Here is a 144,179-nt window from a genome sequence, read left to right as displayed (position 1 = left end):
ATTGCTGCTCAAATAATCTTGCTTTCTTTCACTGCCAGCCCACTCTTGAATTCTTTCCTGAGGAAAGCCAAGAACCCTCCTGGACTAAGCTCCAGTTTTGGGGATAACCTGGGTCAACATGATCCACTTTCTTACTGCCCTCCACACTGTTGGGGCCAGAAATAGAAGACATACTTTCTTACTTCCACTTCTGTAGAACTGAATGGGCTGGGGAGGCAGTAAGTGACAAACCTAAGAAAAGAAACAGAGTGAATCTGAATCTAAACTCTACTTTGTCTTCATTCCGAGAGTGGCATCTGCTGACATACCCTTCTCCTTTTCCAGATGTAGTGATGAGGGCTTCTGCTTACACAGGAGCCCTGGGAGAGCCAAAACTCCACTGGCTGTTTATAGTTTGTTGTAGGCTCCTAAAGTCAGCATTGATTCAAACCCCTTAGCTTAGCTCTCTGCTGCCTACATTTCTTAGGGAAGTGGCTCTGGGGAACAGGGAAGGAATAAGCATGGAGGGAGGTAACGAAGCTATTTTAAAGTGTGACTTGGAATATATTAAGCTAGTTTATTCTGCATGGAAGAAATCTGAGAAGCATAAGTAATAAAGGAAAAGGGGTGAGGATGTTACAGAAAAAAACACATAGGCTATGCACTCTAGAAAATCTGTTTTCTAATTTAACTAGAAGAGTTAATGATTTTAATGATTTGTTGTGATCTCAAAACAACAGTTAAGAGATAAACCCACATCATTAAGTCTATTATGGTGTTTTGCTTCATTAAGCAAATGGTGGTGGGTTGAGGGGCTTGGGTTGAATTTTTGAGGTTGTTTTGCTGTGAAGACACCCACGTTTAAATAATAAGAACAAACTCCTGGGGCCCAGGAGCAATTGGCTCTTAAATCCTTTGTAGTGAGAAATGGAAGGATGCCATGAAAACTTAACCCAAAAGTTTGCTCAAATGTCCTTTTTGTGTATTCAGGGCAGAAAGCAAACAAGCACAGAAAATTGAAAATTGTTCTTCTTCTTGGTTTGAGGCCCTAGTTCAGGGGAAAAGACACATGGTTCCCAGCATGTTGATGCTCTGGGGAAAATGTCTGAACATACTTCTAGAATAGCCAAAGACCATTCCCACTGTCATGTGCAGAGAAATGTCTTTTTTTTTTTTTTTTTTTTTTTTTGGAGACTGAGTCTCGCTCTGTCGCCCAGGCTGGAGTGCAGTGGCGCAATCTCGGCTCACTGCAAGCTCCGCCTCCCGGGTTCACGCCATTCTCCTGCCTCAGCCTCTCCGAGTAGCTGGGACTACAGGCGCCCGCCACCACGCCTGGCTAATTTTTTGTATTTTTAGTAGAGACGGGGTTTCACCGTGGTCTCGATCTCCTGACCTCGTGATCCGCCCGCCTCGGCCTCCCAAAGTACTGGGATTACCAGCGTGAGCCACCGTGCGAGATGTCTTATGTTTATAATGTTATTTATGTGATAAGGACACGGAACTGTCAAAATAATAACATAGTAAACTTGGCTGTTCAGAGTTCTCTATTAAATGCCATTTAAGCGTATCTACAGTATCATGATCATCAAAATGTAAACAAAAATTCTGAGGCACAAAATACATTCTGAAATGCTTCTGAGGTCATCAGAAACCTCTATATACATAATCTTTTCTTTGAAATATTTTGCTTTCACTGACACCTGACTCTTTCCAAAAGATACTGCCTTTCCTACAGCCCTTTCAAGTGATTTAACTTAGAAAATTCTAGAAAACTCAAGGCGACCATACCATTGATAACACTGTCTATAGGCAGGCCATCTGAAGTCCATGTTTCCTATTGCCACTTCCAGACCTTTAGCCCTTATACCTACATAACTCCCTCTTTCTCCTCTCCAGCTTTGATGGCAACACCATCAAATTATATTATCACTCCCTCCTCCTTTTCATCTAGAGATCTCAAGATGGATTAAGCTTCTTTATTCCTTGTTGGTTTTAGCCCCTGGTTTACTGATACTCTCTCTAAACAACTCCTGTCACAATTCTTCCTGATTTTAATATGCCTGAAGATGTTCCTTTCCATACTGGACTCTCAGTTCCATGACTTAATCTCTTCCATTTCTTCAGCCAACCAATCCCATGGTCATTCCCTAGACCTTGCCATTACCAATAACAATGCACTCATATCAATTTTAAACATCCTCTTTATCTTACCAGCATCTCTTGTCTTTCCAACTTATTCTAAGTGCCTCATCTCCAGTAATTCTTCCCAATCCCATGGTCATTCCCTAGATCTTGTCATTATCAATAACATCACTTTAATATCAATTTTAAGCATTCTCTAATCTTGCCAGCATCTCTTGTCTTTCCGACTCAAGTGCCACATCTCCAGTATTTCTTTTGTGCAAACTTGCCAAACTATATCTAAAAATCTATCCATCACACAAGCTTTTCAATATCTCTCACTCCCTCCATGACATCATTTCCTTTACATGGGCATACATGCCATGATGAATAACTATAATCATTCCCTTGTGCACAATTTTGACACCGTTGACTTTCTCTCACCTTTTTTCTCTTCACCAAAATCACCCAGCAAAATTCCCACATAAGCATTTAAATGTGTCTAGAAAAACCTAGAAGAGATGAATAAATTTCTGGACATATAACCTCCCAAAATTCAACCAGGAAGAAATGGAAGTCCTGAACAGATGAACAATGAGTAGCAAGATTAGATCAGTAATTTTTTAAAAATCTCCCAACAAAAAAGAGCCCAGGACCGGATGGATTTACAGCCAAATTCTACCAAACATACATACCTATTCTTCTGAAACTCTTTCAAAAATAGGGGAGGAGAGAATACTCCCTAACTCATTCTCTGTGACCAGTATACCCTGATACAAAAACCAGACAAGGGCACAACATAAAAAGAAAACTACAGACAAATATCCCTAATGAACACAGATGCAAGATTCCTTAACAAAATCCTACCAAATTGAATCCAACAGCACATCAAAAAGATGTAATCCTAAAATCAATTGGGATTTATCACAGGGATGCAAGGATGGTTCACCATATGCAAATCAATAAATGTGGTACATCACATAAACATAATTAAAGACAAAAAACATATGATCATCTCAATAGATGCAGAAAAACCCTTTGATAAAATTCAGGATCCCTTCATGATAAAAATCCTCAACATAGAAGGAACATGCCTCAACATAATAAAGGCCATACATGACAAATCCCCCACAAGCATCATATTCATTGGGGAAAAAATTGAAAGCATTCCCTCTAAGAACTGGAACAAGACAAGGATGCCCACTTTTACCACTCCTATTTACCACAGTACTGGAAGTTCTTGCCAGAGCAATCAGGCAAGAGAAAAAAAGAAAAACGTCAAAATTGGAAAAGACGAAGTCAAATTATCCCTGTTTTCTGATGATATGATCTTATATCCAGAAAACCCTAACAACTCCACCAAAAAACTCTTAGATTTGATAAATGAATTAAGTAAAACTTCAATATGCAAAATCAACATGCAAAAATCAGTAGCATTTTCATACACCAATAATGATATAGTTGAGGAATATACCAAGAAGGCAATCCCATTTCCCTAGGAGTGTGTTTAACCAAAATACCTAGGCGTAAATTTAACCAAGGAGGTGAAAGAGCTCTACAAGGAAAAGTACAAAATACTGATAAAACAAATTGTAGATGACAGAAATGGAAAAACATCCCATGCTAATATAGTTTGGATATTTGTCCCAAACCAAATCTCATGTTGAATTGTAATCCCCAATGCTGGAGGTGGGGCCTGGTGGAAGGTGTTTGGATCATGGGACAGAATCCCTCATGGCTTCGTGCTATCTTTGTGATAATGAGTTCTCATGAGATCTGTTCTTTTAAAAGCGTATGGCATATCCCACCCTACTCTCTCTGTTGATTTTGTTCTCACCATGTGATGTGCCTGCTTCCCCTTCAATTTCCACCATGATTTTAAGCTTCCTGATGCCTCCCTAGAAGCCAAGAAGATGCCAGCACCAGCCTCCCTATAAACCCTGTAGAACCATGAGTCAATTAAACCTCTTTCTTTTAAAAACTACCCAGTGTCAGGTATTACTTTATAGTAATGTAAGAACAGCCTAAAACAGAAAATTGATACCAAGGAAAGGGCATTGCTATAAAGACACCAGAAAATGTGGAAATGGCTTTGAAACTGGGTAATGGGCAAATGTTGGAAGAGTTTGGAGGGCTCAGAAGAAGACAGAAAGATGAGGAAAAGTTTGGAACTTCTTAAAGACTGGTTGAGTAGTTGTGACCAAAATGCTGATAGTGATATGGACAGCAAAGTATAGGCTGACAAGGTCCCAGATGGAGATGTGGAACTTACTGGGAACCGGAGCAATGGTAATGCGTGCTATTCCTTAGCAAAAAGCTTGGCTGTGTTAGAAGTTTGAATTTCATGTTGATGACTTAGGGTATCTGGGAAAATAAGTATCTAAGAAGCAAAGCATTCAAGATGTGGCCTAGCTGCTTTTAACAGCCTCAGATGTGGGAGGAAATAAATGACTTAACGTTGAAATTTATATTTAAACAGGAATCAGAGCATAAAAGTTTGGAAAATTTTCAGACTGGTCATGTGGCAGAGGAAGAAAAAGCTTTTTTGGGAGAGGAATTCAAGCAGGCTGTGGAGCAGCTGCTAGCTAGAGATATTTGCATAACTAAAAGGGAGCCAAGTGCTACTATTAAAGACAATGGAGAAAAGGCCTCAAAGGCATTTTATAGACTTTGTAGCAGTCCCTCCCATCACGGGCCCAGAGGCCTAGGAGGGAAGAATGGTTTCATGGACCAGGCACAGGGCCCCACTGTCCTGCACATCCTTGGGACACTACCCCCCACATCATGGCCACTCTAGCTCCAGCCCAGGGGAGCTAAAGGGGGCCCAGATGCAGCTTGGGCTGCTGCTCTGGAGAATGCAAGCGGTAAGCCTTGGGAGCTTCTACATGGTGTTAAGCCTGCAGGTACACTGAGTGCAAGAGTGGTAAATTCTTGGCAGCCTCTGCCTAGTTTTCAGAGGATGCATAAGAAAGCCTGGATGTCCACCCAGTCTCAGGTATTTCTTTATATCAGTGTAAGAACAGTCTAATAAACATGCTCATGGATTGAAAGAATTAATATCATTAAAGTGGCCATACTGCCCAAAGTATGGAATCTAGAGGTTCAATGCCATCCCTACCCAAATACCAATGTCATTTTTCACAGAATTAGAAAAAAACAATTCTAATGTTCATTTGGCATCAAAAATGAGCCTGAATAGCCAATGCAATTATAAGCAAAAAAGAATAAAGCTGTAGGCATCATATTCCCTAACTTCAAATTATACTACAAGGCTATAATAACCAAAACAGCATGGTACTAGTATTAAGAATAGACACATTGATCAATGGAACAGATGAAAACCCAGAAATAAAGCCACATACTTACAGCTAACTGATTTTTGAAAAGTCAACAAGAATATACACTGGGAAAATAACACTCTTTTCAATAAATGGTGCTGGAAAAAATGGATTGTCATAAGCATGAGAATGAAACTGGACCCCTCTGTCATTATATACAAAAATCAACTCAAGATGGATTAAAGACTTGAATGTAAGTCTTGAAATTATAATAATACTGGAAGAAAACCTAGAGAAAGGTTTTCTAGACATTGGTCTTTGCAAAGAATTCATGACTAAGACCTCAAAAGCACAAGTAACAAAAAACAAAAAGAGACAAATGGGACTATATTAAACTAAACAGCTTCTGCACAGAAAAAGAAACAGCTTCTGCACAATCAGCAGAGTGAATAGGCAACCTGTGGAATGGAAGAAAATATTTGCAAACTATACATCTGACAGCAGACTAATATCCAAAATTTATGAGGAACTCAAGCAACTCAACACCAACAACAAAACTCAAAATAATCTTTAAAAAGGGGGTTAAGGACATGAATAGACATTTTTCAAAAAAACGAATGGCCAACAAGCATATTTTAAAATGTTCAACATTATTAATCATCAGAGAAATGCAAATTAAAGCCAGAATGAGATATTATCTCACACTAATCAGAATAGCTATTACTAAAAAGACAAAAAAAAATGTTGTAGAGGATGCAGAGAAAAAGGAACACTTATACACTGTTGGTGGAATGAAATTAGTACAACCTCTATGGAAAAAAATATAGCGATTTCTCAAAGAACTAAATGTAGAACTACCATATGATCCAGCAATCTCACTACTGAATATCTACCCAAACGAAGATACATCAGTGTATCAAAAAGATACTTGCAGTCACATGCTTATCAAAGCACTATTCACAATAGTCAACATATGTAATCAACCTCAGTGTCCATCAGTGGAGTACTGGATAAAGAAAATATGGTGTATATACACAATGGAATACTATTCCACCATAAAAAGAATGAAATCCTGTCATTTGCAGAAACATGGTTAGAATTGGAGGTCATTCTCTCAAATGAAACAACTCGGACACAGAAAGACAAATACCACATGTTCTCACTTGTAAGTGGGAGTTAAATAATGTGTAAACATGGAAACAGAGCATAGAATGATGGACAATAGAAACTTGGAGGTGTGTGGGGGAGTGCAAGGGAGGTGGATGATGGGAAGCTGCTTGTTGGGTTTAATGTGGGTTGCTCCAGATGCACTAAAGGCCCTTACCTTACCACAATGCAATATATCAATATAGCAAAAGTACAGTTGTGCCCCATGAATATATTCAAATAAAAATAATAAGTAAATGTGTCTAGAGAAAATTACACAATTTTGCTGAATACATTTGTGATCTTAAGCAAGCCAGTAAGCCATTGGTTTTGTAAGGCAATATTTCCCAAATCCTTTCATCCTCTCACTTGTAGTTGACCACTTCACACCTTTTCTACTCTCTTCAAACTTCTATTATCTCCTCCCCAGTTATCACCTTGGAGTAATGGCCTTGCTTCCCATTTGACTAAGATAACAGGGTAACCAGAAATGCATTCCCAACCACCTACCCACAGCTGTCACTGAATGGTTGCCCTATCTTTCTGTTTTCATGGATGAAGAGTCTGTGCTTGCTAAGCTTTTCCACTCCTTTCATCTACTGCAGCAATTCTCCATCTCCCTCTCACGTCATCAATTTTTCTCTCATGACTGATGATTCCTACAATTGTACAATCATGCTATAATTGGCAATCATTTTTAGCTCAGGTTGAAAAACTTGGTAGTCATTTTGACTCTGCTCCTTTTCTTGTACCCCTCCTCTGATCAACTGACAAACATAGTAAGTTCTATTTTCAACATATGTTCAGAATCCAACAACTTTTTACCACCTACCCAGGTACCACCACTCTTGTCCAAGCTATGCCATCTCTTGCTGGGATTATTACAATAGTTTATTAACTAGTTGTCCTGTTTCTTCCCTTATGCTTTCTCATTTATTTCCAACAAATCATTGAGAACGATTCTTTTAAAATGTAAGTTAGTAAAGTCACTCCCCTGTCTAGAACTTACAAAGTTTCTTTAATATCTTCAAATCTCTTTCCCCCCATACCTTGATGATTTTATCTCTAATACCCTCCACCTTGCTCACTCCATTCTGGCCATAGTAGCTTCCTGGATTTTTCTTGGACTCAAGAAACACATCTCCACCTAAAGACCCTTGCATTTGTTTCTCCATCTCCCTAGAACATGCTTTCCCTCAGATATCCTAATTGCTTTCACCTATACTTCCTCAGATCACTCCTTACATGTTGTCAGTGAGATTTTTTAAAAATTGATTTTTTTTCTCAGAGATAGAGTCTTGCTCTGTTGCCCAGAGCTAGAGTGCAATGGCGCAATCTCAGCTCACTGCAACATCCGCCTCCCAGGTTCAACCAATTCTCCTGTCTCAGCCTTCCAAGTAGCTGGGATTACAGGCACGCACCATCACACCTGGCTAATTTTTGTATTTTTAGTAGAGATGGGGTTTCACTATGTTGGCCAGGCTGTCCTCGAACTCTTGACCTTGTGATCTGCCTGACTCGGCCTCCCAAAGTGCTGGGATTACAGGTGTGAGCCACCGTGCCCAGCCAAAATAAATGATTTATTTTTATTGATACATAATAATTGTATATTTATGGGATACATGTGATATTTTGATACTTGCATACAACGTATAATGATTAAATCAGGGTATTTAGGATATCCATCACTTCAAACAGTTATCATTTCTTTGTGTTGGAACAATTTAAATCTTTTCTAGCTATTTCAAAATATGCTATATATTATTGTTAACTATAATCACCATACTGTGCTATCAAACACTAGATCTTATTGCTTCTATCTAACCATATGATTGTACCCATGAACCTACCTCTCTTTTTCCCCCTATCCCTGTTTCCAGGCTCTGGTAACTACCATTCTACTTTCTATCAGTATGAGATCCACTTTTTTAGCACTAACATATGAGTGAGAGCATGTGATATTTGTCTTTCTGTGCAGGATCCTGTCACTTAACATAATGACTTCCAGTACCATCCATGTTGCTGCAAATAACAAGAGTCTATTCTTTAATCTTTTTCATGGCTAAATCTGTTATGTATATATGCCATATTTCCATTCATTTGTTGATGAACAATTAGGCTGATTCTATGTCTTGGCTATTGTGAAAAGTGCTGCAATAAACATGGGGGAGCAGATATCCCTTTGATATACTGATTTCCTTTCCTGTGGATAAATACCCAGAAGTAGGATTGCTGAATTGTATGGTAGTTCTATTTTTAGTTTTTGAGAAATCGCCATACTGTTTTCCATAGTGACTATACTAATTTACATTCCCACCAACAGTGTACAAGTTACTTCTACTCTGCATCCTTGCCAGCATTTGTTAACTTTTGTCTTTTTGACATTAGCCATTTTAACTAGGATAAGATGGTATCTCATTGTGGCTTTGATTTGCATTTCCCTGATGATTAGTGATGTTGAGCATTTTTTCACATATCTGTTGGCCATTTTTATGTCTTCTTTTGGGAAATGTCTGTTCAGATTCTTTGCCTACTTTTAATGAGATTATTTGGTTTTTCACTATTGAGTTGTATGAGTTCCATGTATATTCCGGATATTCGTTCCTTGTCAGATTAATAGTTTGCAAATATTTTCTTCCATTCTCCAGCTTTTCTCTTCCCTTTAATGATTGTTTTCTTTGCTGTACAGAAGCTTTTTTGGTTTAATATGGTCCGATTTGTCTATTTTTGGTTTTGTTGCCTTGCTTTTAAAGTCTTAGCCATAAAATCTTTGCCTAGACCCATTTCCTGAAGCATTCCCCCTGTTTCCATCTAGTAATTTTATAGTTTCAGATCTTACGTTTGTCTTTAATCCATTTTGAGTTGATTTTTGTATATGGTCAGATTAGGGGTCTAGTTTTATTCTTCTGCATGTAGATATCCAGTTTTTCCAGCACTGTTTCTTGAAGAGGGTGTCTTTTTACCAAAATATGTTTTTGGCTCCTTTGTCAAAGATCAGTTGGCTATAAATACATTGATTTATTTCTGGGTTCTGTATTCTGTTCTATTGGTCTATGTGTCTCAATACCACCCTATTTTGATTACTATTGCTTTGGGAAGCTTTTTGTTTGTTTGTTCATTTGGTTTTGGAGACAGGGTCTCACTATGTCATCCAGGCTAGAGTGAATAACACAAGCATAGCGCACTGCAGCCTCAAACTCCTGGGCTCAAGTAATCCTCCAGCCTCAGACTCCTCAGTAGCTGAGACTATAGGCACACATCATGACACCCAGCTAATTTTTTATTTTTTTGTAGAGATGGGTCTTGTTATGTTGTCCAACTGGTATCAAGTGATCTTCCTGCCTTGGGCTCCCAAAATGCCAGGATTATAGGCATGAGCCACCATGCCTGGCCTACTATCACTTTGTAGTATATTTTAAAGTCAGGTAGTGTAAAGCCTCCAGCTTTGTTTTTGTTCAGTATTGCTTTGGCTATTCATGGTCTTTTGTGGTTACATATAAATTTTAGGATTGTTTTTGCTATGTCTGTAAAGAATGTCATTGGTATTGTGATAGGGATTGCATTGAAATATAGATTGTCTGTGGATTGTATGGTCATTTTAATGATATTAATCCTTTCAATCCATGAGCATGGGATGTCTTTTCATTTGCTTGTGTCCTCTTTAATTTCTTCCTTTCCTTTTGTTTTGTTTTTTTTTTGAGACGGAGTCTTGCTCTGTCACCCAGGCTGGAGTGCAGTGGCATGATCTCAGCTCACTGAAACCTCCGCCTCCCAGGTTCAAGCAATTCTGCTTCAGCCTCCTGAGTAGCTGGGACAACAGGCATGTGCCACCACGCCCCGCTAATTTTTTTTTTTTGTATTTTTAGTAGAGGTGGGTTTTCACCATGTTAGCCAGATGGTCTTGATCTCCTGACTTCGTGATCTGCCCACCTCAGCCTCCCAAAGTGCTGGGATTACAGGCAAGAGCCACTGCACCTGGCCCTCTCTTTAATTTCTTTAATCAATTTTTTTTTTTTTTTTTTTTTTTTTTTGAGATGGAGTCTCGCTCCGTCACCCAGGCTAGAGTACAGTGGCGCGATCGCGGCTCACTGCAAGCTCTGCCTCCCAGGTTCATACCATTCTCCTGCCTCAGCCTCCTGAGTAGCTGGGACTACAGGCACTTGCCACCATGCCCGGCTAATTTCTTTGTATTTTTTAGTACAGACGGAGTTTCACTGTGTTAGCTAGGATGGTCTTGATCTCCTGACCTCATGATCCATCCGCCTTGGCCTCCCAAAGTGCTGGGATTACAGGTGTGAGCCAACGTGCCCGGCCTCTTTAATCAATTTTTTGTAGTTGTTGGTGTAACCTTTTTGATTAAATTTATTCCTAAGCATTTTAATTTTTTTGTAGCTATTGTAAATGGGATTGTTTTCCTGATTTTCATCTCAGCTAGTTTGTTATTGGTATATAGAAACAGTACTGATTTTTATATGTTGATTTTGTGTTTTGCAACTTTATTGAATTTGCTTATCAGTTTTGAGAGTTTGTTGGCGGATTCTTTAAGTTTTTCTCTATATAAGATAAGGCTGTCTGAAAGGAAGGACAATTTTACTTCCTCTTTTCCAATTCTGGTGCCTTTTATTTCTTTCTCTTGCCTAAATGCTCTGGTTGGGACTTCCAGTACTATGTTGAATAAGAGTGGTGAGTGTGGGTATTCTTGTCTTGTTCTAGTTCTTACAGGAAAGACTTTCTTACAGGAAAGGCAAACCCACAGCTAACATCATAGTGATGTTAGCTGTGGGTTTGCCATATATGGCCTTTCAATTCTCCCTTTCCAAGCACTCCCTATTTCTGTGACTCAATTCAGTTTTCTTCCTAGCACTGATCACTATTTGATGTACTGCATATTCACTTATTTGTTCATTGTCTGCCTCCCTCCCCTGGAGTAAAAGACTCTGACAGCAGAGATTCAACTCTGTTTTTTAAGTGCTATATCCCCAGTAATAGAAGAATGCCTGGCGTATGGTGGGCCCACACATACTTGTTAAATGAAAAAAGACCTGACCAAAAGAAAGAATAAGTTAAACAAGTACTTATTAGGAACCAATGATGTACCCAACTATACTAAGTGCTATGAGAAAACAGATATTTGCTCCCAAGTCCTTAAGGAACCTATAATTAATTGGGTAACAAGATTACCATCAAACTATGTATTAATATCTTTTAGCCCACAGGACTGGGGTCAAGCTTAGATCACAGCGATAGCCTACATCTTTGGCAGACAGGAAGATGTTTGATGAGGCTACATAAGAATCTTTCACCTTGGATATTAACAAGCAAATGACTCTTTTCACTAAAGGAAGCAAAGTAAAACTTTTACCTTCCTTGTAAAGTATCAGAGAAAATGCAGAGAATGCAGTAGGGAGAGAATACTGAAGGTCTGGCAGGAGCCACAGTGTGTAGATAAAAATGTAAGCAGATGACAGAGGGAGAGACACAGACATGGAGAGTGAGAGAGGGGACACATTCCAAAGGGAATATATGAAACAGGCAGCAAGTGCTATGCAAAGTTGCTGAGGAAATATAAAGCTTCCATAAAAATTTATATAAGCCAACTATGTAAACCAACATAACAAAACTTTGTAATCAGGTCCTCAAAGAAGGCATCAGTCATCACAATCCCAGATGTACCAGGACTATTCTCATTGGGACACACAGAGAGAAAGATTTTTTAAAAATAGATAATGCATACCCAAGACAGGAAAAAAGAAGCACCCAATTTATCCAAATCCAAGACTTTTCTCTTGGCCACAATAGTGAAAGATTCTTAAGTTAGGCCGGGTGCAGTGGCTCATGCCTGTAATCCCAGCACTTTGGGAGGCCAAGGTGGGTGGATCACCTAAGGTCAGGAGTTCAAGACCAGCCTGGCCAACATGGTGAAATCCCATCTCTACAAAAATACAAAAATTAGCTGGGCATGATGGCGGGTGCTTATAATCCCAGCTACTCAGGAGGCTGAGGCAGGAGAATTGCTTGAACCCGAGAGGTGGAGGTTGCCGTGAGCCGAGATCACACCACTGCATTCCAGCTTGGGTGACAAAGCATTCCATCTCAAAAAAAAAAAAAAGAAAGATTCTTACGTTAATATGCTTACTGCAGAGAGACTAGAAGTTGTTATTAAAATTACACACTTTAGCTATAGATTCCTTAAAAATTTATGTCAAAGTTAACTATGTAGAAAATTCCATAATTTCTTTCTTATAGAAACATACAGGTTAATCGATTCTCAAATAATACTTGGCCCTATCCGTTCATTTATTTATGAATTCATTCATTTAAGAACTATTAAGTCAGTTCCTATTGTTCCCCAGGCTCTATTTTCATCTCTGCTGTCATGGAGCTTACATTCTAATGGGAGGAGACAGACAAAAAACAAATAACCTAGCATTTCTATAGTACGGCAGACAGTAAGAAGTGCTATGGAGAAAATTAGAAGACAGAAGACCGGTGAAAGGTAAATAGGCTTCTGGTTAAATAGGTAGTTTGAGAAGGTCTCACTAAAATAGTAATGTTAGAGCAAAACCCAAAGGAAGGAAAGAAGTGGTTATTTGGAAATGTGGATAGGAAGCATTCCAAATAAAAGAACAAGCAAAGATAAACACTCTGAAGTATCATCAGGTTTTCTTTAGCTGAGGAGCAGTAGAGATGCTGACATGGTTGGAACACTGAGCTGGGGGAGAGTGAGAGATGAGGTCAGGAAGGTAGCCATGAGCTTCATCGTACAAGATCTTCTCAGCTATTGAAGGAACTTTTGTTTTCACTCTGAGTGACATGGGAAACCAATAGACGCTTTTGAAGAGAGGAGTTTCATGACATGGCATAAAGTCTGAAAGTTTTATTTTGAGGAGAGAATGTGTGGAGAATGTGCTGAGGCTTAAGGCAGAGGGCAGGAACAGAACTGGGAGTGCCAGATGTGCCAGGACTATTCTCATAGGAGGCAACTGCAATAATCTGGAAGAGAGATGATGGTAGCTCTGAAGCTGGCAAGAAGTGACTAACTGTACTTTAGATACAGTTAAAGGTTGAGCCTATGGAATTTACAAGTGGATTAAATATGTTTGGGAGAGAAAGAGAGGAAGAAAGGATAAGTCCAAGGCTTTTATTTATATATTTTGAGACAGGGTCTTACTCTGTCACCCAAGCTGGAGTGCAGTGGTGCAATTATAGCTCACTGCAACGTCAAATTCCTGAGTTCAAGTAATCCACCTGCTCCAACCTCCCAAAATGCTTGGATTACAGACATGAGCCACCACACCTGGCCAAGTCCAAGGCTTTTAGCCAGAGCTACTAAGAAGGCCTATGTTGCCATTTATGGAGATGGGAAGGTCACATAATGAGCAGGTTTGGGGGAAAAAGTATTTCAGTTTTGGACATATTGTGTCAAGGTGCCTATTAGACATCCCAAAGGAAATACACAAATCTAGAGTTCTAAGAAGAAACAAACTCCCTTATGCTATTTTATTATAATATATGACACTAGGCTGAACTGACTCTTTTTATCTATAATAATCAAGATTCTGAATTCTAGTTGGGGGAAACTGGAGAAACTACAGTTCTTAGAATACTCTCTCTTAAGGTTTATTTCTGCCAAAGTGTGATACATATCACAATGATTAAGTGCTAAACTGTGTGACACTTATTCTAAATGCTAAACCAGTGTACAGGGGAGGGAATTCATTGGGAATCAGAGTCATCAAGAGAAACTGCACTGTGAATGGCGAGTGGTTTGGGAAGCATCATCCTGGGTGTGGCTAGGATTTCCTAGGGAGAGGACCAGGAGAAGCAAAAGTGCAGCAACAAGGAAGAACATAGATTAGGGATGCACTTGCAACGAAATGTCCCAAAGGAAGAAGGGCTTTCACCCAGTCTGGCATTCCTCAAACATGCAAATGATCCTTGGACTCTGGGATGTGAATTTCCCATGCCACTGAATTTTTCAGAAAATTCCCAGAGAAATGGGGTCTCCCTGGGGAAAAAGATAAGCATAATCTTCCCAGAAAGCATATTTAATGGGGTCATGTGCTTTTAAATATTAAATTGAGGCATTTTAATATTATTCTCAAATACTTTTCCCTTGCAACCTTCTATCTCCAAACCTCTCTGGAGTAATGATATACATTTACATAGCATAATGGGAACCTAACTCCCTGGCAAGACTAAACTTGAAAAACAGATATTTGTAAACTTCCAGTTAGCATATATCAAGGATCAAGATAGGCCCGTATGTTTTATATAACAGTGGTCCAGGCAAAAAAGTCAGTGCGTGTGTGAGGATGAAAGGGTATTATATTAGTATTTAGAGTGAAAATGCTCTGGCCACTGGAAGCAGAAGTATTAAAGAATATTAGATAGTTTATGAAATTGTCCAACAAGCCAGAGAATCAGGCTCAGAAGCAGCATCTCCACGAACAACTTGTAAATCACACCACCAGAATGCACATTAAGAGTGATTCTGCTGCCATGGAGCAGAAGAGCCAGCAAGTACACCAGGACCTCTGTGACTCAGTAGCTCTCTGCTCTGTCGCCCATATTCACTGGGAAACCATGGCAGACAGCACCTCCTTCTCCACACCTGTCTTCTAAATCCAGGTTTCACACTGATGGTGCCTCTAATAACTGAGTCTAGGTCACAGGCCATAAGGGAGACTACAAAACCAAGTTCTGGCTTCTACTTTTGAGGACAGAAGGTGGGAAATGTAGAGGGGGGTGAGCAGGGAAACAAAGAAGCAATGCTGTTCAAAGATGCCGAACATCCATAAAAGGTGTAAGTGTCCAAAAAAGGGGGAAGTTTCCCACATGAGGCCACTGAATGGCAAAGGGATAGCAAAGAGAAGGGGGAAGGAGGAGGTAAGCAGGGTGACCATGGGCGTCTTTGTGTTTCCACTCTCTGAACTTAGGCTTGGAATGCACAGACACATCAGATCATGAGGATGGGGCACATACATGGAGCAGCAGGACCCTCTGCCTCTAGTCCCTGTTTTCCTTAAATTGCCCCTGCAACAATCAGCGTCCCAGCCATACTAACAGGGTGGGAAGCTTGGTCAAGGAGCTGTAGTCCTGGTGCTGTTGCTTTTCTAAACCACCTTAGACTGAAAAGAATTAATTTTTTTCTTCCTATTCTGCAAGTTGGAGGCTAGAGAGGAAAATTGCAGGAGTTATAGATGAAATAAAGAAGATTAATTTTTCCAAGTTGTCATGAGAGTTGATTTTATGACTCTATCTGCACAACCAAGGAGGGAGGTTTGCACGAAGTGCTTTCAGAAATCATAACAAAGAAATAATCACAGACAGGGAAGTGATGGATCAGAGAGCAAGCCTCTGAAAACACTGTCTAACTTTTTACTTCCCGGAGAGAGGGTGTTGCTCTTAAAAGATGAAAAAAACGCCACCTGAGTCCCCAGAACCAGCAGCGTGAAAGGAAAACGGTGGCAAAGAAAGCAGCTCAGGCCTGAGAGGTAGTTCTGGGACACTGTATTGGACCAGACCAAAAAGTTATGAGGGAGAGAGGTGGAAAATTGTTCAGAAAAGAGAAGCGGTACTGCAGTAGCTGGGGAGCAGGGTGTGGCTGGATTGGGAAAAGCCTGGGGTGAAGGAGCTGCAGAGGTTCTTAGGAGTCAAGGTGAGAAAATGAGACTTGATGCAAGAGGAAATAGAAAGTGGCCAGGCGCGGTGGCTCACACCTGTAATCCCAACACTTTGGGAGGCTGAGGAGGGCAGATAACCTGAGTTAAAGACCAGCCTGGCCAACATGGCGAAACCCCGTCTCTACTAAAAATACAAAAATTAACTGAGCGTGGTGGTGGACACCTGTAATCCCAGCTACTCGGGAGGCCGAGGCAGGAGAATCGCTTGAAACCAGGAGGCAGAGGTTGCAGTGAGCCAAGATCGTGCCACTGCATTCCAGCCTGGGTGACAAGAGCAAAACTCCGTCACATACACACACACACACAAAGTGAAAAGTGAGCAGAGTGTTTACTACCAGAAGACAACCAGGACAAAATAAGCATTAAGGAAGTGTATGCTGCTGTGGGTCGTAGAGAGGAAAATGCAGACGATAGGGTCTCTGACAGAATTCCTGGGGAGAACCGATATGACCTCCAGGAGGGTAAAAATGGTGGAAGGGGAAAACAGGCCACATACATTTCAGAAAATGATGTCAGATGCTGTAGGAAGGTAGCGATCAGGAAGCAAAATGAGTAGACAATGATTTTGTGGGTTTAAGTGTCCTCAGTAGACAGGATGCTGGAGAAGGAACTGATTGTGATTTTTTTTTGGCAAGGGTAGAGGCCTGGAAAATGACTGTGCTAAATTTGAAGTGACGGCCAAAAACCAAAGTTTGTTTAATGAGGTAAATATGTTTAGAGTGCATGGATGTAGTCCAGGTCAGAGATCAGCAAAAATATGCAGACCAGCCTGGTGCGCAGATCTATGGGACTACAGATTCCATAGCATTCTTCTTCCTCCGAGCTCACCAGGCTTCCTGCGGTGTTCTCCTTTCTTCCTTGTGGAATTATTTGTGGATAGGAATCTTGTGGAATTATTAAAACAGTTTAAAACACGAAGATTGGAAAACAGAAAACTTCAGCTATATGTCCCCAAATCACACAGGGTCTCTGGGGGAGAGAGACTAAAATTAGACTTCCTTGATCTCCTATTCCATTCTTTCATAAGATCACTTGCCGATCAAAAAAATACTTTATTATGCCAACAGTGAGAAAAGAGAGAAAAAAACGATTCGTTTGGTAGTTTAATGATGAAAGTACTTCTGACCAGAACTAAAGTCACTGCTACAAAGAGAACAGTCCCAGAATGCAGACAAAGCTAGGTCAATGAGACATGGGTTTAATTGTCTATATTTTGTTAACTGCACTTTTTGCCTCTGTAAATGCTGCTGTTGCCTCACTTACAGGGTGCAGCACTCTCCTGTGAATTTCTCACTGGGTTAAGGAAGACAGTATCTGAATCTCTAATCTCTGATAGGTCATACAGTCACCCACTGTAGGCAATAGTCCCCTGAGGGGTCTCAGTCTCTCAGTATTGTATTCACAAACCGTGTGACTGCAATTTAGCCATAAAAGTGATCCTTTTTCATGAGTACAAAGCAGTCTGTGTGAAGGGGTAAGCTGGCTCGATTGGCTACATGTCCCAGTTAGCCTGAATATGGTAGGCGTTCAAGGTCTGTTAAACTGAAGAAGAGGATTCTGTATGGCAGATATTAAACTGAGTGTGTTACACAGATTATCTCATTTATAAGAATCACATAAGGCAGTGATTTGCCTCCAGATTTTTCAGATGAGATCAAGACCTAGAAAGATTGCCTAACTTGGCCATGGTCCTATAAATAAACTTAGGTTGTCTACCACAAAGACTCCATCTTTCCACCATCCCAAGTTGCCTCACATGCTCCTGGTCAGACAGATCATCCTACATTCAAATGAATGTAGATAAAAATGTCTCTGATATATTCTTTTCTTGAGTAAGGGTTTAGAAAAAGTGCAGAAAGTGCAGGTTTGTGCTCAAAAATACCTTTGTGGACAAATAGGAAGCAATAAAATGGGGCCCTGTAGCCAATCCATGGTTGGCGATGTAATAATCGCCTTTGTAAATTCACAGATTCTTGTATTTGGACAAACAATTGTTTGACAACGGGAAGATACACTCCCAACATGTAGGTGGCCTCACCAGAAGGTAAAAATTGAAGAAAAAAGTCATTCAAACACCCATATACTAGATCTTTCTCATTTAATCTTGAGGTTTCCATGTTGAGAGGAGTGAAAGGAGATTTCTGTACCCATTAGCCAAGATTGTCTGAAACAAATCCCAGGAAGATGTTTTGAAAGAAGAATCCATCAGCCTTATGACTCAGTTCTCAGTAGCTTCTTCAGGATCTTTCTTTTAAAATATCATTTTAAAGTCTTGCATTATAGCTCTAAAACGCTAAAAGAATGCTAAAATTGCACTAAATCCAACCACGCCAGTAAGTACAGCTATTTCCATTTATTCCTATTCGGAACTTGTGCATTCAAAAACATAATTTTATATAATTTAAACCATAGTATAGGTACAATTTGATTGTTTAACCTAAAATTACACAATAAATATTTTCTACGTTACAAAATAAGCCTCAAATCTATCATTTTAATGGCTGCATAATATAGTATTATAGTGCATGATATTGTCATCTATTTAACCATTCCTATACTGTTCAAATTGTTTCCAATTTCTCAGTATTGAAAACAACGCTAAAATGAAGACTCTTCATATACACAGCTTTTTCCTTCTTTAAGACTATTTTATTCGGTTATATTGCCAGAAGTATGATTATAGAGTCAATTTGGTATATTATAGAGTTTTTTTATTCCAATTGATGTATTTCTTTCTAAAAATATCCTACTATTATAATATTGCTGTCTTCTGAGTGTATGTAAAACTTTCACCAAGACCTCACTATTACTGTCACTGTGCAAAATTCCTATTTGGAAGCCCTAAACCCCAATGTGATAGTATTTGGAAATGAGACCTTTGAGAGGTAATTAGGTTTAGATGAGGTCATGAGGATTGGGTCCCTAGAGTGGGATTAGTGCCCTTACTTCTAAAAAAAAAAAAAAAAAAAAGACACCAAACAGCTTGCTTCTCTGTCTCCAACATGTGAAGATACAATGAGCAGACAGCCATCTGCAAGCCAGCAAGAGAGCCCTCACCAGAAACAGAATCTGCTGCCACCATGATCTTGGACTTCCAAGACTTCAGAACTGTGATAAACAAATATCTGTTGTTAAGCCACCTGGTCTATGGCATTTTGTTACAGCAGCCTGAGCTAATACACATTATATTTTCTGTTTTCAAATCTGGTTGGTATAAAATCTTATTCCCTTTTCATTATTTGACTGATCCAATTGAACTCTAATCATATATTTACCTATTACTTCAATTTACATATAACGTTTCAATGTCTGTATTTGTAAGTGCAATTGAAAGTTGACAGAGGCCTCCGTGGGGATAAAATGAACAGTGGTACAGACTGGCCATTATGGAGAGAGATAGTATCTGTGAGGTGGGGGAGCAGGAGAGGGACAAAGGATCTAACTTATATTTTCTTACCTTATTAATTCATAATTTTTGAGCATCTGCAATGTGGTAGGTATTGTATTAGGTGCATAGAAACTGAACAGCAGAGAAAAATAGGTTTCCTGCTCTCACATACCTTATAATATAGTGAGGGAATCAAATAAGAAAAAAAGGAAATCATAATACCACATGAGAAGTTTGTGTTGAAAATAAGTTCAGGGACTAAGGAAGCACAATGAGGGAGGGGCCAAATCAAATATTAACAGGGAAAGGAAGGCATTCAGTTAGAGGTGACATCAAAATGGAAACTGGGCAAGCTGAAGTTGGAAAGATGAAGAGGAAAGCAGGGTGTGGTGGCTTACACTTGTAATTTTACCTCCTCAGGAGGCTGAGGTGAGAGAAACCCTTGAGCCCAGGAGTTTGAGACCAGCCTGAGCAACATAGCAAGACTCCGTCTCTAAAAACATATATACATACACACATACAATATAATAAATAAAACTAGCCAGGTGTGGTGGCACATGCCTGTAGTCCCAGCTACTAGGGAGACTGAGGTGGAAGGCTTGAGTCCAGGAGTTTGAGGCTTCAGTGAGCCATGATCATGCCACAGCACTCAGACTGGATGACAGGATGATACCCTATCTCTAAAAAAATAAGAAAGAAAGATGAAACAGGAGAATGAAAGAAGACGGGATATAATGGGGGGACTAGAGAGAGTTCTAAGTAGAGGCAGATAACATGGGCAAATGCTCAGAAGCAAAAGAGAGCTAGCCTAAGTGCAGAAAGGAATAGCATAATATGGCTTGCCAGAGCTTCCAGCAATCAAATATGGGTGAGATGATTCCCAGATCCTTTATCCCACTCCCGCCCCACAACCTCATGGATGCTATCTCTATCTGTAGAGGCCAAACTGCACCACTGTTCATTTTATCCCTACATAGCAACCTCTGCCAATTTTCAATTGCACTTGCAAATGGAGAAATTGAAAACCTGCGTTGCTTCTGGGTTGATATGGAGTGATAAGCCGGGAGCGTCTGACTGGGCATGTTTTTCTTCATGTGTTGGAATAGAAAAGAATCTGCGTAGATAGGCAGCACACGACAAATCGCAAACCCAGCAGTGACTATAAAAGCATGGTCTTTCTTGTGTCTCCACCCCAGGCAAGCCTGCTCAATTCATTTCTTCAGACATCATTCCAAAATTGCCAGAGTGGTTTCCCACTGACAGACTTCATCGCTGTACTGCACATCTCTTCACTACAAACGGGGAGATGAGACAGAGACAAAAGGAGAAATGGATTTACTGTGCTGGGGAAGTTAAGCACACACTGGGTTGGAATTTCATTTCCACTGAATTAGAAGCTCTGGCTCAGCACGGATGACACAGTGATGCTCCTTTAATAACACAAAATAAATAAAACATGGAAAAGGTTTTCCAGTTTGCTTTGGGGGACGTTCATGCACTCATTCTCTGCCTCTCTCCTCTCTAGGAACATTGGACACTTTCTTATTGCCTTTGTGCTACTTCAAAGCTGCAAAGATTGACCTTAGTCTTAAACAAAGTCAGAAAATGCTTGAATCCCTGGGGAAACAACCCCTAAAGCCTCAACAAATCCATCATTTTATCAAGTCCCAAGACCTGGGGAGAACAGACAACACATCAAGCTTATAGGAACTTGGGTTGGGTGATCCTTGGGATCTATCTGCTCTGTGAGACTAGAGATGTGCCTGAGAGAGGACAGGTAAGTCCTATCTGAGCAGCATTCTCCTGTGGGCCCATCACAGCTTCAGGAGCTCCTATGCAGGTCAAGGGTTGTTGTGGTGGTGTGGCCTGGCAAAAATTACAATGTAATTTCTAATCCTGCCCTTTGTTCATTCCAGCCCCAGGGAGGTCACCATTTTTCAGGTGTTCTCACCTTATCTCAAGCTCATTCCCCAACTAGCAAAGGGATTTTGAAAGGCATTGGAAAATACAGTGGCTTTCTGGGTTCTGGGTGTTATTCTTTTTCTTTAACATAAGACATGTTTTAAGTACTGTATATGTGTTACTGATAGAAGGCTGTTTTATGTAAGTTACTCCTTAAAATCCCAATATTCAACAACTTCCACCAAGAGGTGTACCACTATCACTTACCAACTTTGAGGTGCTTCCTCTTTTAACCTTTTTCTGACCTCATTTCCTCCTGATATGATTGACCAGGTATTTTGCTGTACTCAACAAGTCCTTTTTTTTTTTAATAGCACTATAACCCTTTCTTGAATTGATCCATTTACATGTGTAACTTTCCTACTAAACTATAAGCTACTTGTGGCTGGTTGCATTTTCCAACGATGGCCATGAAAGTATCTCCTATTATTCTACAGTGTGACCTGACATACCTTCCATTAAGAGATAGGATCTATGTCCTGTTCCTTGGACTCTAACTGGGCTTGTGACTTGCATATAACCAATACAACGCAGTGGAGTAATTCTGTCTGACTTCTAAGAAAAAGTCAGGAAAGATCATACAACTTTCTTACAGCTAGGACATCCTCCTTTGGAATCACGTAGGAAGTTCAACTACTACAAGGCCACCATGCAGCAAGGAAGCCCAAGCACATAAGAGGCCACATGAACGCTGACAAACAGCCCCAGCTGATGTCCCAGCCTACCGAGTTAATCTACTGCCAGAAATATGACTGCCAATTATACCTTCACATGGTGTTAGCTCTCAGCCATCTGGTCACCCCCAGCCTTGAGTTTTGTCAGCTGAGGCCACAGACATTGCAAAGGAGAGCCACACTATCCTCACCATACCCTCTCTGAATTCCTGATCCACAGAATCTGTGAGCAAAATTTATAAAGCATGGCACTTTAAGGAGGTTCATTATAAAGCAATAGTTAACTAGAATACTACCAAGATAGAAACTATACCATTTATGTTTGTATTCTTAAAGTAAGGATTCAATAAAGGTTGACTGTATGAATGAATGCATACTGTTAAACAAACAAAAAAGCATGTGCAATCATGAACCCAGATGTTACATGTGCTAAGAGTAAACCTCACAACAAAGAACATCTTCTACAATGTTAAGCCTTAGGGGAACTGGGAATAAAAGCTAAAATACTATTAGAACTTATCAAACAAATCTGCCTGCTGCTGGTCACAAATAGGCCTTGCTTTAGGGTGATACATATTTGCAGCTTCAAAAGAATGTTCTTTGTTGATATTTAATAATTTATAGATTCCTCACTTTGCAGTTTATCTTATGGTTTCTTTAATTTGGGTTGGGATTGCAAAGGAGCAGAGTGAAAATCAGGTATGATACATTTCTCATCTCTCTTGGATACATTCCCAGAGGTTCAGACTGAAATGACTCAAGTCCTTTTTCTATAAAAACAATTTTGAAACAAATGGCTAACTCTTTGGTATTCACTGATTGAACAATAAAAATATAAGTTTTCTGGCCGGGTGAGGTGGCTCATGCTTGTAATCCCAGCACTTTGGGAGGCTGAGGTGGGCGGATCATGAGGTCAGGAGATTGAGACCATGATGAAACCCCGTCTCTACTAAAAATACAAAAAAAAGAAAAATTAGCCGGGCGTGGTGGCGGGCGCCTGTAGTCCCAGCTACTCGGAGAGGCTGAGGCAGGAGAATGGCGTGAACCCGGGAGGCGGAGCTTGCAGTGAGCCGAGATTGCGCCACTGCACTCCAGCCTGGGCGACAGAGCAAGGCTCCGTCTCAAAAATATATATATATATATAAATTTTCTTTTAAGGGGTGAGAGGGATAAATGAAGAGAAGAAAGAAAGAGATCCAGTTAATTACATTAGATTCTGAACACATCCCTGTGAAGCGATGGGAATTGAGGACAAAGGAGAGAAACAAAAATGGAAAAAAACACAACCACCACAAGCATTGTTAGGACTACAGTTTTGTTTTGTTTTGTTTAAATTTTTTTTCTCATTCCCTTTACCCTGGACTAATTAGACACTGGACTGTATCTAGTGAGAATGGGCTAGGAGACTTTTGTACTTGGGATTCTGAGTTGGACCACTGCTCCTATGTAAACTTCTGTAACTGGGGCTATGAATTCTGTGATGTTGGGGAACTAGTCTGCTAGGTAGAACAAAGGTTTTATTTGCTGCATGGCAGTTTCATTAAATAAATCATACATTCACGAATGCAAAGGAAATTAACAAGAAACTTTGCCTAGGAGGTTAGACATATCGTGCAGGACTTCAAATAAACTGGAGTGCACTTTGCAATTCAGAAGATGTATATATGCTGCAATGTGCAAAGGCAACACTATTTACACATATATATAGTGATAGCTGTATACAAATATTTGTGTACATATATGCATATGCATACAAATTTAATCTTTATGTGTATCTACATTTTTAATCTTCTTCACAATGGAGAGCTAAAACAATCTGCATTTCTTATGCTTGCAACACACCATATGCCTGTGAATCATCTTTGTTCCTTTAACAATCATCTAAGTGATGATGGGAGTTGTACATGGCGCTAGCAAAGCAAGGAAAACAAAACATGATTCCTGTTCTTAGGCACCTCAATTCTAATTGGAGAATGGAGAACACTCAAGCTGGCCTTAAGGCAAATTGTATCTGTGCAATTTATCCAGTGATATCAGAATTGCAGTTAACTCAGGAAGCATTTTATTAAGCACCTATCATGTGCCAGTACTGGTCTTAATATTGGAATTACAAAAAGGATTAACAAAAGCCCTTCCCTCCAATAGATTATAAAACAAAAAAGGGAAATAGAAATGCAAACAAATAATTGTAACCCAGTGGGAGATGTGCAAGAATAGAAATTTGCATAACACAGAAGTCAGCATGCAGGAGGAAGGGATTAACTTTGACTGGAATGTAAAAGAGGAGAAGGAGATGGCTGAAGGCATAGGAACGCCTCAGTCGACAATGACATTGAAGCTGGGTTTTGAAGAATAAATGGAAGTTTCCAGGGAGAAATCATCAGTGAGATATTTCATGTGGAGAAAGCAGGATATAAAGTGACATAGAGATACTATTTTATATAGCATGCTTTGTTCAGAGAACTTCAAATATTGTTCATCATTGCTGGAGTGAAAACAACGTGGGAATATGGCACAGGTTGAAGGCAAAGAGAAGAAAGGAGAAAAGAAAATGAAGTGAAGTAAGTGGGAAAAGGGGCTGGAGAAGTAGGGAGGAAGGAAGCCATGCATTCTTCTGAATGTAAATAGATGAATGGTAAAGCAGTGGATGAAGAGTATTGACTGTGGTGATACCCATTGATACGGTTTGGCTCTGTGTTCTCAACCAAATCTCATCTCAAATGGTAATTCCTGTGTGTCGAGGGAGGGACCTGTAATCCCCATATGTTGAGGGAGGTAGGTGACTGGATCATAGGGGCAGGTTCCCCCACGCTGTTCTCATGATAGTCAGTGAATTCGCACAATTTTATAAGTGTTTGGAAGTTTCTCCTTTATTCTTTCCTGCTGCCTTGTGAAGCAGGTGCCTGCTTCCCCTTCTGTCATGACTGTAAGTTTCCTGAGGCCTTCCCAGCCATGCCGAACTGTGAGTCAAACTTCTTTCCTTTATAAACAACCCAGTCTTAGGGAAGCCCTTTATAGCAGTGTGAAAACAGACTAATGCATCCGTAAAGAATCTTTCTCCCTCACCTTCAAGTAGCAGGGAGTTGGAACGCATCGCTGAAAACCAGTAACTCTAGAAGTGAGAAGCAGCAAAACGTTTATCCTGAAGAAGAAATGATTTAGTTCAATAATGTTAGCTGTCTTCAAATATTTTCGGAAGAGCAATTAGATTTATTTCAGGCGCCTTTAGAGGGCTGGACTAAGAATAATGAGTGAGAAGGAAGTCAGACGTACTTTGACTCCATAAAAGGCAGAACTTTCTAACAGTCAGAGCTGTCCAAAAATTTTCTGGGCTATGTTGAAAGTTGGTAAGCATCCTATAGCTGAAGTGTTCAAGCAGAGGCATGTTCCAACTGTCAGGGATGTCGTCAAGGCAATTACTACATTGAGAACATGTCACCTTTTTTCCCTAAAGTTTCTTCCACGTCAAAGATTCCATGATGAAGGTCATAAACACAAATATATTTAAATATACTTAAGGGTAACATCAATGAGTAAAGTGTTCACATGAGAAAATAGGGAGTTCAAGAGGTTGTGGCTAACTATACACAGTATATAACAATGCTCACATTTCTTTAAAAAAAAGAAAAGAAACTACATAGAAGTCAGACAAAACCAGTCTGTGGACCTAATTTGACCCTCTGGCCTTCAATTTGTACTTTCTATTTTTTAAGTCTTGAGGTCTAGGTTCTGGTCTAAGTTCTGTGACTCATTGGCTTTATATAATCCTTGATCCTAGGCCAGTTCTCCCACTGTAGATCAGTTTCCTCATCTCTTCCATGAGGGCCATAGATGATCTTTGAGTCCCACCTCAGCTCTGATTTTTCTCCCAGCTGCAGGCAAAAGCAGATACCCAAGAGGATAGAATACAAGCTTAGTAGGCAGGAAGCGTTACTCTTGTGTGTGTCTTTACTGTTTAAAGTGTACCGTTTACTTACAGAGCTTTGTGTCAGAAGGAATAGAGATGAGATCTTTGTAAGTATAGACTATGTCTTAATCATCCTTCTTGTTCCTTTATTCTATTTTTGTTATTAAAAATATAGTAAAATATACAGACAATAATCAACCCATGTACCTCCCACCAGAATATATTGTCATATGTACATTCTCTTTATATAATAAATATTAAATATGTGACTAAATCCTGGTATGTCTCTGAAGTCTTATTCACCTCCCCCCCTCTCCAGAAGCAACCATTATTAGTAAGTTTATGCCTTAGACTCACGTATTTCTACTTTGAGAACCATAAACAACACATAGTATTTTTTATGTTCTAATAACTTACATAAATGGTGTAATATTCCACATATGTATAGGGACTACATAGTACTTCTTTCATTCGATAGTACAATCTTAGAGATCCATCCAATTTGATGCATACAAATTTAACTCATTAATTTTAATTGCTAAAGAGCATTATATCCTACTAATACATTGCAATTATTTTTCTTGTTCCCTAAACTCTTTCTGGTTCTCTATTTATAGTTCAAAATCACATTGAATATCCTTATACATGTTTCCTTTGCATGTGACCATACCTGGAAGGTGAAATTGCTGAGTCATCAGGTATATGCTGTGCCAATTTTACTAGATACAGCCAACTTGCTTCCAAAGTGTGTGTACCAATTTATACTCCCTTCAGCAGGATATATGAATCCCCCTTTTTTGCCAAATCTGGTCAACATTTGGTATTTCTTAGACTTTTAAAAATTTTGCCCATCTGATGGTTGAGAAACCTCACTGAGGTTTCAAATTGCATTTCCCTGATTAGTGAGGTTGGGCATATTTTCATCTTTATTGGCAGTTCTGGCTTTCTCTTCCATGAATAACCTGCTGAAATCTTTTGCCTTCTGTTCAATTGGATGCTCTGTCTTTTCCTTTTCTCTCTCTTTTTTTTTTTTGGAGCTAACACTCTGGAGCCAATCATCATGGGTTCCCATTATAAATGTGTCACTTAATAGCTATGTGTACTTGGGGATGTGACTTAACCTCACTGTGGCTCACTTTCTTCAGCTCTAAAATGGAAAAAAAAAGTAGTATGTCATAGGATTATTGTGGCAGTTAAGAGAGTTAATACATATTAACCTGTTAGAAGAGATCCTGGCATATAGTAAGTGCTTAAAAAATGTTAGCTATTATTATCGTCTTCAAGGAGGAAAAGTGTTCTTCATGTATTCTAGACTGATTCTTTGTCTATTAAGTATGTTACAAAAAATCTGCTTTGCCTTTTAGCTTTGTACATTTTTGTCATGCATGTATTTGAAATTTTAGTGTAAATTTACCAATTTTCTGTATAATTTGTTCTTTTTTTCTATGTAAACATATTTTTCTTCACGGGATCATAAAGTTGCGCTCCTACTTTAACTTCTACAACTTTTTTTTAATTTAAACCTTTATCTACCTTTAATTTGTTTTTATATAGAGGTAATTCTCTAATTTTCTTTTCATATAGATAACTTTTTTGGATTTTGGGGGTTTTTTGTTTGTTTTTTGTTTTTTTGAGATAGAGTCTCACTCAGTCACTCAGGCTGGAGTGTAGTGGTGCAGTCTTGGCTCACTGCAACCTCTGCCTCCCAGGTTCAAGTTATTCTCCTGTCTCAGCCTTCCAAGCAGCTAGGACTATAGGATAGAGCCACCATACCCAGATAATTTTTCAATTTTTAGTAGAGATGAAGTTTCACCACACTAGCCAGGCTGATCTTGAACTCCTGACCTCAAGTGATCTGTCCACATCAGCCTCCCAAAGTGCTGGGATTACAGGTGTGAGCCACCACACCCGGTCTCATACAGATAACTACTTAAATAAATTTTGATTTGTGAAGCCACTTGTTCTCATAAATCAAGTTCCCATATACCCCAGGGTCTATTCCTGAGCCCTTGAGTCTATCTAATTAACATATTTTTAACCCTGTAAAATACCACACTGTTTTAATTATTACAGCTTTAAACCAGTTCTTAAAATTCAGGAGAATAACTCCTCTTAGTTCTTGTTCTTTACTGTCCTGCCTGTTCTTGAACATTTACTCATAAATGGGAATATTAAAATAAGTCCATCATGGCTGGGAATGGTGGCTCATGCCTGTAATCCCAGCACTTCAGGAGGCTGAGGCAGGAGGATCACTTGAGACCAGGAGCTTGAGGCCAGCCTGGCCAATGTGGTGAAACCCCATATCTACTATAAATAGAAAAAATAGCTAAGCATGGTGGTGCACGCCTGTAATCCCATCTACTTGGGTGGCTGAGGCACAAGAATTACTTGAGCCTAGGAGGCAGAGGTTGCAGTGAGCTGAGATCGTGCCCCTGCACTCTAGCCTGGGTGATAGAGAGAGACTCTGTATCTAAATAAATAAATAAATAAAATAAGTCCATCAAATCCATGGAAGATAATTTCATTGGGATTTTTATTGGAATTACATTGAATTTATAGATCAATATGGGAAATAATTTATAGCATATATTCATGATGTTGAACTTGCATGTCCATAACCAAGCTCCTTTTTGACTTTGTATAGTTGTGTAATTTTCTTCATAAAAGTATTAAATACTATTTGTTAGATTATTTTTGCCCTAGGCACTGTGTAAATTTGAATGCAATTGTGAATGAGATCTTTAAAAAAATAACATTTTCTATTTTCCAATTAATGTTAAATAAAATCTCACTAATTATTTTTATATGTTGATCTTATTTCTGGCAATCTTCCTGAACTTTTTAAATTCTAAATAGTTAGTCTGTGAATTCTTTTTGCATTTTGTATGCAAACAATGATACCATCTGCAAATAACAATGTGCTTCTTTTTTTCAAATAATTATATCACTTATTTCTTTTTATTGCACTTTTGAATTGATTAAAACTTCCAGTAATTGCTGCATAGAAGTGGTTTTAGTGAATAATTTATTGTCTTGAGTTTAATGTGAATGCTTCTAAAAATCTGACCATAAAGTATGGCATTTTCTGTAGGTTTGGGGCAGATGCTCTTTATAAGGTTAAGGAAGTTTTTTTCCCCATTACTAGTGTACTGGTCTTTTCCTTAATTGATGAATGAATATTGACCTTATAAAATATTTTTTTACATTCATTGGGATGGTCACATGTTTTTGTCTTTTTTTGTTAATGTGTTGAATGAAGATTTATAGATCTTTTAAATGTTGACATATCTTTGTATACTTGGGATAATCTGTTTTATCCTGATGTACTATAAATCCAATCCTGGGTTTGCTAACATGTTATAGTTTGCTCATCCATGCTATAGTGAGATTGGACAATATATCTCATTTCTTATACTTCCTGTGCCTAATTTTGATATCAAATAATAGGTAGTTTACTCTCTTTATTCATTTGCTGAAAGAGATTGTATCAGAAAGGAATTATGAGCTTCTGATTTGTGGTAAAAACTTCTCTATAAAATTATGTGGGCTTGGTGCCTTTTTAGGGAGAATTTTTTATTACTAATTAATTTTTGTTATAGATTATTATTTTTCTAATATAGGTTTGTGAAGGCCCAACTGTATTAATTGTATCTTACTGTGTCTTATACTTTGGTAAGATGAAATGTTCCATATGATATCAATTATTTGGACATTTTTGAGACCTTTTATAAACTAATATGTGACCAACTTTTTTTAAAAATGATACATGCATATTTAAAAACCATATGTGCTCCTTACTCCTTACATAAGAATATAGTTATGTTGTATTATGGTATGTTACATTATATTACCTTAGAGAAAATAGCTATTTTATTCAAATCTTTAGCATCTTTACTAACATTGACTTCTTGATCTATCAGTTTCTAAAATAGGTGTTAAAATCTTTACACAAGTATTATGTATTTACAAATGTCTTCATGTAATTCTATCAGCACTTATTTTATAAATTTATAAATGTATGATATGGTTTGGCTGTGTCCCCACCCAAATCTCACCTTGAATTGTAATAATCTCCACATGTCAAGGGCGGGGCCAGGGAGAGATAATTGAACCACTGGGGGAGTTTCCCCCATACTGTTCTCATGGTAGTGAATAAGTCTGACAGATCTGATGGTTTTATAAATGGGAGTTCCCTTGCACAAGTTCTCTTGACTGCTGCCATGTAAGACATGACTTTGCTCCTCCATCACCTTCTGCCATGATTGTGAGGCCTCCCCAGCCATGTAGAACTGTGTGAGTCAATTAAACCTTTCCTTTATAAATTACCCAGTCCAGGGTATGTCTTTATTAGCAGCGTGAGAAGAGTAAGGAAATATATGTATATAAATTCACGATAGTTATAGTTTCAGTTATAGTATCAGTATATAATGTTTGATACAGCTTAAGTTCTCTGAGAGGCAACAATGAAGATGGTGATTAACATGTAAGATGTTTATTAGGTGGGACTCCTGGGATCAAAACCTGTAGAAGAAAAGGGAAAAAAAAAAAAAACACGATTGGGCAGAGGGAGAAGTTGAGCTGTGATGCAGTCTCAACAGAGATCTATGATGACCCCATGAAGAGCTCTGGAGCTGGGATGGTCCTTCAGAGTTTGCCCAGTTAAGGCAAGGGTTCCAGGACTTTACACCCTCTGGATGATCAGTCACTAGATGTGGACTTCTCTGAAAGAAGTGTGATTTGGGGTGAGACAGTTTTTTTAGTAAAGGCAATCTCTCAGGAGAAGTTTACAGCTGAGGACTGTCTTTCATCAGCACTTCTAGAAGCTGGGGGGGTATGTCCTTAATTAGTAAAGAGGAATCTGGAAGCATATTATAGTACTCACCACAGAGTACACCTTAAGTGCCTGGATTCATTTCCTCATATAGATTCTGGGAGTGACTCTTCTTTTTTTTTTTTTTTTTTTTTTTTTGAGATGGAGTCTCGCCCTGTCGCCCAGGCTGGAGTGCAGTGGCGCAATCTCGGCTCACTGCAAGCTCCGCCTCCCGGGTTCACGCCATTCTCCTGCCTCAGCCTCTCCGAGTAGCTGGGACTACAGGCGCCCGCCACCACGCCCGGCTAATTTTTTGTATTTTTAGTAGAGACGGGGTTTCACCATGGTCTTGATCTCCTGACCTCGTGATCCGCCCGCCTCGGCCTCCCAAAGTGCTGGGATTACAAGCGTGAGCCACCGCGCCCGGCCGGAGTGACTCTTCTAACAATCCAGTGGAAAAACTTAGAAAAGAAAAAAAAAAATGTGATGATAAACTACAGTCCCCATCACTTTTGCTTATCTCAAGTCCATAAATGATCTTTGTTATCTCCCTTCTCTACCACTTATTATAAATTCCCCTTACCCTCAGCTAGCACCTCTGGTGGTCTTGGAGACTTGCCTGGTGATGTGAACTAGATCTTCAACCATGTGCGGTCTAATTCCCTTCCTCATTACCATTACCTTTTCAGACCAGAGTTACTGTATTTGTGCAATTATTGTCAAAACTTGATATAGAATCACTAAAGGATACTGAAGTGTATTATCTGGCTGCTAAATATATTCCTAATGTTCTCATTGTGTAACAGCATCCTGACTTACTCCTGCCAAGATAGTGATTCATTTCCTTACCTGCTGACCCTTTGGCATGAGTTGCCCAAAGTGCTAGACAGGAGCCATAGCTGGGCCCTATTAAAATCTGGCAGCCTTTCATATCATCTGGTGTTTAGGTCACATTAGTATTCCCAGATATGGTTCCCATAATGTGGAATATGCTGCCTTTGTAACCCAAAGAAACCTACTAGACATTTTGCTTCCTTCTTCTTGCTGAGAATACAAATTTTGATAATTTGTATTTTATTTGGGGAGGATGGGTGATTCTTATCATGCCATAAACACCATACATCCATAATTTTACTAATGTGCCAGGCCCTGAATATTCATAGGGTTTAACTCCAGCTCTCTAGAGAATATGCTTCTTAGCAAATCCTCCAACTAGCATCTATATTTTGCTCATCTGATTCCATTAGCATGTTGTCAATATAGTGAACAAATTTGACATTCGGTGTGGATGTCTAAATGGTCTGTACCTCTTCATACTGTATTTAAACAAAGGGCAGAGGAGTTAACATAGCCTTGAAACAAACATGTAACTGATTCAGTTGTCCACTTTAAACGAAATTCTTTTCATTTTCTCTTCCTAATGATGAAAAAAATATATTTTCCAGAGCAATGGAAATATGGCTGCATACCATATATCTGATGACATGTGAATCCACTCTAGCAAAGATACCACATCTGCCACTGGGTCCGATACCTGGCTATGTTTGCAGTATCCCCTGTAATAATAGGTCTTGTTTTTGCAGAAATCAGATTGGTGAATTAAACAGAGACTGAAGGGGACCATCATTCCTGTATCCTTTAACAAACTGTAAAGGTGGCACTAATTTCAACCATTCATATTGGACAATATTTTTTTTTAAGTAACTATCTTCAAACAAGTATGGGGGATGAGCTGTTTTCACAGGCTTCTTCTTAACTTTTCCCCTATCCTGTAGGCTGAAGATTCAATGTGGAGGTTGTGCCAACTACCAAGTATGTCTATTACAATTATTAATTGGGGTCTGCAGAAATGACCACTGGATGAGTTCACAGATACGGTAAACACACTGTGGGCTGGAATTGGCTATCCCAGGTCCCCACTCAGACAGAAAAATCATGATGACACTTTGACCTCAATATCAACTTGGATTTTCTTTCCAACAGTCTTTAAAGTGTTTGGATATTCCACTGTCCCTAGGATACAATTACCCAACAGAAGGTAGTAGGTCCCTTTGAGAAAAGTCTGAAGTAGCCACTACCACATACATTTGCCACGATTTTGCCTCTAAAAGGGTCTCTTCTCAAGTCAATGGGTTCTGGGTATAAAAACTGGATATTGGACAGGGAATTGTAATTTTTATTGGAATGATGGCTCTCAGCCTTGTCATTATTATCCTTGAATTTGATGTTTGATTTTACAGATAGAATAGCACTACTGTTAGCTGTTGCTGTGGTTTGAATGTGTTCCCCAAAGTTCATGTGTTGGAAACTTAATTCCCAATTCCAGTGTTGAGAGGTAGGACCTTTAAGAGGTGAATAGGTCCTGGGACTCTTCCCTCAAGATGGATTAAGGCTGTTATTGTAGGATTGGGTTTGTTATTGTGGGAGTAGATTCCGATTAAAGGATGAGTTCATTCCCATACCTCTTCCCACACCCTCTCTTTCATGCATGTGCACTCTTTTTTTTTTTTTTTTTTTTTTTTTTGAGACGGAGTCTTGCCTTGTCACCTAGGCTGGAGTGCAGTGGCACAATCTCAGCTCACTGCAACCTCCGCCTCCTGATTTCAAGCAATTCTCCTGCCTCAGCCTCCTGAGTAGCTGGGATTATAGGCACGCACCACCATGCCTGGCTAATTTTTGTATTTTTAGTAGAAATGGGGTTTCACCATATTGGTCAAGCTGGTCTTGAACTCCTGACCTCAGGTGATCTGCTGCCTCCGCCTCCCAAAGTGCTGGGATTACAGGCATGAGCCACCGTGCCCGGCCCACATTTCCTTTATTTCCTTTTTCTCTCCTTTGTACTGGTTTAGGAATTAAACATTGCATTCCTTCCTCCCTTTCTTCGTATTTGCCTTTATAATGCTAATGAACAAAGTTAACTAAATCTATGACTAATCAATATCTCTCTTATACGACTGAATTAGAGGAATATAGAGTAATTAAAGTCAATTTCTCACTATCATCCATGATATTGTGTCATAGTTTGATTCTGCTTAGGACCGCATGTCCCCACCCTTAGGTACACATGTGATTCGTATATGCCCACAAACATTCATCATTCTACCACTGTGGTTTTGAGTTTCTTGTTCATTTCTGGGACTTTGTGATATTTCCTTCTTCCTGCTTTCAATTTCAGCTATATAGTTTAAGAAAAGGTTGTGTTCTATCTAAGTCAGCATTTTTTTTTCTTTTTTTGAGATGGAGTCTCACTCTGTCACCCAGGCTGGAGTGCAGTGGCGTGATCTCAGCTCACTGCAAGCTCCACCTCCCGGGTTCACATCATTCTCCTGCCTCAGCCTCCCAAGTAGCTGGGACTACAGGCGCCCACCACCATACCTGGCTAATTTTTTGTATTTTTAGTAGAGACGGGGTTTCACCGTGTTAGCCAGGATGGTCTCAATCTCCTGACCTTGTGATCCACCTACCTCGGCCTCCCAAAGTGCTGGGATTACAGGCGTGAGCCACCGCACCCGGCCTCTAAGTCAGCATTTCTATATATTTGGAGCAGGATGAAAGGTTGATTACTTCTGCTTGGGCCACCACATTGATCAGAAGTTTCCTCTTATTAATCTTTGCTTTTTTTCAGTTCTCGAAAGTTCTCTGGCACATAGAGGATGATCCACGCCATTCATTCATTCAATAATCATTTAGTGAGCATCTCCTGATGGTGGGTGCTAAGCCCTGGAGTTAGGAAAATTCACTTCAGTTTGTCTGGAAAATGTTTATTCTGTGGTTGAAAAGATGATAAGAGGGTGTGTTTTTCTTTGGGTGCTGTTATAATTATCTCTTTTAGTTAAACATTCCTAGGGACTAATGCACTCCTAAAATGAAGTGGACTGTGTAAGAATTTCCACTCTATTAGGAATGACAGTAGAGTTTTGATCCCAGTAACCCACCTCAGGGAAAGCCTGTGTAATTGAAATTTACCAATAAATTTAAAATTCATTTTAGCCAAGAGACCTCACCTCACTTTTCACCCACTCTCCCCTCTCTCCTACCCTCTGATGCACCCATATACTCTTCAGGGATCTCTGCTTGATCTGGCATGAAGTCAGCTCGGGTGCTATTTTACTTTCATTTCCTATTTCTCATTGTTCACAGTGTTTGTCTCTCCCTCCCAGAAGCCTTCCACCACAGAGTAAGAACATGCAGGAAATCAATGTGTCTTGAGCAATTTCTAAGCCTCCCTGGGAGGTGCAGCAAAGCAATAGAAAAACAAGGAGAATCAGTCTCCCAAGTTTTCCTCTCACCACACCTTCCCTCCAGAAGCACTTGACCTCCATCAGCCTCCCAGAGATGGCCCTCCGGCTCTCTGGAGCTCCCTGACAGGTCCCAGGTGGTGAATATCATCTGCTTCTTCTTAGAATTCTGCTCTGTGTGAGCAGGTTTTAGAAGCAGCCTTTGAGAGCTTGTTTGCCATCAGCCCTCTGACACTTCTGTCTCCTTCACAGACACCCAGTAATTGGGTCCTCTTGGGTCATGAGCTACAAACATTTCTCCACTTACTCCACAAAGTTTTTTTTTCTTTTATCAAACATAGATTTGCAGCTAAACTGTTCCTTTGTCATGCCCAAGGTGCAAAAACCCATCTTATTTTCTTTCTGGTCTTTGGCTCAAAAAGAGAAGTTTTTCTTTTTGAGTGGTCCCAGCCCAGGTGGCAAAATGAACTTTAAATTTACCAAGTTAATTACTCCCTTGTGCTACGTTGTTTGAAAAAAAGCCTATACATTTAAAATTATGAAATGAAATGTCATTGTAACTATCCTTGCAGACTTTAATTTGATATTGTGATTAATAATTATATCGTGATGTCAAAGGTGTATTGGATAAAGAAAATATGGTACATATACACCATGGAATACTATGCAGCCATATAAAATAATGAAATAATGTCCTTTGCAGCAACATGGATGCAGCTGGAAGTTATTATCTTTTTTTTTTTTTTTTTTTGAGATGGAGTCTCGATCTGTTGCCCAGCTGGAGTGCAGTGGCACAATCTCAGCTCACTGCAACCTCCGCCTCCCGGGTTCAAGCGATTCTCCTGCCTTAGCCTCCCAGGTAACTGGGATTACCTGTGCACACCACCATGACCAGCTAATTTTTGTGTTTTTAGTAGAGACGGGGTTTCACCATGTTGGCCAGGATGGTTTCAATCTCTCCACCTTGTGATCCCCTGCCTCAGTCTCCCAAAGTGCCAGGATTACAGGCATGAGCCACTGCACCTGGCCGGAAGTCATGATCTTAAGCAAACTAACACAGAAACAGCAAACCAAATACCACATGTTCTCATTTATACGAGGGAGCTAAACTTTGGGTACAGATGGACATAAAGATGAGAACAACAGACACTGGGGACTACCAGAGGGGAAACGGGGCAGGGGAAGCGTTGGAAAACTACCTATTGGGTACCGTGCTCACTACCTGGGTGATAGGTTCAATTGTACCTGAAACCTCAGGATAATCCAATACACCCATGTAACAAACCTACACATGTACCCCCAAATCTGAAAGAAAAATACAAAAAGAAAAAATAAATAAATGAATAAATCATGATGACAATCATGATATAATAGCAATAGGATAATAATGGCTACAGTTATTGTGTGTGTGGCAGGCACTTGCTAGATGCTTCCCATGCTTTATCTATGTTCACACTAACAACATTATGAGGTCATTTCTGTTAATTTCACCTTTTTACAGATAGGAAAAATGAGGCTTAGGGAAGTAAATTACCTTGCCAAAAGCCACAGATAGTATGTAGTGAAGCTGGAATTTAAGCCCCATAGCCTGGATCTGTAACCACCACGTTGTGCTACTTTCTGAATATCCAACAAATATTTTGTTAGGTTAAGCACCATTTCAGTGCCAGTAACCACAATTAGTAAGTAATACACCATGATTTCTGGCAAGGAGTTCACATAAAAACCAACCACTGAGTCATAGAAGGAGAAAAAATTAACCAGGCAAAAGTTGTCAAAGTATTTCTGGTAGAAGAGGCTGAATGCACAAAGGCAAAGATCAAAAACCAGTAGAAATAATTCTGGTAACCACAATGAGTTTATTGTCATAAGGCTGGAGATTTGGATGAAGGGGTAGACAAGAGCAACACAAGAAAGAGCCTGGCATGCCATGATGGTCCTCTGGGAGTCTGAATATAATCAAGATGTAAGAGTCACCCTGATTTGCATCCTATAGAAGAAAGAGCTATAGACAATTCAGAAGTGAATGCAATTAAGTCCTGACATGCTTCTATTATTCCTGGAATAGCTCTGATTTCCGTGGAAGAGAAGTTTAAATTCTAACCCTGAGATTGTGTATCATGCTTCTAGAGGCTGGGAGACTACTAATGGTCGCTTGTATTTCATGGGCATTAAATGATCTGAAGAACAGAGTTCTGGACTGGAACAAAAACTGGGGACTTTTCCCCAACAAACTTCTTAAAAAACATGGTTATAGTGTGTCATGCTCTATGACAGTTCCTAAGGATACCAAGTCAAATAAGAATGGAAGCTACCACTCATGAAGGTTATAGCGACTTGAGAGGCTGAAACTGGAGGATCACTTGAGCCCAGGGGTTGAATGCAGCCTGGGCAATATGGCAAGATCCTGTCTCTTAAAAAAACATTAGGAAGGAGGTTCCAAGATGGCCAAATAGGAAGGGCTCCATTCTACAGCTCCCAGCATGAGCGATGCAGAAGACGGGTGATTTCTGCATTTCCAACTGAGATACCGGGTTCATCTCACTGGGCTACTTGGACAGTGCGGGCAGCCCACGGAGCGTGAGCCGAAGCAGGGTGGGGCATCGCCTCACCTGGGAAGTGCAAGGGGTCGGGGAATTCCCTTTCCCAGCCAAGAGAAGCCGTGACAGATGGTACCTGGAAAATTAGGACACTCCCACCCTAATACTGTGCTTTTCCAATGGTCTTAGCAAACAGCACACCAGGAAAATATATCCTGTGCCTGGCTCAGAGGGTCCAACACCCACAGAGCCTCACTCACGGCTAGCACAGCAGTCTGAGATCGAACTGCAAGGTGGCATTGAGGCTGGGGGAGGGGTATCCACCATTGCTGAGGCTTGAGTAGGTAAACAAAGCGGCCAGGAAGCTCGAACTGGGTGGAGCCCACTGCAGCTCAAGGAGGCCTGCCTGCCTCTGTAGACTCCACCTCTGGGGGTAGGGCATAGCTGAATAAAAGGCAGCAGAAACTTCTGCAGACTTAAAGTCTCTGTCTGACAGCTTTGAAGAGAGTAATGGTTCTCCCAGCACGGAGTTTGAGATCTGAGAACGGACAGACTGCCTCTTCAAGTGGGTCTCTGACCCCCGAGTAGCCTAACTGGGAGACACCTCCCAGTAGGGGCCAACTGACACTTCATACAGCCGGGTGCCCCTCTGAGATGAAGCTTCCAGAGTAAGGATCAGGCAGCAACATTTGCCGTTCTGCAATATTTGCTGTTCTGCAGCCTCTGCTGGTGATACCCAGGCAAACAGGGTCTGGAGTGGACTTCCAGCAAACTCCAACAGACCTGCATCTGAGAGTCCTGACTGTTAGAAGGAAAACTAACAAACAGAAAGGACTCCACACCAAAACCCCATCTGTATGTCACCATCATCAAAGACCAAAGGTAGATGAAACCACAAAGATGGGGAGAAATCAGAGCAGAAAAGCTGAAAATTATAAAAACCAGGGTGCCTCTTCTCCTCCAAAGGAAAGCAGCTCCTCGCCAGCAATGGAACAAAGCTGGATGGAGAATGACTTTGACGAGTTGAGACAAGAAGGCTTCAGACGATCGGTAATAACAAACTTCTCCTAGCTAAAGAAGGATGTTCAAACCCATCACAAAGAAGCTAAAAACCTTGAAAAAAGATTAGGTGAATGGCTAACTAGAATAAAAAGCATAGAAAAGACCTTAAATGACCTGATGGAGCTGAAAACCGTGGCACAAGAACTGCGTGACGCATGCACAAGCTTCAGTAGCCAATTCGATCAAGTGGAAGAAAGGGTATCAGTGATTGAAGATCAAATGAATGAAATGAAGTGAGAAGAGAAGTTTAGAGAAAAAAGAGTAAAAAGAAATGAACAAAGCCTCCAAGAAATATGGGACTATGTGAAAAGACCAAATCTACGTCTGATTGGTGTACCTGAAAGTGACTGGCAGAATGGACCCAAGGTGGAAAACACTCTTCAGGATATCATCCAGGAGAACTTCCCCATCCTAGCAAGGCAGGCCAACATTCAAATTCAGGAAATACAGAGAACGCCACAAAGATACTCCTTGAAGAGAGCAATTCCAAGACACATAATTGTCAGATTCACCAAAGTTGAAATGAAGGAAAAAATATTAAGGGCAGCCAGAGAGAAAGGTCAGGTTACTCACAAAGGGAAGCCCATCAGACTAACAGCGGATCTCTCGGCAGAAACTCTACAAGCCAGAAGAGAGTGGGGGCCAATATTCAACATTCTTAAAGAAAAGAATTTTCACCCCAGAATTTCATATCCAGCCAACCTAAGCTTCATAAGTGAAGGAGAAATAAAATCCTTTACAGACAAGGAAATGCTGAGAGATTTTGTCACCACCAGGCCTGCCTTACAAGAGCTCCTGAAGGAAGCACTAAACATGGAAAGGAACAACCGATACTAGCCACTGCAAAGCATGCCAAATTATAAAGACCGTCAATGCTAGGAAGAAACTGCATCAACTAACGAGCAAAATAACCAGCTAACATCATAATGACAGGATCCAATTCACACATAACAATATTAACCTTAAATGTAAATGGGCTAAATGCTCCAATTTAAAGACACAGACTGGCAAACTGGATAAAGAGTCAAGACCCATCAGTGTGCTGTATCCAGAAGACCCATCTCACATGCAGAGACACACATAAGGCTCAAAATAAAGGGATGGAGGAAGATCTACCAAGCAAATGGAAAACAAAAAAAAAGCAGGGGTTGCAATCCTAGTCTCTGATAAAACAGGCTTTAAACCAACAAAGATCAAAAGAGACAAAGAAGGCCATTACCTAATAGTAAAGGGATCAATTCAACAAGAAGAGCTAACTCTCCTAAATCTATATGCACCTAATACAGGAGCACCCAGATTCATAAAGCAAGTCCTTAGAGACCTACAAAGAGACTTAGACTCCCACACAATAATAATGGGAGAGTTTAAAACCCCACTGTCAACATTAGACAGATTAATGAGACAGAAGGTTAACGGATATATCCAGGAATCAAACTCAGCTCTGCACCAAGTGGACCAAATAGACATCTACAGAACTCTCCACCCCAAATCAACAGAATTTATATTCTTCTCAGCACCACATCACACTTATTCCAAAATTGGCCACACATTTGGGAGTAAAGCACTCCTCAGCAAATGTAAAAGAACAGAAATTATAACAAACTGTCTCTCAGACCACAGTGCAAACAAACTAGAACTCAGGATTAAGAAACTCAGTCAAAAGTGCTCAACTACATGGAAACTGAACAACCTGCTCCTGAATGACTACTGGATACATAACAAAATGAAGGCAGAAATAAAGATGTTCTTTGAAACCAATGAGAACAAAGACACAACATACCAGAATCTCTGGGACACATTTAAAGTGTAGAGGGAAATTTATAGCACTAAATGCCCACAAGAGAAAGCAGGAAAGATCTAAAACTGACACACTAACATCACAATTAAACGAACTAGAGAAGCAAGAGCAAACACATTCAAAAGCTAGCAGAAGGCAAGAAATAACTAAGATCAGAGCAGAACTGAAGGAGTTAGAGACACAAAAAACCCTTCAAAAAATCAATGAATCCAGGAGCTGGTTTTTTGAAAAGATCAACAAAATTGACAGACCACTAGCAAGACTAATAAAGAAGAAAAGAGAGAAGAATTAAATAGATGCAATAAAAAATGATAAAGGGGATATCACCACCGATCCCACAGAAATACAAACTACCATCAGAGAATACTATAAACACCTCTATGCAAATAAACTAGAAAATCTAGAATAAATGGATAATTTCCTGGACACATACACCCTTCCAAGACTAAACCAGGAAGAAGTTGAATCCCTGAATAGACCAATATCAGGCTCTGAAATTAAAGCAATACTTAATAGCCTACCAACCACAAACAGTCCAGGACCAGACAGATTCACAGCCAAATTCTACCACAAGTACAAAGAGGAACTGGTACCATTCCTTCTGAAACTATTCCAATCAATAGAAAAAGAGAGAACCCTCCCTAACTCATTTTATGAGGCCAGCATCACCCAGATATCAAAGCCTGGCAGAGACACAACAAAAAAAGAGAATTTTAGACCAATATCCCTGATGAACATCGATGCAAAAATCCTCAATAAAATACAGGCAAACCGAATCCAGCAGCACATCAAAAAGCTTATCCACCACGATCAAGTTGGCTTCATCCCTGGGATGCAAGGCTGGTTCAATATATGCAAATCAATAAACATAATCCAGCATATAAACAGAACCAAAGACAAAAAACACATGATTATCTCAATAGATGCAGGAAAGGCCTTCAACAAAATTCAACAGCCCATCATGCTGAAAACTCTCAGTAAACTAGGTATTGATGGGATGTATCTCAAAATAATAAGAGCTGTTTATGACAAACCCACAGCCAATATCATACTGAATGGGCAAAAACTGGAAGCATTCCCTTTGAAAACTGGCACAAGACAGGGATGCCCTCTCTCACCACTCCTATTCAACATAGTGTTGGAAGTTCTGGCCAGGGCAGTCAGGCAGAAGAAAGAAATAAAGGGTATTCAATTAGGAAAAGAGGAAGTCAAATTGTCCCTGTTTGCAGATGACATGATCATATATTTAGAAAACCCCATTGTCTCACCCCAAAATCCCCTTAAGCTGATAAGCAACTTCAGCAAAATCTCAGGATACAAAATCAATGTGCAAAAATCATGAGCATTCCTAAACACCAATAACAGAAAACAGAGAGCCAGATCATGAGTGAACTCCCATTCACAATTGCTTCAAAGAGAATAAAATACCTAGGAATCCAATTTACAAGGGATATGAAGGACCTCTTCAAGGAGAACTACAAACCACTGCTCAACGAAATAAAAGAGGGCACAAACAAATGGAGGAACATTCCATGCTCGTGGATAGGAAGAATCAATATCATGAAAATGGCCATACTGCCCAAGGTAATTTATAGGTTCAATGCCATCCCCATCAAGCTACCAATGGCTTTCTTCACAGAATTGGAAAAAACTACTTTAAAGTTCATATGGAACCAAAAAAGAGCCCGCATTGCCAAGACAATCCTAAGCCAAAAGAATAAAGCTGGAGGTATCATGCTACCTGACTTCACACTATACTACAAGGCTACAGTAACCTAAACAGCATGGTACTGGTACCAAAACAGAGATATAGACCAATGGAACAGAACAGAGCCCTCAGAAATAATACCACACATCTACAACCATCTGATCTTTGACAAACCTGACAAAAACAAGAAATGGGGAAAGGATTCCCTATTTAATAAATGGTGCTGGGAAAACCGGGTAGCCATATGTAGAAAACTGAAACTGGATCCCTTCCTTACACCTTATACAAAAATTAATTCAAGATGGATTAAAGACTTAAATGTTAGACCTAAAACCATAAAAAACCTACAAGAAAACCTAGGCAATACCATTCAGGACATAGGCATGGGCAAGGAGTTCATGTCTAAAACACCAAAAGCAATGGCAACAAAAACCAAAATTGACAAATGGGATCTAATTAAACTAAAGAGCTTCTTAACAGCAAAAGAAATTACCATTAGAGTGAGCAGGCAACCTACAGAATGGGAGAAAATTTTTACAATCTACCCATCTGACAAAGGGCTAATATCCAGAATCTACAAAGAACTTAAACAAATTTACAGGAAAAAATCAAACAACCCCATCAAAAACTGCGCAAAGGAGATGAACAGACACTTCTCAAAAGAAGACATTTATGCTGCCAACAGACACATGAAAAAGTGCTCATCATCACTGGCCATCAGAGAAATGCAAATCAAAACTACAATGAGATACCATCTCACAGAATGGCGATCATTAGAATGGCGATCATTAAATGATCAGAATGGCGATCATTAAAAAGTCAGAAAACATTAAAAAGTCAGATCATTAAAAAGCCAGAAAACAACAGGTGCTGGAGAGGATGTGGAGATACAGGAACACTTTTACACTGTTGGTGGGACTGTAAACTAGTTCAACCATTGTGGAAGTCAGTGTGGCGATTCCTTAAGGATCTAGAACTAGAAATACCATTTGACCCATCCATCCCATTACTGGACATATACCCAAATGACTATAAATCATGCTGCTATAAAGACACATGCACACATATGTTTATTGCAGCACTATTCACAATAGCAAAGACTTGGAACAAACCCAAATGTCCATCAATGATAGACTGGCTTAAGAAAATGTGGCACATATACACCATGGAATACTATGCAGCCATAAAAAAGGATGAGTTCATGTCCTTTGTAGGGACATGGATGAAGCTGGAAACCATCAGTCTGAGCAAACTATTACAAGGACAGAAAACCAAACACTGCATGTTCTCACTCATAGGTGGGAATTGAACAATGAGAACACTTGGACACAGGGTGGGGAACATCACACACTGGGACCTGTTGTGGGGCGGGAGGAGGGGGGAGGGATAGCATTAGGAGATATACCTAATGTAAATGACAAGTTAATGGGTGCAGCACACCTACATGGCACATGTATACATATGTAACAAACTTGCACATTGTGCACATGTACCCTAGAACTTAAAGTATAATAATAATAAAAAAAGAAATAACCATGAAAATAGGCAACCAGCCCTTGGGGCTGCTCTGTCTATGGAGTAGCCATTCTTTTATTCCTTTACTTTCTGAATAAACTTGCTTTCACTTAAATAAATAAATAAAGTACCAGAATAAATAAATAAATAAAATAAAAAATATTAATAGGGGATGCAAATATGTAAAAGAACAAATAGCCCCCAGTGCGATGATATGTTCAGTGATAAGAAGTATGCATAAAACAGTATAAGAGCACACAGGAGGGGGATAGCAGAGCTTTGGGGAGGAAGCTCCATAATAGGTTCAAGTTCTGGCTCTGTTGCTAATTATTAGGCAAGAAATGTAATTTCTTGGGGGCATCATTCCCCTTATCGGCAAAATGAGAACATTGGATGATATCCAAGTATGCTCTCAGTTTTAAAATTAGGTGATTAGAAGGTATCATTTTATGATACCACTGACTTAAAAATACTTGATTTACAAAATTCAGTATGTAGAAATGTAAGCTAAGCATCAATTTCTTCTCCCATCCCCCACTCCCTCTAGAGGTCAACTTCCTGTAGCATATTTGGGAAAAATGCCCTCAAATGATGTTTTGTAAGTTGAAAGTCTGGGTATTAAAATTCTAAATGGCAGTTTTCTAGGCTAGCGCATAGCAGCATAACACAATGCTTTTAACTATTAGCTCTGGAGTCTGACCAGTCTTCTTGTGATCATGGGAACATGACTTTATCATGGTAAATAACTTCTATGCTTCAATTTCAATTTCTGTATCCATAAAATGGGGTTAACAATTGGATCCACTTTTTAGTGTTGCTAAGAGCAATAAATCAATTAATACATGTAAGTGTTTAGAATAATATCTGGACTATGACAGACATTAAGTAAATATTAATTATATCAATCTGTAATGAAGCTCAGTTATTTTGCATCCTTTTTGCTTGTTTGTTTTAGGCCTGGGATACTTTCCACAAACGAGAGCTTATCTAATTACAGTTGTATATTGTAAACCCTAGGGCAAACACTAAAAACATTTTTTAAATAGTATAAATAATGTCAATTAGGAAATAAAATGGAATCATAAAAATGCTCAATTAACCAAAGAGAAGAGAGAAAAAGAGTTAAAAAGAAATAAGGAACATACGGAAGAAATACAAAACAGCTAACATGATGGTAGATGTTAATCCAACCATATCAACAGTCGCATTAAATATGAATGCCTGAATGCACTAGTTAAAAAAGGGAAACTGTCAGATAGGATCGAAAAGCAAGCCCCAACAATATGCTTTCCTCAATAAATCAATTTTAAATAAAAGACATTTATAAAGTAAAAGTTAAAAGAAAGGAAAAGGTATACCATGTAAACACTAACCCAAAAAGGCTGAAATAGCTATTTTGATAAGAAACAAAATAGACCTCAGAAAAAAGAACATTATCAAGGATAAAGAGAGACATGACTTAATGACAAAATAATCAATTTTACAGGAAGACATAACAATGCTAAACGTTTATGCACATAACATCAGAGTTTCAAAATGCATTAGACAAAACCAACTAGAACTGAAAGGAAATAAAAGCAGAGCCAGAATTGTAGTTGGAGACTTTATTACTTTTCTCTCAGTAACTAATAGAACATGTAGAGACAAAATCAGCAAGAATATGGAAGTCCTTAACAATATTATTAACCAATTATACCTAATTGACATTTCTGGAGCACACCATAGAACAACAGCAAAATACACTTTCTTTTATTAGCGCATTAGAACACTCACCAGGATAGACTTTATTCAGGCTCAAAATAAATCTCAGCAAATTAAAAAGAGCAGAAATCATACAAAGTGTGTTCTCAGACCATAACAGAATTAGCCTAGAGAAAAATAACACAATGCCAATTAGAAAATCTCCAAATATTTGGAAATTAAACAGCACAATTCTAAATAATCCACAGGTCAAAGAGGAAGTCTCAAAAAAATTTAAAGTATTTTGAAGTGAATGAAAATGAACCTGCAAAACTTCAGCAAGTGTGAGATGACTAAAACAGTGATTACATGGAAGTGTATAGTATAAAATGGTTATAATAGAAATAAGAAGATCTCAAACCCACAATATAAGTTTTTACCTTACAAAACTAGAAATAGAAGAGCAAACTACATCCAAAGCAAGCAGACAAAATTAAATATAAATAAAACCAGAAATCAATGAACTTGAAAGAAGAAAAAACATATGATCATCAATAAATGCAGGAAAATTATTTGACAAAATTAAACTTCCATTTATGGTAAAAACTCTTAGCAAACTACAAATAAAAGAGAGCTTCCTTAATCTGAGAAAGTGCACAATGAACATTAAATGATGAAAGACTGAATTGTTTCATCCTATAGTGAAGAATAAGGTAAGGATGTCCTCTCTCTCTCTCAATATCATTATAGAAGTCCTAGCCAGTGCAATAAAACAAGAAAATTAAGAAAAAAGAAGAGGAAAAAACTATTTATTTATGAATGACGTAAGTATCTATGTAGAAAATCCCAAAAGAAGTCTACGACAGCACTTCTGGAACTAATAAAAGGGCTTAGCAAGGTCACAGAATACAAAGTTAACAATCGGGATTCAAAATTAATAAAAAAAACTACTTACTATAATGCCAAAAAAATACTAAGGTATATAAATCTTCAAAATTACATGTAGGATCTGTATGCTAACAACTGTAAAATACTGATGAAAGAAATTAAAGTCCTAAATAAATTTAGAGACATATAATGTTAATAGATTGTAAGACTCAATATTGCTAAAATATCAATTCTCCCCAATTCAGTCTAGAGATGAAACAAAATCCCAGAAGGCGCTTTTGTAAATATTGATGAGGTGATTCTAAAATATATGTGAAAAGACAAACTAGAATAGCCAGAACAGTTTTGAAAGAGAATAACATCAAGGGGACTTCCTTTCTTTATTTCAAGACTTAAAGTTACAGTAATCAAGACTGTGTGATATTGGTGAAAGGATAAATGCATAAATCAATGGATCAGATAGCAAAAAATAGGAAATAGATCCACACCAATAAAATATAGTCAATTGATTTTTTATAAAGGTGCAAATGCAATTCAGTGGAGAAAGTACAGTGTCTTCAACAAATAGTGCTGCAACAATTGGAAATCTGTATGCAAAAAAAAGATAATAATCTCAGCCTATATCTCACAGTTTCTACAAAGATTAGCCCTAAATAGATTATAGATATAAAAAATAAAGCTATAACACTTTTAGAAAAAAAAACAGAAAATCTATGCCAACTTAGATTAGTTAAAGAGTTTTACTTACATCACCAAAAGCATGATCCATAAGTGCAAAAGCTTAATAAATTGTACTTAATTAAAATGAAAAATGTTTGCTCTTCAAAAGACACAGTCACAGACTAGAGAAAATACTTGCAAATCACATTTCTGGCAAAGCGCTTCTGTCCAGGATATATAAAAACTCTCAAAATCCAGCAATAGGAAATCAACCCAACTAAAAAGTGGTTAGATTTTATTCTTTGTACCACACCAGTCTGCATTATCTGCTGAACTGGCCTCACTCTGAAGACTAACACTTCTGCTAGAAGCAGCTCCTGACATACAGCTCCTTGTTTATCCCAGACATGTTAGTGGGAGAGATTTTGCTCTTCTAAGGGATTTTTAGAAGGAAGAGTTTTTATCCACTAAAAAGAGTTCACAGGATTTCAAGAGCTCTCTGACTATTGTATTACATTCTTCTTCCTATCTAATCCTTGCTTTTTAAGTCCAGGTGGGAGAAATCCGGTTGTCCTGGATGTCGAAGAAGTTCGTTGTTGTGATGGTGTGTGACTTCGTCCTATCATCAATTCCATGGCACAAAATGATGCCAAAGTAATCCAGCAGCAGTTAAACTCAGAGGCGAAAACTAAATAAGCAGAGTAAGTTTTTAGCTGGAGAAATTAGAATAGATGGAGTCTGCTTTAAATTGGGAGGATTCCAACACAGGAAGGAAATGTCCCTTTTCCAATTTTAAAGAATTTTTTTTTCCCTGAAGGCAGTTTAGCTCATATTTGCACTTAAAATGCTTTTCTTTGTGTATTAAGGTAGCAGCCTTCAACTCAATCCATGCTGCATTTAAGGGTGTAACGTGTTGTTCATCAGAAAACTTAACAGAAATTGGCCTTTTATTTGTTCCTTTCAAAAGGCCCACATGGTACAACTGGAGAAGTCCCAGTTTGTTTTTCTAAGTCATCAAAATGTATATAAATTATCTAGATTGAATAACAGTCTTGAACATCTATCATGGTACAATTTAATATGCATCTTTCCCAATCCTTCTTCTCCCACCCTAAAAAAATGAAACCATTTTATGATGCATTGCACACCTTCTGAGTAAACTGATCTTTAAATTTTGAGACAGTATAAAGAAAATCTGGTTTTGTCTCACAGTTTAACTGACACCATTTTTTGTTCTGTATATTTAGAATAAAATTGTGAGAAATCTATATAAAGATCACTTCAAAAAAGAAAAAAAAGTGGCCAGTCTCCGTGGCTCATTCTTGTAATCCTAGCACTTTGGGAGGACAAGGCGAGAGTGTCACTTGAGCCCAGGAATTCAAGCAGACTGGACAACACAGTGAAAACCTTGTCTCTACAAAAAATCAGAAAATTAGCCAGGCATGGTGGCACACACCTGTGGTCCCAGTTACTCAGAAGGGTGAGGTGGGAAGAGCACTAAGACCAGGGTGGGGCAAGGCTGCAGTGAGCTATGACTGCACCACTGCACTCCAGCCTGGGGGACAGAGCAAGATCTTGTCTCAAAAAAAAACAAAACAAAAGAAAAGTAGTTAAAAGATCTAAACCATTTAACCAAAGAAAACGTGTATGGAAAATAAGCCTACAAAAGGATGCCCAACAACATCAATGATAGGAAAATGCAAATTAAATCTACCATGATGTATCACTACATACCTATTAGAATGGTTAATTAAAAAAAAAAATAGCAATACCAAGCGTCGACAAAGGTATAAACCAACTAGAACTCATACATAGCTAGTGGAAATGCAAAATATTACAGTCTCTTTGAGAAACACTTCAACAATTCTTACAAAGGTAAACATATACCTATGCTATGATCCATTAATCCCATTTCTAGCTATTAAACTAAAAGAAATAAAAACTTATGTTCCTACAAAAACATGTACTTTGTATGAACATTTATAGGAGCTTTATTTATATTCTTCAAAAGTTGGAAACGCTCCAGATGTCCTTCAGCCAGAGAATCAATAGACAAGCTGTGGTAGATTTGTGTAAGGGAATAATACTATACAGCAATGAATAGGAAGAGACTATTGATTCACAAACAACATGGATGATCTTTTTTTTAATTTTAATTTTAATTTTTTTTTGACACAGAGTCTCATTCTATCACCCAGGCTGGAGTGCAGTGGCATGATCTTGGCTCACTGCAACCTCTGCCTCCCAAGTCCAAGCAATTCTCCTGCCTCAGCCTCCTGAGTAGCTGGGATTACAGGTGCACGCCACCACACCCAACTAATTTTTGTATTTTTAGTAGAGACAGGGTTTCACCATGTTGGCCAAGCTGGTCTTGAATTCCTTACCTCAAGTGATCTGCCCACTTTGGCCTCCCAAAGTGCTGGGATTACAGGCATGAGCCCGGCCTACGTGGATGAATCTTAAATGCATTTTGTTAAGTGAAAGGAGCTAGACTCAAAATGATACATGTTATATGATTCAATTTATATGATACTCTGGGAATAGGAAAACCCTAAGGAAGAAAAATAGAACAGTGGTTTCCAGGCATTCCATAGTAGGAGGAACAGTTGCCTATAAAGAGGCAGCACCAGTGGATTTCAGGGCTGATGGAGCTGTCGTACATGCAATTGTGGTGACAGACACATGGATCCATGCATTTGTCAAAACCCATAGAGCTGTTCACCAAAAAGAATAAATTTTACCATGTTTGTTTCTTTGTTTTTCAGAAAATCCATCAAGACAATGGGGAGGGCAGGTGGATTCCTGACTGTGACAGAATTTAATTTATGACAAAAGAATCACATAACACATGACCTCACTGAAGAGATGGAGAAGAAAGGAAGTGACCTACGTAACTTTGGAAAACAGTGTTTTGACTACGTACTTAAAGGTTGAAGACATAAGAACTATGCAGAAACGTTATAGTCCACTTGGTAAATTTATTTTTTAGAGGTGTATGAGTTAAGAGCTGTGAAAATACTTTATTAGTAAACTAGGTTTTAACAAATGAGTAAATATATTTTAGCTAGTGAGAGCTAGATTTCTCAACATCAAAGAAATAAGTTACAAATAAGGAAAGGTGGAAGGCTAGAATGAACTTGGGGTCCTGAACTGGAATCAAGATACAAACGTAAGCTCATGCATTTTAAAAATTACATAGGAGAGAAAGATAATAGAAAAACAGAAATAGAAGTACATATGCATTAGTTAGTATTCAGACATATATTTCCTAGCTCCATCTACTAGACTAGAAGAAGTGATACTCAGCAAGGAGCATACCTAGAACTTAGATCTTAGTTTCTGAATACCGTTTTCTAATAAAAAGAACCAGCGCTCCATGGAGAACTGATTGACTCCAGGTTTGGGACAGAGATAATTCACGATAAACCTGTACCATTCCTGTGGTATCACAAAGTAAGTAATTGCTTAAATAAAAAAACTAAGGGGGTATATAAAATCACCAGTAGAGGCCGGGCGTGGTGGCTCACGCCTGTAATCCCAGCACTTTGGGAGGCCAAGGCAGGCGGATCACAAGGTCAGGAGATCGAGACCATCCTGGCTAACACAGTGAAACCCTGCCTCTACTAAAAAAATACAAAAAATTAGCCAGGCGTGGTGGCGGGTACCTGTAGTCCCAGCTACTCGGGAGGCTGAGGCAGGAGAATGGCGTGAGCCTGGGAGGCAGAGCTTGCAGTGAGCCAAGATCGTGCCACTGCACTCCAGCCTGGGCGACAGAGCCAGACTCCATCTAAAGAAAAAAAAAAAGAAAAAAAATCGTCATTAGAACACAAAAGTAATAATTGCTAGAATTAACAGGAAAAAGTTTAAGAGGCAACAAGATATTTGCATGTTGTTAAATTATCATCTGATAAATACTTAGTATATTACTAAGGGAAAAATAGTACCTTTACAGTGAAAAATTCTGGCAGACACCACCTTAACCAGGTGATAAAGGTTAACATCAGAAGTAACAAGAGAAACGACATCAGGTACTCCTGAGGTAATGACATATTAAGAATGATGCGGCCGGGTGTAGTGACTCACGCCTGTAATCTCAGCACTTTGGGAGGCTCAGGTGGGCGGATCACGAGGTCAGGAGATCGAGATCATCCTGGCTAACACGGTGAAAACCCGTCTCTACTAAAAATACAAAAAATTAGCCGGGCCTGGTGGCAGGCGCCTGTAGTCCCAGCTGCTCAGGAGACTGAGGCAGGAGAATGGCCTGAACCCGGGAGGCAGAGCTTGCAGTAAGCCGAGATGGCGTCACTGCACTCCAGTCTGAGTGACAGAGCGAGATTCCGTCTCACAAAAAAAAAATAAAAAATAAATAAAAATAAGAATGATGCATCATCTCTGTGATACCCTTCCAAAGAATGCATAACTTCAATTTATCAGAAGAAAATAACAAACAAAACCCAACTGAGAGCCTTTCTACAAAATAACACGAGTGCTCTTCAAAAGTGTTAAGACTATGAAAGATAAGGAAAGCCAAAGGAACTGTCACAACTTGGAGGAGACGAGGAAGACCTAAATGCAAAGCGCTATCCGGGATTGCAGAATCACTAATACAATAACCTGTAAATTATAGGGCCTATTTTATGCACATATATTTAAATTATATATATGCAAGGATTGCATCCTTGGATACAGAAAAGACATTAGTGGAAAAACTATACATATATTGTTCTACTGGTTCTGCTTTTTTGATAGAACTCTTACTGATACAACAGGTAAAAATAGAGCTGCTCCTGGGTGGTCCATCTGACAGGTGCTTTTCTACATCACCCTTACCTTCCTACTCACTTGATTCCACTGGGAAGTGCTCTACGGAGCACTGTCTATAACTTTCATGCTCAGGTCTCTCTCAAAATAATGTTCCTGTCCCAAACAGCTCCCACCAGAGAGGTAGATGTGGGATAGGTCACACTTCTGGGTGTTTTCCTTTTCCTCGCCATAACGTATATAAGGCTATGATATTGGATCCGACTACAGAAAAGACTTAAGAAGTAAGTAAAGTGAATTGCAAGATAAGAGAGTGAGAAGAAGAAAATATCTGTTTCCATAGTCCAAGTGAAAACACAAAAGCATTTGATAGAAGGTCTAGGCAGTTTCCATCCCCATTTGCAGCCTTGCTTCCCTTATCCTCAAATCTGCCCTCCTTTCAAAAATGCCTCCTCCTTCAAATATTCACAGTGCAAATCCCCACCATTCTTCTAAGGCCAACCCCACAGGAACTAATCTGATACAAGGATCCATTTCATTATCTCTTGGTGAAGGTCATTCTTAACAATACAATTCCTCAATCTAGATGAACTCTACGAACATCAACTGTTCACAGGAAATGTTTCTTCTGTTTATCTGGATATTATTCCCCTAAATACGACATAATTTACAGAGATCCTTGCCTAAACAGAGAATTATGTTTTAAGTTGTGTTAACCAAAATAGTGCCACCTGCCCCTTGAACAATCTTGACCCACAGCTGCCACCCAACAACCCCCATTTATGTATAAGTTATTTATTTTCTGCTTCTAAAGTTCACCCCCAAGTCTTGAGGAACAAAGAAAAAAACCCTATGAGTGCACTTTTTTCAAGCCATCCAAATCTCTGTCTCCTGCAAACTGCCCACTAAAAGTTTCAAAATGACTTTTTTATGTTCCTTGATCTGTGGTTTTCTGTGGTTAGTAGAAGAAAGTGCTAGGGTATTTTTTCCTCACATCTGACATTCCAAGGAGTGAGAAATAGGGACAAGGAAGCCGTCATTGTTTGTTCTTGATACAATAGCTGAAGTTCCTGATATTGCTTACCTGAAAATTTGAGGCATAGGAGTGGGGTGAAGACCTGATATCTTAGATAATTTCCAGGTTCAGAAGTAAAGTGCCAATAATATTAACTTATGAAAAATGATCCTATGACAAACCTCACATATGGTACTAAATCCACTAAACATTTATCTCAATAATTTGAAAACTCTTATTTCCATTAGTTTGACTGACTGCAATTCCATAAATTATACATCTATTTATCAGACCTATATAGTGCCACTCAACCAGGGATCCCTCTCTTGATGTAACTTTGTTCAGATGGATCCTCTTCCCCATCCTGTACCAGTGATTCCTTTGCACTCAAGAAATGGGAATACTATTTGGAGGCTAGGTTAAAAATGGGAGTGAGGTAGCACAGAACAGGAAAAGCAAAGTAATTCTGGAGCCTCAAGAACTCTAGGAAGATGTTAAGAATGGAACTGAAGCTGATTTAGGGTAGTATGAACTTTCAAGAGATCCTGAACTAGGCTGTGGCCCAGATTCCTGACTCACAAAACCTGTGAAATAAGAAGTGCTTCTTTTAAGACACTAAGGTTTGGAGTAATCTGTTACATAGCAATAGAAACTAATATGATAATCTGTGACTCTTATGGCCTTTTATATGTGCATATGTTTCAATGTTATATATGTATTTAAATAAACTATTACAGGTTGGCCTGAGAATCTTAACTCCAGTTATGTTGTTCTTTTGCAAGAGCACACTCTGAATTCTAAACTTTTTCCTTAAAAGCTGTTGAAGCATTGAAACACAATATATTTGTAAGTTGAGGATTTTCTATATTTAAAGGATACTCTTTTAAAATATTTTATCAATATTTTCATAATCTTCATAGGGTCTAAGTTGAAGGATTGTGTGTGATTTGATATTCCTTTTATACTTCCTTCTGCATTTTCAGAGTTTTTCCACAATAAATATACTCCACTTTCTCCCCCTGGTAAACTCATATGAATTATTTTAAGACTAACCCGGCCAGGTGCAGTGGCTCACGCCTGTAATCCCAGCACTTTGGGAGGCCAAGGCGGGTGGATCACCTGAGGTCAGGAGTTCAAGACCAGCTTGGCCAACATGGTGAAATCCTGTCTCTACAAAAATACAAAAATTAGCCAGGCATAATGGTGGGTGCCTGTAATTCCAGCTACTTGGGAGGCTGAGGTGGGGGAATCGGTTGAACCCAAGAGACGGAGGTTGCAGCAAGCTGAGATTGCACCACTGCACCCTAGCCTGGGCAACAAGTGAAAGACTCATCTCAGAAAAAAAAAAAAAAGACTAACCCAAATATTACTTCACCCTAGGCTTGCCTTCCAAGGCAAGATTTAAACGGCTCTTTTCAGTTCTGTTTTGAACTTCCCTCTCTCCCAGCACTGATCACACTATCGTAATTTACCTTTTTATCCTGTGTTCCCTGCTGGACCATGTGCTTATTAATTGTATTCATGTGCTGTGAGTCTAGAAAAGTGTTCATACACAGTGCAGGTGCTCAATAGCCAATAATAACTATTCATAATAATAGCTTATGAAAGAATGAATGCATACACAAAGGAACTTGAAAAAGAACTTCAGACATTTGGAGATACTGCAGCTGTGCATTTAAATGGGTGACTATAGGTGTGATGAACACTGGATTAAAAGAGGCAAAATGATGTCTAAATGAGAAAATCTGATGCATCATTTTTGCTTAAACTCTTCCAGTGGTTCCCATTGTTCTCAGGGGATGAAAAAGGATTGAAATATTTTGGCCTCGCTGCTGTCTACAGCTATAGCCTCTCATCTTTTCCAAACTGTCTCTATCCCTTCTTCTCTTTCCGTCTGTACTTCACCCACCTGGCCATTTTCTATTTCTTACCATCTTTTCTCCACCATTTTACACAGGCTGCTCTTTTCACCAGGAATGACATTTCCTTCACTACTATAATTTCATGTTGTTAAATTTGCCACAGTTGTAATTTCCCCCTTATTTGTGTGATCATGTATTCATCTGCCTGCTACTAGACAGCACACTTCATGAGAGAAGAAGGTGGCCTGTTTTTGCTCACCAGCACTCATGAGTGATTGGATAACTTTCGGTCACAGGAGTTTATCTCTTGAATATATTCTCCAGTTGTATGATGAAAGGCTTGCGTTCTCCATTACAGGAGTTAACATGTAAGTGAGCTGGCAGGAGAGTATTTAAAGACAAGAGGGTATTGTCTGAAGGTAAAACCAATTAAACCAGGGTAATCAGAAAGGAATGAACCCTTAAAAACTGTGCCTGTCATGCCCCACCATCACTTCAAGGCTCTTGCTTCTGATTCTGGGAACACAAAAGAAGACATGTTGACTAGATGAACCTCCCTGAGAGGCCTTTGTAAAATAATTATAAATCATATTAATATTCATATACCAAGCACTAAGCACTGTTCTAAGTGGGTTACATGCATCAACTCAATCCTCACCACAACCCTTTGAGACACATGGGAGCTAAGGTGACACAAGGAGAAAGTGGTAGACCAGGAGTTCAGACTCGAGCAGTCCAGCTTAGTGCTGGACTGAGGGCTGACAAGGCCTGCCATAAGAAAGGGGACTTAGAACATACAGGGTTGCTCAGGGTAGAAAAATAAATAAATGTCTCCTCCATTTTCACGCACTACATGCATGACACTGGCTCTCCTCCTCCTCCTGTTGGAAGTAAAGGAGGTTGAAGGTCCAGCAAACATTTCTTCCAAGAACTGCAGCCACTTCTGTGTCTAAGATTAAGATTTCCCAGCCACTGCCACGTGTTTCCTCTCCTACCATAAGTACTCCCAGATGTATATTTCATGTTCTCTATTATGTTAGAGAATACTCAGTATGGATTCTGGGGTCAAACCAGCTAGATTAGAATCCTAGCTCTGATACTGGTTGGACAAACTTGGGAAAGTTGTTCAAACTCTCTGTCCCTGTCTGGAAAATGAAATCAACGGTTGTATCATGCTACTGGGAGTATTAGTTGATGCACAGAAAGAGTTTAGCACAACATCTGTCCCATAATAGGCACTGAATTACCTGCAGCTACTATATTTATTTAGCATTTTTTTATCCTATGAGCGAACTTAGCTGGTTTATAACATACCTCTTTCTTATTTCTATATCCAGTGATAAGATTGTGGTAACATCCCATTGTTGAGGACATGTCTCTTTCATGAACATAAGGGTCACTGTGATGGAATAGATGTGTGTCTAATAACAGAAATAATTTTCACTTAAGTTATTGGGTTCACATGCCCTTTGATCAACCGAATCACTGAAGAGCAAAGCACAATGCTCGTATCACAATTTCTTATTTTGAATTTTTATAAGCATGTTTGCGGTTTAGAAGGACAATTATTTTCTTGATCATTGGAGTTGAGTGTTGCAGCCAACTGTTTGAGTTCTGTTTTCTCCACCATGGTCAACGGGGGAGGTTGCCTGGGCCAGTCCCTTTCCATCCATCATTTTCCAGTTTTCTGATGCATGAACCCTTCCAGGAGCTGGAAAGCAGCATCAAAGAAAGGTTGTGAAACTTATTACTGTGTGTAAAGTACCTTGCAATCCCCGACTGAAAGAAGCTATAGAAATGCAAAGAATTCAGTGTGATTTTATCTGCAGACTAAGTTCAGGTCAGAACATCAGGCAGGATTTAAGCTCTATCTCTTGCTTCTTTTGCTATTGTGGATTAAAGTCAGTCCATTTTAATGTTCCTAAAATGTAATTTTTTTCTGAGGATAGCTAGACATGCGATGCTGAAAAGGATTTAATTCATTGTGTTGTCACAGGGATGATGATGTTGGCTCAATTTTGGATGTTAGGAGAAAGCTGTAGGATGCTAAACTCTCCCCTTGTTGCAATTCTCACAATGCAATAGAATTAAGGGGAAGCAGATGTGCACCTAAGCAAAATGTTAGGATGCTGGACAGTTTGAGAGAGGGGTCAGAGAAGGTTGAACTTGGCAGAATGGCTCCCTGGTGTGGGGCGTCATCAGGCCAGAATGGATGAGGATGAGAAGAGAGACACAATCAGCCAGAGGATTGCTGAGTGCAGTTAACTGCTGGAGGGTAATTCTGAACAAACCACAAAGTATTAAAATTAAAAAAAAAAAGACACCCTGGGATTAATTGTCATTCCACTGGCCTGTGAGGCAACTGATACCAAATATAATTGAATTACTTTGTAATTATTTCTTTTAGAGTATTTAACCTAAGCTAGGCTTTGGAGATGGAATTTTTTTCTCTCTCTTTTGCTTCGCACTGCAAATGGTTTTGCATTACGGATATTTTTCTGCTTTACTGTATTATCTTCTGCAAACCACTCTGGTTTGTTTTCCCCCCTCTTTCTTGCCAATGGGGTTGTTTACTTATGGGAATTAAAGTCAGAAGTGAGCGTCTCTTGCCAGCAGGACAGAATTTCTAATAAATATGTAAATAACACCTCTCTCGGCTGTGGTTGCGGGCGCTGCTCTCACGTGGCCCACCAGGCTACAGTCTGGGGCTCAAGCAGGCTTGGAAAAGAGAAGAGATTTCATCAATCTGCAGATCAGAAAGAAATCAAATTAAATCAAAGCTGAGAGGGCAAAGGAACAAAGGTGAGGTGGTAATAAAGGGCATATGTTCTTGCGGTTGTAGAGTTGGGTCATTTTCTCTGGCCTGTGAGTGAAAGTGTCTGAGGGCTGACAAAGCCTGCCATAAGAAAGGGGACTTAGAACATTCAGGGTTGCTCAGGGTAGAAAAATAAATAAATGTCTCCTCCACAGGCAGGCCATGATCATTTCAATATAATAGTGGCAATGCCTTTATCAATCACCTGCTACACCTGTCTAATGCCCCGCTCTGTGCCAGTGATAATTAACACCTGGTGTCTACATTACACCTTGAACTCAAAAATACACATCTTGAGGGCTGGGGGCGATGGCTCACGCCTATAATCCCAGCACTTTGGGAGGCCGAGGCCAGTGGATCACCTGAGGTCTGAAGTTTGAGACCAGCCTGGCCAACATGGTGATACCCCATCTGTACTAAAAATACAAAATATTAGCCGGGCATGGTGGCAGGCGCCTGTAATTCCAGCTACTTGGGAGGCTGAGGCAGGAGAATTGCTTGAACCCAGGGGGCAGAGGTTGCAGTGAACTGAGATCGCACCACTGCATTCCAGCATAGGCAACAAGAGTGAAACTCTATCTCAAAAAAAATAAAAAATAAAAAATACATCTTGAGGACATTTGTTGCATTTATCCTTCAGCAAACAAGGAAATGAAATCAAACTTCTGCAGAGGTCAGGGACACAATATTGAATGATGCTTAAAAGCATGAGCTCTGCCAGGCGCGGTGGCTCATGCCTGTAATCCCAGCACTTTGGGAGGCCGAGGCGGGTGGATCATGAGGTCAGGAGATCGAGACCATCCTGGTTAACACGGTGAAACCCCATCTCTACTAAAAATACAAAAAATTAGCCGGGCGTGGTGGTGGGCGCCTGTAATCCCAGCTACTCAGGAGGCTGAGGCAGGAGAATGGCATGAACCCGGGAGGCAAAGCTTGCAGTGAGCCGAGATCACGCCGCTGCACTGCAGCCTGGGAGACAGAGTGAGACTGTCTCCAAAAAAAAAAAAAAAAAAAAAAGCATGAGCTCTGGATTGAATTTCACTTTGCCACTTACTTGTTCTCTGCCTCAGTTTTCTCTGTCAAATGAGTATTCATCCATTGAACAAATATTGATTACTACTCTACACCAGACCAGTTTTAGGATATGGGGATACAGCAGGGAACCAAACCAAGGCCCTGCTGTCAGGAATGTCTGCTCTAGTTGACAATAGTACCTGCCTCTGTGAGTTGCTGTGAGCATTAAATAAATTAATAAACCCCTGGTACATAATAAGTCTTCAATAAACATGAACTAGTATACTTCACCAAAAAAGGCAGAGTACAGACTAGCAGGCTCCTTGGCCCATTGTCTAATCACAGAACAATGTTCAGTCTTTGGTTACACATGGATCCAGCCAGATTATAAACAAGGGCCTTCCTTAAAGTTCTAAAACACTTGGATCCACTTGAATCAGGTCAGCAGGTTTAAAGAGAGCCAGAGAGGTATGTTACATGCAAGTGATTTGATTTTCACACTCTTCCCTCTTCGTGTTGGGAACCTAGAAGTCTTTGGTGATCTTGCCCTGGCTGCAATTACACTTTATTTACTATCAGGCCCAAGCTGGTTCCCCTGAAGGACGTGTGGCCTCAGTTAAATGGCACAGTCAGCTTTGTTTTCTGTTAGTCTCTTTCTTCCTGGAATAAAGTAGAATGGGGTGATGGTGGGTGGAGGGAGTGGGGTGCTTCCCTTTCTAATGCTCTGGATCTTTTGCCAGCTTAATGGGTTTTGCCAAATGAGTTCCCAGCAAGGAAATCCAGGGCTTGAGTGGAACATGGTATTGGAGCTTTGTCAGAGTGGCACGCTTGGGTGAGTCTCTCTCCATGATAAAGAGAAGAATTCATTAGAGCCATAAATTATGGATTACTAATCGCTGTACATTGTAAGGAAAAAATATGCAGCTAGGTGTGGGTATTTTAAGGGCCAAATGCATGTTTGCATACTTAGCACAGCTTCTCTGGGGCTTCTTGCTTTCCTCTCTTCCCCTCTCTGGGGGTGTCTGACCCAAATGACATCCCAGAGGCTTTATTGGCTTATCCACTAGAAAACCAAATGTGTCTTAGCTTTAGAAGCCTCAAGGAGTAAATATTGTTAGAAAGTGCTGGAATCAGCAAGCAGACTGGGTGCTACCTTTTGGACTGAGGCCGTAGCTAAAGAGAGAGATGTAATTTTGTTCCCTATTTAAACAGCAACCTTTGAGTGTCATCAAGCCATGGAGATAGGCCTCCCACTGCCACCACCTACCTCCCTCAAAAGTAAAATTATTCGTTTTGATACTAGGCAAAAGACAAATTTCAAAATGAAATTTCTAATATCATAGAATGTTAAGCAGCTATTAAAATGATATTTACATAGAGTTTTTAATGATATGGAAAAAATCTTATAACCTTAAGCACAAAAAGCGGAATAGAAAATCGCATTAATATACAGAATGATCTTAATAAGGTTTTAAAAGCATGAGGCAAACGTTTGAAAGAAATAAGCCAAAATTTCTGGATGATGGAATTAGAAATGCTTTTTCTTGCTCTTTTTGAAATATATGCATTTTCCAAATTTTTAAAACATGAGCACATATTACATTAAAAAGTAATGTGAAAGTATGAAAAGTAATTTAAAAAACCTCCAAATCAGCAAGTTGATCAAGGACCATTCATCCATCCCCAGATGGTGGCCTTTAAGAATGTTTAGGGCAGAGGCAATGAATAGCCTGGGGAAAACACTTTTCTTTCTTTTTTTTTTTTTCTTTTTTTGAGACAGAGTCTCGCTCTGTCCCCCAGGCTGGAGTGCCGTGGCGTGATCTCGGCTCACTGCAAGCTCCGCCTCCCGGGTTCACGCCATTCTCCTGCCTCAGCCTCCCGAGTAGCTGGGACTACAGGCACTCCTACCAAGCCTGGCTAATTTTTTTTTTTATTTCTAGTAGAGACGGGGTTTCACCATGTTAGCCAGGATGGTCTCGATCTCCTGGCCTCGTGATCCGCTCGCCTCGTTCTCCCAAAGTGCTGAGATTACAGGCCTGAGCCACCGCGCCCGGCCTCGACACTTTTCTGCTAGTGCATTTTCTTTGTTGTTTCTGCCCTTGGGAGTGTTCTGGCTGTCCGGGGACCCATGGCAGTATATCTAGCTTAGAATCAGTGATTAGTAAGTGTTTTTGAAAAGATTATCCTGACAACCATGTGAAGAGTGTATCAGGGAGGTACCAGAGTCGGGAGCCTAATACAAGGCTATATAGGCAAGAAATAATGGTAGCGTGGACCAGTATGGAGGGAAGGAAGATGAGAGATAAGTGAACAGATTTGAGAGATAATCGGGAGCCTTAAATCAATAGGTCTTAATAATGGATTTCAGTTGGGAAATCAGTAAGAGAGGTAATTGTCAAGAGTGATGCCTCTGTTCTCACTTAGAAGTGGGAACTAAATATTGGTACCTGTGGTCATAAACATGGGAGCAATAGACACTGGGGAATACAAGACGGCAGAGGGAGAAAGGGGGAGAAAGTTTGAAAAAAACTACCTGTTGGGTACTCTGCGTACTACGTGGGTGATGGATTCATTTGTACTCTAAACCTCAGCACCACACAATATACCTTTGTAACAAACCTGCACATGTACCCCCTGAATCTAGTAATAAAATGAAAGTGAGAAAAGAAAAACAAGAGAGTGATGCCTCTTTTCCTGGCTGTGTAATAAATGGGATACTGAGTAATTCACTAAAAACAGCAAAACTAAAATACGATCTGGTTGTTTATGGGGGAGAAAAGAATATCAACTATCTTTTATTCTGTAAGTTTGTCCCACACTTAATGGTGTAAAACAACAAATATCTGTATCGCAATTTCTGAGTATCAGGTTGTGTGGCTCTGGCTCAGGGTGTCCCATTAGGTTGTAATCAAGATGTTGGTCAGAGTTGCATTCACCTGAAAGCTTGACGGGGACTAGAGAATCTGGTTCCAAACTTTCTCACGTGGCTGTTGGCTGTTGGCCTTCCTTCCTTATCACATGGGCTTCTTAAGGGAACACGGCATCTGGCTTCCCCAGAGTGAGTGATCCAAGAGAGAAGCCGCAAGAAATGAAATGCTTCTCGTGACCTAGTCCCCGAATTCATACGCTGTCATTTCTGCTTTTATTCTATTCATTAGAAGTGAGTTACTAAGTCCAACCCACACCCAGGATGGAATTAGGCCCCACCTTTTGAAAGGCAGGTCGATTAAACTGTGGATATGGTTTAAACCACTGTGGGATGGGGATGCCAGATCATGAGCTTAGTTTTTTACTTGCTAAGGTTGAGGGTCCATTAAGAAATGCAATCTCAAGTATACATTCATATGGAGTCCAGTTAAGAAACTGGGTCTTGAGACAGAAGATTGCAAGTCTTGTAGATTTACATGGTAATGGAATATCTGAGCATCAATAAGATTACTTAAGTACAATGTAAGAGAGTAAGATAAGAAAAAAGGATGAATAGTTAAGGAATTCTAACACTTAATATCTGGTTAGAGAATGAATTTTCCAAGGAGATAGAGAAGGAAAAACCAGGAGAGTGTTGTATCATGGAAGCCAAGCAAACAGGACTATGAACAGGAGGTGATAAGGAGCTAATTTGGTGAAACACCAGGCTGGAGGACAAGGTGGAATAGGTTGATTGTCTAAAAGTATGCCCTCATTACATATTATTTTAAATTTTTATTTTGAACTAAATTTATACTTACAAAGTATTTACCAAATAATACAGATTGTCTCTATGTATTCCTCATGAAGCTTCTCATGTTAACCACTTACATAATTATGGGATAATTATCAATTCCATAAAGTTAACCTTGAAATAAAACTATTCACTAAACTTTAGGCTTTGTAAAAATTTTACCAGTTTTTCCATTATTTTTTTTCTGTTGCAAGATTCAAATTTTTTTAGTTGTGCTTCCCTAGTCTCCTCTAATCTATGACACTTCCTCAGTCTTTCCTTGTTTTTCATGAACTTGACACTTTTGAACAGTACTGCTCAGGTATTTTATACACTCTATCTCAGTGTGGATTTATCTGATGGTTTGTCATGATTTGAATAAGATTATGCTTTTTTGGCAGGAATACCATGGAAAGATGTGTATTTCTCAAGGGCCCCATTACATTGATAAATGTTGTAACCGATGATGTTAACCTTGATCACTTGGTTACTGTGGTGTCTGTAGGTTTGTCCTCTGTAATGTTACATTTTTCCCTTGTAATTAATAAATATCTGTGGACACAGTTTGAGGCTATGCAAATATCCTGTTTCTTCTCAAATTTTCTCCCACAATTTTCAACATCCATCAGTGGATCTTGCTTGCAATAATCATTACTTTGGTATTTGCCTGATGGTGCTTTTTTTCTATTTTCCTCTTTCCCTCTACTTTTATCATTGGATTCTTTCTGTAAGAAAGAGCTGGGAGGCCGAGGTGGGTGGATCATGAGGTCAGGAGATTGAGACCATCCTGGCTAACGCGGTGAAACCCCATCTCTACTAAAAATACAAAAGATTAGCCGGGTGTGTTGGTGGGTGTCTGTAGTCCCAACTACCCGGGAGGCTGAGGCAGAAGAATGGCATGAAGCCGGGAGGTGAAGCTTGCAGTGAGTGGAGATTGCACCACTGCACTCCAGCCTGGGCAACAGAGTGAGACTCCGTCTCAAAAAAAAAAAAAAAAAAAAAAGCTGTGCTTTTCCCCCATTTATTTATTTATTCAACTATTTATATCCATATGACTCATGGATATTTATTATGTAGGTTAGAATCCAGACTGTCATTATTTTTAGGCTCAAATATTAATATTTCCAAACTTAGCTATTAGGAGATATTTTAGATCCTTTGTTTTTTTTTTAACACTTCCTTACTTTGTGACAACATAAGATGCTACAAGCACATCTTGTTTTTTCCTGTCTCAGATTTCATATCAACCATTTCTCAGATAACAGTGTTTAGAAACCAAAATCTGGACACTAAGTATGCTCATTGCAATTGGTGTGTCATTACTTTTAGACACCTCAGCAGACATAGTAAGAAACACATGTATATATGCTAACCCATGTATACACATACATCTGTATTTCTGTTCTCTTTTTTTTTGTGTGTATATATATACACACATATATACATTCATATTCATATATATGTGCATGAGCACATGTATATGGTGTATGTGAGTTGGAATACACACACACACGCACACACACACATATATGTATTGTGTGTGTATGTACATAAATCATAGGTTTAAACTAATACCTCTCAGTTCAATCTGACTCCACAGAATTCATTTTAGTCCTCCCCTATTCTTAATTTGTAGTTTCACTCTGATGGCAAGAAAGCTAGCCTTAATTTGTACAATATATTTACATATTTGATTGATACTGGTATACATAAAAAGTATATTAACACACTCCTGTGAAAAACAAATTAAATGACTAGATTCAGCTCATGTTCAATTATTTTTGCCTGTAGCCTTATTGAAGTATCCAATCAAGATGTTTTCCAAAGTTACTTCATTGGTTCTTAATTCTTCTCTCTCCCCTTCAGTCTGGTTATGTTATTCATCTGCTATAGAGTTAAGTTCATTTGTTACTTTTTCTCTTCTGTGTTGGGTCTCCAAATCCTGATTGGTTTCTTTATTTTGATGGGATTCAAAGGGTGTGTGAAACCTTATTGTGATTTCAAGAGCCAGAAGCTGTACTCAGAGAAGGAATCTCCTTCGTCATTCCTGCAAAGCACTCCGACTCTCACCTTCATTTCACTCCTTTCCCACAGACCTCCCACTCTAGAAAGTAACCAATTTCCTTAATTTGTGGTTTATCTTTTATTCATTTTTTGTACAAATGAGAAGATATATGTGCATTTTCTTACAGTCTTTCTTACAAGAAGGATAGTATACCACAGATACTATTTTGCTCTTTGCTTTTTCATTAACAGCATATTCTGGAAATCACTTTATATCAGTTCATAGATATTTTTCTCATTGTTTTTCTTAATGGCTGTGTAGGACTCCATTGTGTGAATGTAGCATAGTTTATACAATCGGTATAAATGAGTGAATAAAATTTCAGAGAGTACTTGGGTCATTTTCAATATTTTGCAATTACAAACAAGCTACAATGAATAACCTTGTACATATGAATTTTTATATTATTAGATGTAAATATTCAGAACAAATTCCTAGCTGTGGGGTATGGGTCAAAAAGTAAGTACATACATAGTTCTATCAGGTATTGACGAATTATACTCCAGAGTGCTTGTTTCCTTACAGCCTCACTAGCACATTGTGTTGCCATACTTTTAGATGTTTTTTAATTTGATAGGTGCAAAATAGCATTTTAATTAGTATATCACTCATTATAAGCAATCTTGAACATTTTTTGATTATTTGAGGACATTTTTATGAATTGTTTATGTCCTTTTTACATTTAAATTTTATATTTCTAAACTATCACATTTTGGGTCCTTTTGTCCTCAATTTTAAAATTTCTTCATTTTACTGGAGATATTAACTCTTTGCCTGTGGTATATATATGTTGTGAATACTTTTGCCCAAGCTGTCAGTTTAATTGTGGTATTTTTCATGATGAAACTTTTTTTTAATTTTAGGTAGTCAGATTTACTATTCCTTCTGATATAGTTTGGCTGTGTCCCCACTGAAATCTCATCTTGAATTGTAACTCCCACAATTCCCACATGCCATGGGAGGAATCCAGTGAGAGGTGATTGAATTATGGGGGAAGGCCTTTCCTGCACTGTTCTTGTGATAGTGAAATGAATCTCATGAGATCTGATGGTTTTAAAAATGGGAATTTCCCTACACAAGCTCTCTCTTTTTGCCTGCTGCCTTCCACGTGAGATGTGACTTGCTCCTCCTTGCCTTCTGCCATGATTGTGAGGCCTCCCCAGCCATGTGGTATTGTAAGTCCATTAAACCTCTTTCTTGTGTAAATTGCCCAATCTTGGGTATGTCTTTATCAACAGTGTGAAAATGGACTAATCCAATCAATTGGTACCAGTAGAGTGGGATGCTGCTGAAAAGATACCCAAAAGTGTGGAAGCACCTTTGGAACTGGGTAACCAGCAGAGGCTGGAGCAGTTTGGGGGGCTCAGAAGAAGACAGGAAAATGTGGGAAATTTTGGATCTCCCTAGAGTCTTGTTGAATGGCTTTGACCAAAATGCTGATAATGATATGAACAATGAAATCCAGGCTGAGGTGGTCTCAGATGGAGATAAGGAACTTGTTGGGAATGGAACAAGGTGACTTTTGTCATGTTTTAGCAAAGAGACTGGCAGCATTTTGCCCCCATCCTAGAGATTTGTGGAACTTTGAACTTGAAAGAGATGCTTTAGGGTATCTGCTGGAAGAAACTTCTAAGCAGTGAAGTATTCAAGAGGTGACTTGGGTACTGTTAAAGGCATTCAGTTTTAAAATGGAAACAGAACATAAAAGTTCAGAAAATTTGCAGCCTGACAATGCTATAGAAGAGAAAATCCCATTTTCTGAGGAGAAATCCAAGTTGGCTACACAAATTTGCATAAGTGATGAGAAGCTGAATGTTAATCACCAAGACAATGAGGAAAATGTCTCCAGGGCATGTCAGAGACCTTTGCAGCAGCCCCTCCCATCACAAGCATGGAGGTTTAGGAGGAAATAATGGTTTTGTGGGTTAGGCCCAGGGTCTTTCTGTTGTGTGCAGTCTAGGGACTTGGTGCCCTGCATCCCAGCAGCTCCAGCCATGACTAAAAGGGGCCAAGATACAGCTAGGGCTGTTGCTTCAGAGGGTGAAAGGCCCAAATCTTGGCAGCTTCCATGTGCTGTTAAGCCTGCGAGTGCCCAGAAGTCAAGAATTGAGGTTTCAGAACCTCCTCCTAGATTTCAAAGGATGTATGGAAATACCTGAACACCCAGGCAGAAGTTTGCTGTGGGGACGGGGCCCTCATGGAGAGCCTCTGCTAGGGCAGTGTGGAAGGGAAGTGTGGGGTCAGAAACTCCACAGAGTCCTTACTGGGGCACCATCTAGTGGAACTGTGAGAAGAGGGCCACCATTCTCCAGACCCCAGAATGGTAGATTAACCGACAGCTTCCACTGTGTACCTGGAAAAGCCACAGACACTTAACACCAGCCAGTGAAAGCTGCCAGGAGAGGGCTATAACCTGCAAAGCCACAGGGGTGGAGTTGCCCAAGATTGTGGGAGCCCACCTGTTGCATCAGTGTATTCTGCATGTGAGATATGGAGTTAAAGGAGATCATTTTGGAACTTTAAGATTTTGGACTTACATGGGGCCTGTAGCCCCTTTGTTTTGACCTATTTCTCCCATTTGGAATGGCTGTATTTACCCAATGCCTGTACCCCCATTGTATCTGGGAAGTAACTAATTTGCTTTTTATTTTGCAGGTTTATAGGCAGAAAAGACTTGCCTTGTCTCAGATGAGATTTTGGACTGTGGACTTTTGAGTTAATGCTGAAATTAGTTAAAACTTTGGGGGAAGCTTTGGTTTTGAAATGTGAGGACATGAGATTTGGGAGGGGCCAGGGACAGAATGACATGGTTTGGCTGTGTCCCCACCCAAATCTCATCTTGAATTGTAACTCCCACAATTCCCATGTGTCATGGGAGGGACCTAGTGGGAGGTGATTGAATTATGGCGGTGGGCCTTTCCTGCGCTGTTCTTGTGATAGTAAATGAATCTCACAAGATCTGATGGGTTTAAAAACAAGAGTTTCCCTGGACAACCTCTCACTTTTTGCCTGCAGCCATCCATGGTAAGATGTGACTTGCTCCTCCTTGCCTTCCACCATGATTGTGAGGCTTCCCTGGCCATGTGGAACTGCAAGTCCATTAAACCTCTTTCTTTTGTAAATTGCCTAGTCTCATGTATGTCTTTATCAGCAGCATGAAAATGGACTAATGCACCTTCCTTTTGTTACCTCTGAAATTTTATTCACTCATTACATATTTATTGACTTAAATTATGCCCCTTTTCCCAATCCAAGCTAAATTCTCACAGTAAACATGTTTAATCATCCAAGGAAGTAATAACCTGTATTTAGTTCTTGAAATCCCTTTCCTACTCAAACAAAAACAAATTAGAATTATTCTGGGTAGTCTCTGAGCAGGTTTATTAGGTTGCTAACTTTCACCCAACCATTTCTCATTTGCTAACTAACCTTGAATTTCTGCTTAAATAGATTTCTTGGCTCTGTTTAATATGTTACGTTATTTGTGACTCCAAAACATTCTGTCTCCTGGAAGAACAGAAATCCCTTAGCAGTTAACTGCCACCTACTACCTACCTAAGAGTTAGCAAAACAAATGCTTAACACTGATTATAGTCAACAGATTCCATATATGTATATAAGCACATGTTTTACAAAAGACCATAGTGTCAGCAATAATCACTGAATTTCAGCATGACTAGTTTCCTGCTTAAAAATAAGCTCTGTGCCAGGTACTGTGGGTCCTATCAGAGAATTACAACATACAGCCCCTGCCCTTATGGAACTCACAATCTTCCTAAAAAGCTAAAGTAAACACACATGAGAGAAGTAGATTACAACAGAAAATTGTCTATAATCAAGAGCTTGCATCTAGAATCCAGAACGCTGGCTCTAGTACAATAGTCATTATTTCAAAAAAGAGAGAAATCACTGAGGGCTGGTCATGCACTGAATCTTGAGCTAAGCCTTGAGAAATGGTAGGATTTAGATGGGTAGTGAAAAAGGAAAGTAGGTGGGAAGAGCATCATTCACTCATTTCACCAAATTGTATTGAACTGAATACCTATTATGTGCAAAATAGTAAACACTGGCTACATGTAAAGTACAAAAATGTTACAACTCCTGACCTCTTTAGAAAGTACACACACACAGACATGTTTTGCAAGATTTCCTCATTATTTTAATGTTTTCAAAGTATAATTTGCTGAAATATATAAAATGAGATTTATCCAAGCATAGCCTCTAAAATGTTACAGGTGATTTTGTCTTGTATATTTGCAAAACCTACAGAATGTTTTAAATGTTTTAGTCTTTAAGAGACCTTCTCAAATTTGTCCATGTCCCCCTTTTCTTTTTCTCCCCCCTTAACAATATTATTGAACAGTGAGTAGTATAACCTCTGTTTCACTGGTGAAAGAACTGATTTTCATGAAGTCAAAAATTTCTTTAACAGAAGGGACAGAGGAGGACCCAGGGCCACAGTGCTGAAGTAACTCATGCCAGTCCACCTTTTCTTGACTGAAGTGACTTTGAAACTAGGGTGAGGCTAGACAGAATAGATAGAATCTAGACAATTCCCAAGCACCAGCCCTGGTGTGTATGGATAGTAGACCAAGCACGATGCTGGGTTGGTCTTTAACTACCTCTGTGATATGAACAAATTCCTTTCCTTTTCTAGAACTCAGTCTCTTCTGAAAAATGAGGGGTTTGGACCAGATATTCTCAAATGCCTCTTGAGTGGTAATCATCTCTGTTTCTAAGCTCCCAGCCAGCTCGTGCTGCATTCTTCTCTGTTCAGTCATCAGAATATTCAGAGGTACGGGGCCCAATGCTGGGAAGGCACCTGGGCCAGTTGACCTCTACAAACACCCTCACCTCCATATTTGCCAGTGAGTCCTCATGAGTATGCTGCACTTACATCACTCCAAGGACCTTTGATGCAGTAACTGAGAGCCTTAAGCTGCAGAAAAACAGGTAGGAACACAGTGGAGGAAAGAAGTTGCCTCTGATGTGGGTATCTCAGGTTAGAGGATTTTGTACTCAAGTAGCAAGAAATGTGATAAAAAGAATCACTGTGAAAAGTGAAGTCTCCTAGCCCCTGTTCCAAGCAGCACTGTGAAAAATAAAGTAGAAAAAGCCAAATTTACAGATCATCTAGGGAAGCTGAAATCCAGCAGTAAGATATTAAACACAAAAGAACTAGAGTTAACATGAGGCGTTATTGGTTTGGGGAGATGGGCTATTTCCCCAAGGTCCATAATTAGAACCAGGAACTTTTGCATGTAATTAAGAGTAAGAGATTGTTTTAACAATCCCAGCTGAGCAAGTCTGAAACTTATTTTTCCAACTAGCATTTGGGATTAGGGGTGGCTTGGCTTCTTTTTTTCTTTCTCTCACTTGTGAAATGTGAGAGTTTCCTGACTATTAAGAAATTGAGGCTAATTCTACTTCCACAAGCATTTTTGTTGCTAATAATAATAGGATATGTTTTGCATATGTGACGTGAAATCAACAAGGTGCCCTACAGAAGCAAGATGGCCTTTGAGGCACTTTTTCCCCCTCAAGATAAGCTGTCACTGAGCAGCTGATTAATTACTGCAATAATCATAATTTTTAAAAATTAAAAAAAATTCTCTTCCCATTCATTAAGTAACTGCAGATAGGTGCCAGAGGTAATTATTGTCTAGAAGTACTTCCGAATTATCTTTTCTAATCCAGCCATGCTGACATTTTTGAGAGGAAAAAAAGTGTTTAGTTTTTCCTCTTATGAACAGGATGACATTTGAATATGCAAACAGTGTCAAAGTCTGCCCTGTGGATGTTTTCTGGAGGTATGATTTATGAGGCCAGCCTATTGTATTTGCTATCACACTAGGAGAAAGGTCATTAAACAAAGGAGCTCTACATACTGGGGTCTACAGCTCATCTTGTGATATTTTAGTTGTTGCTCTTGTGCTGACTTCCAGGCATGTTTCGTGGGGTGAACTGCATGGACACTAATTTGTCTGGGCTTTGCATATATTCTCTCATATTTGTGGTGTAGTTTGTGGCTACTTTAGGTCACTCCTGGGATGTAAGTCAGGGATGGTGAGTATAAGGATAGCACATGGAAAATCTAAAAATCTCATCTTAGTTGATGGGTTCAACTTTCACCCTAAGGGAAGTAATCATTTCTGAAGTACACAATTGATATGGTTTGGCCATGTCCCCACCCAAATCTCACCTTAAACTGTAGTTCCCATAATCCCCATGTGTTTTGGGAGGAACCTGGTGGGAGGTAATTGAATTACAGGGGTGGTTACCTCCATGCTGTTCTCATGATAGTGTAGTTCTACGAGATCTGATGGTTTTATAACGGGGTTTTCTCCGTTTTGCTTGGCATTTCTCCTTGCTGCTGCCATGTAAAGAAGGAAGTGTTTGCTTCCTCTTCTGCTGTAATTGTAAGTTTCCTGAGGTCTCCCCAGCCAGGCTGAACTGTGAGTCAATTAAACCTCTTTCTTTTATAAATTGCCCAGTCTTGAGTATATCTTTATTAGCAGAGTAAGAATGGATTAATACAACAATATATTGGCAACTCTAAACTTGAGATTATAAAACATTTGAGCTGTTCATTGGCAATTCATCTTCCAAGAGACTGACTAGGTGTGCCCTTCCATAGACGCTATGGTAAATATAACTGAAGTCAATATAACCACGTTATAACCGAAATATAACCACAATCTTAGAGTTAGAAAGCCCTCAGATGTCATCTTCCTTCCACAACATGACTCTCCTCTCTAACACTCCCAGAGTGGTCATTCGATCTCTGCTTAAATATCCCCAATAATAAAGAATTCACTTCCTAGTCTCCAAGAAGCCCCATCCATTTTTAGACACCTCTGAAACTATAATTTTATTTTTTAAAGCACTGAAACTTTTTAATGTAAGTTTTTCCAGTTTCATCCTAGCTACATCCTCTAAAACAATATAGAATCTTTCTCCCGTATTTCAAACAAAGCTCAAAATAATTTATTCCATAAATCTGTTCAGCACTCAGCTGAACATTTTCTCAGCTGAGAATGGTTTTGCATCCTTTCCTAATTTGTTAGAATAACACTTACCTTTTTTTAAAAACCACTACAGTGGACATAATGAATTGTGACCACATAGAGGTTCCTGGTGTTACATATACTTTCTAATCTCCTAGACACAACTTGACCTCTTTATCTCCCACTAGAGAGGTTTATTGGAAAGGGAAAAATGTAGCATTATTAAAACCTTGAATGTTTATCATAGTGATCTTAGCTACAAATAAAAAGATCCAACTCAAATCAGTTTTAAAAATGTTTAAATGTATAAGCTTGCATAATAAGAAATGTAGGAGTGGGGTGGGATTTCAGTATTGGTTAATTTGGTGGTGCAATAATGTCATAAAGGATCTGGTTCTTGCCACATCTCTGCTTGGCCATCTCTGCTGTTAACTTTAATTCTGATTCCTTTCATGCTTATAGAAGAGCTGCCAGTGGCAAGATGGCTATTTGCTTTCTTTAAATGTCTGACAGGAGGGAAAGACTGGCTTCTCTTTGCTATCTCAAAGAACTAGGAAAAACTTTCTTCAGCAAATTTTTCAAGTAGTATCATTAATCAGAATTGGGTCACATACCTATTCACAAACATCAGTGGTGAAACTGATCCAAGAACCAAGCTAAGACCCATCAGAGTCCACCCCAACATCCCCAGAGCTGGAGACAGAGTTTTGCCCTGATTCCTATGAGGATGGGTATCTGAGTCCATTTGGGCTGCTATAAAAAATACTTTAGATTAAGTAAGTAATATGATAATATGTTATACAATATGATATAGTAAGTAATAAACATTTATTTATTACAGTTCTGGAGGCTGGGAAGTCCAAGATCAAAGTACCAACAGATTTAGTCTCTGGTGAGGGCTCTCTCTGCTTCTAAAATGGTACTTTGTTGCAGTATCTTCCAGAGGGGAAGAACACTGTGTCTGCACATGGCAAAGAGATGAAAGGGCCAGACAACTCTCTGAAGCCTCTTTCATAAGGGATTAATACCATTCACAAGGATGGAGCCCTCATAACTTAATCACTTTACAAAGGCTTCACCTCTTAATACCACCACAATGGGTATTAAATCTCAACATATGAATTTTGGAGGGACCCATATATACAATGCATAGCAGTGGATGATTGGGTAACTGATGCAAGATTGGAGTTTTAAGCAAAAGGTAGGCAACAAACATTATGTAGTAGACTATTATGACAAAAAGCTAAATATTCAAAGTTCAATGTCTTTTTTTTTTGAAGCAGAGTCTCGCTCTGTCACCCAGGCTGGAGCACAGTGGCACAATCTCCGCTCACTGCAACCTCCACCTCCCAGGTTCAAGCAATTCTCCTGCCTCAGCCTCCCAAGAAGCTGAGATTACTACAAGCATGAGCCACCATGCCAAGCTAATTTTTGTATTTTTAGTAGAGACAGGGTTTCACCATGTTGGCCAGGCTTGTCTTGAACTCCTGACCTCAAGTGATCCTCTCACCTTGGCCTCCCAAAGTGCTGGGATTATGGCATGAGCCACCACATTGCGCCTCAATATCTTCTAATTAAAAACTAATTTTTTTGGTATATCTCTTGAGTCAATTGTCTCTTGCCTCCCAGCTCCATTTCTCCCCCTTCTTGGAGTTCCTTGGCAACACAATAGTGGGAAGTAAGCCTGTAAACTACGTTTCCCAGACCTCTTTCCCAGCTGGCTTACAGTTCAACATACAGATAGATTCTTAACTTTATACAAGTTGGGGCGATGGTCATGCTTTGCAAGCTCTAAAACATGCTGCCAGAATTTCTAACAGCTGCACTAGCAGAACGTGCTCCAGCAGCCTCAACGACCAGCAAACCTGGGCTCTATGTAGCACCATCTTTCATTACATTCCTCCAGCTGAAGGTGTAATAATAGTTCCCTACAGATACACATATTTCTTTTTTACCCTTTTTGTTTCTTCAATCCTTCCCATAATTTTGTAACCACATCTCTAAATTAAATTTCCTCTGTTTGAAATATCTATACTGGTTTCTGCTTTCCTGCATGGATGCTAACCAACACAATTTTAAGCTAATCATAATTCTATGAGTCATAACCAGGGATCCACTGCCCTGAAAATCACAGTTTATCTATCACAAAGCATGCCTAAAATTTGAGATGTAAATTTACTGCTTTGCAGGAGGTAACAATGAATAACTTCTGCCCATATCATCTCTGTTTTATTTAGCATTTGCTTTTTTGAAGGGAAAGGTGGGGGGTAGTTGCAAGGAACTGAAACTCACTGAAATTATTGACAATAAAGAAGATTTTTTATTATTTATTATTACTAATATAATAAAAAGGGATTGTGCTCGTTATTTTTATATGTATGGACTGGAACTGGAACTGGTTCTGTCACTCTATCAGAAGCAATGCAGTTCTGGAAATTGATTGTTCTTTTTTCCTCAAGGGCCACGTGAGCACTCTCATGAAGAGCATTTACTCCATCTCCTCCTATTGACACTTGCTTTTTTTTTTTTTTTTTTTTGAGATGGAGCCTCCCTCTGTCTCCCAGGCTGAAGTGCAGTGGCACGATCTCAGCTCACTGCAACCTCTGCCTCCCAGGTTCAAGCGATTCTCCTGCCTCAGCCTCCCCAGTAGCTGGGATTCCAGGCACCTGTCAGCATGCCTGGCGCATTTTCTGAATTTTTCGTAGAGACAAGTTTTCATCATGTTGGCCAGGCTGGTCCCAAACTCCTGACCTCAAGTAATCCACCTGCCTCAGCTTCCCAAAGTGCTGGGTTTACAGGCAAGAGCCACTGCGCCTGGCTGACACTTGCTTATTCTTTTATGTAACTCTTTGTACTTTTTCTCACCTCATGGCTTCTCCATATATATTGTTTGTTTCCTAATAGTATAGGCTCCACCTGATCCTTATAATAATCAAATCTGTTGGATCCTCTAGTATTTCCCAATTCAAAAATCTGGAAGAAATAAATCTGATTGGCCCAGCAACACTCTCTTAGGGAAGAAATGCCATAGATCTTGGACTATCGTGGATATTGGGTACCCTTGGTTCAGAGACTACCTGAGGTCAAAGCAGCTATGTTCTGGGATAGCAGGAAGAGTACTTGTTTCATGACCTAAATAACGCCTAATGGCTTGTTTCACATCAAGGGCAGAAACAATGTTGACATGTCCAATGCAAACCTCAAAAGAGTATTACCTTTCCTGCCACACATTCACACAGCCCCACAGAACCCAAGTTGAATACTGGTGTGGTTTAGCTGTGTCCCCACCCAAATCTTACCTTGAATTGCAGCTCCCATAATTCCCAAGTGTTGTGGGAGAGACCAGGTGGGAGATAATTGAATCATGGAGACAGTTTCCCCCAACACTGTTCTCGTGGTAGTGAATAAGTCTCACGAGATCTGATAGTTTTATAAGGGGAAACCCCTTTCGCTAGGTTCTCATTCTCTCTTTGCCTGCCACTATGCAAGACGCACCTTTTGCCTTCCACAATGATTGTGAGGCCTCCCCAGCCACGTGTAACCGTGAGTCTATTAAACCTCTTTTTCTTTGTAAACTACCCAGTCTCAGGTATGTCTTTATCAACAGCGTGAGGACAGACTAATATAAATACTGTGTTTTGTGATTTTCTTTCCATTAAGGTCTGCATGTTAACAGGTGTAAGAACCTCATGGAGGCACATGGGGATTATTTTCTCTGAACCATTAACCATGTTAGGAAATGTTCTAGATCTTATATCCCAACAAATATGACACGGACTGCAGATATTAGATATTTATTAGGTACATGGAATAGTTTAAAAAAAACAGGTAAATCTAGGTTCAAGATAACTTTAAAAATAAATAATTTATTTAAATGTTTTTTTAAAAAATAAATAAAATATCTCAGACGCGGTGGCTTATGTCTGTAATCCCAGCACTTTGGGAGGCCAAGGCAGGCAGATTTCTTGAGCCCAGGAGTTCAAGACCAGCCCGGACAACATGACAAAATACTATCTCTACTAAAAATACAAAAAATTAGCTGGGCATAGCGGCGTGCGTCTATAGTCCCAGCTACCTACGAGGCTGAGGTGGGAGGATCACCTGAGCCAGAAAGGTCAAAGTTGCAGTGAGCCATGATCACACCACTGCACTCCAGCCTGGGTAACAGAGCCACCCCGTCTCATAAAAAAAGAAAAGAAAGAAAGAAAGAAAAAGAAAAAAGACCAAAACTCTGTACATGTGAAGCCACATATAAGACATGTACAATAGTCACCCCCATTGGTGTTTATATTGTAATTTAAAAGGGAGATATACAAAATAAATGATTAAATGATATATGAAATAATGAGATAAGTGTCTCATATTGAATCAGGTTTTAAAAAATGAACTGTATCATGTATAGAAGATATGCATGATATCCTTAAAACCTCTTAAAAGAAGCTCTGAAAAAAATAACTGATTATATGTATACCATTGTTTATTTTCAAAAGTTTCAAAGTACCAAAAGAAATCTAGATGTGCAGGACCATACATATTCAACTCAGATGGACCACCTAATACTCCTCCTTAAGTCTTTCCTTCCTGTCACCTCGTTATCTCATGCAGGATTCCCTTCCTTGATCTTCATGCATGTCCCTAAATACACTCCTGCCCAGTGCATTTTTAGTTCCCCCTTTCCTGATACCCTTTTGGTTAACTCTGGTGTCACTCCCTCAGATCCATTCTTGCTTCCTGGACTGCCTTAGACTATTCCTCTTTTCCTTTCATTTCAGTTTTTCTGCACTTTACCCCACCCAGTGGCTGGTTTGTGATACAAAGTATTGGTGGATGCCTGAGAAACTGAAAATTGTTCCAATAGATGTGAAGATGGTCAATCTGAAACCAATCCAAGTTTAAAATACGGCTTCTGAGCCAAGTCCAAAGGGACCTGTTAAAGATACTGACTGAGGCTATGAACTTAAAAGTCAAAATCCCATGCACAGCCTGGATTCCATGTCTTGTGTTGATTTAGGGGATCTTTGTTTAGATCCTCTCCTCCATACTCTTCTTTAGAATTTCACTTGTAAAAATAAATATCGCAAAATCTAAAATAAAGATCACTAGACTACATTTCAATTCCACCATGCCTTTTCCCCCTCAACTCCAGGCTATTCATTTTCTAAAAGTTTTACCCTGCTCAGAAGAATAAAGGCTCTTTGACCATTTTCGGCATTTTTCTTTGATTTTAATAGATATTTGATTGTTTTTTCCTTCTCTCTTGCTCTCATGCCCCTCCTGGCACATTGACATATCCTCTTTGGTGTCTCCTTTATTTTTTTGTTTAATCTGAAGAGAAAAGGTGCCTGCTTTTGCCAGTAATGTAAATCCAACTTCCTGATTCTTCAACTGAGATCAATTTCTGCCTGGGAGACTGAACATACCACATTCATGAGGCTGTACGTCTGTCAATAGGAGTGAGATGGGCAATCTGTAAAGCAGCAAACAGCCAGCATGTGGACCGAGGGCACGCACAGGCCCATTGGGAGCCAGCCTTCACCTGCTGCTTTCCCAGTCTTCCCCCTAGAGGTGTAGGCTGTTTACATATTCTTCAAACCCTCAGAAATTGCCCATAATCTAAACATAAAAATCTGTTAATAAAACACAATGACACTGGAAAGGACTTTCACAGGAGTGACTGGGTGTTTTGTCCATAGACATTATACTGTGTCACTTCCAGGATGGCAGGATTTGAGCTACAGGGAAGTGTACTGACTGGCATGAGGACAGGATTTGGGTCAAGTGCCTCTTTATGGATAGCAGAGAGCCTGGGAAGTGCCATGAAGAGAGAAAGCTGAGTGGACAGGAACACTTGCTTTTTGGTACCTGCCCCTCAGGCACCTCTTGGCTGAGGCTCTTGGGCAAGTCACTGAAATGGGAAACAGAGAACTTAAGCACTTAGAAATGTGTTTGTGTACAAAGACCTCACATTTATTTATCTCTTTACTCCTTTAAGTATTTATTTGAGCACCTACGATGTGGCATTGTCCTAGACATTAGAGATAAAACAATGAATAAAATGAAGATCATTCCCTTCCTTGTGGTGATTATAGTCCAGTAGAGAAGACAGACAATAAATAAATATAAAAACTTAATTTTACTTTTGTATCCAGAAGAGGGAAAAAGCAGCATAAGTAAATATAGAATGACAAGGTGGGTGCAGTTACTTAAGAAATGGTTGTCAAAAAACCCCTTCCTGGGAGGGGGCACTTGAGTAATGAACTGAAGATAGAACTAACTATGCACTTATCTAGAAAAAGAACATTCCATAGGTAGGACTAAAAGGGGCATAAGGCAGATATACGCTTGTGTACAGGAGCCACAAGATATGAGTGTGCATGAACATAAGGAAGTGTGAGAAAAAAATAATAAAGAAGCAAGGGAACAGAAAAGCCTTGTAGACCCTGGTAAAGAGTTTGGATTTTATTCTGACAGAGTTGAGAAACCATTAAATGTCATAGCATGGAGGCATTGAAATAAGGATGAGGGTGGTGATCATGGTGAATGTAATATTCAGTATCTGCCAGATCTGGCTCCATCTCTGTAAAATGGGGCCATATGAGAGCCCTACCCCCTGGCCTTTTTGATGATTAAATGATACTGCATGCAAAGCTTTTGAAACAGTGCTCAATAAGAGTTATTATAGTTACTGTTATGATCAACAGGGACCAGGCTATTTGTGCTCACCATTTCAACCCCATGTTGACCCCCAAGTATACTTCAAATACAAATATTTTAATCAGAATTATGCTAACATCAATAAATTTTTGTGGAGAAAGTATTTTTTACAGTGAACTCCATCAAGCCAATTTAATTCCTTAATCAATGTTCCATATTGCACAATTTAATCATTTGTAATTTTTCCCATTTTCATTAGCATTATTTCTTTTCCATTTCAATTTTATGGCAAGATTTGAAATATCCCTAAAGTTTAAATGAGGGAGTCAAATAGCATTTCAATTTGGTGTGGTTTAAATATCCTGCTACTTGAGAATTCTGTGTCTCAAGGAAGTTAACTGACTTGCCCAAAGACATACAGCTAGTAATTTACAGAGGTGAGCTGCAAACCTAAGCCCTTCTAATTGTGGTACTATGATCTTTCACTCTGGCACTCTCCTGGTGAAAAAGAGAGAGAGAATAGAATAATACTAATAACCCCCTACCAGGGTTAATGTGATGCTTAATTGACATAATAGATGAGAAAGTACTTTTTGAAACTATGAAGCACTGTTATTGCTAATACCAACAATAAAAATAAGACTCATCTCTGGGTTTAGAAGAGTACAGTGAATTAGTTTATTGCTAGCTGAGTCCATTCAGCTAGATCAAGGAGTTTCATTTCCTAAATGTCTCGATTTGTCAAATGTATGACAAACCCACTTCAACATATCCTAAGAGCCTCCACCAAGGAGGAGGGTAGAGTTGGGAGCCTGTTGGGATTTTGCTCAAAATAAGAGAACAATTGACTACAGTGGCAGAGGTGGTCTTTGAGAGGATCCTGGGTCTCTAAAGCAACCTCAATTAGTGCTGGTAAAGTCCAACTGGGGCCTGTTGTCTGTTAAAGAGGGTCTAATTCAAGGCTTTAAAAAGATGATGGTTCTTAGCATAAGGGCCATTCAGTAGTCCTTCTTTGAGTGCTTAATATCTTGAGGCACTGTGCTAAAGACCAGTGGTATGAAAGGATACTGTCTCAACCTGAAGAAGCTCACAGCTTGCTAGGGAAGATAGGCATGCTAAAAAAAACAAGCATGATCTAATATAAAACTACGGTGGAGGCAGAGGGGAGGAACATCCACCCCAATATGAGAAGACTTTCTACAGGAAGACTTCCTTGATGATAATTTCAAGGACAATTAGGAGTAATCAGGTAGACAAGGTGGAAAGTACATTCCAGGGTAATGAAATATGCAGAGGGATAGTGATGAAACAGAATGGTGCTTTCAAGGGAACATATGCCATGGCTTGGGCGAAGAGGGAATGAGGCAGGTGAAGTCAGGAAGGGCTCAGGTACAAGAGGAGTAAGCAGACAAGTCAGGGAAAGGGGCTGAGTGCAGGTCTCTGCAAAGGAGAGTGGAGGCCAGAAAAGTATACCCATGCCTCAGGGAGAGAGATGAACAGGGGCCCAGCCTGATCAGAAGCCACTGTAGGCACTGACGGGTGGGACAGAGACCAAAGCCAAAGGTCATTGAAATAAGAATAAGTTAGATAGATAAAGGAGATGTTGCAATTGCTACTAGACTAGAAAACTAAATCCACCCCGAAACAATAGAAAAATGGACCTAAACATACCAGTTGTTTCTGAAGGCTATTCCCATGGGCATGGCTTCTCAATGTATGGCCCAGAACCAAGTGGGACTGAGGCTTCAAGGACAGATTTGTTGAAAAGCACCAGACTGAGGCTGGGACAGTTGAAGATTGACACAGCTTATATCCCAGCAGTTTGTGGGCGCGGAGAAATGAGGTCATTGTTGACTCATGTATTAGTTCATTATCATGCTGCTATAAAGAAATACCTGAGACTGGGTAATTCTTAATAAAAGAGGTTTAATTGGTTCATGCTTCTGCAAGCTATACAGGAAGCATGGTACCAGCATCTGCTCGGCTACTGGGAAGGCTTCAGGAAACTTATAATCGTGGCAGAAGGCAAAGAAGGAGCGAAAACTTCACATGGACAGAGCAGGGAGAGAGAGCAGGAGAAGGAGAGAGAGAGAACCTTTAAAAGATAAGATCTTTTTTTTTTTTTTTTTTGAGATGGAGTCTCGCTCTGTCGCCCAGGCTGGAGTGAGAGGCACATCTCAGCTCACTGCAAGCTCCGCCTCCCAGGTTCAAGCCATTCTCCTGCCTCAGCCTCCCGAGTAACTGGGACTACAGGTGCCCGCCACCACGCCCGGCTAATTTTTTGTATTTTTTTTAGTAGAGACGGGGTTTCACCATGTTATCCAGGATGGTCTCAATCTCCTGACCTCATGATCCAACCGCCTTGGCCTCCCAAAGTGCTGGGATTACAGGCATGAGCCACCTCGCCCAGCCAAAAGATAAGATCTTGTGATAACTCACTCACTATCACAAGAATAGCACCAAGGCGATGGTATAAACCATTCAGGAAAATCCACCTCCATGATCCAATCACTTCCCACTAGGCCCCACCTCCGACACTGGTAATTACAATTACATAGATTTGCTGGAGACACAGATCCAAACCATATCATTTCACCCTGGCCCCCTACAAATCTCATGTCCTTCTCCCACTGCACAATAAAATCATGCCTTTCCAACAGCCCCCCAAAGTCTTAACTCATTCTAGCATTAACTCAAATGTCCAAGTTCAAAGTTTCATCTGAGAGAAGGTAAGTCCCATCCACCTATGAGCCTATAAATAAAAAATAAGTTAGTTACTTCCAAGATACAATGGAGGGAATGGCATTGGATAAACACTCCCATTCCAAAAGGGAGAAATCAGCCAAAAGGAAGGGGACACAGGCCCCATGCAAATCCAAAACCCAGCACGGCAGTCATTAAATCTTAAAGCTACAAAACAATCCCCTTTGGCTCCATGTCTCACATCCAGGGCACACTGGTGCAAGAGGAGGGCTCTCAAGGCCTTGGACAGCTTCGCCCCTGTGGCTTTGCAGAGTTCAGCCCCTGTGGCTACTCTCGTGGACTGCCATTGAGTGCCTACAGCTTTTCCAGGTGCAGATTCAGCATGTCCTAAGAGCCTCCACCAAAAAGGAGGATACAGTTGGGAGACTGTTGGGGAGCTCTTGGTCTGGTGGCCCTCTTCTCACAGCTCTACTAGGCAGTGCCCCAGAGGGGACTCTATGTAAGGGCTCCAACCCCACATTTCCCCTCTGCACTGCCCTAGTAGAGGTTCTCTATTAGGTCTCTGCCTCTGCAGCAGGTTTTTCCATACCTCCTCTGAAATCCAGGTGGAGACTCCCAAGCCTCAACACTTGCACTGTGTACAACTGCAGGCTTAACACCACATGAAGCCACCAAGGCTTATGACTTGCACCCTCTGAAGCAGCAGCCTGAGCTGTACCTGGGTCCCTTTGAGCCACAGCTGGAGCTGTAGTGGCTGGGATGCAGGGAGCAGTGTCCTGAGCCTGTGCAGGGCAGTGGGAGCCCTGGGCATGGCCCATGAAATGCTGGCTCTGTCACTTATCAGCAATTGGATCTTGAACCAATTGTTTAACTTTCACAGCCTTTAGGTTTTAAACCATGTAATGGGGATAGTACTTCCCTTTCAGGGTTATTGTGTGGAATATAGAAAATAGTAACAGCAAATAAAAGTAAGCAGTCATATTGCATGCCAGGAACATTCTGAACACTCTACATGTACTGATTCAATTAATACTTATAACAACTTTATGAGGTAGTGTACTATTACTCCCCTTTAAAGATAAGAAAACTGAGGTACGTAGAGATTAAGTAATTTGATCAAGTTTATTCAATCAGTAAACAACAGAGCTGAGCTCAGGCATTTCGAGTCCAGAATCTATGCCCCAAATTGCTTTGTATGGGACCAAGGAAGAGGTCAACAAATAATAGTCATAATTTGGCTGCTGCTGTGGTTGTTATAAGGCCAAATCCATGTGATTTGAGGACACTAAAATAGTATCGTGCCTCCAAGTGTTTAATTTTATGGTTGGGGTAGATTAAAACACGGGGGCTAATATTTTAAAATATTTGTTCAGCATTTACACAGAGGAAAATCTGCATGCTGGACTGGAGAGTGTGGAGAAGTTAAACCAAAGACATCACTCAATGTGTTTTCCTATTGTCCAGGACAATTCCGCCCTGGTTGCAAACTTGAGAAATCCACCAAGCAAAAGAAAATTTCTGTTGTCACATGCATCCCTTCTTCTTAGAGGTTGCGTGTCAACTGTCTATTGTTTGTGTCTACGCTCATTCCAGGCGTCTTGTCATCTTTCTTCCAACCACATTTGATACTATCCCAGACAAGTATTCTGTTAAATGCCATTTATGAATCTGGTAACATTTCTAGGAGTGTGACAGTGTGCCTGATACTTGTTGCCTGGGTAGCTGCCTAGCTGGCCTGCCCCTTAGTACATGCTGAAGTTGATCCCCAACCTAGGCCTCCAGGTAAAGTCTGAATTCATCTAAACAGTGGAAGAGGAAGGACAGCACTCAAATCCTGCCCCACCCTATACACACAGCACATTAGGTGCCAGCAACTATCTCCAGTGAGGGCAGATAATTCGTCAGATTATATCGAACACAGAGTTAAAAGTTGGGGTATTGAGTGGGGAAGTGCAGAGGAAAAGATGGAAGATTGAGGCAACTAAGCTGGAAAGTCCTAAACATCAGCAATATTTTTTTTTAACAATCTGAAAATTTTTGGCCGAGGAGCTAGAAGCCTTTATTTCATATCTCTTTCAGAGTTTAAAAATCTTCACATCTACCCATTCCATTTGCCCAAAGAAAAGAATGCTTTAAGTGACTAAATGACACAGACTGCTTATGTTCCTTCTTAGGGCCTGGATGTAACAATGCCAAGGCTGTCAGCAAAGCCTAAATGAGTCCATCTTTCCTAATGTGGACTTGCGGCAATTCCGTCATGGTAGTTTACATGTGTGTGATTGGATTGACTACAAAGGTTTGAATCATGTCTCTAAATGAATGAGGATTAAACCTAAAATATGAAACCATTGTAAACTAAACAGGCCATAAATTAAAAATTTTACTTACAGGCATTTAGAAATGAATTCTCATGTGCTCAAGTATTTTCATGTTTATGCTACATTATATGATAAAAACCTATTTTTACTAACTTATTTGGCTTATTAGTAGCAATTTTCTATTAATGAACACCAAGCTGGATATTCCTCGGAGGCAAAGAGTGCACTGGATTCTCTCTATCCCAAGATACAGACACATAGTAAATAATCATTAAATGTTTATTGGATGATAGGAGGAATTATTGTCTTTTCTTTTGTATGCAATATATTTTCAAGTGGTTAAGTTGTAATCGTTATAAAATATTGCTATTCAGACTTTCCATGAAGTCATATTTTACTTTAAGCTGTACTCTACCCTGCCAGTATTTTCAAACAGTAAACTTTCATAGAATTTACACAACTACTTCAAAACTTAGCAATTAAATTCACTTTATTTCTATAATGAGAGAATATAGATTTAAAGAATTTGATGAATAAAGTAAAAACGATCCCTCCTCCAATTGATTCCATTATTGGCATTTTATAGGTAAGCTGGGTATCTTCAGGTGTGTTTCTTCCCCATGCAATTTTCTGCCCTGTGGCACTGCAAGCCTGGCACTCACTGCTCTTTAGCAAAAGGTTAAAGTAGCCATTTGTTCTCAGAGCATTTTGTTTTCCCCAAGATTTCCATTACTGCTATAAATTTTTCAGCGTGGCTTTTATGTAAATGCAGCAAGAAAGGCAAGACAGAAAAATTTATTTGTAAGCTTTAGGGGGAAAAATGAGGAATCTGAAACTGTTTATTGAAAATAGATGAATATGGAATGTAGAATGGAGGCCAAAGAAGAAATGAATATTTTGTCTAAGTACCACTTGAACAAACTCCCAGAGTAGAAGGTGGAGGCTGACATGGACTGTTTCTGGGGCAACCAAGCATGCTTTTGGCTGCAGACAGGCCAAGGCCAAAATCTAAAGTCTTACTCAAGCCATAGATCCCACTGAAAGCCAAATCCTGGGCTGCTGGTCAGAAAACTCTGAATTGGTGTGTGTCCTGAAGCAGGTCATTTGATGTCCTCGATCTGTCATAGAAACATTTCCATACCCCACCCACACTTCTGATAGGATGCTATTTTCAGTACTCCCTTGAAAGAAGAAAGTAGGTATTATTCATATCTGTATACTCAAAAACTTCACACATAGGCAGTCATTAATTCATTATATTACATGGAAGAACTTGAGAACCTTTAAGTATGAAGTGCTTTGTCAGTACTCCACTTTTGAATATAGGTTATATTATCATTCAGGTATGGCGACATCAACAGATCGGGAGATGACTACCAGTGGAAAGAGTTTGCTACTCACAGATCCCAAAGAAGGCGCATGCCACATTAAGGGGTAAGGACAGGTGGGGAAGGAGACATACAGGAAGGCACCAAGGTAGCTCAGGAGGCAGAGGGAATGAAGGGAAAACGTGGGCAAAATCCTTCATTGTGGTTTCTGTGGGAAGAAATATGTGAGGCAGGATAAGGATGCTTAGGATTGGCCCGTCTGAATAATTTTAATAGGTTCTGGAAGGAGGAAGGAGGACTGTTCCTGTTAGTCTGGTATCTGGGCCCAGGGTGATTAGAACAGAAATAGTAGCCAGGAATGTAAGAGCCTAATAGAATAGAGGTGACTGGATTAAAGTCATGGGTTAGGGAGCAGTCCCTCCAGGACCAGCAAGTCCCCTAGATGTCAAAGCATAAGAAAACAAAAAGGAAGATTAATATACTTTGCATATACTCTTTTTAGGTAAACATCAAACCTATTTTACTGCATATTTTTATAGGACAAAATTAAGGCTCAACATGATTTGAAACTGAGCCATGGTTACATGGTAGTTGGAAGGACCAAAATTGACAACTAGGTTTCTATAAATCCAAAGGGCATGTCTTCTAGTTCTGACCTGCTGCCTTCTATGTCTACTGTTTCCAGTCTGGATTGCAATATGCCTCTCCTAGCTACAGGCACATAGCTAACACACACACACACACACACACACACACACACACACAGACACATTCACACACACATACTCATTCACATATCAGTCTAGAATTTCTAGACTAGCAATATAGTTCTGACAATAACCGAAACTTTAGATTCATATGGTGGAAGGAAGATTTGTATGGGAATGAGGATATTTAGCAATTAATTCTGTTTGTCACCCATATGTTGTGGACCTTGAAAGGTCATTTGGCCCACAGAGGCCGAGCACAATCCTTTCTACATAGTAGATGGTCAAATACTCTCCAAATTGACTTAGGTCTTAGTTTCCTTCCCAGTAACAGGAAGAAATTAAAATAGATATGTTTCAAGGTGATTTATATTATTAAAAATAATAATCCTCTGATATGTTACAATGCCTGAAAAACCTAATATTTTACCTGAAAGAAGACTCAACCAAGAATTGTATTATCTCTGCTAGCTTATCCTCCTTCCCTGCTTATAGATCTGCAAGATTGGGTAAGCTTGGTTTCACCAGGCCAGAGTTTATGACTAAACGTGTGAGACATCCTGGGCTGTTAGGAATGAGTCACTTGGGCAGGTGGGCAGCCCGGGTGCAATCTCACCAGGAGCCCCAAAGCCTGCTTCTGTAAGAAACACTGTTACACCTGCGATTACAGGAAGTCATTTGGCACTGAGCAACCCTATTGAGTCATCACTCTTGTTCTTATACGAGACTCGATATTTCCTCTTTTTAATTAAAAAAAGAAACATGCTGACATTCCATAAATAACATCAGTGATGCAAAAAAAGGCAAGGCACAAAGGAAGGAGAAACTGGAAGAGCCTAACCCTAGCAAGGCTCGTCTTCCTTAAACTGTCTCCTCTGTCCTCAGCTCAGCAACACCCACAGATCACTGCTGCTGGACAGCGTCTACCCCTGCCCTTGTGGGAGCTAAAGGGATGAAGGGAGGACAAAAAAGAGGGGGGCTTCTTTCAAATCTTGTACTAATGGAAATAGAAAAAACCATTGATCATTTGAATTGGAACTTGCACTGTCTCTGTGTTACATCATTAGGATGAGTTTGGAGACAGAGCAAAGGCTAAGAAGTGAGAAGTTGACTTCGGACTTTTTTTTTTTTTTGAGATGGAGTCTCACTCTGTCGCCCAGGCTGGAGTGCAGTGGCATGATCTCGGCTCACTGCAAGCTCCACCTCCCAGGTTCACGCTATTCTCCTGCTTCAGCCTCCCAAGTAGCTGGGACTACAGGTGCCCACCACCACGCCCGGCTATTTTTTTTTTTTTTTGTATTTTTAGTAGAGATGGGGTTTCACCGTGTTAGCCAGGATGGTCTCCATCTCCTGACCTCGTGATGCTCCCGCCTCGGCCTCCCAAAGTGCTGGGATTACAGGCATGAGCCACCGTGCCCAGCTGACTTTGGACATTTTTATTGCTGTTGAAGAGTCAATGGGGCACAATCCAGTGTAAAAAATCCCAGAGTTTTCTCCTAACTTTGCCATTGTTTTTCCTTTATGATCTTGGGCCAAAACCTTCAACACTCTGAGCTTTGATTTCTATATGCATTATACAAAAGGTTAATCCTGAGTCATTCCTTTGCTCATTCTACAGTCACTCATATCTTTGACTGTGTGCAAAGCACAGGGCTAAAAGCTTCCTTTAGGGAACTCAGGGCCTTGAGGGGATGGAGTACAGTCTATGAGATTTTGTGCACTTTCCAAATGTCCTAGTGAATTACTCACTCCAAAGAGGCTGTATGATTCGGAATCCCTTCCAGATTTCATGGTCTGGGATCTGTGAGGGAGGTGACTGTTAATTCTCTTGGGCTCCCAGCAGTGTTTTGAAATAGCAATTCATTAGATCATCTAATCTTTTAAAGTAATGAAACCTTTCTAACAATAGAATCACATGTACAATTCCAATACATAAATCAATCAGTAATAAAGCTGCTTTGGCCAAAACTGAGGCAGAAAGTGTGGAGCTTCTTGCTTGAGCTGTCTCTGGAACACCTTCCTCTTAATCCTTTGGCACTGTAGAACACAATTTTAAAACCATTGCTTTATTATCTTTCAAAGAAATTTGCAAGTGAACAAAGTTCTCCAAAATAAATAGAACCTTGGCACCTGAAGAAGGATGAGTTTGAGCAAAATACATGGTTCTCAGCCCTTGCCCTGACTTTTGTTTCTCTGGTGTATTGGTGGAGGCCCATGTCATGTGTGAACTGGTTCACAGGATCTCAAGACAAGCCAAGGGCCTAAGAACCAAATGGTAGAGGCTCAGCAGGAAAGTTGTCTCTGTGCCATGGGCAGGAGAGGCCCCATTCTGCCAGCTTAATCCTCAACTCCCACGTGGTAAGAGCAAAGCAACAAAATGAAGTCTGCCTTGGTTTTATTGAGAAAATGGCCCAGGAGACACTTAATAGAGATAGGTTGGAGGTATGAGAACAAACCATTTCCTACACTCTGAGTTCTTTGAGGGAAGGATCCATGCCGACTGTATAATTGTTTCTAGAGAGGTATATGTAGTAGATGGAGATAATATGTATTATTGATGGGATAAATGAGTTAATTAATAACACACGTACTCTGTTTCAAAAATATTATAGAAAAATCAACAAATTTGGATGGTATCCATCCACAAGGTTAGAAAAAAAAAAACATTCTCAGCAAACTATCGCAAGGACAAAAAAACCAAACACCGCATGTTCTCACTCATAGGTGGGAATTAAACAACAAGAACACTTGGACACAGGAAGGGGAACATCACACACTGGGGCCTGTCATGGGGCGGAGTGAGGGGGGATGGAAAGCATTAGGAGATATACCTAATGTAAATGGCGAGTTAATGGGTGCAGCACACCAACATGGCACATGTATACATATGTGACAAACCTGCACATTGTGCACATGTACCCTAGAACTTAAAGTATAATTTAAAAAAAAGAAAAAAGGAAAAAAACAATGTATTGTAAAATTATAAATTTGGGGCCATGACATATTATTGATCTTTAAATGCCAACATCTAGCATAGAGTCTAGCACATAATAGGCTATTTTAGACCAGTTAGGCTGGTGTGGTGGTCTTTAATGATACTCTGAATGCACAGTAAGATTGTACTTTCTGTCCTTGATTGGGGTCATACAACTAAATCTGTCCAATGAGTTGTGGGTGAGGAATGACGTGTGTGACCCTCAGGCTGATTGTGCAATGGCTGATGTAAGACTCTCCAGCACTCTTTTCTCTGTATCAGGCTGACCAGTAATAATGCAGACAGTGGCTGCTCCATTAGTCTGGGTCCCAGAGAGAGGGTAACAAAGTGGGTACAGTATTGGAGAAGATTCCTCAGACAACCTTCAGTGATCAAGTTATACGAGTAAGAAACATTTGTGGTTTAAACCGCTGGGTTTTTAAGAAACCACATTATAACCTAGCTTATCCTAATTGATATAGCTAGGCTACAATAATAAATAGATCCGAGCACTTAATTGCTTAGTAAAATAGAAGTTTAATTTCTGCTCACTAATGTTCCATGTTGGTAGGTGGGAGTGGAGGGCACACTGGTCTATAGTTACTCATGATTCAGGACGATGGCCACTTTGCCCTATTAAACGGTTTTCAAGGTCACTCAGTGGGCTTCCCCATTTCAGTTACATCATTTTACAGTCTAGTCACATGACTACACCTAATTGCAGAGAAGGTGGAAAAACATATAGCTGTGCCCAGGAGGAGGAAGTTGATTTTGGTAAACAGCAGTATTTCCCACATAGGAATTCAATAAGTACTTGTTGAAGAACAGAACAAATGAACATACATAAATGTAAACGAAAGGCCAGATTTCTAAGGGCTTTTTGAGAGTACAGACAACTGAATCATTTTATCTAAGCAGACATGTACAAAACCATTGATGGCACTACAAAACCCTTCACAGCCTCTATTCTCTAACCTAGTGTATAAGTTTCTATTTTTTTGAACCCAATCTATACTTTATGACTGTCATATGCCTAGAGTGATATTCAAAATAGTTAACTTATATGACATGGGCTCTGTCCTGTCAGAATAGATTTTGCCCAATGAATAAGAATGGATCCCAACTGTAAATACTGGTAGAGTAGTCATATTAGGTGAATGTGAGATCTGCGTCTCGCCACAATGACCACATTGTCCAAACCAAAGATCAGGGTCAGAACATGTAGTCTAACAAGTATCGAGGTTTAAATATTAAATCATATAAATATTCAATTCATTATATTAAAATATGTATTTACATAAAATTCAAACTGTCCAAAAATATCCAGGATGAATGGCCATCGTGTTCATACAGGAAATTGGAATCCTTGTACTTCCCCAGCACATACCATATAAACAAAAGATATAAACAAAAGGCTATGGAGGGAGGTAATCAGAGAAGATTTCAGAGGACGAGTGGAATTTGAGCTAATTTAGAAAGATAAGCCACATTTTGACAATCAGAGATGGTAATGGTAGAAAGGACTTTTTGAAGAGAAATGCCAGCATATGAGATGTTTTGATTTTGCCTTTCTTGTGGCATTTATTCTGGTGTATTTTATATTCAACTTTTGTAACGATTTGTCTTACCCTCCCTGCTAGAGTTTGAGATCCTTAAGGGCAGAGGAGAACTTCATTCTCTGCATCTCTTTTGTTTTATGCAATGATCTATGAATCATAGATATCTACTAAGCATCTATTGGCTATATAATAAAGGGTGGAATCATTCAACAGGGAATGAAGTAAAGTTAAAATACGGTAGCACAGTTTCAGCAAAAGAAAAGCCTTACTTACAAATTCTGTACCTTCAGAAGTCAACCTTAGAGATCCATGCAGCTGAGGCAGAAAATAGCCACTGTCCAAGTTCCTTCCTTCCCACTGCTTGTATCTACCCCCTATCTTTGAGCTGTTTGTCAGCTTCTATCGGGCTTGCTCCCATGGGCACTGTCTTCCTCAGACCAGATGCTGGTCTACCTTGTTTGTCTCCTGGTCAACCTCACTTACTTTCTCTATTCTCTACAAACTCTAGGCCTCACTGCTTTACCTTTTCCTCTCCTTGGCCTCCTTTTTCCTGACCTTTCTACTGATCAATGCATTTCTGGCCATACTGGCAGCTGGATCCACTCTTTATCCAGCTTGGCCCAGCTATCTCATTCTTGTGGTGTTTCTGAACAAATAAATTAGAACTTGGGAAAAGAGAATTAAAGGATGCAATTATTTCTACTTTCAAAAAGCCTTTGACTAAATTATATACTAAGTGATTTTTTTTCCCTAACCACACAGAATTAAAGAGATATTTTTTCTTCATAGCTAGTGAACTGGCATCGATCCAGGAATGAAAGGATTAAAATAAATGGGCATGCTATGACACAATGCTAAGAGTAGGATCACCAAGATATTAGATCCTTGATCATTGATATTTAAAGTTTTGGCCAGTGAAGAACAAGAGGGTCTATCCAGTTAAATCTTCAAGTTTGCAGATAACAGAGAATTTATCCATATGGGAAGAGAAAACTCCTGCGACGTACTTCCGAAAAACATCAGGAGAAACCAAGTGGAGGTAAAGAGGTGGAGGTCTATTTTGACATGAACAAGAATAAAGCAATGACTTAAGAGAAAAAAAAATCTACCTACACTCAAAGGACACAAAGCTCTTAGTGATTATGAGGACTTGATAAGAGGATTTAGGAGACATTGTAATCATTCTCTGAAGAAAGCCTATGACCTTTAGGGGCAAGAAGATACTGAAATCAGACAGAAAACATTGCTGCACCCTTGTACAAGCCATAAATCTTTCACTGTTGGAATCCTGGATTCAGCTGGGGCTGCCTAACCTGTCTTCATTTTATAAACAATGAAGTAACACTGCAAAGCTCCAGAGAAAACAACAAAAATTATCAACAGGATGCAATATATGAAAATGAATCAGGAAGATTAGAACCACCTGGAAAGAAAAAAAATGTTGAGAGGGGATGTGTTTTGAATCCGTTAAATACTAGAGTTTTAAAAATGGTGTCATATAAAGTATCTGTCAACTGTACAGTGTATACATGTGAAGCATGACCTACTGAATCTTAAAAATATAAAATTGAAACCAGTAAGTCAGTGTTTGTCAATATTTTATTTTTCATTATTTCATTCTCCTGAAGAGTTATTGAGCACCTACTATGTGCCAAGCATTCAACTCGGCTCCCAGAATACCTAGATAAATAAGATGTGGTTCTGCCCTTGATGGGAAATTTAATCAAAGAGAGAAAACTACAGAAAACTAGGCATGACTGCATTATTTGAAGCATGTCATAATGAGAGAAAAGGATCACTGGACTTCATGGCGGAAGTGACATTTGATCTGGGATTTGAAGAATGAGTACAATTATGTCATCAGGCAAAGTGGAAAATAATATTTCAGATACAGAAAAAGAGCATTAAAAATATATGGGGATATGAAAACAGGTGGTCTATTAAGAGATATGTGAGGGACTAAATGGGAATTAGCAAGTTGGGCTCCATCCCAGGTGAGAAGAGCCTTTGAAAGCAACACCAAGAGGTTTATGAGTGGCTGAGTCATTTGAGTTTTTAAGGAGTGGAATAACACGATCAGATTGGCATTTCAGAAATGTAGCTCAACAGTTGTTATCCTATGGGAGTAATGCAGCCTAGAAAATATCTATGTTCAAAAATGTTTTCATGAATTAATAAATAATAGAAAATTAGAAGAATTCATGGGAGACCCCAACTCTTTTTGAGGCCAACAACACTAGAATGCTAGGGCAGAATAACAAATGGCTTTATCCTTGCCAAGCACCAGTCAGGACCTGAGCAATTCGGAGTGTGCAGCTTTCCACATCACTCGATCATCTAGAATAAGGCCTGCTTACGCTGAGTGTGTCCATGAGGGTATTAGAAAACTAGAAGCCCTCTTACAAAAAGGAAGTACTGCCCTGTTCCAGCAATGAACTTTTGGGAACCCGAGTGGACTTTGCCCAGCCCTACGGTATCACCTGTGAGATTTCAAATGGCTGTGCTGCTGCTGTTCAAACCCCATCAAAGCTGCAGTGAATACAAAGGCAGCAGAGTAACAATCAGTAAGGAAGAATCTATCATATGACAAAGAAGCTGGTATAAGGGTACAAAGTAAAACCACCTGGCTACTAAGCTAGGACTTTAAAAAAAAAAAAATGTAGAATACCTCCATGCCTCTGCAATAGATCCCAAGTCTGTTTCTGGAATTTTTTTTTTTTGAGATAGGAGCTTACTCTGTCACCCAGGCTGGAGTGCAATCGTGCAATCATAGCTCACTGCAGCCTCAAACTCCTGTGTTCAAGCAATCCTCCTGCCTAGCTTCTCAAAAAGCTGAAACTACAGGCATACACCACCACACCCAGATAATTTTTTAATTTGTTTTTTTTGTAAAGATAGGGTCTCACTATGTTGCCCAGGCTGACCTCAAACTCCTGGCCTCAAGTGATCCTCCTCCCTTGGCTTCCAAAAGCACTGAGCCACCGTGCCCAGCCTGTTTCTGCAAGTGTTTTCAGCAATGGTTAGAACAGTTGCTTGGTTAAGATAGAAGCTGGAGAAAAACCAAAGGATTTTCATCCTGCTTAAAAAAAAGAGATTAGCATTTAAAAGTTTTCATATTCAAACTGGGGTCAGAGAAGTGAGAGGGTTTATGAGGAAAATTTAGAATAGAAAGCTGAGCTAGTATCAATGATGGATCATGAAAGGCATGAGAGATCCAGTTGGAACAAGGAGAAAACTCTTCCCAAAGGTAAAATATTTGCTTGTTGTTAACCTATCTGACAGATTTATTTTTCTGTTTATAGCTTACAAAATGCTTTTAACAGTTTATGTAATTTTACCATTATAATCTCCATTTTTACAGATAAAGAAACCTGAAACTCCACGAAGTCAATGGCCCAGCCAAATTAGCACAACTAGTTAGCAGTAGGCTAGAACTGAGGAACAGATCTTCTGAGTCCTTTGTACCCTTTCCTCTGCTGCATCTCATACTGTGGTATGAGGTAACTCTGATTTTTCATGCTCCTGGGCACTCAAGAAGACAGGCCTAGACATGCATCATTGTTAAGATGTCTTAGGATGAATAAGAAAATGGTAATAGAAGGGGCTTCCGTTCCTGGGCCTGAGAGCTGCTGGAAGGCTTTTGACGGTTCCAGGTGGCAGCAACAATCACTGGCACCAATTGCTTCAAAGTGCTTTAAAATTTCTGAAGGACAGAAGTATTCTTTGTCATGGAAATTGTGGGCTCAGATCTACAGTTGCCTCACTTTGACAAAGTACATCACCAATCACAGATAATGTTTATTAGTCCCTCTGCTACTATCCCCAGCAAACAAGTAAAGAACATTTTTTCCAGGGGGAAGCTGCAGAAAGCAGGTGAAGCGGGTGGTCCAGCATCCCCTAGAAGGTCTTTGACAGAGATATGAATGTGTCACTTAACACCCTGAAACACCTGGATCCCTGTCCACAGTGTCTCACCTATTCCCTCTTCCTGCTCTGTGCTGCTCTGCAGCACTGGACCTATGATTGAGTACATGTGGATGGAGGACAATGGCTCATGGTTTCAGATGATTGCACCTTTAGAAGACCAGGGGATAGCCTGGCAATGATGCTCAATGAATTTTAAAAAATCAATTTTTTATCAGCAGATGAATCTTAACAGGGCTGTAAAATGATACCATTTTAAGCAAAGACATCACTGATTTCCTTTAATTTTTCTATAATAGACTCATTGATACCATCTACCCCTACCCATGGGGTACTGTTTACTGCAGCCTGGCTCTTCACTTTGAAAAAGGGGACATTTAGAAGCCATCTTAAACAGGCCTGCTCTGTCCATACACATATACTTAGAGCTTTGGGTGCATTTAAATTGCTTTTTGCGGCAGTTGAAGGGATCAATAGCTCTTAGACTCTATAAGAGACTAATAATATACAAGATGGACATTTTAAGCTTTTTAGAAAATATATTCATGAGGTCGTCCAGTTTCCCCTGGTACCCAACTTTGCTGGTGACATTTATTAATGTTTTTGTAGCAAACAGGAGGCAGAGTTCTCCAAAGGCTCTCATCTCTGTGCTTCCAGAAGATATTGATTTTTTTTTTACAAGAATCGTTGGTGAGGGGGGCAAAAAACTGCTCAAAGCAAAACCAAAATCTTACAAAAGAATAACTTAGCTCGAAGCTGGCTTGACAAAGTAATTCTATCTAAATAGCTTTGTGCCACTTGATAGAGACAATTTCTCCTGATTTTTCCTTTGAACAATTTCATAGTCTTCATGAGAGGCATGCTTTGAGAATATTATGTTCTTAATGGTAACGCAGGACTTTCTACTGAATCTTCCGACAAGAGAGAGAAGACAGCTTTACATTACTGTGGATTTGGAAAGCAATTTTAAATTTCAATTAATTAGGGTTAATTAATTAGACATTTGGTAAAAACACTCTGAGATGCCAGGCTGAGGGGAAAAAAATAACTGCTTCATGATGGCTGTTTTAAAGAAAAGGGTGGACTCCATTAGAAAGCTCAGTCCGACTCAGAGAGGCCTGGAAGTATTGGGGGTATAGATTGAATTGGAGAGAAATCAGATACTAGAATTTCTTCCTCCAAAAAAGGAAAAAAATAATTATACTGACTCTTGTTAAATTTATGTTTTAGAAGACTTCAGACAATAGAAGACTATGTCGGGGCAAGCTGGCTGTGACAGTGGTCAGAGGAAGGGGTGCACAGGTATCAACTTAGCTGGGCACATTAGAGACATCTAGGTGCCAAGCCCCATGTAAGGCTGGGGAGATCACAGTGGCAGAAATAAGCCTCTTCACATTGTTTTCAGTCCTGAGCTGATACTGCAACCAGTGGCACACAGTTCACAAAAGAATATTTTTCTTCATCTACAAAGTGTTTTTGTAATTAGTTGTTAACATTTAGAAATGAGGAAGCTTCACATGGAAATCCAGATATTTAGCTTGTCTTCAAAAATTATTACATATGACAACACTAGACAGTATTCCTGAATCTCCTGTAGCTCAGCAGTGGCATTCCCTTTAAATCAATCATGCATGCTCCAATCCCCCATCCCCTTTACTCATATATTACCCACCATCCCTCCTGTGGGCACTGACTTTGTCATAGTCATTGTAGACACAGCAGCGAATGGGCAAATACATGTGCCCACTGCACCGAGCGAGGATGGAGTGAGACTTGTGCCTGAACACTTGGAAATCTTGGCTAAACTATTGTGGCTGTTTTTGCATTCCCCACATATTTTTGCATTCCCCGCATATTTTTCCATTCCCCACATTCATTTGGTCTTCTTTGACATTGTTTCAGTACTATTGAATACCTTTTTCCTCAAGAATCCCCTATCCCTGTAAAATCCTTTCCAATCACCACTCATTATTGGTAATAATAGGCTACCTAGGGTGCTTCTTGGCTCTAACCTGGAAGCTCTAACCATCTTGAACAGGGGACAATGCTTCCTGACCCACATATACAAACTGTGTTAAGCAGTGGTCATGGGAAGGGAGGCTGAGTAGTGGTATCTAACTTTCCAGCAAGTCTGCTGCTCTTTGCCTGGGTGGTAATTCTTGCCCATGAAGCTTCAGTTTAAATGCCAGCTTCCTGGAGAATCCATCCATGATCACCTGCTCAAAGAAGCCCCTTCCCAGTTTCCCACTATCACATATCCTTAACATACTGGTTTCATAACACTTGATACAAGATAGAATTGGGTTGTTTGTTTGTTTGTCTGTTTTCTCATTATTTTTAAAGGCTTTCTCCCCTTCATGGATGTGAGCTCAGTAAGGGAAGAGAGCATATTTGTCTTGCTCCTCGTTATATCTCCATGCATGGTGTAATGCCTGGTATACAGAGGTCACTTAATATTTGCTAAATTAGGTGGCTGAGATGGCTGACTAGAAGGAGCTAGTGTGCGTGGCTCTTATGGAGAGGAACAGAAGGGGCAAGTAAATACAGCACCTTCAAATGAAACATCCAGGAACACACATTAGGACTAATCAAGGAAACAACTCAACCCACAGAGAACGAGGGAAAAGGAGGCAGGACGACGGCCCACCCAGGAGAGACAGGGAGCCAAGGGAACCTCCCCCAACCCAGGGAAGCAATGAGTAAATGTGTGACCCTGGGAATCTACACTTCTCTCACAAATCTTTGCAACTTTCAGGTCAGGAAACCCATTCCACCAGGGCCTTCAGTCTGACACACAGAGTTCCATCGAGTCTCAGCAGAACAGCTGCTCAGGCATTCACAGATGCCTAGGAGCTTTAGATACTCAGGCTCTTCAGGCTTCCTGGCAAAAGTAGCTGCGACTCTGGCAAAGCAGGAGGTTAGATTCCCCATACATATCCCTGGGAAGAGGATGAATCCAGAGGGCCAAGAAGCGATGGTCCGCAGGCCCCACTTCCATGGTGCCTCCCAGGATAAGATCCACTTGCTTGGAATTCCAGCCAGCCATGGTAGCAGCATTGGGCCTCCCTGATATGGAGCTCCCAGGGGGAAAGGTGGGCTGCCATCTTTACTGTTTGGGCAACTTAACTGTTCCAGCCTTTGAGTTTTGGAGTGTCTGAGGTGACCAGGGACTGAAGTGAACCCCCAGAACAGCACATCTGCTCTATGAAAATGTGGCCAGACTACTTTTATAAGCAGACCCCCAATCCCATTCCTCCTCACTGAGCAAGATCTCCCAACCAGGGTCTCCAGCCACCTCCAAAGATGCATTCAGGCCAGCAACAGCTCCATACTTCCCTGGGACCAAGATCCCAGAGGGAGAGGCAGGCTGCTGTCTCTGCTGTTTTGTAGCCTTCACTGTGATACCTCAAGGTCCTGGAAAATCCGAGGTGACTAGGGACTGGAGCGAACCCCCAGCATACTGAAACAGCCCTATAGAAAAGTGGCCAGACTCTTACATAGGTGCTCATTCCCCTATCTCCTTCACAGGTCCTCCAGGCCTGGGCCTTTAGCCACCTCCCACCTAACAAAGGAGTAGCAACTCGGCAACTCCCTGGACAGAGCCTCCAGGGGCAACTGAAAGCCTCTCTGCTACTGTCTCTACGATGGAACTTTCCTTGCCACCCTTGGACTAACAAAGGAACAAAGACCCTAAGTGCTTTATCCGCACCTCCAATAAGCTGTAGTCTACCCAAGGAGAGGAGGCTAGTCTATCTCCCACGGGTACCACACACCTTCCACTGCTCATCACTAGACAGGGAACCCCTGGCTTGGGCCCACAGCACAGACCCTTCATCCTGGGTTAATTGTACTGAGCAATTGCTCACCTGCATCTCTCTGGAGTGGGGCCCTTAGGCAACAAGCAGAGTGATAGGGCAGCAAGCCAGCTGATGTGGAGCCCACAGGGCTTGGTGTGGGGGCATCTGTAGTGGAGCATGGCCAGGGATGGCCATCCCCTTAGGCTCGACTCACCCCTATAAGAGACTTTAGCCATAGGGGAGCTATTGGGCCTGATCTCTGCAGGACAGTCTTGCATATCAGACAGGGTTGGTTCAACCTGAGCATTCCTTGGTCTGCTGGCCTCTCCTTGGGCCCTAGCCTTGCCACACCTGCTTACAGGGCAGTCTTGGGTTCCCTGGGGACCCATACCATAGCTTCTGCACTGGTGGACCATGCCTGACCAGTGGAGAGCTCCAGTGAGGTGGCCCCTATGGCCACATACCAGACTACACATTCCTTTCCTGAGCCCATGGCAACTCCCCACATCACTTTGCTGGTGCATGTCTGCACAACCAGGTTTTGCTTTACTTGCCCTAGCAGCACACAAGAATGCAGTATGGCCTCCTACCCCCACTGACTGCCATTGCAGATAGAACCTTGGCAGGCTTAGAGCCAGCAAGCCCCACCCCTGCCAGCACTCCACCCCTGCAATAACACTGCACAGAGAACAGGTAATCTTTCCACACCTTGAGTGATCACTCCTGTTTGTGGGGCAAAGAGAAGGCACCTAGACTTGCACCGGCCAGTACTCCGCCCCAAGCCACCACTACCCACTACCTCCAATGCAACAGCACACAGAGTCTTCAGCAGGCCCCTCCACACCCCCGCTTTCCCCCCTCCCCAGCTTCCTTTCCTCTGCCACTGTGGTGAATGCCCACAGGAAGGCAGGCACCCTGGCATCTGCTAACACTCTGCTGCAGCTGCCGCACTTTGGTCCCCCCATTGCAGTGGACTCCAAGCCTTGAGGAGCCAGAGAACAAAGTCAGGGCCCAGTACAATTTTCCTAGAGTTAGAACATGCAGTCCTGGTATTGAGAGCTGAGCACTGGCCCCCTAAAGTCTCCCAGAAATGAATCCATTAGGCTGAATCCACCTTATTCCACAATCAAACCCTCAAGGTCATCAAATAGGATAAAAGAAAAAAAAATTCAAAGGTCAACAAACTCAAAGATTGAAGGTAGATAAGTGCACAAAGATGAAAAAGAATCAGCATAAGAACACTAAAAGCTCAAAAATCCAGAGTGCCTTTGTTTCACCACATCACCTCTCCAGCAAGGGTTCAGAACCAAGCTGAGGCTGAGATGGCTAAAATGACAGAAGTAGAACTTAGAATATGGATGAGAATGAAGTTCATTGAGTTATCGGAGTACATTGTTATTCAATGCAAGGAAGCTAAAAATCATGATAAAACATTGCAGGAGCTGACAGACAAAATTGCCGGTACAGAGAACGTAACCAACCTGATAGAGCTGAAAAACACACTAAAAGAATTTCCTAATGCAATCACAAGTATTAATAGAAGAATAGATCAAGCAAAGGAAAGAATCTCAGAGTTTGAAGACTGGCTTTCTGAAATAAGCCAGGCAGACAAGAATAGAGAAAAAAGGATGAAAATGAATGAATGAAACCTCCAAGAAATATGGCATTATGTAAAGAAACTAAATCTACAACTGATTGGTGTACCTGAAAGAAATGGGGGGAATGGAACCAACTTGGAAAACATATTTCAGAATATCATCCATTAGAACTTCCCCAACCTAGCTAGCGAGGCCAACATTCAAACTCAGGAAATGCAGAGAACTCTAGTAAGATACTCTACAAGATCATCCCCAAGACATATAATCATCAGATTCTCCAAGGTCAAAATGAAAGAAAAAATGTTAAAGGCAGCTATAGAGAAAGTCCAGGTCACTGACAAAGGGAAACCCATCAGAATAGTAGCGAGCTTCTCAGCTGAAATCTTACAAGCCAGAAGAGATTGGAGGCCAATATTCAACATTATTAAAGAAATTCCAACCCAGAATTTCATATCTGGCCAAACTAAGCTTCATAAGCAAAGGAGAAACAAGGTCTTTTTTTTTTTTTTTTTGGTTTGGACCAAGTCTCACTCTGTCACCCAGGCTGGAGTGCAACAGCATGATCTCGGCTCACTGCAACCTCTGTCTCCTGGGTTCAAGCGATTTTCCTGCCTCTTCTTCCTGAATAGCTGGGATTACAGGCATGTGCCACCACACTCGGCTAATTTTTGTATTTGTAGTAGAGATGGGGCTTCACCTTATTGGCCAGGCTAGTCTCGAACTCCTGACCTCAGGTGATCCACCCACCTCAGCCTCCCAAAGTGCTGAGATTACAAGCATGAGCCACCGCATCTGGCCCAAGATCCTTTTTAGACAAGCAAATCCTGAGGGAATTTGTTACCACCAGACCTGCCTCACAGGAATTCCTGAAGAAAGTACTAAATATGGAAAGGAAAAACTGTTACCAGCCACTACAAAAACACTGAAGTACACAGACCAGTGACACTATAAAGCAACCAAATAAACAAGTCTGCAAAATAACCAGCTAACATCATGATGACAGAGTCAAATCTACTTGTATCAATATTAACCGTAAATGTAAATGGGCTAAATGCTCCAGTGAAAAGGCACAGAGTGACAAGCTGGATGAAGAACCCAGGCCCCCATTGGTATGCTGTCTTCAAGAGACCCATCTCAACATGCAATGACACACTTAGGCTCAAAATAAAGGGATAAGGGAAAATCTACCAAGCAAATGGAAAACACAAACAACCTGGCGTTACAATACTAGCTTCTGACGAAACAGACATTCAACCAACAAAGATCAAAAAACGACAAGGGCATTTACATAAGGGAAAGGGTTGAATTGAACAAGTTCTATCTATCCTAAATGTATATGCACCCAACACACGAGCACCCAGATTCATAAAGCAAGGCTTAGAGACCTTCACAGAGACATAGACTGCCACACAATAATAGTGGGAGACTTTAACACCCATTGACAATATTAGACAGATCGTTAAGACAGAAAATTAACAAAGATATTCAGAACTTGAACTCAGCACTGGATCAAATGGACCTGATAGATATCTATAGAACCCTACCCAAAAACAACAGAATATACATTCTTCTCATCACTACATGGCACATACTCTAAAATTGATCACATAATTGGAAGTAAAACACTCCTCAGCAAATGCAAAAGAACTGAAATTTTAACAGTCTCTCAGATCACAGCACAAATTAGAAATCAAGACTAAGATATTCACTCAAAATCATAAAATTTCATGGAAATTGAATAACCTGCTCCTGAATGATGTTTGAGTAAATAATGAAATTAAGGCAGAAATCAAGAAGCTTTTGAAACTAATGAGAACAAAGATACAACATAGCAGAATCTCTGGGACACAGCTAAGTTCGTGTTAACAGAAAAAAATATAGCACTAAATGCCCACATCAAAAAGTTAGAAAGATCTCAAGTTAACCGCCTAACATCACAACTGAAAGAACTAGAGAACCAAGAACAAATCTCAAAGGTAGCAGAAGAAATAACCAAAATTACAGCTGAACTGAAGGAGATGGAGACATGAAAAACCATTCAAAAGAGCAACAAATCCAGAAGCTAGTTTAAAAAAAAAAAAATGAGGTAGATGGCTGGGCGCGGTGGCTCACACTTGTAATCCCAGCAGTTTGGGATGCCAAGGCAGGCAGATCATGAGGTCAGGAGTTTAAGACCAGCCTGACCAACACAGTGAAACCCCGTCTCTACTAAAAATACAAAAATTAGCTGGGCATGGTGGCATTCACCTATAATCCCAGCTACTTGGGAGACTGAGGCAGGAGAATCGCTTGAACCCAGGAGGTGGAGGTTGCAGTGAGCCGAGATCATGCCACTACACTCCAGCCTGGGCGACAGAGCTAGACTCCATCAAAAAAAAAGGAAGTAGATAGCCCACTAGCTGGACTAATGAGGAAAAGAGAGAAGATTCAAATAAACACAATCAGAAACAACAAGAGAGATATTACCACTGATCACACATAAATACAAACAGCCATCAGAGAATATTATGAACATCTCTATGCATATAAACTAGACAATCTAGAAGAAATCCCTAGACACATACACCCTCCCAAGACTGAATAAGAAGTAAATTGAATCCCTGAACAGACCAATAATGAGCTCTGAAATTGAGGCAGTAATAAATGGCCTATCAACCAAAAAAGCCCAGGACCAGATGGATTCACAGGTGAATTCTACCAGATGTACAAATAAAAACTGATACCATTCTTACTGAAATTATTCCAAAAAAAAAAAATTGAGGAATAGGGACTCTCTGTAACTCATTCTATGAGCTAGCATCATCCTGGCCCCAAAACCTGACAGAGATACAACAACAAAAAAAGAAAACTTCAGGTCAATATCCTTGATGAACATCTATGCAAAAATCCTCAACACAATACTGGCAAACCAAATCCAGCAGCACATCAAAAAGTTTATTCACCACAATCAAGTAGGCTTTATCCCTGGGATGCAAGGTAGGTTCAACATACACAAATCAATAAATGTGATTCATCATATAAACAGAACTAAAGACAAAAACCACATGATTATCTGAATAGATGCAAAAAAGGCTTTTGATAAAATTTAACATGCATTCATGTTAAAAAAAAACTCTCAATACACTAGATATTGAAGGAACACATCTCAAAATGATAAGCCATATATGACAAACCCATAGCCAACATCATACTGAATATGCAAAAGCTGGAAGCATTCCCCTTGAAAACCTGCACATAACAAGGATGCCTTCTCTCACCACTCCTACTCAACGTAATATCGGAAGTCCCAGCCAAAGCAATCAGTCAACGGAAAGAAATAAATGGCATCCAAATAGGAAGAGAGGAAGTCAAATTATCCCTGCTTAAAGATGACATAATTTTGTGTCTAGAAAACCCTATAGTCTTGGCCCAAAATCTCCTTCAGCCAATAAGCAACTTCAGCAAATTTCAGGGCACAAAAATCAATGTATAAAAATCACTAGCATTCCTATATACCAACAACAGCCACACTGAGAATCAAATCGGGAAGGCAATCCCATTCACAACTGCTACAAAAAGAATAAAATACCTAGGAACACAGCTATCTAGGTAGGTGACAAGTCTCTAAAATGAGAATTACAAAACACTGCTCAAAGAAATCAGAGAAGACACAAACAAATGAAGAACATCCTCGGCTCATGAATAGGAATAATCAATATTATTTAAATGGTCATACTGCCCAAAGCAATTTACAGACTTATTGCTATTTCTACCAAAACTACCAACAACATTTTTCACAGAACTAGAAAAACTGTTTTGAATTCATATGGAACCAAAAAAAACCTGAATAGCCAAGGCAATCCTAAGCAAAAAGAACAAAGCTGGAGGCATCATGCTACCCAACTTCAAACTATACTACAGAGCCATAGTAACCAAATTAGCATCGTACTGGTATGAAAATAGACACATAGACCAATGGAACAGAATAGAGAACCCAGAAATCAGGTCACACACCTACAACTATCTAATCTTCCACAAACCTAACTAAAACAAGCAATGGGGAAAGTATTCCCTGTACAATAAATGGTTCTGGGGTAACTGGCTAGCTATATGCAGAATATTAAAACTAGACCCCTTTCTTACACCATATGAAAGATCGCCTCAAGATGGATTAAAAACTTACAAGTGTAAAATCCAAAACTCTAAAAACCCTGGAAGACAAACTAGGCAATACCACTCAGGACATAGGCAGAGGAAAACATTTCTTGTTGAAGGTGCCAAAAGCAATTGCAACAGAAGCAAAAATTGACAAATAGAATCTAATTAAACTTAGGGGCTTCTACACAGTAAAATAAATTATCAACAGAATAAACAGACAACCTACAGAATAGGAGAAAGTTTTGTAAACTATATATCCAACGAAGGTCTGATATCCAGCATCTATAAGGAACTTACACAAATTTACAAGAAAAAAACAAGCATTCCCGTAAATAAAGTGGGCAAAAGACATGAACGGACACTTCTCAAAAGAAGACATTCATGCACGAGCGATCATATGAAAAAAAAGCTCAACATCAGTGATCATTAGAAATTCAAATCAAAACCACAATGAGATACCATTTCACACCAGTCAGAATGGCTATTGTTAAAAAGTCAAAAAATAACAGATGCTGGGAAGTTTTGTGGAGGGAAAGGAACGTCTGTATACTGTCTGTAAAGTGTAAATTAGTCCAACCATTGTGGAAGACAGTATGGTGATTTCTCAAAGACCTAAAGACAGAAATACCATTGAACTCAGCAATCCCATTACTGTGTATATACCCAAAGAAATATAACTTCTATAAGTTCTATTATAAAGACACACCCACATGTATGTTCATTGCAGCACTATTCACAATACCAAAGATATGGAATCAGCCTAAATGGCCATCAATGATAGACTGGATAAAGAAAATGTGGTACATTATACCATGGAATACTATGCAGCCATTAAAAAAATACTGAAATCATGTCTTTTGCAGGGACATGGATGGAGCTGGAGGCCATTATTCTTAGCAAACTTATGCAGAAACAGAAAGCCAAACACCGCATGTTCTCACTTATAAGTGGGAAGCTAAATGATGAGAACACATGGAAACATAAAGGGGAACAACACACACTGGGGCCTATCTGAGGGTGGAAGGTGGGTGGACAGAGAAGATCAGAAAGAGTAACTAATAGATACTAGGTTTAACATATGAGTGATGAAATAATCTACAACAAACCCCCATGACACAAGTTTACCTGTGTAACAAACCTACACATGTACCCCTGAACTTAAAAGTTTAAAAAGTTGCTGAATTAGTAAATAAAACTCTAAAATATTACAAATGTGAAAGACTCTTCTAGCAATGATGAGGAAAGTTGAAGAATGCTTGTTGTTTACATCTTAACCCTTAGGAATTAAATGCAAACTCAAGTGTATCTGAACCATTTCATTCCTAAGAAAATAATACTGCAGACCTAAGGCAGGGTCACAGTTGGGGCTACTTGACCATGTTCTTGCCCTGGCCTATTTGTCATTAAGGATGCACTTAGGCCAGGTACGGTGGCTCATGCCCGTAATCCCAGCACTTTAGGAGGCCAAGGCGGGCAGATCACCTGAGCCCAGAAGTTCAAGACCGGCCTAGGCAACGTGGCAAGACCTGGTCTCTATGAAAAAATACAAAAATTAGCTGGGCATAGTGATGCACGCCTGTAGTTCCATCTACTCAGATGGCTGAGGTGGGAGAATCACCTGAGTCATGATCGTGCACTGCACTCCAACCTGGGTGACAGAGCGAAACTCCATATCAAAAATAATAATAATAATAATAAATTAAGGATGTACTTTTCCTAAGGCAGCTGCAAAGACTAAGAGGCTCTGCCCAGAAAATGCCAACTATGAAAACACCAGCTCATTGGTTTAAATGATCATTCGCAGCCTGCATCCATTATTTTTCCTGCAATGCCTGCTTTGGGATTACCTTGTGAGTTATGTAGAATGACACAAAGATTTGAAAAAGAAATCCCAATAAACAGAACCTTTAAATAATAGATTTTCTTCCTTGGACCCAGCTTGTGAAAGAGCCACACAGGACTTTCTTACCACCCTCTGTACCATACTGGAAACACCGTGAGAAGTTTGGGCTGCTGTCTTGTGGTAACAGATCAAAGAAATGAACAAGCCACCCACTGTCCAAAAATAATCATACTTCTCTTTACCCAGCTAAGAAGGAAGAGAAAGAAGAGAAATTGTGAGCTTTGCCAATTGTATATTTTTCCTCCAAGAAAGATTTCCTTTGAGTTGTTCTAGACCAAAAGCTATTAACACTTCTTTTTAAAGTTCTAGAGAAGCTGTAAAATACCTTAATATTTTATTCCCTTCATTGTCAGAGATTGTCTCTTCCCCAAATACTTTAAGATCTGAAGTAGAAATCTGCAACATTTCTTCCAATTCAGTGTGCATTTTTGGATGTTGTTGTTCTGGTGCTAGCAATCAACATGCTTACATATAAAATTATATGAACTGCTAATATCCAAAAGAATACAAAGCCTTATCAATAGGCAGCTGCAGAACTCTGGCTTCCTGTGTGAATCTAGAGAGCTGTACCAGGAGGGAGAAAGCGAGAGCTCCTGAGGCGTCAGAGTATCTGCTTCTACCCAATACCTAGGGGCTTTCTTGAACAGGCAAAAATGGGAGAACATAGGAGGGAAGCCAACTCAAGGCTGTAAAAGAGAGAGATTTATAACTGTTTCTTGGAGCTGAAGATTCCACGAAAGGTCCCTGCTGTGCAAAGATGACCCCTAAGTAAAAGGGGAGGATTTAGCCATTGCAGACATCAGACAAAGAAGCCAGCCCTCCTTGTGGGCAAAGGCAGAGCTCCACTTGGGTCTCATTATCTCCTTCCTGCCTTTAAGGCCCCCTTCTCTTTGATGCCATCCCATTGGCCCAAAGGCAAGCTAAGACAAAAGATTACCTTCCAGAAAGGACAATTTTTAAAAATTAAATGCTAATTAGAGTCTCCCCTATTCTTCCAGAATAATCTGGTATTTTTATTTCTTGGGCATAGGTTGTATACTTCCTCAAAAACAAAAGAATGCTAGCCTCTAAAATTGCCACCAAAATTCAATATATCTAGACCCTCCATCACCTGTTAGACACAAACAATAGAAGAAATGATTCTTTGAGAGGATTCTTGCCCTGCAGGCGAGTCAGCAAATGCATGCAACTGGCAGATATGCAGCAATGCGCTACATACACTGTTGGGGATTTAGGGGATATTCAACATGCCTCTATCTCTAAAACACTTATAATCTAATGACTGTACAAGTTAAATAAATAAAATAGCAATGCGAGGAGTAGCACATGGCTATTTCAAAAGGGATGAGACAAGTCATATAAACATAAGCACTGTGGAGATTGGAGCGGGAGAGAGATTAGGTTTGGAATGGCAAGAATGGCTACATCAAAAAGAGTGTGGAGCTGGTCATTAAAGGATGGAGAGGATTTATACAAGTTTAAAGTACAAGAAAGTACAGCCAGGGGATGGCATTCTATGGATGAGACGTGGGAGTTGGAGCAGTATAGGCAGTTAAAGTAAAGACAGGCAGTGCACCCAGGCTGTGGATTCTGCCTCTTGTGGAGTGTGCCCAGGAGGCTCTCATCTGCACGCTTATTACCGGCCCCTAAAGTACTCCATTATTTTATTAGTTACCCATATAAATTATTTATCTGAGAGATTGCTGATGCTGACCAGCTCTGATAAGTAATGTCTTCTTTGGGAAATGCTGCTGGAGGGACTAGAGTCTCCTGCGACTGCCAAAACATTGAAAATCAATTTTAATTCCTTGTGTAAGTGTGTATGTGTGAAGGTCTTCGAGAATGGGGGTTGTTCAGGTGGTGGCTGCCCTTTCTAGTGGGTCTCCATCAGATCTCCAAATAAATTTCTGGGGGCAACGTTAAAGAAGTCACTTGGGATGCAAGTCCTGGTGGTGTTTGTTATAAAGCAACTCATAATCACTTGACTGGGAGCAGCACATTAAAAGGTCACCTCATTTTATCTCCAATATGCTTCCTTTGAAAAAAGTCGCCTTGCAGCCACTTTTGGAGATCAATTTGTTAGTGTATTTACCTCCTCCTTGTCATTCAGGCTGAGCTTAGCAGTCAGAAGGAGAGCATCACTTTTCAGCCTGTTTCTTAAAAGCTCATAAAAGCTGTCCACAACTGCTTTTGCTTCCTTTACCAGCAAATGCCTCCCTTTACTACTCAGCTGCCAGTGTTTTCTTCGGTGCTCTATGGGGCTGCCCTGCTTGTTAATGATGGCAACAAATAATTGCCAATAACACGCCCCTTTTCAGGAAACCTGAGCTATAGTCAGTAAAAATGTACAAAGCAGATATGTAGCCTGATCTGGGGAGAGTAGACATTAAATGAAGTGGGACAGTGGCTTGATTCACTTTACAAAATATTCTTCCATGTCTGTGGAAGGCTTCCTTTGTGCCCTTTCAAATCTGACTAGACTTACAAAATTAAACACAAGTCACCTTTTCCTCTATCAAGGTAGAGATAACATATAGATTTCACGAATCTAACAGCAGGCTTTGCCTGTGGAAGAACAATTAATGTCAACATAGGTGACATACCTATTTGATCATATTGGATATCCTGAGCCTTCAGCATCCTGGTCTCAAATATATATGTATAATGTATGCGTATATATACATACACATGGAGAAAAACACAAGTAAGTTCACTGTGTATGTTCACTGTGTGCACTGTGGCTGCCTCTGAGCTGCATGCGTGAAGTACATGGCCCATGAGGACTCTTACTGGAGCCGAGCACCCTCAGACCAAGGCAGCTGGACCACAAGGGAAAGGCCACCAACCCCTGGACCTTTACTTCAGATCTCTCCTGGAATATATGTATATATACATATGTACACATATGGTATATAATAGAGATGAGATATATATGAGAGACATGAGAGATATATAAGAGACAGAAACAAGAGACATGAAAGAGAGGTGAGAGATAAAGAGAAGTGAAGGGGGTGACAGAAAACAGGGGTAAGAAGTGAGATGTGAGATCAAAAAGTGGGCAAAGGACATGAACAGACACTTCTCAAAAGAAGACATTTATGCAGCCAAAAAACACATGAAGAAATGCTCATCATCAGTGGCCATCAGAGAAATGCAAATCAAAACCACAGTGAGATACCATCTCACACCAGTTAGAATGGCCATCATTAAAAAGTCAGGAAACAACATGTGCTGGAGAGGATGTGGAGAAATAGGAACAGTTTTACACTGTTGGTGGGACTGTAAACTAATTCAACCATTGTGGAAGTCAGTGTGGCGATTCCTCAGGGATCTAGAACTAGAAATACCATTTGACCCAGCCATCCCATTACTGGGTATATTCCCAAAGGATTATAAATCATGCTGCTATAAAGACACATGCACACGTATGTTTATTGCGGCACTATTCACAATAGCAAAGAGTTGAAACCAACCCAAATGCCCAACAATGATAGACTGGATTAAGAAAATGTGGCACATATACACCATGGAATACTATGCAGCCATAAAAAAGGATGAGTTCATGTCCTTTGTAGGGACATGGATGAAACTGGAAAACATCATTCTCAGTAAACTATTGCAAGGACAAAAAACCAAACACCGCATGTTCTCACTCATAGGTGGGAATTGAACAATGAGAACTCATGGACACAGGAAGGGGAACATCACACTCCGGGGACTGTTGTGGGGTTGGGGGAGGGGGGAGGGACAGCATTAGGAGATATACCTAATGCTAAATGACGAGTTAATGGGTGCAGGAAATCAACATGGCGCATGGATACACATGTAACAAACCTGCACATTGTGCACATGTACCCTAAAACCTAAAGTATAATAAAAAAATAAAATAAAATAAACAGAAAAAAAAAAGTGAGATGTGAGAGAAAGGGAGTAACAAAAAGAGGGGTGAGAAGGGAGGTGATAGGGAGTGGGGGGGGTGATGGAGGTGCGAGAGAGGCATGAGACAAAGAGGTGGGTGAGAGGTGGATGATATATATACACATCTCCATGGTTTGGCAACGTATCTGGACAATTCTACAGACTTCTGCATTCCATTCCATTTCGTGTAGTGCTTGCTACATACTGAGCATGAAAACACCTACAACACTTATAAAGCTTCCACCAGAAGCTATGTTTATAAAGCTGCCATCCTTTCTTTCTGGAATTTCCTGTACATAGAGACACATTTGAGCCCATATTTATGAGCTTGGACTATCTCCTGTGTTTTACAGACCATGTCGTCGTGGAGGTAACCTCAGATCTGCAGTGGACTTGCCTCTAATTCCAACTCGCGTTTTTCTCCATGTGTACCTTGAAGTTAAAAAAGACCACTCAGAATTGCTTTCGGCTTCAACAGTCACATTCACAAAGACATTAAGGGGCTAATTTTTCTCCTGCATAAGAAGTCCAGAGGGAGGCTGCCCTCTGGTGCAGGGACCACCCCACCCTGTGCTCCTGCACTGCCCCCTCAGTGGTCATCTGTCATCCGCATGGTCACAGGGAACCTCTACACCTCCCAGCTTCAGCTCTTAGAAGAGGATGGAAGGGCAGAGAGCAAGGAGGAAATGCAAGAGCCAGATGAACCTATACCCTTCCCCAGAGCCTTTCCAGAAGTTTCATCCAGTGACTTCTGATATCTCACTGGCTGGAACTGTTTTATTCAGCCACCTCTATTTGCAAAGAGGGACTGGGAAATAACTGGACTCTGTCACCCAAAACAAAGTCAGGGTTATAATACAGAAAACAGAGAGGAGGGTTGTCAGGCAGGCAAGCTACAGTGTCAGCCACAAACAGCAAGAATCCTTTTCTTTCTTTAGACACAAACTACAGCATGAAAATTAACATATGTTCCATAGGCTACAAATGAGAAATAATCACATTTCTTATAATGCCAACTAGAAATCTTCCTCCCTTGTTTTTCTTCTGCTGGCCTTGCAGATTTCTTACAGTTGGTGTTTACTGTGGCCAAACCTAATTCATTCATTTATGAAGCTATCTCAGGCACCAGCAGAAGTCATAAACTATTCATCTCTGGAATGTTTATATTTGAGAAGGTCACAGTATTGAGTGTATGTATACCCCAAGGCCTCCTCTCTCTGTTTGGGCCCCTTGTGGCCTAGGCCTGCTATTTTCCTTTAAACAGTGAAATGAGATGTACATAGCTCAAAATACATATTGGTGTTTTCCCACAAGCTCCAGAAAACTCCCAATAACAGGTGCGGATGCTCTCTGACTCTTGTTTCTCCTCTCCATCTCTCTAGCCCTCCCCACCAATTTCCATCATCTGCAAGTATCTGGTGATTAAGACAACTTTACTCTTTGTCACCATAAAAAAAAAAAAAAAAAAAAAAAAAAAAAAAAAAAAACCACTGAACATTTCTGGGATCTTAACCTCAAAATGCAGAAGAGGGGAAATTTCAGCTCCTGGTTCTTTCATTCAGAAACCCCAAATAAGAAGGGAGATTAAAAGACAGCAGTCCCACCTTTTCAAGGCATAGTGGGCCTGGAACCCCCTCTACAACACAACCCTTTGCGCATTCACCCTTTGGAACGATGTTGGAGCTGAAATAGATACGGGCAGTCGCGCACACAGGTGAAGGAGTTATGACGCTCATCCTGCTGGAGATGGGCTTTGGAGTGAAGACTGCCATGCCCCAGAAACATTGATTTATTTTCCATGGCACTTTAATTTGAATTAAACCAGAGCAATAACTGATAAACATAACCGAACCTATTTTAACGTGAGGACAGTGACGTTTAACAGTGACAAACGCAAGCACCCAAAGCCAGGGTCACCTCTGATTACTGCTTGCGGTTTCTAGTTCCATAAAGCATAGTCTAGTTCCTCCCACTTTTCACCCCACACTCAAGATCCCTTCAGGGGTTGCCTTCTCTCGGTAGATTTGGTTTTGTGGCAAGCCTGCCCCACCCAGCTCCCACTGCTGCCTGCTCCTCTGCAGCCGCTGGCTCTTGGTCATCCCTGCCCGCTCTCCCTGAGGCCTCCACTTGCCTGTCAGCTCCCAGAGTCCTGCGATGCAGCCCTCTCTTTCTATGCTGCTACTACCACTTGCAGGCCTCAAAGTCCTGGGGCAGGGGGGTGTTAGGGAAGCAACCCACCTCTTCACTGATAGAGGCCTACACAGTGCTTGGCTTGCATTCCACCCAACGTTATTAACATCATTAGCACAAAGGCTTGTGCTAGGAAACCATTTTACTGAAGGCTCACATGGATAACGTCAGGGCAATGTCAGATATTCTGCACAGTACAGGTCTAGAGCTACCAGCGCTGCAAGGTGCACATTGCTATAGTTTGGATCTGCAAAGCCCACAGCCAGTTCTCAATCTAGTCCATTCTCCCTTCTATTCACAGCAAGGAACCCACCAGAACTCCACTCCGGGGGAAATCTTCCTCACCACTAGCATCAGAGCAGACACATCAGAACAGTCTCTCTGGCCCCAGGGAGAATATGAATATGCTTTTACATGACTGTGTGGTTTTACACAGACACTTAACTTCCCGATTTTAGATGAGACCCAAGGCTATGGCTTTTATGACCCAAAAAAAAAACCTCATTAAAATGTGTTCCTAAACAAAAGAATACATTTTCCCGTGAGGTCAGGTAAATGCTGTGACTCCCCTAGAACAGGAAAAAAAACAAAAAAACAAAAAAAACGCATCTATATTTAGTTCCTTATTTAATAGTAAGTTCCCTTTTACTGAATCTGCCTGAGAGCTGTGACTGTGTTCAGAGCTCCAGATTCCAATTCCAGTGCTGTCACAAGCTGTATGACTTGGGACAAATGCTCCCATTTCTTTAGGTCTTAGTCTGGGGTGGAGTTGTGGGGAGATAAATGAGCTCTAAGACTTCTAGCATTAAAATTCTAAAATTTCATTCAAGACTCGGTCATAATTGAGAAATCAAAAACATCAAGATTTACATGTCTCAAAAAATATTTCTGGCTTGGGAATAAGGCTAAATTTGCCTACAATTCCCCTCAGGCAGAAGGGCAGGATTAGAGGGTTGGAACACAATTGAACGCAAAGCTATTTCAGCAGCCCTGGGTTCCAGCTGAGAAGCCCAGCAAGCAGGCTTCTAATAGCCTCCACTGACCCCATGGAGAGCTGACTTTGCTCCCTGGGGGTGATATTGGAGAGCTGATGCCTTACAGGCAGCACAAGCAGGAATTTTATTATTATTGGTTTTGCAATTTGTTCACATTTTGCTGTCATTTGCCTTAGTGGCCGTGGACCTCGACATTAAGATTTCGATTCCGTTCCCCCCGGGGCTTCTGTGCTTTATGGAGATCGCTAGTGCTTGCCGTCTTTATTGAAGTTGGTGTACAGCCCCTGGCTGCCGTGTTGAGCATAATCAAATGTCATTTATGAAGTCCTCCTGCCACTGGAGGACTGAGAGCTGTGTGCCCCATGCCTGAGCAACTGGAAGAGACAGGCAACCACAGAAGCGGACTTTCGGGTGCTGATAAATTACCAGGCTGAGGCTTGATTACTTCTGAGCCCGGCTTGCCTGTTGTGAGTTATAGGTCAGTTAAGTCTGCTCCAATGAGTTTCTTCTAGTGGGGAGTGATCTCAGGTGCTGCCTGACAACTGAGCCATATTCCTCTTCCTGTGTCTTTGCCTAGAATAAGCAGGCCACGAGAGGCAACACAAACAGAACAAGCAACAGATGTAGATTCTGAACAGCTTTCTAATCCTGGCTCAGCCATTCTTTCACTGTGTAACCCTGACAAAGTCATTTCTCAGCCTCAGTTTACTTATCCATAGAGTTATATTTTGATTAAATAATCACTGAGGATCATTTTATCCTAAATTGTTCTTTGTTACTTTGATGTAATATTTCATCCTGGCTTCATTTTGGATGCCGGACTCCTGACTTATGTGCATGCCCTTCTTTCTGAATCTTTCTGATTATGTTACTGCAAATTCTGTAATTTTGGTATTTGATCTTGGAATGATTGTAACCTACTCAATAACTTTTCTTCCAAGCTCTTTTTCCTCTGGTTTCTGACACTAACTGGAACTCCATTAATAACTGGAAATCCATTACATATACTCACTAAGGTCACTAATGGCTTGTATGTTGCAAAATCCAATGGACTCGTTTTAGTCTCTTCTCTTACTTGATATCTCAACAGAAACCAATACAGCTAGCCACCCTTCTTTCTTGATATATTTGCTTTGATAATGTCATAAGCTCCTGGATTTTTCTCAATCTCACTGGCTACTTCTCATTTATGCAACCTCTAAATAATAACTATCTGCCAATTTCCACGCTGATATCTGCAGGTCATACTTCTGAGTTCCAGATCCATACATACAATATCAATTTAGCATCTCTGTTTAGATGTCCTACAGACTCCTCAAATTCATTGTGCACTGAACTAAACTCCTTATCTTTCCCCCACCTAAAATTGGCTTCTTCCTAGAGAGTTCAAGTAAATGGCATCTCGATTCACTCGTTAGCCCATGACAGTAACCTAAGAGTCATCCTTAACAACTCCCTTTCCTTCATCCAATTCAATGGTTTATACTTTCTAAATCTATCCAAAATAAATCATGTACTTTCCATCTATCTCCATAATCATGCCCAGTCCATGTCACATTTCTTCCAGGTCACCACGAAGGTGTCCCTGCTTCTAGGATTACTCCTGGTCTTAATTCATTCTTTGTACAGTAATTTATGTGATCATTTCTAAATACAAATCTGCCCCCCTCACTGTCCTGTTTACATTCCTTTATTGGGCTTCCATTGCTACAGGTTAAAGTCCAGAGCCTTCTATGTGACTTCCAAGGTGTTGCATGATCAGTGGATTCCTTTGGGAACACTGGCCTCTGGTCTTCTTCCAATTGTGCAAATTGTCTGTGCCACTTATAGCCTTGCAGATTTGAAAGATGACCTTCCCTCTCCTCGAAATACTCACAAATTTTCACCTGGCCACCTTCACCTCCTACTGACTTTTCATTACAAATCTTCCATCTAAATCAAGTGTTCTCTCATTCTCCCCCATAACACCTTATAATGTTTCTTCATAAAATCATTGCTATTTTAAATTATACACAGTTGACCTTCAAACAACATGCAGGTTGGGACACCAACCCCCCACACGTAGTCAAAAATCTGTATATAACATTTAATTCCCCCAAAATTTAACTGGTAACAGCCTACTGTTGACCAGAAGACTTATCAGTAACATAAAACAGTCGATTAACACATATTTTGTATGTTATATGCATTATATACTGTATTTTTTTTCTTTTTTTGAGATGGAGTATTGCCCTGTCACCTAGGCTGGAGTGCAATGGTACGATCTTGGCCCACTGCAATCCCTGCCTCCCAGGTTCAAGCAATTCTTGTGCCTCAGCCTCCCGAGTAGCTGGGATTACAGGTGCTTGCCACCACATCCGACTAATTTTTTATATTTTTGGTAGAGACAGGGTTTTGCCTTGTTGGCCATGCTGGTCTTAAACTCCTGGCCTCAAGTGATCTGCTTGCCTCAGCCTCCCAAAGTACTGAGATTACAGGCATGAGCCACTGAACCCAACCTATACACTGTATTCTTACCATAAAGAAAGCTATGGAAAATGTTAAGAAATCATAAGGAAGAGAAAATGTATTTACTTCATTCATTGAATAAAAGTAGATAAATAAAGGTCTTCATTGTCTTCATGTTGAGAAGGCTGAGGAGGAGAAGCAAGGTGAGGGGTTGGTCTTGTTGTCTCAGGGGTGGCAGAGATGAAAGAAAATCCACATATAAGTGGAACTGCAAAGTTCAAACCTGTCTTGTTCAAGGGTCAACTGTATTATTTTATTTGATTATTTAGTTAACATTGCTCTCTGTATTTAGACTATAAACTCCCTGAAGGCAGTGCCTGTGTGCGTTTTCTACTTCTCTCTACCTCTGATGCCTTTTTCTGAAGCTGTTATATATTAAAGAATCAATGTTGAATGACTTAACACGTCCTAATTTCTGTTCATTCAATAGCTGTCTACTTGCTATAACTCTGAACCTCTTGCCCTAGTTTTTGACATATTAGTTTAATTAACATCTTTGTAGCAGGATATTAAACTAGAAGTTTTATCTAAGTTCCAATTATAATGGACACCAAGTTCAGGTACACAATCAAGATGCCAACTTTCAGAGGAAATGATAAGAACCAGTGTTATAATTTTTAGATAGCCCCCGTCTTTCTGTCCACATTAAGGATACAAGGGTTGAGAGAACCAAGATGGGGAGAATATTTGTGATCAGAATCTCTTTGGAGATAGTGGTGTTATGAGCACTCCCTCTTGTCCACCTAACTTCAAGAGAAGAGTCACATGGAAATAATCAATGGGCCTCGTATGTGTCCCTACAGTTAAATGGGGTTAGGGTAACTTCAGTGGGCTGATGTCTTATTGCCATTCTGGAAATCTAGAAAACAAAAGATAAGCTGGCAGCTGCATTGGTGGTAAAACAAAGAAGGGTTTCTTCTATGTTGACATGCTCAAAGTTTGACGGATCAAAGGATACCAAAGAGAGTCAGAATTAGGGGATTTAAAATGCTTTTTAAAATAGTTCACCTAAAGGGCACTAAGACCTTAACAAAGATAATCTGGAAATAGACTGTTGATTTTTAAGGACTGAAGAAGAACAAAGTCAGATAGAGAAGCATATATCCAGATTAAGAAAATTCCAGATGAGAGATTATCTATGATGAGAAGTTTTCAAAGAGCATACAAAAGAGTCTCATGATAGAGACGGACAGATGTAAACATCTCTCAGGCCAACATCTCTTATCTCAACAGCACCTGTAAGCTAAAAGCTTCTCCACTCCCCTTACGTCTCCTTACAACCGTACCACCTCCCATATTCCATAGTCCAGTTTAACCTGGGAGGGTCAGATAGACAAAGAGAAGAAACCAACCCCATCATCTTTCCCCAAGGCAGGAATCTCATCTGCAACATGCCACTAGCAGAACAGAAAGTGAAAGAGTAAAATGTGACCTTTTGATGAAGCTGAAGTCTTTTGTTATTATTAATATACAGGAATGGACATTTTTAATTTCCAAACTGAGTCTGTGTTTGCAATTTTAAGTAAACATAGATTTTTTTCTTTCCTGAAAGTGACCAGAAAAGTCAAGCTGTTTATCCTAGTTTGTATCCATGGAAAGGCAGGGCCACTACCACTGAGCAAGTGTAAAAGAACAGTAGAAAATAAATATAAAAGTGCTTTATGATCAAATCCCATGAGGCCTGACTATTCATAGTTACAGCAACATCTATAATGCTGTGAGTAAATAACCCTTTTGAAGAAATAAGGACATTTTGTGCTTTTGATAGGCTCACAATATTTGAAGTATATTAGGCCACTACAGCAAAGAACCCTTCAAAATGTACAATACAAATGCACACACAAAATTATTTCTTGCTGGTTGGATGAACAGCTGGCAATTACTCAAGGACCCAGACTAATGGAGGCTATGCCATTTTCAAGATGTGGGTGTTATTCTTTATATATTCTCATTTCTGCCACCTTGAAGACACAATGAAGAAGACATGCATGGGAATTTTCAGAGGTAAGCCTGGGAGTGGCATACATCATTGCTGTGTCACCTTCCACTGGCTGGATTTCTATCACATAAATGCACCTACCAACAAGAGAGGCAAGACCCACAGTCTTTCTGCCTAGGAAGTAGAAAGCATAGACTTCAGTGAGAAGCTAGCAGTTTCTGCTACATGGAGCATCATAAAACTGTAATTATATGTTGCACTGATGCTCTCTGGCCTCATCAACCCATGGATATAAATGAGATTACATTAATATTTATGTCCAAATTTGCAAAGACATGTATATCAACTGATTAACCATAGACCCTCAACGCCCCCTGTAAAAGCCTATGCAGGTTGTTTGTGGGAGCTCCAGCAAGGTATTTAATGAGCTCAAAAATAATTCCATTAATGCTGTTCTATTCTGACTTCCTTATAGCAACAACAAAAATAACATCAATAATAGCAAACGCTTTCTGAGACCTTTCCGCATGCTAGTCACTACTTTAAGCCCTTTACATATATTTGTTAATTTAATCTTTAAATATTAGACCCATTTTTCAGATGAGGAAATCAAGGCACAGAGATGTCAAGTAACTTACTGAAGGTTGAGGAGCTAGTGAGTGGCAGCGCAGGATACAAATCCACTCAGTCCAGCTCTAGAACTCCCTGCTGGGTCTCTATATTCTCTATCCTCCCATGCCTAGGTCACCAATATACTCTAAAAAAAACGATAATGTCTATGATAAGGGTGCTGTCTTGGTCTGCTATCGTAACAAAATACCATTGCCTGGGTGCCTTAAACTGAAATTTATTTTCTCACAGTTTTGGAGGATAGGAAGTTCAAGATCAAGGTTCTGATAGGATTTGCTTTCTAGTGAGGGCCCTCCTCCTGGTTTGCAGACAGCTGCCCTCTCCCTGTGCCCTCGCATGGCAGAGAGAACAAGATCTACGAGATCTCTTCCTTTCATGAAGATACCAGCTCCATCAGATGAGGGCCCCACCTCATGACCTGACTTAACCTTAATCACTTTCTGAAAGGCCTTGTCTCCAATTCAGTCACATGGAGGGCTTAAGGCTTCTACCTGCAAATTAGGGGGAGACACAATTCACTCGGTAACAGGTATTCTCTTCTAGTCCTCCCCACACCATAAATCCTATAGGTACCTGAACTCCAGAAATAGGAGGAAAGCCCCTCTCCTAAATTCAGTTCTCTCCTTTACCTACTAGATCCTGAGCAACAATATTCATGCTTGGAATTTGATAAAGCTTCCCAAGAAAACTATCCTGCAGCTCTCTCTATCGTGAAGACCAATTCCAGCTCTTTCTCTCAGTCTAGCACAGGAAAAGCAAGCTTCCCTTTCACTTTCCCCATGTTTCCCCAGGTGTTCATGTACAAAATTCCTTCCTTTGCTTTATCTCCCAAATAGAGACCATATCCACACTCCACAAATATTAACTCACGTACACAGGCTGAAGGAGAGCTTTCCAGACCCCCTCACAGTCTGATGTTCAGGGTGGTTAGGCTGGTTCCTTCTGTTACCAGAGGTCCTGGAGGATGCTTCCTTCACATACAGTCAAGTTGACCTGTCAGAGTGGGTGGAGTTGGGCACACAGCTTGTCAGTCATCCCTGTGTTGTAAATAAGCTGAACGCAGGATTCATCCCTCCAAGAGGAAATGAGGATATACTAACTGGGTGACCCAAAACAGAAAGAGACAGGCTATCTCGGATCATCAAATGAAGCTGTCATGATGCAGACAGGCTTCAGGGAAAATGGTGTGTGTTATCTAGGCCGTGTTGCCATTATGTATGACAGCTGCATGTCCTGAATTTTCTAGGTCAGTCCTGATTTCAAATATTCTATCACCTTGTCAGACCATGTATTCCAAATTTGCATTTGGAAAACGTGGCCACTAAATCCTTAGGACACTGGATCAGCATATTAGTTTAGGGGGCTAGAATCAGCCTGAATAGTATTGATGAATATGTTTTAGAAAAATCAATCTTTCCTCAGGGGCAAAATTAGAGTTTATAAACTGAAGTCACCAGACCTCTAGAAGGAGGAAAATAATGACTCTAAAGCCAGTATGAGAGTTTCTGCGACCCTGAGAGGCATTTGTGAAACCAAATAGGGTAGGACTCTCTTCTTTGGCTGATGGGGCAGAGAAACTCTGAGGGAGAGTGGCCTCAGTGCCTGCATGTGAGTACCCCCTTACCTCCAAGAGCCTCCCCCTGACAAGACAGAATGACATGAAATGCTGGGCAAGGAATTGGCCTTAGATGCAGGTATTGGGAGAGAGACCTAAGGCTCCATTATTAATGTAGAATTTCACTAACAAAATCTAAGACAGATCAGAAATGTGAACACACCATGATTTAGTATCCATCCCAAGGAGAGGTGACAGAGGAACACAGGATGGGCGTACACATGGAAAAGGGGCAAGGACATTGGGGATGATGATCCCTTCCAGTTTCAGTCTGAGGCACACTTGGTACATCAGCCCCCACCCCTGTTCTTCTACAACTCCTCTGAGCAGTGAATCTTAAAACCCTTTACAATTTAAGTGATTTACCAAAATTAGCAATCCATGGATACATTTATACTCCTTGTCTTCAGGTAAATATAAAACTAAGTTTCTCTGAGACTACGGTCATTTTTGACATTAAAATTTCTACAGCGGGAAAAACCACCAGTATCAATGTCTTGACTTCTGACTAAGAAAATGCTTTGTGTTGTCTACCACCAGTATTTCCTGCTTTAGGCAAAACCCATAGCCAGGGCCTCTGTGAGCCTAGATAATTTTTTTGCAAATTAGAAAAAGTGCCTCAACCTCCAGGTGGCACAGCCCTCTTTCAGGGAAGCAGGCTTGGGAGCAAAGTGCAGACTGGGCTGCAGAGCCACCATACCCCATGTCTGTGTGCTACCGTGTGCCCCAGGTCTGCCCACGGCCTCCCGCCCAGGTCTCATGGTGGTGGAGATTGTCAACTGGTCACAATCCATGCTTCAGGCATTTGTAATAAAACTTGCCAAATCTGAAGTAATTTAAAGACACAATGAGAAAGCTACCTCCACAGAGATATATGCTCTCCAGATAGAGAGCACCCACAGGTTGAACTGTTTCATGCAAAAGTCAATTGTTTTTTCAGACCTCAGAGCTTTAGAGATTGTTGATGTTTCTATAGTTACCATGGGCATGCCATTTAACATGGATGCTACAGGGACCACAAGGATGAACAGGGTACATTTTTTTCTCTAGAATCAGAACAGTTTTGTGTGAGTAATAAGGTAGACATGCCTAAAAAGCCAATAAAAGTGCAAAGCTGTATAAGTTTAAGTGTCAAGTGAGCGGAATGGAGATATGCTGCAGAAGTTCAGAAAAGAAGAGAACATCATGAGCCATAGGACTCACAGAGGCTTCATGAAGAATTCAAATACATAAAATGGAGAAAGGGAGGGAAATAATGATGGATTTGTGCAAAAATTGTCTAGTTTCAGGTGCAGAGGCAGTGAAAGGCAAAGAAGATGACAAGAAAAAAACTTGAAGGTCTGAATTGAAACTGGGATCACGGTCAATGTTCTTAGAGAAAAAAGTGATGAATATTGCATATGCGTATCTGGGAAGTAAATTTTTTTTTTTTTATGTGGAGTCTCTTCTCTGTCACCCAGGCTGGAGTGCAGTGGCACCATCTCAGCTCACTGCAAGCTCCACCTCCCGGGTTCATGCCATTCTTCTGCCTCAGCCTCCTGAGTAGCTGGGACTACAGGCACCTGCCACCATGCCCAGCTAATTTTTTGTATTTTTAGTAGAGATGGGATTTCACCACGTTAGCCAGGATGGTCCTGATCTCTTGACCTCATGATCCACTCACCTCAGCCTCCCAAATTGCTGGGATTACAGGCATGAGCCACCGCGCTCGGCTCTGGGAAGTAAATATTTAAAAGACAACATTTATTTAGAAAGTCAGTTTGAGGAACTCAAAACATCAGAGACTTAGTAATAGAACAAACACAAATTCAAAATCGGGCTCCACTCCTCATGAATTACATAACCATGACATGTTTCTTAATCTCTCCAAAACTCCATTTCCTTATTTGTAAAAGTAGAAATAAAAAATACCAGTTCTCTAAGATAATTAAGGAGATTGAAAGCAATACAGAATATATGTTTCTGCCACATAGTAGGTGTTCAGTAGCCAGGAGCTCTTGGGATTATTTCAGCTTCAAAATTCTCTAACTATGAATGACCTGAAGGTAAAATAATCAATTTTATCTTTGACTTCTAAGACTACTGCAAACACCGATGGCTTCTATATGCATCAAAAATAACCAATTGTAAATGGTAATGCAAGATGGACTCTTATCAGGGTTCTTGGTTAAAAACAAAAGAAACTGATTCTGGCTATCTTAGGCAGAAACAAAGCTTATTGGTAGGGTATTAGGTAGTCCACTGCATTGACTGGGAATGGGGGTTCAGGAAGAACCAAGGCAAACAATGTTCAGCCAAGATCATGCCAAAGGCAATTGGCATAGCACACCACCACTGACGCCACCATTGGATGCCCACTACCATGCTGCTGGACTGCTGCATCCCAGCAATTGCACCACCATGCCACTGAACAGAACTCTGGCCTCCAGGCACCTGCTATGCCAAAAAAAGTCTCTGACTAACCCTTTGCCTTATTCTCTTAGGGTTTACAACCTGACAGTGGCATTTCATTAACCGAGCTTAAATTATATGTCCATTCTCTAGCTACCCAGGGTAGGAAGATAAAATGCCCCCACTACTTTATCTTCTGTAGTGAGAGATAAGTAGGAAACAGAGGCCCTCCTTTCCCATGCCTTGAGATTCTCCCAACATAGAAAAGGAGTATGGATGGCAAAATAGCAAAATTGCAAATGTCCAGTGTGCACTAGCAATCAAAATCTGCTAAGTATACATGCACAAATCTGAAAAGAAATTATGCAAGACCTATAGAAGAAAACTATAAAACTTTCCTCAATGAAGGAGAAGAGTCTAATATTAATGTCAAGGCATACCATCTTTCTGAAGCAGAAGCATCAATATAGTGAATATGTCAATCCTCTCCAGATCTACAAGTTCACTAAAATTTTCTATCAGAATTACAAGAGTTTTTATTTGTTCATGTGTTTTAAAATTTGACATTTCTAAAGTTTATACATAAAATGATTTATGTAAAAGAGCAAATAAATTTTTGGAAAAGAAAAACAAATGAGTGTTAGTCATACAGATATCAAAACATACTATAAACCTACAATTGTATGGCATGGTATTGACCCAGGAATAGATTCATAAATAAGTAGAGCAAACTAGCACTCAGTCATTATACAAACAGACATTTAGTGTATATAAGAAGGTATTTCAGATCAGTGGGGAATCAGGGATCAGATAACCTTTTCTTTACAAGACAATATTATAAATATTTTAGAATTTGTGGGACAAAGTCTCCATTGCAACTACTCAACTCTGCCACTGTAGTGTGAAAACAGCCATAGGCAATACTAAACAAATAGCTGTGTTCCAAGAAAACTTTATGTACAAAAACAGGTACTGAGCAAAATGTGGCCTTTGCACCACAGTTTGCCAACTTCTTGTGTAGACTAGTCAATAAATAGTGTTGAAATTAGCTTTTTGGAAAAAAGTCTGAACTCTCCCACTATGCACAAAAATAAAATCCATTTAAATGCAAGCATCTAAATGTGAAAATGAAAACTATAAAAGTATCAGAAAAAAATAGAAGACACGGAAACATGAAAAAAATTAACAGATGTGATAACATAAAACTTTAAAGCTTCTATACTCAAAAGACTGAAAGTAATTATAAAACACCAGGAAAGACTGGGAGAAAATATTTGCAATGATTGTATGAAACAAAATATTAATATCCAAAATATATAAATCACACCTACAAATTAATTTAAAAATATATAGACTAAATTTTTAAAAATACAAACAGGAAATTCACAGAAGAAATCAAATAGCCAATGAAGATTAAGTTGCTCAGCCTCACCAGGAATAAGAAAGAGGGCGGCCGGGCATGGTGGCTCACATCTGTAAGCCCAGCACTTTGGGAGGCCAAGGTGGATGGATCACCTGAGGTCAGGAGTTCGAGACCAACTGGCCAACATGGTGAAACCCCGTCTCTGCTAAAAATACAAAAATGAGTTGGGCATGGTGGCACGTGTCTGTAGTCCCAGCTACTTGGAAGACTGAAGAAGGAGAATTGCTTGGACCCGGGAGGCGGAGGTTGCAGTCAGCCGAGATCGCACCACTGCACTTCAGCCTGGGTGACAGAGTGAGACTCCATCTCAAAAAATAAATAAATAAATAAATAAATAATAAGAAAGAGGTGAAAAATGTATACGCTTTTCTCTCTCTCTCTCTCTCTTTCTCTCTCTCTTTCTATATATATTTATATTTTTTTCTATATTAGCAAAAAAAATCATCATGGGCAAGAATACACAAAAATAGGCAATCATGTACGATTTGTGAGAGAATGAGTTAACAAACTAATTTCTAGAAGACAGTAATATCTAAGAAAATTTTTAAATACATAGCCTTTGACATAATAACAGTGCTTGTTGGGATCAAATCTAAAATGCTTGCATAGATGTACAAAGATTTCTTTTTGCATAAGTTTGTTAACTTATGTTTACTTGTGATGGTTAAAAACTAGAAACACTAACTGCAGACCAAAGGTGGAACAACTAAGAATAAGGTAGACGTATTTGCTGATGTAAGACACAAATCTAAGAGAAAATAGCCAGATGGAAAACAATACAAATAAGAATTATAACACAGCATGAACTCATATTCTTAAAAAACATGTATGCATTAATAGAGAAAATCATTTTTTAAGCAGGGCTGAAAAAATTCCCATAGTAGTAGTTACTTCTTGGAAAGGCGGGGTTCCAGGGAGGTAATTGTTAATGTTTTAATCTATATGTATGTCAGTACTGGAACCTTTTCCAAGATCTACTGTAGTTTATCAGGGAGGAACAGGACCCATCTCCAGCAGACAGATCTGCCTGCCGGTCCCTTGCCCTTTCATTTTCCTGTATACCTCTTTTTCACATTGGTCAGTGTGTCTTTTAATTTTGCTTATCAGTTATTGTGAGTTGAATTATGTTACCCAAAATATATGTTCAAGTCCTAATGCTCATACCTGTGAATATGACCTTATTTGAAAATAGGTTTTTGCCATTGTAATCAAGTTAAGATGAGGTCATGCTGAATTGGGGTAGGCTCTACAAGAGAAAGGAGAGGGATATTTTGACACAAAGACACAGAAAACACACACCGATAGAAGATGACCACGTGATGAGGGAGGCAACGATTGAAGTGCTGCAGCTGCTAGGCAAGGAATTCCAGGGGGCACTAGAAGCTAGGAGAGAGGCATGAAACAGATTCTCCCTCAGGCCTCCAGAAGGAAGCAACCCTGCTGCCACCCTGATTTTGGACTTCAGGCCTCCTAAACAGTAGTATAATAAATTTCCATTGTCGTAAGCCACCCAGTTTGTGGTAAGTCAGTACAGCAGTCCTAGAAAACCAATACAATGGTGTTTACCAAAAACTGTGTTTTTTGATCCACCATACACTCTGCGCATGTGTATCTACAAAAAGAAGAGCAGCCGAAACGGTGTCTGATAATTGACAATTATCAGATACCTTTTCGGCTGCTCTTCTTTTTGTAGATACACATGCACAGAGTAACAAGTACAGGGTAACAATTACCCTGTTATGAATAGGGTTCAAACAGAGGTAGGATGACTACCAGCTAGGGTATTGTATGAGAGATTCCTGCACCGAAGGGTGGACTAGATGCCTTCCTAATGTTCATAAACATAGGAGTCCATGAGTCTCTGTGACAGAACAGCATTGTGCTTAACAGCAAGGATTTGGAATGAGAAAAATCTGGTTCGGAATTCTGGTTTCACTACACGTTAACTACCTGAACTTGAAAACATGTCTTAATTGCCAAGAGCTGAAAATAATAATGCTTTGTTGTTGTTGTTGTTGTTGAGATGGAGTCTCGCTCTGTCGCCCAGGCTGGAGTGCAGTGGCGTGATCTCGGCTCACTGCAAGCTCTGCCTCCTGGGTTCACATCATTCTCCTGCCTCAGCCTCCCTAGTAGCTGGGACTACAGGCGCCCACCACCACACCCAGCTATTTTTTTGTATTTTTAGTAGAGACAGGGTTTCACTGTGTTAGCCAGGATGGTCTCGATCTGCTGACCTCGTGATCCGCCCTCCTCAGCCTCCCAAAGTGCTGGGATTACAGGCGTGAGCCACCGTGCCTGGCCAATAATGCTGCTTTAATGCATCAACGTTCTTAGATAAAAGCAATTGGCACTCACTAATAATTCAAGAACAGAAATGTGTTAAAGGAATGTGTTAAAGGATATTGTATAGTTTACTGGAAGCACCAGCAATCCAAAGGCTGCCACTGAAGTCTCTAGAACTAGTTATAGTTACTGCTGTTGCAGCCATATACTAACTAGAAAAGATTTTTTTGGTAGCTCCTCCTTTTTCTTGTCAGTATATAAAGTGAATGTCTCATTGGTGGAACCCAAGTCGTCGTGGGCCCTTTTGTTGTATTTCCATATATTAATTCACTTAATCCCCACAAGACCTCTGTGAAATCAGTATGTCACCCACATTTTCACTGATGAGGAAACAGAGGCACAGAAGAGCCATGTAACTTAACCAAGGTATGCAGCAATATGTGCAGAGCTGGGATTAAACCCTAAATTATCCAGCTCCAGATCCTGCCATCATTGGGAATACTCCTTTCTGTTCTTCATCTGGCATTTTCAACATTGACAGAGGTGGTCACTGACCACTTCAAAAAGCAACAGATTCTTCAAACATAAAAAGAGGATTTAGATTCTGAATAGCCAAATTTAAAAAAAAAAAAAACCACAAATGTTTATTACCTTTGTCTACAACTTATCTCACAGAGCTGTCACATATTAAAAGAACAATGTGACCGGGTGCGGTGGCTCATGCCTGTAGTCCCAGCACTTTGGGAGGCCAAGGCTGGTGGATCATCTGAAATCAGGAGTTCAAGACCAGCCTGGCCAACATGGTGAAACCCTGTCTCCGCTAAAAATACAAAAACTAGCTGGGCCTGGTGGTGCACACCTGTAATCCCAGCTACTCGGGAAGCTGAGACAGGAGAATTGCTTGAACCTGGGAAGTGGAGGTTGCAGTGAGCCGAGATCATGCCACTGCACTCCAGCTTGGGTGACAGAGCAAGACTCCATCTGAAAAAAGAAAAAAAAAAAAAGGAAAAGAACAATGCATACCTAATGACTAACACAGTGACTGGTGCAAAGCATCCCATCAGTGGAAATTGTTTTTGTAATAATAGTTGCTGTTACCACGTCCTTCTTGACTTTGACCAACCACTTCTGGGCTGCTTCTGCCAGTTGTTACTTATTCTGGTATAGCTCTACCACTCACTCTTTGACCCCAGGCAAGTGACTTCACCTTTATGAGCCTCAGTCTTCTCATCTGTAAAATGGAGATGTGTTTGGAAAGGGGCAAAACTTTTAAACTGTGTTCTTTCCAGGATTCTTCCAATTTTGATGTTTTTCAACTCAGATCTTCCAGTCCCTAATGCCCAATCCTTCCTACGGAATTCTGTAATTCTTATAATTTGTAACTCACAATTTCATTCCAGGTTACATGCCACCTTCTACTGTTCTATAATCATTACCAGTTGTTTCCTCCTGAAATTCTGTTGCACAAAATGGCATTTCAGAACATAGTGTTTTCTGGAAAGTAAATTGATTTTATACATAAAAGTTTGGTTGCGGCAGTCCTTTATGTGTACACACACACACACACATACACACACTCAATCACTCATCATCTGATATGATGCTCTGGTGCCCAGTCAAGTCAGGGCCGTACAAGGTAACTTGGTTGAGAAAGAGAAGGGGGAGTCTATCCTCAGTTGCCTCAGAAAATGTCCAAAGTTTTTCTAGCAAAATGACAAGCCCCTTCCTCCTTTATTAACAAAAGGGACCTTAAAGGTATTGCATCTGCATGTCTCGTGGAACAGCCTCTTAGAGTTCCATCCCAACATCCTCCTCCATTTTCCCTCCTTATTTTTCATATTTGTTTCCAAGATAGTCAACCAGCAAGGGTTCCTTTAGTTTTCATTGCCAGATGGGATTCTTAGAGTGAAGATATTTTTGCACCTTGGTCACTGCAACTTATCTTGTAACTTTTAAATTTTTGCTTCCAAAAAAAGAAACTTTCTGACTTCTTCATCTTTAATCTCAAAGGTGCTTTCTGCTCAGCATCTTTTCAATTTACATTTATAGTATTTTTATTCTATGTGAGACAGTAAGATCTTCAAAGGCTGTGCATTCATTTTTCATATTCAGGAAAACATCCATCATTTTTTATGTTATTAAATAATTAACAGGGCTATTTCTCATACATAGTAACTACCTCCTGAGATACACAACTCTAGCCCATTTACAGATAAGAAAAATGAGGTTTAGAGAGTAACGTTACTAGCCAAAGGTCACACAACTAGGACCAGGTCTGGTCAGATGAAGACCTGGATTTTCAGCCACCCGGCTCAGTGTGTTGCCTGCTGCGCCCCAGAGGCTCCCCTGATGTCGCGTGGATGGAAAGGATTGTGTTACAGACAACTGACTGGTGTGTGGGCAGCACTCAGGCTATTCTGCAGTTGGTTACTCTGCAGCACAGGTTGGTGCCACTACAACCTCAAGGCCTGCTATCCCAGCTGGGCCCTCAGCGCTACCCAGTAATCCTGCAATGGTCTCTAGCTAGTTCCTGATCCAGTTATCCCCTTGGGGGTGCCACCCCAGTCATTCTCAGATGTGCCTTTGCTTATATCATTATGGCGAAAATACAAGCCTCCAGGCAACTTCTCAGCTCTCTCCTCTGCCTCCTTACACAGATCTACACTGTGCTTTTTCCTTCTTCCTTCCGGTTTGCTGTCCATGCATAGTTTCTCTGTTAACGTTTTAGATCGCATCCCATTTTGCCACCTCATGGATGTTGCTGCACCAATTATCCCTCTTGTTTATTCAACTTCTCCCTTTATAATGGTTCTTATTCAGCAAACAAATACCCTCGAATCTCTCCCATTAAAACAAAAGCTCAAACAACACAAATCAAAACAATACCTTTTTGCTCAACCTTCCTACCTCCCCACCTCCCCTCCTTCCCTTTATTCCCTCCTTGAAAGTATTAACTACATCAGCTGTTTCTAATACCTTATACGTTCTAATTTCTCACATTCACCTTCCAACGATAACTCTCTCCGAATGTTGATCTTCCTTTGGACACCAAAGCCCACCATATGCCTAAACTCTGTCTTTTAGAGACTTAACACTGTAGAATTCTTATTGAAATTTTCTCCTCTTTTGACAACTGTTGAGATAACTCTTTTCCAGTTTTCCTTCTACCCTGCTGGCCACACTTTGGTTTCCTTCCTGGACTTCATCCTTATCCTTTGTTCTTCTCAGCCTTTACACTGTCATTAGGTAATCTCACTCATAACCATCTAGGAACGATAAATCCAAAATCCATATATTCAGCTCAAATTGCTTCCCTGACACCCTTATAGCCAACAGCTATGCTGGTATATATTTGAGCATTCTTCTAGCCTTACCTTCAAAATATCGCCTAAAGAATTATTTTGCCTTAGTTGCTGCTCTTGCATGTGTTTCTCTGATTATATTCACAATCTTATTTCCCAAAGCAAAATCCTTGATTCCTCCCTCCTCTTTATTCTACATACAAACAGTTCAAGCTGTTTATATCCTACCTCTTAATGTCTTTTTAATACATCTGCTTTCCTGTCTTTAGCAACTGTTACTTTATTCTTGATCCCATCTGGATTGCTGCATTAGCCTCCTTACCCATCTCTCAACCTCCAGTCTGGCCTCTTTCCAACACATTCTCCTCCCTGATGGAGTAATCTGTCCAAAATATAAATCTAATCCTGCCACTTTCCCCTATTAAAATCTTTCAATGGCTCCCTTTAGTTTTCAAGATAAAGTTCAAACTCCTTAGCTTAGCACATAAAGCTCTTTGTGTTCTCTCCCCTGAATAATACTCCAGCTTCCTTCCGCCCTGCCCCACTATTCTACCTTGCACATCCCTTACTCCAACAATACTGAAGTACATGCAATTCCCTAAACCCATTGCCCTAGTCCGCTTTTGTGGTAAAGCAGAATACCTGAGACTGGCTAATTTATCAAGAACAGAAACTTACTTCTCACAGTTATGGAGGCTGAGATATCCATGATCAAGGTGCTGGCAGATTAGGTGTCTGGTAAGGGCCACTCACCACTTTTAAGATGGTGTCTTTATGCTGCATCCTCTGGAGGGGACAAATTCTCTGTCCTTACATGGATAAAGGTGGAAGAGCAAGCAAGACCAAGTGCTGTTTGAGGCCTTAATTGCTTTCACAAGGGAAGAGCCTTCATGGCCTAATTACCTCTTAAAGGCCCCAACTCTCGATAGCATTACATTGACCATTAAGTTTCAACACCTGAATTTGGAAGGGACACACTCAAATTAGAGTGCCCATCATGCTAATTAATGCTTGCATGTGAGTATACATGCTGTCTTCCATGCATGCAATGAATGCCCTACTTATCCCGGCCCAATCTTCATCCAGTATATCCAGAGTGCCCCTAACCAGTGTTAAAATTCAGCTTAATGGCCACTTCCTCCAGGTTGTTCTACCTGATCCTTTAATTTGATTTACATTTACTTCTCCTGTGGTCCTGTAGAAACACTAGACCATTTTTTTATTCCTGAAAGAATAGGTGGTTGAATAGTTGAGTGAATGAATGAATGCCTTGACTCTTATTCATCTTACATCCCCATTACCTAGCACAGTCCCAGGCACATACTCAATAAGGGTTTGTAAAACTGATTTTACTTGAGGGGTGCTTTAGTGCAACTAATCAAAATTATAGCGTAACTTCATACATTCTTCCTCTTTATAAATCCTAAATCTCATCTAACAATGCATGTAGTTCATCTTAAGGAGTACCCTAAACAAGTGTGTGTATGGATCTACATTTATACATGGCATAGATTTCCTCTGCTTATTCTCTAATAAAAATAGGGAATTGCCAGGATAAGAGTCAGGGCCCTTGAAGATGATATTCCAATATGGTAAGGAGCCAACTAAGGTAGAATAGTGGAAGTTTGCTGACAGGACCCTTCTATTACTTTCCCATGCATGCTGAGACTCTTGACTGCATGGATTTTGGAGATCCAGGCAATGTGGGACAGTAAAGCCTTTCAATAAAAACACAATATGCCAGCCAGCTGCAAATCCTCCCTGCAATTTCTTCCCTTCCTTCTTCGATCCCAGGGAAATATGTCAGTGGATGCTGTCAGATCAGAACAAGCCATTGATCTATAGGGCATGAGGGAAGGCTAGAATATTGATGTCACAGATTCTCTCTATGTATAAGCTGCTCCTTAGTAAATGAGGTGCCTTGGGAATTCAGGCTTCTTGGACTAATAAACACCTAAAGGAGTAAAAGTCACCAGCATGCCCTGCCTTCACTCTGTAGGCCAATGCCTTCACAGCTAGCAGTAATTTGGGCCTAGAAATCGGTGTTTATATAATTAAAGCGTTTTGTTTCCATCACCTTGACTTAAATTCTTTTCCTGAATGTGGTTTTATTTATAGTGCACAGTTGAATGTGAAAGGTCCTATTGTGTAATAAAAGAAAAGTAGAGTAAGATATGAAAGACCTGGGTTTTAGTCCTAGGTAACTGACTAAATATCCCCTTCTCCTTTCTCTTGGTGTTGGCTTCTCCGTAAGTAAACTGACTGGCCACACCAGGAGGCCCAGAGATAGGACTCGGGGTTTAACCTGAGGAGATTTAACATGAGGCCAGTGGATGGGACTCAGGATTTTGCTAAGTCCTAGAAATTAGATGTAAAATTTGATACATACATTCATTTTTTCTACTAGGAAGAACTATAGTTTCCGCCAAATTTACAAGTGAAACTAGGGTTCACAAAATTTATGAAATGGAGGGTTTTACTATGTCTTAGTCCATTTTCTGTTGCTTATAACTGAATACCTGAAACTGGGTGCTTTATAGAGAAAAAGAAATTTACTGCTTACAGTTTAGAGGCTGGAAAGTTCAAGGTTGAGGAGCTGCACCTGGTGAGGGCCTTCTTGCTGGTGGCAACTCTCTGTAGAGTCTCAGGGGAACATGGGGTATCACATGGTAAGGAAACTGAGCATAGTAGGTCAGGTCTGTCTCCTCTTATAAAGCCACTAAGTCCATTCCCATGATAACTCACTAATCCATATGCCCATTAATCCATTAAGCCATAAATGGATTAATCTATTCCATTAAGACTCTGCCCTCATGACCCAATCACCTCTTAAAAACCTTACTTCCTGGCCAGAGCGATGGCTCACACCTGTAATCCCAGCACTTTGGGAGGCCAAGGTGGGTGGATCACCTGAGGTCAGAAGTTCGAGAACAGCCTGGCTACCATGGTGAAACCCCATCTCTACTAAAAAAGCAAAAAAAAAATTAGCTGGGCATGGTGGTGGGTGCCTGTAACCCAGCTACTCAGGAGGCTAAGGCAGAGAATCACTTGAACCTGGGAGGCAGAGGTTGTAGTGAGCCAAGATCATGACACTGCACTCTAGCCTTGGCAAAAAGAACAAGACTCTGTCTCAAAACAAACAAAACACACACACACACACACACACACACACACACACACATCCCTCACCTCTTAATGTTGCCCCATTGGGGATTAATTTCTACATGAATTTTGGAGGGGACAAATATTCAAACCATAGCACACTAGATCTCAGCATTTCTACTTCTGCGAGGCAAAGTGAGGAAACTACCGAAGTTAAGGGGAAGAAGCTAAGAGACTTGGGTTCAAATCCTAGGTCTTCCGCTTGCTCCCTTTGTCTTTTGAATGGGTCATCTTACCTCACTGACTCTATTTCTTCATCTACAAAATAGCAATAATAATAGCTCTCTCACATGTTGTGAAGCTACATTCATATGTTATGAAGAGTAAGAGAAATAGTGCACATAAAAAAAAATTGGCTGGTATGTCAGAAATGTTCAAGGAATCCTTGTTCAATGAATATCTAAAGAATCAGAACATTGAGAGCCACTACTTCATCTCCTGCCCCAGAATTCTTGCCATCTAAATTCATACTTTCCTGGGTGTGATCATGAACCGATGAAACCTTAACATTGTTTTTCTTCAGGAAGGTGAGACAAGAAATATATCTATATGATTAGCATGTTTCCACACAAATGGAAATCCATTTGAACTAATAGAATCATTCTAAGTCTTTAAAAGAAAGAGACAGGGTCCAGGCCAAGTGTTGTGGCTCATGCCTACAATCTCAGCACTTTGGGAGGCCGAGGCAGGCGGATCACAAGGTCAAGAGTTCGAGACCAGCCTGGCCAATATGGTGAAACCTGTCTTCACTAAAAATACAAAAAAATTAGCCAGACATGGTGGTGTGCACCTGTGGTCCTGGCTACTCAGGCGGCTGAGGCAGAAGAATTGCTTGAACCCAGGAGGTGGATGTTGCAATGAGCCGAGATCACACCACTGCACTCCAGCCTGGGCAACAGAGCGAGACTCTGTCTAAATAAATAAATAAGAGACAGGGTCCAGCTAATGTGGACTAATCTTTGACCTGAATATTTAAAAAAAAAAAAAGGCCATTTCCCTAGATCATTATTTTGACATCATGTCTGTCCACAAAACCTGGTAATACCAGGTTAATACTCAGGGTCATGCACTGAAGGGTGTAGGTTTGGAGATCATATGGGAGAAGTGGCCTCAGACGCCAAGAAGTTTGCTGCATAGCTAGCTTGCACTGCATTAGACCTAGCAAACCTACATACTTAGAATCAGCCAGTAACATCCCACCAACACCTGTGCCCATGTCACCAAAAGACTGGCTGCTTTACTATCCACATCTTTCTCTGCCTTACAATCACCTCAACCTATGTAAAGCTCTTTTGTAAAATCATTTTTTTCAAGGAACTTACGCATATTTTTAAAATTACATTAATCTTCAATGCATTGTTATCTTTTCTTTTTTTTTTTAAGAGACAGGGTCTCACTCTGTCGCTCAGGCTAGAGTACAGTGGTGCGATCATGGCTCACTGCATCCTTGATCTCCTGGGCTCAGGTGATCCTTCCACCTCAGCTTTCTAAGTAGCTAGGACTACAGGCATATTCCACCATACCTAGCTAATGTTTTAAATTTTTTGGAGATGGGGTCTCTCTGTGTTGCCCAGGCTGCTCTCCAATTCCTGGGCTCAAGCAACCCTCCAGACTTGGTGTCCCAGAGTGCTGGGATTATAAGCATGAGCCATCATCTATCTTTATTTTATAGATGAGGAAATGAAGTTTACGAGCATAGTAAGACATGGAATGGAAATGAATCCAGGTGTCTCGGACTCAAAAGTTTTTAAACGAAACCCTAAGACCTCAAGACATATTGATTAATAAAATATGGTCCTTGCTCTTGTGGACCAATGCGAGACACAGATATGTAAACAGAAGACTATAATACAGGTCCTATGTTTCTCGCTTTCCAGGTTGGATGTATGCAAAGAGGATTTGAGAGCAAGGAAGTTCCACTACCTAGAGTTGCTGGGGAAAAAGAAGTGCATGTAAAACGTAAAGTTGATGAAAGGCCTCTTTTAAGAGTTGAGTCTTTGAAGATGGAGGATAATTAGTCCAAAGAAGGCAGGCCATGCCACATAACGATGAGCACATAAAAAAGCACAGAGGCAAGTGCAAGACTTCAGGGAACCCAAACTCACATGTCACTTAGATGTAAGTGTTCTTGTAACTTGCAAAAAGCCCCACATTCTCTTAGCAGCCTTGAGACATGGGAGGCTGCCCTTGTGCCAAGAATGAACTTGTGATCTTAGCTCTGGTACTCTGGAAAGCGATAAGGGCTTTGGCGACCCCTGAAACTGGTTTTTCACTCCCTTTCTCTAACCCAGACACCCCAATCTCAGCACAAAAGGTTACAATTTCCCTGGGAAGAAATTGTGCTGACCTCAGGTTTTCGCTAAGAGTGTGGTATTTCTGCTTGGCTGCACAGCCTGCTGAAACACTGCTAAAAAAAACTAGTGAGCAAGATGTCCCAAAAGCAAGCAGCTACATAGGAGGGCTGAGCAGAAGTTTGCTTGTGGTTTATTCATCTCAAGCGAGGAAGACAAGGTGACTACATTCTGAGAAGTTGTAAATGCTCCAGGGACTGGCTGCATTTTGCAACTCAGCTCCACCAATGCCTGCTTTCTCATCCAAAGGAGAGGGAGTGTTCACCGCACAGCTGATAGCATCAACACGGAGGGACTCCGGGGCCAACAAAAGCAGTCCAGGAATAAGGGTCCTGATTTTCTTTTTGTATTATCAATTATTTGGACTAAGAATTTTCAGGCTTTCATTTGCCCCTCTGCAAAACAGGAAAATATTTCTCACTATAATAGTGTAAACTTAGATGTCATAAATGTCTTCTAAGTATTTAACTGTTGATTGTTCTCAACAAAGACAATGAATAAATGTGGTCTGGATTTCTAGGAGTTGTAGAAATTAAATCCGATCTTACACTATTGATTAAATTTATTCAGTACTTGAATTGAGAAAGCCAAATAAGCCAGAATATTTCCCATTGCATTTTCCTAACCCTGATTATTCATGGAACAGATGATCCTTACTCAACCCATATTTGCTAAAGGCATATACATTTAAGTTCAACTCTTTGGGGTTAACAAACTCTTCTTTCAAAAATAAAAATCTTACAAAAAGGGCAACGTAAATTACTAACCATGTAGTACGATTATTTTACTCAACTTAGTGCCCCTCCATACCACTGATGGCATAGAAACAAGAAGACCCTCCTGATGTGAAAAAGGAAAAAAAATGTTTACCAAGGACTTTTGCTTCTGACTATAATGGAAAAACCAAAATCAGATTTGTCTTCCTGCCTTAAACAACAATAACAACAACAACAAAACCAGACCAAATACACACACACACACACACACACACACACACACACACAAGATTTTCAGGCCAGGAGCGGTGGCTCATGACTGTAATCCCAGCACTTTGGGAGGCCGAGGCGGGCCGATCACCTGAGGTCAGGAGTTTGAGACCAGCTTGACCAACATGGAGAAACCCCACCTCTACTAAAAATACAAAATTAGCCGGGCGTGGTGGCGCATGCCTGTAATCCCAGCTACTTGGGAGGCTGAGGTAAGAGAATCGCTTGAACCTGGGAGGCGGAGGTTGCAGTGAGCCGAGATCGCACCATTGCACTCCAGCGTGGGCAACAAGAGCGAAACTCCATCTCAAAAAAAAAGAAAAAAAAAAGAAGATTTTCAATCATTGAGCACAGGTTCCACAGGACTGTGAGTTCTCAGAGAAAACAATAAATAAATGAAGTGACCCCTATAATTGTAGAATATTACAATCTGAAAGCAATTTCTAGGCTGCTTTTCAGGGAAAGTGAAACCAACAAGGGTTTGATGTTCTTGCTGAGTTGAAGAGACGGAGACTGAAATTAAAGGAGACCAAGGTAGCTAGAAGTTGGAGGAAGGAGATAGTAGAGGGATATTCACAGAGCTGCAGAGCTCTGAAGAAAGGGTCCCTGAAGCCTTTGGCTGAGACCTGCTATGAGTATGCATGTAAGAAAATAACCTGAAGCTGGAAAAAGAATCACCAGAAAATAGAAGGCAGAACACTATCTGGAGATCAAATGGGGTGAGAACAATTTCTTCTTGCTCAGTCAGAATGGAAAGACTTCTAATATGTGAGATGCTGTATAAATTCCTTGAGTAAAATTGCCTTAGTAGTGGAACTAAATTAGCGCTATACAAAAGTCTGCTCTAAACCTGGCCTAGAAAGTTAAAGAACAAACCTTATAAAAATCAAGCTAATCTAAAGTAACTGAAGTACAAGTCAAAATAAAGTATGATGCTCTTTAAAATAATGTAACAAAATCCAACAATCCAACATAAAAAATTCATAATATCTGCATTCAATCAAAAATGTGCAATGAAGTAGAAAAATATGAACTGCAACCAGGAGAAAACCTAATTAATTAAAGCAGACCCAGAAACGACAGGTGATAGAATTAGCCAATAAAGATGTTAAGATAGTTATCATAAAAAATGCTTCATAAGCTCAAAAAGTAAAAAAAAAAAAAAAAAAAAGACATAAGCATAATGAGAAGAGAAACGAACTTTCTGTGTGTGTGTGTGTGTGTGTGTGTGTGTATGTGTGTGTGTGTGTATGTGTATGTGTGTGTCCAAACTGAACTTCTGGAGATGCATATGTAGAAGTTAGAAAATTTTGTCTACTTGGGGTATGTTAACTAATCCAAAAAAGTAAAGAATAGAAGAAGGAAGGAAAGAAAATGTTTTTACTTAACTCTAGAGAAAGGAGATAAATTAGAGAATTTCAAAGAACTGAACTGTTCTTACTCCAACTTTAAGAATACAACTTAATCAGGTTTGACAAATATTACAGTCATTACTACTTTCACAATCATGACATAGACAATTTTTATACACCCAAAATTCCCTCATGCCCTTTTGCAGTCAATACTGGCATCTACTCCAAGTGTCCATCAAGTGATCAACTCTCTGCCTGTATTACTTTGTGTTTTCTAGGATTTCATATAAATGGAATCAAACAGTATACCAAGTTTTGTGTCTGGTTTCTTCCACTCAGAATAATGCTTGCGATATTTATACACATTATTGTACATAATAAAAGTTTATTTTTTAAATTGTTGAGTAGCACTTAATTTTATAGAGATGAAAAATACAATATCTGCAATGAAAAAGACATTGGGTGGAGTTCACAGCAGATCAAACAGAGGAGAAGAAAAGATTAGTAAATTTGAAGATATAGCAATATAATCTATCCAAATGAAGGAGAAGAGGAAAAAACTTTAAAAGAAGTGAGCAAAGCATCTGTTTGTAGAACTTAGAAGTGAACAGAGCATCTGTTTGTAGAACAATGTCGGTGTGTATAATAGCAGTCCCACATGGATAAGGAGAGGGATGGACAAAATGCTTAAAGAAATAATGGTCAAAAATTTTCCAAATTTGAAGAAAAATATCAACACATAAACATAAAAAGCTCAAAGAAACTCAAGCAGAAAAATGTAAAGAAAAGCACATCAAGATGCATCATGATGAAGTTTCAGAGAAACAGTGATAAGAAAACCTTAAAAGGGCTGGGCGCAGTGGCTCACGCCTGTAATCCCAGCACTTTGGGAGGCCGAGGCGGGCGGATCAGGATGTCAGGAGATCGAGACCATCCTAGCTAACACGGTGAAACTGTCTCTACTAAAAATACAAAAAAATTAGCCGGGCGTGCTGGTGGGTGCCTGTAGTCCCAGCTACGTGGGAGGTTGAGGCAGGAGAATGGTGTGAACCCAGGAGGCGGAGCTTGCAGTGAGCCGAGATCGCGCCACTGCACTCCAGCCTGGGTGACAGAGCAAGACTCTGTCTCAAAAAACAAAAAAAGGATAAAAAAAGAAAACCTTAAAAGAAGCTGGAGAGGAAAAAAGATGCACTGCATACAAAGTAACAAAGGTAAGAGTGACAGTAGACTCACCATCAGAAACCATACATGTAGAAGATAACAGAATATCATGTTTTAAGTATTGAAAGAAACAAACAATCGACCTAGAATTCTATATCCAGGAAAAATGTAAGTAATGATAAGTAATGAATGGAGATGAAATAAACAAAACAGACAAACAAAAGATGACATAATTTATTGCCAGCTACCTGAACCATAAGAAATGCTGAAAGAGTGTTTTCAAGAAGAAAGAAAATTATATTAGATTTAATCTACTGAAAGGAATGAATAGCACCAGTATGTGGTAAATATGGAATTAAATATAAATAACATTTTATTTCATTTTATAATCTTTTAAATAGTTGACAAGTTAAAGCAAATATAGTAACAACATAATGTATGGTTGTATCATAAGTAAAAGGAAAATAAATGACAAAAATTGCAGAGAAGACAGGAGAGGTGAGGGAACTATAACACTGTTAGGTTCTTACACTACATATAAAGTTATTTACTTAAAAGTATAATGTGATGAGTTAAAACTGTATATTGCAACTCTAGAGCAATCACTAAAATTATAAAACAAAAACTGTGAGTAATAAACTCATAGTGGACATAGAATGAAACTATTTTTAAAATTTAATTTACCCAAAAGAAGACAGAAAAAGAGAGAAATAAGAACAAAGAACAGATATGACAAATAGAAAATAGCAAAGTGGTAGATTTAACCCAACCATACTGATAATTACATTAAATGTAAATGAGTCAACCATTTTAATCAAAAGGAAGAACTCGTGAGAATGTATAAAAAAGCAGGACCCAATTATATGCTATCTATAAGAAACCCATCCTGTATATAGAAACTTTTGTAGGTCAAAAGTTAAAGGGTGAAAGACATCCTATACAAAAACTAATGAAAAGAAAGTTTAAATTGCTACATTAGTACAGACATACAGACTTTAGAACTAGAATTTTAACCAGGAAAGTAGAAGAATAGGTTATAGTTATAAGAGGGTCAATTTATCATAAGGACATAATTTTTCTAAATGTATGCACATAACAACAGAACTTCAAAACACAGCATGCAAAAACTGATAGAACTAAAAGAAGAACTACAGAAATCCACAATTATTGTTAGAGACTTCAACACTCTTCTCTCAGTAATTAATAAGCTATCTAGTTACACACATACACACAAAGTTAAGCATATAGAATAGTTGAACAGTAACATCCACAAACATGACCAATTAACATCTATAGAATACTCTACCAGACAGCAGTATAGTACCCATTTTTTATGCAGACGTGTAAAAACATTCACCAGATAGACCATATTTTGAAACATTTATCAAATAATTTAAGAAAATTAAAAGCTTGCGTTCTCTGACTATAGCAGAATAAAAATGGAAACGAACAGCAAAGAGCTAGCTAGAAAGAGCCAAAATATTTTAAAACAAAAAATACAGTTCTAAATAACACATGAGTAAAAGAAGAAATTAAAGAAAAAATCAGAATATATCTTTGAATGTATGGAAATGAAAGTGAAATATATCACAATGTATTTGTGGGTAGAACTTTATAGAAAAGAAAGAAGTCTCAAATCTATTGTCTAAATTTATGTCTTAAGAAACCAGACAAAGAAGAAAACATTAAAGCCAAAATATCAGAAAAAAGATGAGAACAGAAATAAGTTAGGTAGAAAACAGAACCTCAGTAGAGAAAAATTCAAGAATCATAAGCGGACCCTTTGAAAAGATCAGTATAATTAATATGCCTCAGGTATTGAACTGTCAAATATGGTAGCCACTGGCCTTGCCACATGAAGCTATTGAGTTGTAGTTAGAATAAAGTAAAATATGCTGTAGGTATGAAGTACATACAGCATTTTGAAAATTTCTAGAAAAAAAATATAGGAGAAAATCTCTGTCTCCTTAGGGTAAGAAAGGTATCCTAGGACACAAAAAAGGCCAAACCACAAAATTTAAAAATTGATAAATTAGATATCCAAATTTTAAAAGTTTACTCTTCAAGCTTTTGCTCTTCAAAAGAAAATTTTAAGAAAATATAAAGGTAAACTGCAGAGAAGCAGGAATATTTCCCAAAAAAATTGATAAAAGAGGTGAATCTAAAATATATTTTAAAATTTTTAATGGTTTTTGGAAGATAACAGAAGACAACCCAGTTTTTGTTGTTGTTGTTTTTTTTTTTTTGAAACGGAGTCTCGCTCTGTCACCCAGGCTGGAGTGCAGTGGCGCCATCTTGGCTCACTGCAAGCTCCGCCTCCCGGTTTTACACCATTCTCCTGCCTCAGCTTCCCGTGTAGCTGGGACTACAGGCGCCCACCACCACGCCCGGCTAATTTTTTTTTTTTAGTACGGACGGGGTTTCACTGTGTTAGCCAGGATGGTTTGATCTCCTGACCTTGTGATCCACCCACCTCGGCCTCCCAAAGTGCTGGGATTACAGGCTTGAGCCACCGCACCCAGCCGACAACCCAGTTTTAAAATGGGCAAAATATTTGAAATCGTTTCACCAAATAAGGTATAGAGTACATATAAGCATATTATAAGTTGTTCAATATAACTAGTGAAGAGGAAAATGAAAATTAAAACCACAATGAGCTATCAGAATATTCCCACTAGAGTGGCCAAATTTAAAAGACTGAAAACACAGAGTGCTGGTGAGGGTGTGGAGCAACTGAAACACTCATACATTGCTGATAGGAACACAAAATGTTGCTGTCACTTGGGGAAATAATTTGGTAGTTTCCTATAAATTTAAGCATATGCTTTTTAACACAACAAAACCATTACACTTTGAGATTCACCCAAAAGAAAGGAAAACGTGTATGTACACACAAAAACTTCTCATGAATGTTTTAAGCAACAGCACTTCAGCCAAAAGTCCCCAGTAACATACCTAGAGTTAAACAAGCTGAGTTTATTACTCATTGCAGTGAGGGAGAGCAGATACCGTGGGGAACCTTGGGTGTCTCAGTAAGAGGCATTAGAAAGAAGCTATTGTGGCCGGGCGCGGTGGCTCAAGCTTGTAATCCCAGCACTTTGGGAGGCCGAGGCAGGCGGATCACGAGGTCAGGAGATCGAGACCACGGTGAAACCCCATCTCTACTAAAAATACAAAAAATTAGCCGGGCGTGGTGGCGGGCGCCTGTAGTCCCAGCTACTCGGAGAGGCTGAGGCAGGAGAATGGCGTGAACCCGGGAGGCGGAGCTTGCAGTGAGCCAAGATCGCGCCACTGCACTCCAGCCTGGGTGACAGAGCGAGACTCCGTCTCAAAAAAAAAAAAAAAAAAAAAAAGAAAGAAAGAAAGAAGCTATTGCAGGATTTGGAGTTTGCTTCGATGATTTGTTGGGCAGCCTAAGGAAGCAGGAGTTGACTCTAAATTGGGGATCTCAGAAAGAGAAGGAAATTCTATGATTGGGTAATTCAATAAATCTTATCTAAGGGAGCATGCAGCTGCAATTAGTAAAGACGTAGGAGTTATTCATTTTAGCCAAGAGGGGATGTTTAGTATTCTGTGGATGGCACGATGACATTGTTTCTGTTTATGCTTAGACAAAATTATGAGGTGGGCTTATGAAATGGGTTTGTTTTTGCTTTGTTTTATCATGGTCTCAGAGTAACCATATCTGAGTTTGGATTTTGTGAGACTGTTTGCATCCAATAGGAAAATAATTCAACCTAGCTGTGAGCCTCAGGCCAGCTTTCAAGTGTCAGAGGATAACATTTTTCTTTTTTCCTTTCAGTCAAAAACTGAAAACAATCCAAATGTTCATCAACTGGTGAATGTATAAACAAATCCTGATGTAGGTGGGAACTTTTGGGTATGTGAAAATGGTCTATGTCATGATTGTGTTGGTAGTTATGATTGCAAACATTTGTCAAACCTCATCAACTTGTACTCTTGAAGTTGGTGAGATTTATTGTATGTAAATTTTATCTCTGTAATCCTGATTTAAAACATATATATTTACCCTCCTTTTAGGATAAAAAATGGTTCAGTTCTTAGAAACATTCTAACCTATCTCTTGCTTCTAAAGGTGAGTAAAAACATGTCAATTCCTTCTAATTAATTAACCTCCCCCAAGAGTAGAGAGTTCTCTAATACAGAGGGGGACAAAGGTGGTTTCTTAGTGGATCCCCCCAGTTAGACCTGGTCAAGGAACACTTGACTACTTTTCTTTCCCCAGAATTGACCCTGTTAGCGGCCCCAGTATTCCTATTTTCATGGCCACAGCTCTGAGTATCCCAGATATGAATATCCTGGCTCTGATGAAATAAAGGTTAGCAAACAAAACACTGGCAAATTATCTCCCTTCTCTTGACTTCAGTTCTTACCCTAAACAAAGGGAGATGGGTGGATAACAAGGATTTTTCATGGTATTTCCAGCTCTAAAAGTTTACTATACAATGCTGCCTCAGATATTCAGTGTGTATTGGTGTGTGCATGCATACATGTGTTGTTAATAATGTGGATTGAACGAGAGAGAGGTGGATGCTACAGAGCTGACAGATTATTTCATCTAGTTAAAACAGCAGAAGTCTGAATGATTTATGGGAATTCTTCAGAGTGTATAATGCTTATTAATTTAATAAAAATGGTCATTGCTTATAATAATGGAAACTACTTAATAAAAATAAGATGGAAATATCCTTAAAGTAATAATTTGATGTCAGCTCTGATTCTTCTCACGTTAACTTCTCTGGCCAAAACTCAGTTTCTAACACTAGTGTTACCATTTGACTCCACCAGAGGGGTCTACTCTGAGCCCCACAATTTAGCAGGCTCCTCTCTGTCCCACTCTTCCAACTGCTCTCCACCCCATGGAATGAAAAGTCCATGGGCAGAAAGGACGTGCCTACCCAGTGGCTGTGGTCTCCCTCCCACCTCATCTATGCAGACCACACTCAGAGTACCTAGACCCCCACAATCCCCTGCCCAATCAGCTTGGAGTTCACTGCCAGCAGCTAGGTAGGCTTCCTCCCAGGTCTTTCTGTTTTCCCATGCCTCAGGTTGAGGGGAAGAAAGAGGTTTGGTGATGAAGATTGGACACATGTTGATTATACAAACTGTGGCCTTCACATGCATGCTCACTGAGGCCCTTGTGCTGCAACTCACGGACAGCGTGGGAAGAAAAAGAAGGGTCATAGGTCAGGGACCAGGTGTCCCCATGTCCCCATGCTACCATGTTCAGCAACAGAATTCTGAGGAGTCTAAGAGTTCTGTATGCACAGTGGGGAGTAAGGCTGTTACTTAGGTATAAATGTCAATATAGACATTTAGAACATAACTTATTTAACAGTTAGTTGGTTTGATTTAAAATGTTTAAATAGGTAGACATATGGAATATGAGCCTCCATTTGGTACTTTTGCCTTGGGGTTCTGTAACCATTAGGAGCAGACCTGTTCAGAACCCGTAGACAGGTTGAGGGTGTTTACTTGCTATAGGCAATGTACCTCAGCCTGGGCTTACATAGAAATGTCTGAAGTGCACCATCTCTGTGCCATTGACTCCCTTCCTGTTCTTGAATGCAAGAATTTAGACCATGATTCTCAATGCTCTGAGTACCTTCTATTTATCATTCCACTTAATTTAAAACAAAACTAATAAGTGGAAGGATTCTCATTATAAACTCTGATTGGTGGTATATTTAATAGATATTGACCTTAATTTTCTACCACAGAGATTAGTTTAGGAGAAAGCCAAGTCTAGCATGAAAAGATTGGGGAAGGGAGGTGTTTTCAAATGAGTTCAAAAAAAAAAAAATTCAAAGTAATTTTGAGCTGTACCAGTTAAATTGCTTGCCAGGAAAGGGGGCAAATAAATCAAACAGAACACAAGCAGATAATGAAGTACTTGGAGAATTTATAGGATACAACATTTACCAGAAATAGAAAAAATACATAGGTAAAAAAAATAAAAGCAATACCTATTCAGCTTCGTAGGGCCGGCTTTGATCAGTTCTCAGGCTTTCCACCGGAGAGAGAGAAAGGGTTGTGTGTGTGTGTGTGTGTGTTTGCACACGCACACTCAGGCGTGTGTAACGATGAAAAGGGCACGGGGGAAAAGTCCCTGCAAACAGCTCCTTGTTTTTTGCAGAAAATAACCTGACCCATCAGGTGGTGGTCATATTTTCATCTAGCTCCCTCATTGGGAAACAAAATATCTCACAAGACATTCTCAGCCTCCCTAGAACTTCTGGTGTCATCAATTTGCCTTCAGAGTCCTGCAGGGTTAAGAAGAAAGTGTGGAAGTCTTGCTATAGCAGAGAGATTTTATGATTAACTGTGGAGTTGACAGGTGTCCAGAACACCCAGAATCTTGACATTTTGATGTCAAAATAAACTTACTGGAAGCAGGTATGTGGATTTAAAAGACATGTCCATATGGTGTCTGCTTATTTCACATGAGGAGTCATTTTTATGATCTATAGTGTGTTTCCAAAATACTTAAGCCATGAATCAGAGACCCACTCAGACTGGGCAGACCAGTGCCAGTAGCCCACAGTCTGGGAGCAGGTCCCTGGCTGGGCTAGATCAGGGAGAACAGGCAGAAAGCCTTTAAGTGCTGCAAGATCATGTGTTCTACCGGCCTCATAGGGCATTTAAAAACCATGACACATCTCATTAAAATCAACTTTAATTTGATGGATATAAGATTTTGCGAATGCTATTAATCCACTCAGCCACTGAGTGTAATACAGTGGGAAAGCACCAGGCAGGGATCAGGAGACTTGGCCCCATCCAGCTGAGTAGGTCACTTGCCTTCCCCACCCTTGCCACCTACCTAGGGCTAACTTTAGATGACACTGAGGCATGCCCCAGGAATTGAAAAATGAGGGAAACAAAAATAGCTGTTGAAAATGATTAATTTCATGAAAGTGTATCAGAGTAGAAATTTTTAAAATGGTCTGAAAGGGAGTCTAATTTCCTGGATAGTGTCCATTTAAAAGATGAGCAATGGAAACATAGAACACAGGGAAACAGAGCCGTCCATCTGAGTACTGTTCAGCGGAGAAAGCGCTCTGAAGGGTT

The 144,179-nt window shown here is 40.1% G+C and overlaps 1 long non-coding RNA gene across 1 annotated transcript; it reads left to right on the top strand.

Moving 5' to 3' along the window:
- The first annotated feature begins 18,221 nt into the window (after positions 1–18,221).
- LOC100591563 lies at positions 18,222–21,066 on the top strand. Its single transcript, XR_122423.2, has 2 exons — positions 18,222–18,543; positions 20,795–21,066. It is a non-coding gene; the product is annotated as an uncharacterized LOC100591563 (long non-coding RNA).
- The last annotated feature ends 123,113 nt before the right edge of the window (positions 21,067–144,179 follow it).

This window comes from Nomascus leucogenys, chromosome 5 (genome assembly GCF_006542625.1).
Source record: "Nomascus leucogenys isolate Asia chromosome 5, Asia_NLE_v1, whole genome shotgun sequence".
Classification (NCBI taxonomy): Eukaryota; Metazoa; Chordata; class Mammalia; order Primates; family Hylobatidae; genus Nomascus; species Nomascus leucogenys.
The sequence above is the reverse complement of the archived record's forward strand: the minus strand, read 5'-3'. Positions and strand labels throughout refer to the sequence as shown.